Raw genomic sequence first — 139,924 nt, 5'->3', positions numbered from 1 at the left:
AGGGGCCCATGGCAGATTAGGGGCCTGGCAGCAGCAAGAGGAGGCGGTACAGGGGCCCATGGCAGAGTGGCGAAGCATAAGCAGCTTAAATTGAAGGCCATACAGAGGCCTATGTTAAAAATAATAACATGTTTGGGGCATGATTCATGGCGGATTTAGTCAGTTGTGTCAGGAACTGGTGGTTTGAAATCCAGACTAATCCACTCCTGATTCATTTTCACAAACGTGAGTCTCTCCACACTTTGGGTGGACAGTCGTGTCCTCCGCGGAGTTACAATACCTCCTGCCGCACTAAACACGCGCTCCGATGCCACGCTACTGGCCGGGCATGACAGCCTTTCAAGGGCAAATTCAGCTAGTTGGGGCCAAAGGTCAAGTTTCGTTGCCCAGTAGTCAAGGGGATTGTCTACCTCGGTTGGCAGGGTGCTGTCCAAGTAGGCCCAAGCCTGTTGTTTGAGGTCCTGCTACAGGTCCACCTGATGCTGCTGCTGCTGCTGCTGCGGCTGGTTAGTAGTTTCCTCACTGCACTGGTGAAGAAAGCTACTCATCATCGACTGCAGACTGAGGCAGCCGCTGCTGGTGGAGCTGCCACTGCTCCTACCACCCCACCCCTCCCCTGCTGCCATGGCAGCGGAACGCGAGCGCACAGGGCCCACAGTGTCTGAGGATGGACATTGTGTCTTTTCCCCTATGCTAGCATTGTGTCCACAGTAGCACTTGCGTAGGCAGGGCAGAGTAGGACTGGCCATAGAGGGATTACTTTGACGCAGTTGGCCAGCTTAAACATGTATTGCAATATGTGTGAACCAAATATCCCTATTTGTTGCATAGTTTGCTTGAAAGGGTATATACCAGTGTGCAGAGGGTCCTTCAGAATTTCTGAGGATGGACGTTGGCGCAGAAAGGCAGAGACCAGCTGACTACATAGGTGGTTTTTATAGTACGTTATTTTGGCCTCCCTCTCAGCAGGTGTGAAAAAGGCCACCATTTTTGAACGGTAGCGAGGGTCCAACAAGGTGGACAGCCAAAAGTCATCCCTCTGTCTGATGGTTATTATTCGGCTGTCGCTACGCAAGCAACCGAGCATGCTATGGGCCATTTGTGCCAAGGAATGCGAGGGACTCCCTGCCTCCATCTCCACAGCATACTGCCACGGTGCGTCTGGGTCCTCTGTCTCCTCCTCCTCCTCTACCAGATGCTCCTGCTCCTCCACTCCTGTCCGCTGAGTGGAAAAACCACCCATTTCACTCAATAATTCCTGAGCACCAATGTCCTCCTCTACCTCCTCCTCTTCTTCCTGTCCTGCCCCCACAGGGGTCATGTGGCGTTGAGATCTGTGCGCCACGTCTACCGCACCCTGACCAGCCATTGTTAACAGCATTTGTTCCAGGACGTGCAGCAGAGGAATGACGTCGTTCATCCCATAGTCCTGCCGACTCACGAATAGCGTGGCCTCCTCAAAGGGCCTGAGCAAGCGGCAGGTGTCACGCATGAGCTGCCAATGGCTGACATCGAAGTTACACAGGGGAATACCTTTATCCGCTTGTAACATCAGGAAATCGGTGATGGCCTTTCGCTGTTCGTAAAGGCGGTCTAACATGTGTAGGGTTGAATTCCACCTTGTTGCAACGTCGCAGATCAGGCGATGCTGTGGAATTCCGTTCTGCCGCTGCAGCTCAAGGAGGGTGTGCTTTGCGGTGTAGGAATGGCTGAAATGCATGCAAAGTTTACGTGACATTTTAAGGATGTCTTGCAGTGGGATGGTGGATTTTAGGAACCGCTTGACAACCAGATTGAACACGTGAGCCATGCATGGCGCATGGCACAACCTTCCTTGATGCAGAGCAGACACCATGTTCTTTCCGTTGTCGGTCAACATGGTTCCGATTTTCAGTTTGCGCGGAGACAGCCATCTGTCGATTTCTCTGTTCATTACACTCAGAAGTTCCTCCCCTGTGTGACTACGTTTGCCAAGGCATACCAGGTGCAGCACAGCGTGACACCGTTGCGCCCTGCACATGTGATATGCCGGTCGGGTAATGGGACTTGGCAAGGGGGTGGCGGCTGAGGACACGGCGGAAGAAGAGGTGGTAGAGGCGGACATGTTTGCTGGACCAAGGACGTGCAAACGTGGAGGCAAAAGCGTCGTGACCTGTCCAAGTTTCTGGTGCGGCTGTGCCGGCACCACGTTCACCCAGTGGGCCGTAAATGACATGTACTGTCCCTGACCATAGTTACAGCTCCACACGTCGGCGCTGCCGTGCACTTTGGCAGAGACCGACATGCTCAAAGACTGGCCCACCATCTCTTCTACATGTGAATGCAGGGCTGGCACTGCCTTTTTGGCGAAGAAATGCCGGCTTGGCACTCTCCACCGCGGCGCGGCACAAGCCATCATTTCTCGGAAAGGTGCTGAGTCCACCACTTGGAAAGGGAGGGACTGCAGCACCAGCAACTTGGACAGGAGGACGTTCAGCTTTTGCACCGTCGGGTGCGTGCTCGCAAACTGTTGTCTCTTGGAAACGGATTCCAAAAAAGACTGCTGACGGAATCCGTGAAGAGGAGTAGCAGGAGAAGGAGCATCTGAACGAGCGGAACAACTCCCCTCAGCAGAGGTGTTGGAGCCTTGACTGGCTGATAGAGGGCGATTGACGTCGGGTGACGGAGCAAGTAACGGAGCGGGTGATGGAGCGGGGGCTGGGGCAGGCAGAACCGCCGTATCTTTATCACGGTTTTCCCAGGCCACCAAATGGCGACGCTGCATATGCTGACGCAACGCTGTAGTCCCAACATGGGCCCCCTGGCCACGCTTGACTTTCTGGCCACATAGTCGACATACGGCTACGTTTACTTCCTCGGGCGGCTTGACGAAAAATTGCCACACCGCCAAGTAGGAAACTTTGCCCCCGCTACTCCTCACTGGCTGACTGCTGCTTCCTCCGTGCACACCGGCACCACTACTGGCCGTGGTGGTAGGCTGCAGTGGAGCTGGTGCTCTACTCCGTGGCCGTTTGCCTCCACTGACACTGCTGCGACCCTGCTGCCTCCTGGGCAACCCACCGACTGTTTTGCTCGCTGCCAAGCTGGCACCCTCTTCTCCTGATGATGCGGAAGAAATTACCTGATGACGACGAGGCTGCCAAGTGCGATCAACCTCCTCATCATCAATTAGGGTCTCCGCCGCACTACTAGCCCCCTCGGCTGCATCTGGGTCAGGAGACAGACCTGTCTCTAGACCGGCTACCGAGCCACTCTCCTCGCCAGTACTTCTTCGCCTGGCTGCTGAAGAGGCGGATGTCTCCCCCCGTTCCTGACCGCCCTCTGTTAGCTCTTCCTCACTGTACAGTGGGGCTGAGCCCACAGCATGCGATACTTCGCTTGGTGAGGGAACACCAAAGGACAGGGGCAGGTAGAGGACACGTGATTTCAGTGGGCTTGCTCCCGGGCCATGCCAACTAACGGTTGTGTCTGACGTACACACCGCCCGTTGGCTGTAGGTGTCAGAGGTGACCTGGGAAGAGGAAGACGACCGAGCCAACCAATCGATGACGGCAGGGTTGTCGGTGGAGACACGACCGCTGGATGACACTGGGAGCACTGGCCTCTGGCTGCGACTAGTGCTGCCTCGACCCCTTCCTCTGCTGCCACGTCTGCTCGCTCCTAAAACATGGCCTCCTCTGCCACTCCTCTGCATGTTGTCTGACATACTCTTTAATTCAACGATTATGTGTCCCTGAGTAACAATTCTGTGTCTGTCCCTGAGTTACAATTCTGTGTCCCTGAGTAACAATTCTGTGTCTGTCCCTGAGTAACAGTTCTGTGTCCCTGAGTAACAGTCCTGTGTCCCTGAGTAACAGTTCTGTGTCCTTCAGTAACAATTCTGTGTCTGTCCCTGAGTAACAATTCTGTGTCCCTCAGTAACAATTCTGTGTCCCTCAGTAACAATTCTGTGTCTGTCCCTGAGTAACAGTTTGGTGTCCCTGAGTAACAGTTCTGTGTCCCTGAGTAACAGTTCTGTGTCCCTGAGTAACAGTTCTGTGTCCCTCAGTAACAATTCTGTGTCTGTCCCTGAGTAACAATTCTGTGTCCCTCAGTAACAATTCTGTGTCCCTCAGTAACAATTCTGTGTCCCTCAGTAACAATTCTGTGTCTGTCCCTGAGTAACAGTTCTGTGTCCCTGAGTAACAGTTCTGTGTCCCTGAGTAACAATTCTGTGTCCCTCAGTAACAATTCTGTGTCCCTCAGTAACAATTCTGTGTCCCTCAGTAACAATTCTGTGTCTGTCCCTGAGTAACAATTCTGTGTCTGTCCCTGAGTAACAATTCTGTGTCCCTCAGTAACAATTCTGTGTCCCTCAGTAACAATTTTGTGTCTGTCCCTGAGTAACAGTTCTGTGTCCCTGAGTAACAGTTCTGTGTCCCTGAGTAACAGTTCTGTGTCCCTCAGTAACAATTATGTGTCTGTCCCTGAGTAACAATTCTGTGTCCCTCAGTAACAATTCTGTGTTTGTCCCTGAGTAACAATTCTGTGTCTGTCCCTGAGTAACAATTCAGTGTCTGTCCCTGAGTAACAATTCTGTGTCTGTCCCTGAGTAACAATTCTGTGTCCCTCAGTAACAATTCTGTGTCCCTCAGTAACAATTCTGTGTCCCTCAGTAACAATTCTGTGTCTGTCCCTGAGTAACATTTCTGTGTCCCTGAGTAAGAGTTCTGTGTTCCTGAGTAACAGTTCTGTGTCCCTGAGTAACAGTTCTGTGTCCCTCAGTAACAATTCTGTGTCTGTCCCTGAGTAACAATTCTGTGTCCCACAGTAACATTTCTGTGTCCCTCAGTAACAATTCTGTGTCTGTCCCTGAGTAACAGTTCTGTGTCCCTGAGTAACAGTTCTGTGTCCCTGAGTAACAATTCTGTGTCCCTCAGTAACAATTCTGTGTCCCTCAGTAACAATTCTGTGTCTGTCCCTGAGTAACAATTCTGTGTCTGTCCCTGAGTAACAATTCTGTGTCCCTCAGTAACAATTCTGTGTCCCTCAGTAACAATTCTGTGTCTGTCCCTGAGTAACAGTTCTGTGTCCCTGAGTAACAGTTCTGTGTCCCTCAGTAACAATTATGTGTCTGTCCCTGAGTAACAATTATGTGTCCCTCAGTAACAATTCTGTGTCCCTCAGTAACAATTCTGTGTCCCTCAGTAACAATTCTGTGTCTGTCCCTGAGTAACAGTTCTGTGTCCCTGAGTAACAGTTCTGTGTCCCTGAGTAACAGATCTGTGTCCTTGAGTAACAATTCTGTGTCCCTCAGTAACAATTCTGTGTCCCTCAGTAACAATTCTGTGTCCCTCAGTAACAATTATGTGTCCCTCAGTAACAATTCTGTGTCTGTCCCTGAGTAACAATTCTGTGTCTGTCCCTGAGTAACAATTCTGTGTCCCTCAGTAACAATTCTGTGTCCCTCAGTAACAATTCTGTGTCTGTCCCTGAGTAACAATTTAGTGTCGGTCCCTGAGTAACAATTCTGTGTCCCTAAGTAACGTTTCTGTGGCCCTAAGTAACGGTTCTGTGTCCCTAAGTAACGATTCTGTGGCCCTAAGTAACGTTTCTGTGGCCCTAAGTAACGTTTCTGTGGCCCTAAGTAACGTTTCTCTGTCCCTAAGTAACGGTTCTGTGTCCCTAACTCTGTCCCTAATACAGAGCGGTCTGCCTCTGTTGATTGACTGGAGGCAAATGGAGAATTCTAAAATGGCCGCCATTTATAGCTCGACCATTACACAGTGCTGGCTGGCTGGCTGCTGATTAGCTAATGCGATCACATGTCATGAATGAATGCATTATGGGTCAGCGCACCTTGTCTGCGCGCCTTCCCAGACATCCCCGCTCCATCGCCGCACATGTCGCCGCCATTTTAGGAAAAATTTTGATTCGCGCATCCGAAGTATGCTAATTTTCGGATTCGGCGCGAATCGAAATTTTTCTAATATTCGAAACGAATTCCACTTCGCCTACTTCGATTCGCTCATCTCTAGTCACAATGATAAGCCCATAATGTGGTCTTTTACAGTTGGCTCTCAGTCCAGTATGAATAGATATCACAATGATATGGCCATAACGTGGTCTTCTACAGTTGGTCCTCAGTCTGGTGCGAATGAGCTTCACAAAGCTATGGCTGTAATATTCCTCTGTAGTTGGCTGTCAGTCTGGTATGAATAGATATCACAATGATATGGCCATAATGTGGTCTTCTGCACTTGGCTGTCAGTCCAGTATGAATAGATATCACAATGATATGGCCATAATGTGGTCTTCTGCCCTTGGCTGTCAGTCCAGTATGAATAGATATCACAATGATATGGCCATAACGTGGTCTTCTACAGTTGGTCCTCAGTTTGGTGCGAATGAGCTTCACAAAGCTATGGCTGTAATATTCCTCTGTAGTTGGCTCTCAGTCCGGTATGAAGAGGTATCACAATGATATGGCCATAATGTGGTCTTCTGCACTTGGCTGTCAGTCCAGTATGAATAGATATCACAATGATATGGCCATAACGTGGTCTTCTGCCCTTGGCTGTCAGTCCAGTATGAATAGATATCACAATGATATGGCCATAACGTGGTCTTCTGCAGTTGGTCCTCAGTCTGGTGTGAATGAGCATCACAAAGTTATGGCTGTAATAGTCTTCTGCAGTTGGCTGTCAGTCTGGTATTAGTAGTGATCTCAATGATGTGGCCATGATGATCTCAATGTAGTGATCTCAATGATGTGGCCATTGTGTAGTTTTCTATGGAGTTCTGTACATACAGATGTCTAGAACTTAAATATGTTAGTTGCTGTCCATCTTTTATGTTAACCGGTCTTCTCCTTTTCTCTCTCAGCACAAGCTAAGCCAGCCAAACTCCAGCAGGTGGCTCTTCCTCTTCTGACCAACGCTGAGTGCCGGAGACACTATTTACCCGAATCCAGGCCTCCATGATCTGCGCTGGTGCCTCCGGTGCCTCCACCTGCAATGTACGATGACCTACAGACTTTCTATTGACCAGTGTTAGCTTTTTATTAGCCAGCTGTATGAACAGAACAATACCTTATGGAACCAAACAACTCCAAGTTAAATGAAGCAGAACAGTCCATGCAGCCCAACAATCATACATAGAATGTCATATATATTATTATGGGATTATTAAATTAGTCCTAATTAGTGGTGACAAGTGTATATTTAATGATTTGCTCCACCATTGATGGTCCTGTGTTCTGCTTCATATGGGTTCATATTACTGTTGTTGAAACCAACTGGTGAGGAGGGGGGGCTCTTTTAAACCCCTTGAACAGTTCATATACTAGTTTCATACTTTGTTTCAGAGTTCAAGTTCTCTACTGAGACCCCTTGGCCTTTTTTGACAAGAATTTGTAAGACGGCACAGAGCCTGGCCTTGATGACCTTAAGAGGACTATGCAAAGTCCACGACTGGGCAATTATGTCATAACACCATCTTAAAGTGTATGTCCAACAATACTTTTTTTTCAGTTTCTTAGTCTGTATAGAGTTGAGAAGGAATAGAAACCCTGTCAGTTTTTGCCATCCATGACTCCCTCACTTTCTGTCTTGCTGAAAACAGTTTGCTTGACATTAAGTGGGGAGATATTTCCAAGAGTATCCAATTACTGGTCCAATTACTTATACAGTGAAGGAAATAAGTATTTGCTCCCCTGTTGATTTTGAATGTTTGCCAACTCACAAAGAAATGGTCTGTCTAAAAATCGAGTGGCTCAAGAAGAAGCACATTGAGGTCCTGGAGTGGCCTAGCCAGTCTCCAGACCTTAATCCGATTGAAAATCTGTGGAGGAGCTGAAAGTTCGAGTTGCCAAATGTCAGCCACCAAACCTTAATGACTTGGAGAGGATATGCCAAGAGGAGTGGCCCAAAATCCCTCCTGAGATGTGTACAAACCAGGGGCGGACTGACCATTTGGAAACTCGGGCACTGCCTGAGGGCCCGGGGTCAGTAGGGGGCCCCATGATATGCCCCTGGTGCCTTTTTCATAGGCTTTTTTGAGTTTGGGCAAGGATACAGGGGCCCCATGATCCCCTATTGCCCAGGGGCCCCATGAGTTGTCAGTCCGCACCTGGTACGAACCTGGGTGCCAACTCCAGGAAACGTCTGACCTCTGTGATTGCCAACAAGGGATTTGCCACCAAGTACTAAGTCATGTTTTGTGAAGGGGATCAAATCCTTCTTTCCCTCATGAACATGCAGATCAGTCATCATTTGTTAGACGCATTTCTGCTGAATTTGTTGTTGTATTCTGTCTCTCAGTGTTACACCGAACATTCCATTGTTAGACCGATCATTTCTTTGTGAGGGGTGAACATTCCATTGTTAGACCGATCATTTCTGTGTGAGGGGCGAACATTCCATTGTTAGACCGATCATTTCTGTGTGAGGGGCGAACATTCCATTGTTAGACCGATCGTTTCTGTGTGAGGGGCGAACATTCCATTGTTAGACCGATCATTTCTGTGTGAGGGGCGAACATTCCATTGTTAGACCGATCGTTTCTGTGTGAGGGGCGAACATTCCATTGTTAGACCGATCATTTCTGTGTGAGGGGCAAACATTCCATTGTTAGACCGATGGTTTCTGTGTGAGGGGCGAACATTCCATTGTTAGACCGATCGTTTCTGTGTGAGGGGCGAACATTCACCATCAGCAGGGGAGCAAATACACATTTCCTTCACTGTATACTGAATTGAATCCATACTCCAGACAGGGTTTGTCCTGCTGTAAAGTGATATTATTAGATCACTCCGCAGTTCTGCCTACATTCACTCATTCCTGTCCAGTCATGGGATCCCTTTAACTGGGATGGGAGGACTGCCCAATCACATGATCACTGTGAATGGCTATCACATGACCGGGAGCTAGTCTCGCCAGCTCCTGATCATTACTGGAGACCAGGCAACTTGGTCAGTGTTGGGAGCACAGCAGGGGTCACGCTATCAGCAATGAAACCCCCATGGAGGTCCATGGATGCATATGCGGTGTGAGCGTTAAAGCCCACATTCTACCTCCATACATATGTGTTACGTGGGTGCCAATGGGTTCATAAAAGTGATAGATAATTATTTGAGAACGCTTCTTTATTTTCTGTTGTTGCTTCTTTTCAGCTGGACTCTATTGGACCTCTTGTGTGCCAGAGGAACGGAGCCTGGACCCTGGCCGGCGTTGTGTCCTGGAGAAGCTCTGGCTGCTCTCCATCTACCCCCCCTGTCTACGCCCGCGTCACCTCCCTCAGATCCTGGGTGGACCAGACTGTTGCCGCCAACTAAATACCATCCGATGTCTTTCTGCTGCTCAATAAAGTAACTTTTATATTAATATACGGCTTTTCTTAAGATTCATACATTCACAAAATAAACATGAAAACATATTAAACAAATGATATAAATGAGATGTGTAAAGGGTTTCCAATCTCTCAATTTCTTAAGGTGGTGATGGATTGCCACCCCCCAACCCCCACCTTCCATTCCATTGTGTAACCAGTTCACCCCTCCCCCGTGTACACCCACTATGGAGCAGAACAATTTTTACATACTGTATACGCTATGGGCCTGGTCATCCAGCGATAACTTTGTCATTACAACATATCTTTTTTTTTATTAAGGGCATGAAATTTTCTTGCATTTCTTAAACAAAAGACATTTTTTTAAAAAAAAAAGTATTAAAACTAAAAAAAATTCACCGTTTTTATTTTAGCTACTTCTCAACTGCCCACAGCACATTTACGGCAGGCAGGCGGGCAGGCGGCATGTACAGACACAGCGACGTACCTGAACATCAATGTGCCTGTACAGACTCGTGGAAGTGACCCAGGGATCACTTGATTGCTATGCGATGACAATGTCAACAAAGCTTGAATCAATTCAATTTCGTAACAACTTTGCTTCCTTTACTAGTGAGCTGTGATTGGCCCACAGCTATCACATGGTACCTGGGCCAATCACAGGGGGGGTTTTGTACTGTCCAGGAATTGTGAGGGCTTCAAGAAATGAGATTGGTCATCAGTACAAATCCCCCCAAATGTCAGGACAGTACAAATCCCCCCCCAAATGCCAGGACAGTACAACCTCCCAAATTTCAGGACAGTACAAATCCCCCCCAATTACAAGGACAGTACAACCCCCCAAATGTCAGGACAGAACAAATCCCCCCAAATGTCAGGACTGTACAGCCCCCTAAATGTCAGGACAATACAAATACCCCCCACATGTCAGGACAGTACAAATCCCCCCCACATGTCAGGACATTACAAATCCCCCCAAATGTCAGGACATTACAAATCTCCCCAAATGTCAGGACATTACAAATCTCCCCAACTGTCAGGACGGTACAAATACTCCCAAATGTCAGGACAATACAAATACCCCAAATGTCAGGACAGTACAGAGCCCCCCCCCCCCAAATGTCAGGACAGTACAAAGCCCCCCCCCCAAATGTCAGGACAGTACAAATCCCCCCAAATGCCAGGACAGTACAAATCCCCCCAAATGTCAGGATGGTACAAATCCCCCCCAAATGTCAGGACGGTACAAATCCCCCAAATGTCAGGACAGTACAAATCCCCCAAATGTCAGGACAGTACAAATCCCCCCAAATGCCAGGACATTACAAAGCCCCCAAATGTCAGGACATTACAAATCCCCCCAAATGTCAGGATGGTACAAATCCCCCCCAAATGTCAGGACAGTACAAATCCTCCCAAATGTCAGGACAGTACAAATCCCCCCAAATGTTAGGACAGTACAAATCCTCCCAAATGTCAGGACATTACAAATACCCCCCAAATGTCAGGACATTACAAATCCCCCCCAAATGTCAGGACAGTACAAATACCCCCAAATGTCAGGACGGTACAAATACCCCCAAATGTCAGGACAGTACAAATACCCCCAAATGTCAGAACATTACAAATCCCCCAAATGTCAGGACAGTACAAATCCCCCAAATGTCAGGACAGTACAAATCCCCCAAATGTCAGGACAGTACAAATCCCCCCAAATGTCAGGACAGTACAAATCCCCCCCAAATGTCAGGACATTACAAATCCCCCAAATGTCAGGACAGTACAAATCCCCCAAATGTCAGGACATTACAAATCCCCCAAATGTCAGGATGGTACAAATCCCCCCCAAATGTCAGGACAGTACAAATCCTCCCAAATGTCAGGACAGTACAAATCCCCCCCAAATGTCAGGACAGTACAAATCCTCCCAAATGTCAGGACAGTACAAATACCCCCCCAAATGTCAGGACATTACAAATACCCCCCAAATGTCAGGACATTACAAATACCCCCAAATGTCAGGACAGTACAGATATCCCCCAAATGTATTTTCTGTATAAACTCCATTTTTTTGCTTATTTTTGTTATTCTTATCAATGAAGAACATCTTAGCTGGTCACATTTCACCCCTCCCCCACAATACAAATGTACATGAGGTATTACATGAAGAGAAACTCAGTCATTTGTTATAACTCTTCTCAAAGTGTTGGGACTCATTTACACTTCGACTTCAACACACATTGAAGTGCCTACAGCTGCAGCGTGCTTTTTTCATGTGTCTTTGATGCTTCGGTGATGCTTTTTTGAAGCGTTAATGAAGCTTGGGAAATGCCCAGTGTTTTTGTTTATTTTTTATTTGTATTAAAGGGGGAAGTAGAACCCCAATCTCAGCAGTACCCTCACTCAGCAGATCCCCAGCTCATTAGTATCCCTCGTTCAGCAGATCCCTGCTCAGTAGTACCACCAGCTCTGCTGATTCCCCACTTAGTAGTACTCCCAGCTCTGCAAGTTCCCCAGTCAGTAGTAACCCCCAGTTCTGCTGATGCCCCACTCAGTTGTACCCCCAGCTCTGCTTGTGTTCCACTCAGTAGTAACCCCCAGTTATGATGATCGCCGACTCAGTAGTAACCCCCAGCTCTGCTGATCGCCCACTCAGTAGTAACCCCCAGTTATGATGATCGCCCCCTCAGAAGTAACTCCCAGCTCTGCTGATCCCCCACTCAGTACTATATCCCAGTTATGATGATCCCCTACTCAGTAGTAACCCCTAGCTCTGCTGATCGCCCACTCAGTACTATCTCCCAGTTATGATGATCCCCCACTCAGTAGTAACCCCCAGCTCTGCTGATCGCCCACTCAGTACTATCTCCCAGTTATGATGATTGCCCACTCAGTAGTAACTCCCAGCTCTGCTGATCCCCCACTCAGTACTATCTCCCAGTTATGATGATCCCCCTCTCAGTAGTAACCCCCAGCTCTGCTGATCCCCCACTCAGTACTATCTCCCAGTTATGATGATCCCCCACTCAGTAGTAACCCCCAGCTCTGCTGATCGCCCACTCAGTACTATCTCCCAGTTATGATGATTGCCCACTCAGTAGTAACTCCCAGCTCTGCTGATTGCCCACTCAGTACTATCTCCCAGTTATGATGATTGCCCACTCAGTAGTAACCCCCAGCTCTGCTGATCCCCCACTCAGTAGTACTCCCAGCTCTGCTGATCCCCCACTCAGTAGTAACCCCCAGCTCTGCTGATCCCCCACTCAGTAGTAACCCCCAGCTCTGCTGATCCCCCACTCAGTAGTAACCACCAATTATGATGATCGCCCACTCAGTAGTAACTCCCAATTATGATGATCCCCCACTCAGTAGTAACCCCCAGCTCTGCTGATCCCCCGCTCAGTAGTAACTCCCAGTTATGATGATCGCCCACTCAGTAGTAGCCCCCAGCTCTGCTGATCCTCCTCTTTCTCCAGGCCCCGCTCATTCTTTCTATATTGCTCCCACGCTGCGCTCCATAGTTTCTCCTGCTCCATTCTTCCAGCTCTGCAGATCCTCTGCCACTCAGTCCTCTCTCTCCAGTCCCCGCTCACCTTCCTCTATAGCATTCCCATGTGCACACCACGTGTGCCATTTGCTAGTTTCTCCTCTCCAGTCCGGACCCCGCTCACCTTCCTGCTGCTCCTTGCTGTGCACCAGATGTGATGTCTGCACCAGACACTCCCGGAATATATACACATGAACTGGAAGTGCCTGCTGATGGCGTCTGTACGGTTCACTTGTTGGCTTCCCAGTGCATCCTGGGATATCTCATCCCTGCAATACCTCCAAAACAGAGTGAAGCTAAAGCTGAATTAAAGCCCCTCAAAAGCTGCAGGTGCAAACTTTGACCTAGATGTCTATGGAGGCTTGAAGACGCTTTGAAGCATCAAGAAAGGGTCTAATTTTTGAAGCAAAGCAAACTCAATGTGTGAACAGGACTGTAAGGTCACCATTTTATTTAGTGACAGGAGCTTTGATTGGCATTCAGAGTGTGGAAAAAAGGCGTTTCCATCGCCACCTTTTGAAGCAAGTGTGAACAAACCCTTAGCATGCCTGTTGTTATACATTGTGCAAGGAGCTTTCCAGAGAAATGACAATGGGGTCTGTGTACTTGGCAGGTGTAAGGGAGGATCTTCCATCTCTAGATGCTGCCTGCTAAACCAACATGACAGGATTTTTTTTTTTTTTTTTTAATGAAAATTATCTCTGTTGAACCCCTTATTAACTTTTATTTTGCACTTTTCATCCCCCATTAACACCTTCTCTCCCTTCTCCCTTGAACTATTATTATTCTTCAGATTGTTACTTTGCTTTATTTCTATTTTATTAAAAATGAATATCAATCTTTTTTTTTAGCGTCACATTATAAAAAGTGCAAATTAAAAAAAAAAACACTTTATTTTATTGGAAAATAATTTTGCAATGGTTTGTGCCAGAATCATGTTCTGAGTGTTACTTTACACAGGGCAGAATATATAATAACATTTTACCTTTTATCTGTACAGACACGGGCAGGAAGGATTTTTTTTAAATTTTGTTTCTTTTATTGTCTTAGGATTGCATAAAAAAATTCATTTTTTTCAAAAAACTATCAGGAAAAGAAAGTCTTGTTTGTCCTTTTAAAATAATATATGGTTTTTTTTTTGTTATCTTCATCGCCGAATAGCAGAAATGTGAAAATTGCTCTGCTCCATGGGGGGTGTACAGGGGGGAGGGGCGGACTGGGAAAAAACAATAGAACAGAAGGAGACACCTTAAGAAATTGAAAGACCTGAAACCTTCTGAACATCTCAAGTGTTCTTGTTTAATTTCTGAATTTATGAACCTTAATAAAATCCACATCCATGTATTAATATAAAAGTTACTTTATTGAGTAGCAGAAAGACATCGGATGGTATTTAGTTGGCGGCAACAGTCTGGTCCACCCAGGATCTGAGGGAGGTGACGCGGGCGTAGACTCCGGGAAAATATGGAGAGCATGTAGAGCGTCCCCAAGACACAACACCGGCCAGGGTCCAGGCTCCGTTCCTCTGGCACACAAGGGGGCCACCAGAGTCACCCTGAAAAGGAGCAAAAACAGAAATTGTAGAAGAGTTCTCACTGTGATGAATGGATGTGTGACATCACTGGCCTGCATTTCTTACAGAACTATGGAGTCATGAAACAACATCATCTCCTGAGTGTGGACTCAATCCCGTATATATAAATGGGACCAGTATTTGGATAGCCATGAAGTTCTAAAGATTTCCCTTTGAGGTTAACATACATTTTCTAGGAGACGCCATCACTGGTGTTCAGTATTATATTGGGTCTGATGGGTGTAAAGGGAATGTAAAGCCATTGTTTTAGTTTTGCATGGAGTGTGGAAAGGTTAGACCCTTTGTCAAGTTTTTATTGCTGTCTTTGTACCCATTGAAGAGATTTGCTCTCCCTATTTGTCTCCGAAACAGAAATTGATGAGAAACCCATTATTTTAGAGTTTTGAGCAAGGAGTGATGGGAAATCCTCCAATAAGGGACATCCTGTGACAACTCTCTAAGATGGGAAATCCGTTCACTTTGATGAGATTTAGTCTCATTTCCTGTTGCATCTCCAAGACAGGAAATGAAAGAAAGTCTTCCCAGCAGGACACAGGCAGCAAATAATAACCAATTCACCAACAAGTGATCTGATCTCTGTGTGAACTTTGGGGTGAACTGTGGGGTCCTTTGCACCATTTCCCAGTTCACTCCTACGTCACAAGCAGGTCAGCCAGTGAGTAGACCGGTAGGCAAATGCATGATACTTAATGTGCATGTCAAGCCATTTGTATGAATTTCCCATACAGTGGTTAAGGATTAGAACTTCTATCAGGTTTTGACTGCTCTTCAGGGCTCCACTGGAGAGATGTCCCCTCACTTCCTGTTCAGCTGACAGTGTGTCACCAGACAGGAAGTGAGGGGAACTCATCAACAGGGACACAGACAGGAATAAATATTCTAACAGATGTCCTAGTCTCTTCTCATCATAGTCTCCTCCTCATAGTTTTTTTGTTTCTGTCTGTGTTGTCTTCATGCTGAGTAAACGGTTTTCATCAAGACGGAAGGTGAGGGGAGATTTCATAAAGGGAGCCATGGATAGCAGTAAAATCCTGACAGGGCTTCTAATCCTTCCCAACTGTACAAACTTAAGGCACGTGTACGTAAGGCAATGTACACCATGATGGCACTGCTCAACCACAAGGCCAAGCTCTGCACCATCTTCTTTGGTGAAACAAAAAACCTCAACAGGTCCATATAAAACTGTGTAAAACAGAACAGAGGGCCATCAACGGTGGAGCAAATCATTAAGTATTTACTCATCACTACTCATTAGAATTAATTATATATATATTACTCTGAATGATTTCCAGGCTACATAGACTGTTCTGCCTCATATAAAGAGGCCCAACTTAGAGATGTTTGGATCCATAAGCTATTGTTCTGTTCAAAAAGTTGACCAAAAAATGCTAATACTGGTTACTAGAAGATCTGTAGATCATCGTACCATGCAAGAGGAGGCACCAGAAGCACCAGCGCAGATCATGGTGTCCTTGATTTTGGTTCCCCAGTATCTCTGGCACTGAGTGTTGGTCAGAAGAGGAAGAGCCACTTGCTGGAGTTTAGCTGGCTTAGCTAGTGCTGAGAGAGAAGGGAAGAGAATAGATTAACATAAAAAACACTAATATATAGAAGCTTTAGACATCTCTATGTACAGCCCTCTGTAGAAGACCACATTTGTATGCCCAAGGGTTATTCAGGCAATACTTTGTAGTTTTGAAGAACATCTCATTCTCTTACTGGCAGCATTGGTGTATCCCCATCCGGAGGTGACACATCTTTCTCCTCCATTGAAGACATCAGAGGAAGCAGCAAGACACACGGCGGACACGCGGTCATTGAGGGTGGCAGGACTGGAAAGCTTGATCAGGGCAATGTCATTGACGTCGGTCTGGGTGTTGTACTGGGGGTGACTGAAGAACTGAAAAAGTTATAATAAGGATTAATGCTTTCATAGATATTAATAAACGAGAATCTACTACTGAACTTGTAATAAATGTCCCTCTGGATCTTCTAGTTTATAGTTTAATCTGTTTACTTATCGTCTTTTATTCTCCTATTACCATTACACAGAGAGATTTCTCCACCTTAAACCGCCTTCATATGCTATTTTAAGCTGAAGTAATCTGAAAAAGTCTCCAGTATAAAAAGTGATGGAAGTGCCAGAATGTCTTGTAGGATCTTTTGAACTCCATCCCATGTCTGTGGATATTACAAGTCCCAATCTGTGTACCATGACCATGCAGGAAGCTCAGCATTTAAATGTAACAAGAAATAAGTCGGCCCACTCATACATATATCACTACAATCTCTACAAAGGAAGAAAGCTTCAAAGATACATTGATGACGCTCATCACGGTCTCACGTCTAAAACTCCTACAAAATGAGAGTTTTCCTTCAGTAAAATGACCTTACTTTGTCAATGGACTTGACCTGGATGGACTCATCATTGGAGAAAAGGTCGTGTTCACCCAGAACCACACGGTGGGAAGATCTGGATGGAAGAGAAACATGGGAGGTCATTGGTAAATGGTTAACTCGACTTTATTCTCTCCATACATGAGAACATTTTACATGTCTGGCAGTGAAAGGTCACTTCTTCAAAATGGTTTTATAAGGGTTCAAGACTATACTACCCATACTATTTACATCCAACTACTTTCTACAACCCGGCCTTCTACATCTTTGAATAAAGAAAGACAGCAGTCAGTTGTAATTTGGATAAATGGCTCTATATTTAGGATGTATCCGGTCTATAAACCAGAGGCTCTGGGTGTACAGTTGGATAAATGGTTCTATATTTAGGATGTATCCGGTCTATAAACCAGAGGCTCTGGATGGACAGTTGGATAAATGGTTCTATATTTAGGACATATCCAGTCTATAAACCAGAGGCTCTGGGTGTACAGTTGGATAAATGGTTCAATATTTAGGATGTATCCGGTCTATAAACCAGAGGCTCTGGGTGTACAGTTGGATAAATGGCTCTATATTTAGGACAAATCCGGTCTATAAACCAGAGGCTCTAGATGGACAGTTGGATAAATGGTTCTATATTTAGGATGTATTCGGTCTATAAACCAGAGGCTCTGGGTGTACAGTTGGATAAATGGTTCTATATTTAGGATGTATCCGGTCTATAAACCAGAGGCTCTGGATGGACAGTTGGATAAATGGCTCTATATTTAGGATGTATTCGGTCTATAAACCAGAGGCTCTGGGTGTACAGTTGGATAAATGGCTCTATATTTAGGATGTATCCGGTCTATAAACCAGAGGCTCTGGGTGTACAGTTGGATAAATGGCTCTATATTTAGGATGTATCCGGTCTATAAACCAGAGGCTCTGGGTGTACAGTTGGATAAATGGCTCTATATTTAGGATGTATCCGGTCTATAAACCAGAGGCTCTGGATGGACAGTTGGATAAATGGTTCTATATTTAGGGTGTATCCGGTCTATAAACCAGAGGCTCTGGGTGTACAGTTGGATAAATGGCTCTGTATATAGGATGTAACCGGTCTATAAACCAGAGGCTCTGGGTGTACAGTTGGATAAATGGTTCTATATTTAGGAGGTATCCGGTCTATAAACCAGAGGCTCTGGGTGTACAGTTGGATAAATGGTTCTATATATAGGATGTATCCGGTCTATAAACCAGAGGCTCTGGGTGTACAGTTGGATAAATGGCTCTATATTTAGGATGTATCCGGTCTATAAACCAGAGGCTCTGGATGGACAGTTGGATAAATGGTTCTATATTTAGGATGTATCCGGTCTATAAACCAGAGGCTCTGGATGGACAGTTGGATAAATGGTTCTATATTTAGGATGTATCCGGTCTATAAACCAGAGGCTCTGGGTGTACAGTTGGATAAATGGCTCTATATTTAGAATGTATCCAGTCTATAAACCAGAGGCTCTGGATGGACAGTTGAATGAATGGCTCTATATTTAGGATGTATTCGGTCTATAAACCAGAGGCTCTGGATGGACAGTTGGATAAATGGTTCTATATTTAGGACATATCCAGTCTATAAACCAGAAGCTCTGGGTGTACAGTTGGATAAATGGTTCTATATTTAGGATGTATCCGGTCTATAAACCAGAAGCTCTGGGTGTACAGTTGGATAAATGGTTCTATATTTAGGATGTATCCGGTCTATAAACCAGAGGCTCTGGATGTACAGTTGGATAAATGGTTCTATATTTAGGATGTATCCGGTCTATAAACCAGAGGCTCTGGGTGTACAGTTGGATAAATGGTTCTATATTTAGGAGGTATCCGGTCTATAAACCAGAGGCTCTGGATGGACAGTTGGATAAATGGCTCTATATTTAGGAGGTATCCGGTCTATAAACCAGAGGCTCTGGATGTACAGTTGGATAAATGGTTCTATATTTAGGACGTATCCGGTCTATAAACCAGAGGCTCTGGGTGTACAGTTGGATAAATGGCTCTATATTTAGGATGTATCCGGTCTATAAACCAGAGGCTCTGGGTGTACAGTTGGATAAATGGTTCTATATTTAGGACGTATCTGGTCTATAAACCAGAGGCTCTGGGTGGACAGTTGGATAAATGGCGCTATATTTAGGATGTATCCGGTCTATAAACCAGAGGCTCTGGATGGACAGTTGGATAAATGGCTCTATATTTAGGATGTATCCGGTCTATAAACCAGAGGCTCTGGGTGTACAGTTGGATAAATGGCGCTATATTTAGGACGTATCTGGTCTATAAACCAGAGGCTCTGGGTGTACAGTTGGATAAATGGCTCTATATTTAGGGTGTATCCGGTCTATAAACCAAAGGCTCTGGGTGTGCAGTTGGATAAATGGTTCTATATTTAGGACGTATCCGGTCTATAAACCAGAGGCTCTGGATGTACAGTTGGATAAATGGTTCTATATTTAGGGTGTATCCGGTCTATAAACCAGAGGCTCTGGATGGACAGATTCCCAAGCATTGAAGCATTGCAGTGAATTTTGACTTTGTAGTAGAATATTATCATATAAGACTCACCTGACTGTGCAGTGGGCAGCAGTGACAACCCAGAGACTGTTGATGAGGGAGCCCCCACAGTAGTGGAATCCAGTGCTGTTCTGTAGAAGAAGAGTCATACGGTCATTGCCCTCCTATTGCTATTATTTATCCATGCCAGCTACACTGTAGACATTTCTTTTGTTGGACTATAGGTCCATTTTAGAGAGGTTCTGCCCTTGGAGATAGAAGGGGAAAGCCTCACTGCATACCCTCCCCCTCTGATGGTTGGCTATCTTCTGCTCCTTGATGTTCTTGATGTTCCTTGACACATCGTCTACCCCTGCCATCTCCCACTTAGCTTTTTTAAGATTGCTGTTACATTAAATCTTAAAGTTTTGAATTGACAAGTAAACATTCAGCCAATTCAATTCTAAATTGTGGGGGAGAGGCATGCGCTTGTGTTCAATGGCATTCTGAGGTGACAGATCCCTAGAAATTGCAAGGAGAATGTCACCAGCACATCGAGAATCACCAATATGGGTCCAAACGTTTTAATGAATGATCACATAGTTACAGCAGTTTTACATTTTGGAGTCCTGCAGGGGTCCTGAAAGGGTAACATGCCTGATGAAGGGGTCCTGAGAGGGTCACATGCCTGATGAAGGGGTCCTGCGAGACTCCGAAGCGTTGCTTTGCTGTAACTATGTGATCGTTCATTAATACGTTTGGACCCGTATTGGTGATCCTCGGTGTGCTGGTGACATTCTCCCTCGCTGATTCTGTTCGGTACCAGCCGACGGTCACTGCAGCACCCACTTATACACAGCGCCATTTTTACGCAGGAACGTATGCGTTTGGATTGTACACCTAGATACCTAGAAATGACATTACCAGGGGCGGACTGACAACTCATGGGGACCCCGGGCAATAGGGGATCATGGGGCCCCTGTGTCCTTGCCCAAATTCAAAAAAGCCTAAGAAAAAGGTACCAGGGGCATCTCATAGGGCCCTCTACTGACCCCGGGCCCTCAGACAGTGCCTGAGTTTCCAAATGGTCAGTCCGCCCCTGGACATTACATCCAGAAAAGTTATAATTTAGACAAAAAGATAAAAACAAGTTAAGAAACTATCGTACCTGAAGAGACACCTGCCATGGCCAAGAACCAGAGATGGCGTTTTCACCGTTCACAACCCTGGCATAGCCGGAGATAAGAGGACTGATGGTGGGAACCCCGCAACCTGAGAACAACACGTTCTGATTATAGCTGGCAGTAATACATTGATACACACTACAATATACTACAACACAATGTCTGTTTGGGCTTTGATTCTCTTTTTATCGTCTTTGCCCTTTGTCTACATATGATCATTAATATGGTAGATTTTCATTTCACATAGAATTTTTTTTTTTTTTCATTTCTTCAAAATATAATAAAAAAAATCAGAGCCAGGCTATCCTAGACATATATTGTTCCGTGTATATATTACAATGTGCTACTAACGTGTACATGTACTCACCATAGGCTCCGCTGAGACAAGAGAGACAACATGAGACAAGACAGTAACAATACAATACACGAGGGGTTCGAGGGCCCTGCTCTTTCGAGCTTACTGGTGGGAGGAGTGGAGGAGGTTAGTTGTTAGGTGAGGTCAGGTGTTAGCTGAGGTTGGGGTAGGCTTCCCTGAAGAGGAGGGTTTTCAGGGTGTGCCTAAAGGTGAGGAGTGGAGGAGGTTAGTTGTTAGGGAGTTCCAGAGGATGGGGGAAGTCCTAGAGAAGTCCTGCAATTGGGCATGGGAGGAGGAGACCAGGGAGATAGAGAGCAGGAGGTCCTGTGAGGAGCGGAGGGCACGGGTAGGGTAGTATTTGGATATCAGGTCGGTTATGTAGTTTGGGGCGGTGTTGTGAATAGCTTTGTAGGTCAGAGTTAGCAGTTTGAATTTAATGCGTTGGGCATGTACTCACCATAGGCTCCACTGAGGAGGACCAGGCAGGACAGGACCCACAGTGTTGCCATTTTCTGCTGTTGGTGGTTAAGAGGACGATGGTAAGGTCTGTACAGCTTATATACACTCAGTCAGCCAATCAGGAGAGAGCTTGTTATTAGGACAATTTTAGGCCTCCTTATCAGGAAACTTTTAGCAAATTCCGATATTCCACCAACGTGGGCCGGAGGAAAAGATATGAGGAAACAGGTGTTACAGGAGAACGTCACTTATCAAGACTCTCGCTGAGTGTAGAAATCTGTAATTAGTCCATGGATCACAAGACGTCATTTACTCCATATTACCTAAATAGTGGATTTTATTTATGAGGTGGAAGATCTCACAAATCAATGAATATTGTGATTCCAAAATAGAAAATGTTCACCACTAAACACACCCAGGTCTTGGATTCCAAGATCTCAGCAACCCGTCTCACAGGTCTCCTAAGGATCCCCATAGCTAATTCCTTTTCAGTTAGGACAAAATACATCATTGACCGTGGGCTCCCCCCTCTAATTCTCACATCTATAATCATGAAGTTCCAGCATACAACATAACAAAGGGAAATAATGGCACAAACCAGCAATTGTTGAATAAAACATTCATCTTTCTAGATGTAACCGGCTGAATGTCAATGGAGAGTTTCATGAATCTAAAGTCAATTGGTGCCGTTATCTGTCTTTGTTTTGTTGTGGACTTTGCAGTGGGGAGTTGGTGTGACTGGCAACCATGGACTCACCTGGACTCATGACTACTGTATTTGTTCATATTATTAGAAAGTCCACGAATAGGTGTCACTAGTCCCAAGCACCTAGGTCACCTACCCTGGGCCTAGCTTGACCTCAGAAAGAGTGTCTCATTGTGATTGTTAGAGGGACATACTCTGTTTTATGCCAGAAGGACATGCAGGGCGATCTCCAGCCTGACAGTGTCTGCATAGTTCTGCTGTCACAACAGTGCAGGACCTGAGAAGCTCCCAATGAGCACCAACAAATGAAAGTACTGACTACTAACTAGAACTGTTATAGGGTCACCCACCAACAATATTTTACATGACACTGACTACCATGTAGGGGCAAAATACACTGGCCACCAATATGTTGGGGGCAATCTTCACTGACAATCAGTATGTAGGGGGCAATCTTCACTGACAATATGTAGGGGGCAATCTTCACTGACAATCAATATGTAGGGGGCAATTTTCACTGACAATCAATATGTAGGGGGCAATCTTCACTGACAATCAATATGTAGGGGGCAATCTCCACTGACAATATATAGGGGGCAATCTTCACTGACAATCAATATGTAGGGGGCAATCTTCACTGACAATCAATATGTAGGGGGCAATCTCCACTGACAATCAATATGTTGGGGGCAATCTTCACTGACAATCAATATGTAGGGGGCAATCTTCACTGTCAATCAATATGTAGGGGGCAATCTTAACTGACAATCAATATGTAGGGGGCAATCTTCACTTGACCATCAACATGTAGGGGGCAATCTTCATTGACCACCAACATGTAGAGTCACTCCATCACTGACCATCAACAAGTACTGTGCACTCTTCACTGACCACCAATATGTAGGGGGCAAACTCTATTGACCACCAACATGTAGGGGGCAATCATCACTGACCACCAACATGAAGGGGGCAATCTCCACTCTCCACAAACATGTAGGAGGCAATCGCCACTGGCCAGCAACATTTACGGGCAATCTCCACTGGACTCTAACATGTAGAGAGCCTGACTACCATGTATGGGGCAAAATACACTGACCACCAATATGTTGGTGGCAATCTCCAGTGACAATCAATATGTAGGGGTAATCTTCACTGACCACCAACATGTAGGGGGCAATCTTCACTTACCACCAACATGCAGAGTCAATCTATCACTGACCATTGGCATGGAGGGGGAAATCTCCACTCTCCACAAACATGCAGGGGGCAATTTCCACTGGTCACCTACATTTATGGGCAATCTCCTCTAGTCACCAACATGTAAAGAGCAAATACGAACGTTCACCATTGACATTCATATGTTCATGCTATTGTTTGAGTTATTATTTTTTTATGTAGGATCATATATATTGCACAGGCGGTTAGGGTCGAGTCCTGGACGGGAGATATGTGTCCCCACTATTGGGGTTGTGCTTCCATTAAGGAGGATGATGTGAACACATTTTGGTGTACTCAGGAGTTCTCACCCATGTAGGGAGAGGGGTTCTGGGGTAGTCTGTGTTAAAGAAATGAGGACTGACTGTCAGTGCTCTTAGGATTGGTAATTTCTCATATGGGACCCAAAATTCAGAGGCTCAGAAAAACTTTGAGTGGGAAGGAGCATCCAAACTCTGAATACAGAGACTTTGTTCCCACAAACATTAACCCATCAGTTGGGAGACCTGAAAAGGAGCAGAAAGGAGTCAGCACCTGCCTGTGAGGTGGAATGGAGTAGTGTGGAGTGTCTTGTGACTGAGACATTGTTTTCTGAGCTTCTACGGCTTTTCCTGTACACTGAAGCAGATGGGAACCTCAAACCCTGGTGTAGGACTGATATAATGGCGGTGAGCCATAGTGTTGTATTCTCTTATACCAGAATTGGGAACTCTGTGTGTTTACTTTGGCTGAAGAAAGTTCTTTTGGTTGCTTCATTTTGAAAAACAATAAAGACTGTTTTACTTTTCTAAGTGGCTAGCTGCTGATTCTGGGCTCCCCGTGTATGTTGCGGCATACTGTGACTGCCAACTCATTCAGCCCAAGGCATGAAAAAATAGATGCCATCTGCATATTATCGCAGTGCATGTTGCTGCACACAATGATTTTTTAAAGATGATTAGGATGCCATTCACATTCATCACATGCATTGACGCAACAGTCTGTCAGGGCTCTGTCCTCAGCAGAGGTGTTAGGAGACCTGGCACCCCTGCCAGTACCTTGCATGGCTGCAGAAGTTCACATCGGCTCAAATTTGGCTTCAAACAGCCTGTATAAGGAAGCCCTGCACTACTCTCAGGTGCTGGTTGATCTCTGGCTCCCTAGTACCTTCGTTCCCTTGCTATCCTGATTTGTGATTTCCTGTTAACGACTCGGCTTGCTCCTGGACCTGTCTGCTCTGTTTAACCCCCGACCTGACCCCAGCTTGTCTACGGATCTTCTCTCCTGCTCTCTGTGTATGACCTCGGCTATCCCTCTTCACTACGTCTGCTCTGATCTCCACCTGGCACCCGACCTTGGCTCAAACTGGCTATCCTGAGATTCTCTATTCTCTGGAAGACCTGCATACCTTGCACAGCTGCCCCTGCCTGCAGACCCCATCTCAGCGCATCAGCCGTGCTCCTGGGTGGACCACCAAACAAGCACTCCCAGCTGGGCCTGACTCCTGCTCTCCCACCTTCAGGGGAGTCTGGAACTTAGCCGCAAGGGAAACCTTCTCTCCATTAGCCTCCATCACCAGGTACGTGATACAGTCTTGTGTGAACAGACCTTCACATTCATACACTGCTGCAATCCATGTTTTATCACACGTTACACAATGCATGATTGGTGCTGACATTCATTTTGAAAGGCACTCCAATCTGCCTTGCAAATACCACAATGCTCAGATGAGAACCAATAAAGCACAGCATGGTGCTGCACTGCACTGAAAAAAAGACCTCTGTCCAAGTCTGTATGTATTGTGTTGTGTTGGCTGCTGTTCAAAATGATTGGGATGCCTTAATGCACATTGACATGTAAAATAATACATGTTAAGGCCACGACAGTAATGAACGTGGTGAAGGTGAATGGCACCCTAACGCTCATTATAACCTCATGTGTGCAGGGACATGTGCTGTGATAAAATGTCATCTACTATATCCTGCCTTTGGGGTGAATGGACTGACAACACAACATGCCGCAAAACACGTCAATGCACAGTCATAACACAATTTTACAAATAAAAAGAACATAATGAACGATAACGTGATGATATTAATGGTTTGGGGAATTCAACAATTAACATATGAATGGTAAATAAAGTCAATGGTGGTCAGTGGTGAATGCCCCTACATGTTGGTGGTCAGTGCCTTGTAAAATATAGTAGATAGGAGCCCCCCATAACATTGGTGGTTAGTAATCAGTGTCCCCATTTGTTGGTGGTGAAACAATCTTTCTGAGGGTAGGTGGCCTAGGTGCCTGGGACAAGCGATGCCTATGCTGGGAGCATCTAGTCATATGAACAAAAATGAGAGTCATGACTCCAGGTGGATCAATGCTTGTCTGTCATACCAGCTCCTCACTGTGAGGTCCACAACAAAGCAAAGACAGATAATGGCAAACATTGGCCTTAGATTCATGAAACTCTCCATTGACATTTAGTTGGTTACATGCAGAAGTCATGAACCTCTAGGTCTTGAAAGAATCTTAGAATTTTATTCAACAATTTCCAGCTTGTGCTGTTATTTCCTTTTGTTATGTTTTATCTCAGAGCTTTTAAAAAAATGGTAAGATTCCCAACACTAGTGAGCCAAGGTGGAGGAGGGGAGCCCATAGTCTATGTCAGATTTTGGCCTAACTGAAAAAGAAATAATCATGGGGTCCTGGGGAGACATGTGGGAGGTATTGGAATCCAAGACCTGAGTGTGTTTAATGGTGAAAATTCTGAATTGTGGAACCACAATATTCATTGATCTTTGCAATGTTCCTCATCATAAATAAAATCCACTCTTTATTTGATATGAATGCTAAAAGCAATGGTTATTACCAGCATAACATTTGTAGTTAATAGTCAGAACCCCCATTTGTTGGTGGCCAGAGAACTTCACAGGTCCTACGTTGCTGTCTGCTTCATCTCTGCTGAGCATTGTCACAGCAGAACTATGTAGGCACTATTGGGCTGGAAACTCTTCATGAACTTCTGGTAAATGTCCAAGTCCCTCTAACAGAGTGCAATAATCTTTCCAAGGTCTTCATAGACCACCAGCCCCTCTTTGCAACATCTACTACAGAACAAAGAAAGCAAATGGCACAAATGAGCATTACATTCATGAAACTCTCTATTGACATTCAGCCAGTTACATCCAGAAAGAATAAAAGTCTTTGTGAAATCTTGAGAGTTCTATTTATGTCAGTAAATGCTGGTTTGTGCCATTATTTACCCTTCTTATGTTGTATCCTGGAGCTTCTTCTAAATAAAGGTTTGATCCCCACACTGCTAAACCAAAGTGGAGGAGGGGAGCCCACGGTACAAGATGGATTTTGGCCTAACTGAAAAGGAATTGGTTATGGGGTCCTTTGGAGACATGTGGGAAGTGTTGGTGAGATCTTAGAATCCAAGACCTGGGTGTGTTTAGTGGTGAAAATGTTGTAGAACCCCAATATTCATTGATTTGTGAGATGTTCCTCCTCATAAATAAATTCCTCTGTAATGTGGAGTAAATGACGTCTTGTGATCCATGGACTAATTATAGATTTCTACACTCAGCGAGAGTCTTGATAAGTGACGTTCTCCTGTAACACCTGTTTCTTCATACCTTTTCTTCCGGCCCACGTTGGTGGAATATCAGGGTTTGCTAAAGGTTTCCTGATAAGGAGGCCTAAAATTGTCCTAATAACAAGCCTGGAGCTCTCCCCTGATTGGCCGACTGAGTGTATATAAACTGAACAGACCTTACCATCGTCCTCTTAACCAACAACAGCAGAAAATGGCAGCACTGTGGGTCCTGTCCTGCCTGGTCCTCCTCAGTGGAGCCTATGGTGAGTACACACACATGCTTGTAGAACATTGTAATATATATATATATATGTATATATATATATTTTTTTTTTTTTTTGTTTATTTTTTACACATACATATAAAATATTCTAGACACAAGCATTCAAAGATTGTATAATGTAGTACTTAGATTTGATTATATGATCTACTTAGATCTGATAATATGGAAGACTTTTGTCAATCTCCATCTTATTGATCACTTCGCTGAACCTTTCTAAATGAATAAATTCAGCTTCCAGAAGTAACTTCCCATCCACTATGGATAAGACGATGAGGCCAGCAAGATACTGAACAATATATGGCTGGGAAAGCCTTGCGCCGATTATTTTATTACTTTTTACTGGGAAAAAATGAAAATCCGCCTTATTACTGATCATATGTAGACAAAGTGCAAAGACAATAAAACAAGAGACTTAATGACCAAACGGACGTTGTGTTGTATCATATTATAGTGTGTAACAATGTATTACTGGAGGTTATGATAAGAACGTGTTGTTCTCAGGTTGCGGGGTTCCCGCCATCAGTCCTCTTATCTCCGGCTACGCCAGGGTTGTGAACGGTGAAAACGCTGTCTCTGGTTCTTGGCCATGGCAGGTGTCTCTTCAGGTACGATCATTTCTTTATCTTGTGTCTAAATTATAACATTTCTGGGTTTAATGTCATTTCAAGGGATCTTCCACATCAGAATGCCATCCATTGTGTGGAAACACATCCCCCATCCCCCAGATCTAGGACTTTCTAGAGACACAATTTAGAATTTCATTGACTGAATGTATTACTTGTCAATTCTAAATTTAAAGAATGTAACACAGCCCTCTTAGAAAAGTAAAGTGGGGGGAGGCAGAGGTAGGTGACAACCCTCCTCAAAAAGCAAAGGAAGGAGGGGAAGGTGATAAGATGCCTCCCAGCAAACAATTTAAAGGAGCAAAAGATGGCACATAGAAGGGCACAGCAGCTGATCAGCAGGCGATCAGAAAAGGTAGATGCCAGCCATACATTAGAGGGGGAGGGTATGCAGTGAGGCTTCCCCCTTCTATCCCAAAGGACAGAACCTCTCTAAAATGGACCTAAAATGTTCCAAAAAAAAGAAAAGTCTACAGTCTTGCTGGCATGTAAAAATATTAGCAATAGGAGGGCAATGACCATATGACTCTTCTACAGAACAGCACTGGATTCCACTACTGTGGCGGCTCCCTCATCAACAGTCTCTGGGTTGTCACTGCTGCCCACTGCACAGTCAGGTGAGTCTTCTATGATAATATTCTACTGCAAAGTCAGTGTTCCCTGCAATGCTTCATGGAATCTGTCCATCTGGGACCTCTGGTTTATAGACCGGATACATCCTAAATATAGAGCCATTTATCCAACTGTCCATCCAGAGCCTCTGGTTTATAGACCGGATACATCCTAAATATAGAGCCATTTATCCAACTGTACACCCAGAGCCTCTGGTTTATAGACCGGATACATCCTAAATATAGAGCCATTTATCCAACTGTCCATCCAGAGCCTCTGGTTTATAGACCGGATACATCCTAAATATAGAACCATTTATCCAACTGTACACCCAGAGCCTCTGGTTTATAGACCGGATACATCCTAAATATAGAACCATTTATCCAACTGTACACCCAGAGCCTCTGGTTTATAGACCGGATACATCCTAAATATACAGCCATTTATCCAACTGTACACCCAGAGCCTCTGGTTTATAGACCAGATACATCCTAAATATAGAACCATTTATCCAACTGTCCATCCAGAGCCTCTGGTTTATAGACCGGATACATCCTAAATATAGAGCCATTTATCCAACTGTACACCCAGAGCCTCTGGTTTATAGACCAGATACATCCTAAATATAGAACCATTTATCCAACTGTCCATCCAGAGCCTCTGGTTTATAGACCGGATACATCCTAAATATAGAGCCATTTATCCAACTGTACACCCAGAGCCTCTGGTTTATAGACTGGATGCAATATAGAGACAACTATCCAATTTACTTACTATTAGCTCTATAACAAGATGTAGAAGGTCGGGGTTGTAGAAAGTAGAGGGATGTAGACAGTATGGGTAGCATACTCTTGGACCCTGCACTAAATTACTGTGATGAAGTGTCCTTTCCCTGCCAGACATGTAGAATGTTCCCCATGTATAGAAAGAATAAAGTTGAGTGTGAAAACCATAATCACGACAACACCAAACTATTTACCAATGAGCTCCCATGTTTGTCTTCCATCCAGATCTTCCCACCGTGTGGTTTTGGGTGAACACGACCTTTTCTCCAATGATGAGCCCATCCAGGTCAAGTCCATCGGCAGAGTAAGCTCTTATTACTGAAGGAAAACTCTAATTATTTAGGAGTTTTAGACATGAGAACGTGATCAGCGTCATCATTGTATCTTCTAAGCGTTCTTCCTATGTAGAGATTGTAGTGATATATGTATGGGTGGGCAGATTTATTTCTTATATTTAAAGGCTGAGCTTCCTGCATGGTCATGGTACACAGATTGGGACTTGTAATATCCACAGACATGGGATGGAGTTCAACAGATCCTTCAAGACATGTTTTCCTCTAGTCGTTCCTGTCGTAGTCGTTCATGTCTAGGTTTTTTGATGTTTTATTCTTGTGTGTATTCCCACTGTGGAGATTTCGCTTTTCTTCTTGTCTTGGGGACACCTTCTCACATATGAGGGATTTTTTATACTACCATTTTTAGGGAAAATATTACATAAATAAAAGAGCTAATTTATTCAAAAAGACCTGAATACAGATAATAGAATTTTTGCATGTAGTGTAATCCTGGAGGAATCATCTAGGCACAAGGTGTGCGCTATCAGACTAAAAGTGGACTTATAAATGAGAGTTTGTTTGATTTTGAGTCCCGAAGCAAGAAAGCCATTAAAGTTGACCTCCAGCCTTCTCTTCAGTCTTTACTTTAGGCGTTTTGAATTGCGGGTGATGTGTGTCGCCCCAAAGGTAGCAGATCATAGTACAAACTGAGATGCTTCAGAGGGATATTTATTACAAGTTCAGGAGTAGATTCTGATTCATTGAAATCTATAAAAACATTAATCCTTAACATCACTTTTTTCAGTTCTTCAGTCACCCCCGGTACAACACCCAGACTGATGTCAATGACATCGCCCTGATCAAGCTTTCCAGTCCCGCCACCCTCAATGACCGCGTGTCCACCGTGTGTCTTGCTGCTTCCTCTGATGTCTTCAGTGGAGGAGAAAGATGTGTCACCACCGGATGGGGATACACCAATGCTGCCAGTAAGGGGATTAGATGTTCTTCAGAACTACAAAGTATTGCCTGAATAACCCTTGGGCATACAAATGTGGTCTTCTACAGAGGGCTGTACATAGAGATGTCTAGAGCTTACATTTGTAGCTGTCTATCTTATGTTAATCTATTCTCTTCCCTTCTCTCTCAGCACTAGCTAAGCCAGCTAAACTCCAGCAAGTGGCTCTTCCTCTTCTGACCAACACTCAGTGCCAGAGATACTGGGGAAAGAAAATCAAGGACACCATGATCTGCGCTGGTGCCTCCGGTGCCTCCTCTTGCATGGTATGATGACTTACAGATTCTATTGAGGAGTAATAGCTTTTTTTACCCAACATTTTCAACAAACCAATAGCTTATGGATCCAAACTCTAAGTTGGGTCACTTTAGATGAGGCTGAACAGTCTATGAAGCCTAACATTTATTCGTAGAGTAATATATACATACTGTATATTGTTGTTGAAATCAACTGGTGATGTCTCTTTTAGACCTCTTAATTGTTCATGTATGTGTTTCATGCTTTCTCCCGAGGTCAGGTTTTCCCATTGACGTGTTATTGTCAAAGAATATAAAATATGGCACAGGGCTTAGCCTTGTGGCCTTAAAGAGTTGTCACAGGAACATATGTCCCTATTGAATGTCCCATCTCTTCTTGTTCTGGTGACAACTCGAAAATAGTGGATTTCTCATCAATCTGTGTCAGGGACAAACAGAGAGAGTGAATCTCTTCAATGGGTACAAAGACAGCAATACAAACGTGACAAAGGGTCTAACCTTTCCACACTCCATGAAAAACTAAAAAATTGACTTTACATTTCCTTTACACCCATCAGACCCAATATAATACTGAACACCAGTGATGGCTTCTCTTAAAAATGTATGTTAACCTCAAAAGAACATTTTTAGCACTACAATGCAATCCAAATACTGGTCCCATTTATATATACGGGATTGAGTCCACACTCAGTAGATGATGTTGTTTCATGACTCCATAGTTCTGTAAGAAATGCAGGCCAGTGATGTCACACATACATTCATCACAATGAGAACTCTTCTACAATCTCTGTTTTTGCTCCTTTTCAGGGTGACTCTGGTGGATCCCTTGTGTGCCAGAGGAACGGAGCCTGGACCCTGGCCGGTGTTGTGTCTTGGGGCCGCTCTACCTGCTCTCCATATTTTCCCGGAGTCTACGCCCGCGTCACCTCCCTCAGATCCTGGGTGGACCAGACTGTTGCCGCCAACTAAATACCATCCAATGTCTTTCTGCTACTCAATAAAGTAACTTTTATATTAATACATGGATGTGGATTTTATTAAGGTTCATAAATTCACAAAATACACAAGAAAACATATTAAACAAAATATATGAATGAGATGTTTAAAAGTCTTCAAGTCTTTACATTTTTTAAGATGGTGAAAGTTTGTGAGTCTCCCCTCCTGTTCAATTCACAGCTTATCTCTCCCCCACTTCCACATTTTACTTTTTCCCCCCTATCTACAGCTCACCCCAATCCACGGTTCCCACCTCTGCCCCATCTTGCTCCTCCCAGGACCTCCCTCCCCCCTCAGCTCTCTGACCTCTGCATAAATCCCCATCCATAGCTCCCAATTTGCAAAACCTGCCCCCTGCCCTCCACAGCTCTCACATCTGCACAACCCCCCCCCCCTTCCTCCAAGCTCCCACTTTGCACAGTATGCCCCCTGCCCACCACAGCTCTCACATCTGTACAACCCCCCCCCCTCTTCCTCCAAGCTCACACTTTGCACAACCTGCCCCCTGCAGTCCACGTCTCTCACATCTGTACAACCCCCCCCCCCCCCTTTCTGCACAGCTCACACTTTGCACAACCTGCCCCCTGCCCTCCACAGCTCTCACATTTGTACAACCCCCCCCCTTTCAGCACAGCTCACACTTTGCACAACCTGCCCCCTGCCCACCACAGCTCTCACATCTGTACAACCCCCCCCCCTTTCTGCACAGCTCACACTTTGCACAATCTGCCCCCTGCCCTCCACAGCTCTCACATCTGCACCCCCCCCTCCTTTCCTCCAAGCTCCCACTTTGCACAACCTGCCCCCTGCCCTCCACAGCTCTCACATCTGTCCAACCCCTCCTTTCTTCACAGCTCACACTTTGCACAGTCTGCCCCCTGCCCTCCACGGCTCTCACATCCAGACAAATCCCCCAACCTGACCAGCTCCACCTATCAGAAGTGTAGCACAGAGCTGAGGAGGAGTTTCAGAACTCTTCCCTCGGCTCTGTACCATATCTCTACCAGGTTCAGGTGGCAGGGCAGGACAGAAGCCACCTCCTCAATCACCACATCATACATGTTGGGACCTGTCCTGGGGGTCCAGTTCTAGCACACATGAGCCAGTAGAAGGAGTGATCAGTGCAGAAATCTTCCTCTACTGCCTTCTGTGTTAGTGACAAGGTGGAGGGGACAGAGCTGCCGGAGGTGGCTGAATGGAGTTCCACCACATTGTTGCTAAAGGAAAGCTCTGCTCAGCATCATATCTGTCCAGCGGGTTCTTTTCCCTAACCTGCAACTAAGGTGAAGAGCAGAATCCCCAATTAATATTCTCCCAAATTAAGATGGCCACCTCAACTCTTACAGAAATTCAGCCTCAACCCAGATGTCTTCCTTCCAAGAGAGGACTAATAGAGTCTGTAAGAGGGAAAGCAGCCAGAGGAGTATGTGCACCTACCTACATATGTAGGAGAGGAGTGTGGGGGGCTTATGGGGGATGTATGTGTAGGAGAGGAGTGTGGAGGGGATTATGAGGGATGTATGTGTAGGAGAGGAGTGTGGAGGGTATTGTGGGGGATGTATGTGTAGGAGAGGAGTGTGGAAGGGATTATGAGGGATGTATGTGTAGGAGAGGAGTGTGGAGGGGATTATGGGGGATGTATGTGTAGGAGAGGAGTGTGGAGGGGATTATGGGGGATGTATGTGTAGGAGAGGAGTGTGGAGGGGATTATGGGGGATGTACAGTTGCAAGAAAAAGTATGTGAACCCCTTGGGATTACGTGGAGTTTTGCATGAATTGGGCATAAAATGTACTCTGAACATCATCTAAGTCACAACAATAGAAGAACACAGTCTGCTGAACATAATACTACACAAACATTAGATGTTGCCATGGTTTAATTACACATAACATGTAAACATTCACAGTGCAGGGAGGAATAAGTATGTGAGGCCCTAGCTTAATGACTTCTCCCAGAGCTAATTGGAGCCAGGAGTGAGCCAACCTTGACTCCAATCAGTGTGATGATATTGGATGTGTTGCTGACAGCTGTCCTGCCCTTAAAAACACACACCTATTTTGGGTTTACTGGTTTCAAGAAGCACTGTCTGATGTGAACCATGCCTCGCAGAAAAGAGCTCTCAGAAGACCTATGATCAAGAATTGTTGACTTGCATGAAGCTGGAAAGGGTTACAAAAGTATCTCCTTGAGCCTTGATGTTCATGTGTCCACGGTAAGACAGACTGTCTACAAATGGAGAAAGTTTAGCACTGTTGACTCTCCCTAGTCATGGTCGTCCTGTAAAAATGACTGCAAGAGCACAGGGCAGAATGCTGCATGAGGTAAAGAAGAATCCCAGAGTGTCAGCTAAAGACCTACAGAAATCTCTGGCACATGCTAACATTTTTGTTGACACATCTACAATAAGGAAAACATTAAACAAGAATGGAGTACATGGGAGGACACCACGGAGGAAGCCATTGCTGTCCAAAAAGAATATTGCAGCACGTTTGAAGTTTGCAAAAGAGCACCTGGATGTTCCACAGCACTACTGGCAGAATATACTGTGGACAGATGAAACCAAGATTGAGTTGTTTGGGAAGAACACACAACACTATGTGTGGAGAAAAAAAGGCACAGCACACCAACATCAAAACCTCATCCCCACTGTGAAACATGGCGGAGGGAGCATCATGGTTTGGGGCTGCTTTGCTGCCTCAGGGCCTGGACGGATTGTTGTCATTGATGGGAAAATGAATTCCAGAGTTTATCAAGACATTTTGCAGGAAAACGTACGACCGTCTGTCCGCCAACTGAAGCTACGCAGAGGATGGGTGATGCAACAGGACAATGACCCAAAGCATACAAGTAATTCAACAAAACAATGGTTACAACAGCACAGAATACGCCTTCTGGAGTGGCCCAGTCAGAGTCCTGACCTCAACCCGATTGAAATGCTGTGGCATGACCTTAAGAGAGCGATTCACACCAGACATACCAAGAATATTGCTACACTGAAACAGTTTTGTGAAGAGGAGTGGTCCAAAATTACTCCACATCGTTGTGCAGGTCTGATCTGCAACTACAGGAAACGTTTGGTTGAGGTTATTGCTGCCAAAAGAGGGTCAACCAGTTATTAAGTCCAAAGGTTCACATACTTTTTCCTCCCTGCACTGTGAATGTTTACATGTTATGTACAATTAAACCATGGCAACATCTAATGTTTGTGTAGTATTATGTTCAGCAGACTGTGTTCTTCTATTGTTGTGACTTAGATGAGGTTCAGAGCACATTTTATGCCCAATTCATGCAAAACTCCACGTAATCCCAAGGGGTTCACATACTTTTTCTTGCAACTGTATGTGTAGGAGAGGAGTGTGGAGGGGATTATGGGGGATGTATGTGTAGGAGAGGAGCGTGGAGGGGATTATGGGGGATGTATGTGTAGGAGAGGAGCGTGGAGGGGATTATGGGGGATGTATGTGTAGGAGAGGAGTGTGGAGGGGATTATGGGGGATGTATGTGTAGGAGAGGAGCGTGGAGGGGATTATGGGGGATGTATGTGTAGGAGAGGAGTGTGGAGGGGTTTATGGGGGATGTATGTGTATGAGAGGAGTGTGGAGGGGATTATGGGGGATGTATGTGAAGGAGAGGAGTGTGGAGGGATTATGGGGATGTACAGTATGTGTAATGTACATGAGGTATTACATGAAGAGAAACTCAGCAATTTTTTCTGAATACTTCTGAAAGTGTTAGAACTCATTTACACTTCAACACACATTGAAGTGCCTACAGCTGAAGCGTGCTTTTTCATGTGTCTTTGATGCTTCGGTGATGCCCGGTGTTTTTGTTTATTTTTCAATTTGTTTTAAAGGTGGTAGTAGATCCCCATCTAATTAATTTCTCTTGTTCAGCAGATCCCCTGCTCAGTATTAACCCCCAGCTCTGCTGATCCCACACTCAGTAGTAACCCCCAGCTCTGCTGATCCCACACTCAGTAGTAACCCCCAGCTCTGCTGATCCTCCTCTTTCTCCGGGCCCCGCTCATTCTTTCTATATTGCTCCCACATTGCGCACCATAGTTTCTCCTGCTCCATTCTTCCAGCTCTGCAGATCCTCTGCCGCTCAGTCCTCTCCAGTCCAGTCCCCGCTCACCTTCCTCTATAGCGCTCCCATGTTGCACACCACGTGTGCCATCTGCTAGTTTCTCCTCTCCAGTCCGGACCCCGCTCACCTTCCTGCTGCTCCTTGCTGTGCACCAGATGTGATGTCTGCACCAGACACTCCCGGAATATATACACATGAACTGGAAGTGCCTGCTGAAGGCGTCTTTCCGGTTCGCTTGTTGGCTTCCCAGTGCATCCTGGGATATCTCATCCCTGCAATACCTCCAAAACAAAATGAAGCTAAAGCTGAATTAAAGCCCCTCAAAAGCTGCAGGTGCTGTTAGCAAACTTTGACCTAGACGTCTATGGAGACTTTGAAGACGCTTTGAATCACCAAGAAAGGGACACGGGGTATAATTTTTGAAGCAAAGCAAACTCAACGTGTGAACAGGACTGTAAGGTCACCATTTTATTTAGTGACAGGAGCTTTGATTGGCATTCAGAGTGTGGAAAAAAGGCGTTTCCATCGCCATCTTTTGAAGCAAGTGTGAACAAGCCCTTAGCATGCCTGTTGTTATACATTGTGCAAGGAGCTTTCCAGAGAAATGACAATGGGGTCTGTGTACTTGGCAGGTGTAAGGGAGGATCTTCCATCTCTAGATGCTGCCTGCTAAACCAACATGACAGGATTTTTTTTTTTAATGAAAATTATCTCTGTTGAACCCCTTATTAACTTCTATTTTGCACTTTTCATCCCCCATTAACACCTTCTTCCCCTTCTCCCTTCAACTATTATTATCCTGCAGATTGTTACTTTGCTTTATTTCTATTTTATTAAAAATGAATATCAACCTTTTTTTTAATTTTTTTTTAGCGTCACATTATAAAAAGTGCAAATAAAAAAAAAAACACTTTATTTTATTGGAAAATAATTTTGCAATGGTTTGTGCCAGAATCATGTTCTGAGTGTTACTTTACACAGGGCAGAATATATAATAAAATGTTACTTTTTATCTATACGGACACGGGCAGAAAGGATTATTTTTTTTAATGTTGTTTCTTTTATTGTCTTAGGATTGCATAAAAAAATTCATTTTTTAAAAAAAACTATCAGGAAAAGAAAGTCTTGTTTGTCCTTTTAAAATAATATATGATTTTTTTTTTGTTATCTTCATCGCCGAATAGCAGAAATGTGAAAATTGCTCTGCTCCATGGGGGGTGTACAGGGGGGAGGGGCGGACTGGGTAAAAACAATAGAACAGAAGGAGACACCTTAAGAAATTGAAAGACCTGAAACCTTCTGAACATCTCAAGTGTTCTTGTTAAATTTCTGAATTTCTGAACCTTAATAAAATCCACATCCATGTATTAATATAAAAGTTACTTTATTGAGTAGCAGAAAGACATTGGATGGTATTTAGTTGGCGGCAACAGTCTGGTCCACCCAGGATCTGAGGGAGGTGACGCGGGCGTAGACTCCGGGAAAATACGGAGAACATGTAGAGCGGCCCCAAGACACAACACCGGCCAGGGTCCAGGCTCCGTTCCTCTGGCACACAAGGGGGCCACCAGAGTCACCCTGAAAAGGAGCAAAAACAGAAATTGTAGAAGAGTTCTCACTGTGATGAATAGATGTGTGACATCACTGGCCGGCATTTCTTACAGAACTATGGAGTCATGAAACAACATCATCTACTGAGTGTGGACTCAATCCCGTATTTATAAATGGGACCAGTATTTGGATTGCAATGAACTTCTCAAGATTTTCCTTTGAGGTTAACATACATTTTCTAGGAGACGCCATCACTGGTGTTCAGTATTATATTGGGTCTGATGGGTGTAAAGGGAATGTAAAGCCATTTTTTTAGTTTTGCATGGAGTGTGGAAAGGTTAGACCCTTTGTCAAGTTTTTATTGCTGTCTTTGTACCCATTGAAGAGATTTGCTCTCCCTATTTGTCCCCGAAACAGAAATTGATGAGAAACCCATTATTTTAGAGTTTTGAGCAAGGAGTGATGGGAAATCCTCCAATGAGGGACATCCTGTGACAACTCTCTAAGATGGGAAATCCGTTCACTTTGATGAGATTTAGTCTCATTTCCTGTTGCATCTCCAAGACAGGAAATGAAAGAAAGTCTTCCCAGCAGGACACAGGCAGCAAATAATAACCAATTCACCAACAAGTGATCTGATCTCTGTGTGAACTTTGGGGTGAACTGTGGGGTCCTTTGCACCATTTCCCAGTTCACTCCCACGTCACAAGCAGGTCAGCCAGTGAGTAGACCGGTAGGCAAATGCATGATACTTAATGTGCATGTCAAGCCATTTGTATGAATTTCCCATACAGTGGTTAAGGATTAGAACTTCTGTCAGGTTTTGACTGCTATTCAGGGCTCCACTGGAGAGATGTCCCCTCACTTCCTGTTCAGCTGACAGTGTGTCACCAGACAGGAAGTGAGGGGAACTCATCAACAGGGACACAGACAGGAATAAATATTCTAACAGATGTCCTAGTCTCTTCTCATCATAGTCTCCTCCTCATAGTTTATTTGTTTCTGTCTGTGTTGTCTTCATGCTGAGTAAACGGTTTTCATCAAGACGGAAGGTGAGGGGAGATTTCATAAAGTAAGCCATGGATAGCAGTAAAATCCTGACAGGGCTTCTAATCCTTCCCAAATGTACAAACTTAAGGCACGTGTACGTAAGGCAATGTACACCATGATGGCACTGCTCAACCACAAGGCCAAGCTCTGCACCATCTTCTTTGGTGAAACAAAAAACCTCAACAGGTCCATATAAAACTGTATAAAACAGAACAGAGGGCCATCAACGGTGGAGCAAATCATTAAGTATTTACTCATCACTACTCATTAGAATTAATTATATATATATTACTCTGAATGATTTCCAGGCTACATAGAGTGTTCTGCCTCATATAAAGAGGCCCAACTTAGAGATGTTTGGATCCATAAGCTATTGTTCTGTTCAAAAAGTTGACCAAAAAATGCTAATACTGGTTACTAGAAGATCTGTAGATCATCGTACCATGCAAGAGGAGGCACCGGAGGCACCAGCGCAGATCATGGTGTCCTTGATTTTGGTTCCCCAGTATCTCTGGCACTGAGTGTTGGTCAGAAGAGGAAGAGCCACTTGCTGGAGTTTAGCTGGCTTAGCTAGTGCTGAGAGAGAAGGGAAGAGGATGGATTAACATAAAAAACACTAATATATAGAAGCTTTAGACATCTCTATGTACAGCCCTCTGTAGAAGACCACATTTGTATGCCCAAGGGTTATTCAGACAATACTTTGTAGTTTTGAAGAACATCTAATTCTCTTACTGGCAGCATTGGTGTATCCCCATCCGGTGGTGACACATCTTTCTCCTCCATTGAAGACATCAGAGGAAGCAGCAAGACACACGGCGGACACGCGGTCATTGAGGGTGGCGGGACTGGAAAGCTTGATCAGGGCGATGTCATTGACGTCGGTCTGGGTGTTGTACTGGGGGTGACTGAAGAACTGAAAAAGTTATAATAAGGTTTAATTTTTCGTAGATTTTAATAAACGAGAATCTACTACTGAACTTGTAATAAATGTCCCTCTGAATCTTCTAGTTTATAGTTTAATCTACTTGTCATCTTTTATTCTCCTATTAACATTACACAGAGAGATTTCTCCACCTTAAACCACCTTCATATGCTATTTTAAGTTGAGGGAATCTGAAAAAGTCCCCAGTATAAAAAGTGATGGAAGTTCCAGAATGTCTTGTAGGATCTTTTGAACTCCATCCCATGTCTGTGGATATTACAAGTCCCAATCTGTGTACCATGACCATGCAGGAAGCACAGCATTTAACTGTAAAAAGAAATAAGTCGGCCCACCCATACATATATCACTACAATCTCTACATAGGAAGAAAGCGTCAAAGATACATTGATGACGCTCATCACGTTCTCACGTCTAAAACTCCTAAAAAATTAGAGTTTTCCTTCAGTAAAATGAGCTTACTGTGTCAATGGACTTGACCTGGATGGACTCATCATTGGAGAAAAGGTCGTGTTCACCCAGGACCACACGGTGGGAAGATCTGGATGGAAGAGAAACATGGGAAGTCATTGGTAAATGGTTAACTCGACTTTATTCTCTCCATACATGCGAGCATTTTACACGTCTGGCAGTGAAAGGTCACTTCTTCAGAGTGGTTTTATAAGGGTTCAAGACTATACTACCCATACTATTTACATCCAACTACTTTCTACAACCCGGCCTTCTACATCTTTGAATATAGAAAGATAGCAGTCAGTTGTAAATTGGATAAATGGCTCTATATTTAGGATGTATCTGGTCTATAAACCAGAGGATCTGGGTGTACAGTTGGATAAATGGCTCTATATTTAGGACGTATCCGGTCTATAAACCAGAGGCTCTGGATGGACAGTTGGATAAATGGCTCTATATTTAGGATGTATCCGGTCTATAAACCAGAGGATCTGGGTGTACAGTTGGATAAATGGCTCTATATTTAGGATGTATCCGGTCTATAAACCAGAGGCTCTGGGTGTACAGTTGGATAAATGGTTCTATATTTAGGGTGTATCCGGTCTATAAACCAGAGGCTCTGGGTGTACAGTTGGATAAATGGCTCTATATTTAGGATGTATCCGGTCTATAAACCAGAGGCTCTGGGTGTACAGTTGGATAAATGGTTCTATATTTAGGATGTATCCGGTCTATAAACCAGAGGCTCTGGGTGTACAGTTGGATAAATGGTTCTATATTTAGGGTGTATCCGGTCTATAAACCAGAGGCTCTGGGTGTACAGTTGGATAAATGGCTCTATATTTAGGATGTATCCGGTCTATAAACCAGAGGCTCTGGGTGTACAGATTCCAAATGAAGCATTGCAGGGAACACTGACTTTGTAGTAGAATAGTATCATATAAGACTCACCTGACTCCGCAGTGGGCAGCAGTGACAACCCAGAGACTGTTGATGAGGGAGCCACCACAGTAGTGGAATCCAGTGCTGTTCTGTAGAAGAAGAGTCATACGGTCATTGCCCTCCTATTGCTAATATTTATCCATGCCAGCTACACTGTAGACATTTCTTTTGTTGGACTATAGGTCCATTTTAGAGAGGTTCTGCCCTTGGAGATAGAAGGGGAAAGCCTCACTGCATACCCTCCCCCTCTGATGGTTGGCTATCTTCTGCTCCTTGATGTTCTTGATGTTCCTTGACACATCGTCTACCCCTGCCATCTCCCACTTTGCTTTTTTAAAATTGCTGTTACATTAAATCTTAAAATTTTGAATTGACAAGTAAAACATTCAGTCACTTCAATTCTAAATTGTGGGGGAGAGGCATGCGCTTGTGTTCAATGGCATTCTGAGGTGACAGATCCCTAGAAATTGCAAGGAGAATGTCACCAGCACACCGAGAATCACCAATATGGGTCCAAACGTTTTAATGAATGATCACATAGTTACAGCAGTTTTACATTTTGGAGTCCTGCAGGGGTCCTGAAAGGGTAACATGCCTGATGAAGGGGTCCTGAGAGGGTCACATGCCTGATGAAGGGGTGCTGTGAGACTCCGAAGCGTTGCTTTGCTGTAACTATGTGATCGTTCATTAATACGTTTGGACCCGTATTGGTGATCCTCGGTGTGCTGGTGACATTCTCCCTTGCTGATTCTGTTCGGTACCAGCCGACGGTCACTGCAGCACCCACTTATACACACCGCCATTTTTACGCAGGAACGTATGAGTTTGGATTGTACACCTAGATACCTAGAAATGACATTACCAGGGGTGGACTGACAACTCATGGGGACCCCGGGCAATAGGGGATCATGGGGCCCCTGTGTCCTTGCCCAAATTCAAAAAAGCCTAAGAAAAAGGTACCAGGGGCATCTCATAGGGCCCTCTACTGACCCCGGGCCCTCAGACAGTGCCCGAGTTTCCAAATGGTCAGTCCGCCCCTGGACATTACATCCAGAAAAGTTATAATTTAGACAAAAAGATAAAAACAAGTTAAGAAACGATCGTACCTGAAGAGACACCTGCCATGGCCAAGAACCAGAGACGGCGTTTTCACCGTTCACAACCTTGGCATAGCCGGAGATAAGAGGACTGATGGTGGGAACCCCGCAACCTGAGAACAACACGTTCTGATTATAGCTGCCAGTAATACATTGATACACACTACAATATACTACAACACAATGTCTGTTTGGGCTTTGATTCTCTTTTTATCGTCTTTGCCCTTTGTCTACATATGATCATTAATATGGTAGATTTTCATTTCACATAGAATTTTTTTTTTTTTCATTTCTTCAAAATATAATAAAAAAAATCAGAGCCAGGCTATCCTAGACATATATTGTTCCGTGTATATATTACAATGTGCTACTAACGTGTACATGTACTCACCATAGGCTCCGCTGAGACAAGAGAGACAACATGAGACAAGACAGTAACAATACAATACACGAGGGGTTCGAGGGCCCTGCTCTTTCGAGCTTACAATCTAGGAGAGAGGGGAAGGTGGTACAGGAGGAAATCGCTGTGGGGGATGGAGTGGTGGGAGGAGTGGAGGAGGTTAGTTCTTAGGTGAGGTCAGGTGTTAGCTGAGGTCGGGGTAGGCTTCCCTGAAGAGGGTTTTCAGGGTGTGCCTAAAGGTGAGGAGGGTAGGTGACAGTCTGATGGATTGGGATAGGAAGTTCCAGAGGATGCGGGAAGTCCTAGAGAAGTCCTGCAATTGGGCATGGGAGGAGGAGACCAGGGAGATAGAGAGCAGGAGGTCCTGTGAGGAGCGAAGGGCACGGGTAGGGTAGTATTTGGATATCAGGTCGGTTATGTAGTTTGGGGCGGTGTTGTGAATAGCTTTGTAGGTCAGAGTTAGCAGTTTGAATTTAATGCGTTGGGCATGTACTCACCATAGGCTCCACTGAGGAGGACCAGGCAGGACAGGACCCACAGTGTTGCCATTTTCTGCTGTTGGTGGTTAAGAGGACGATGGTAAGGTCTGTACAGCTTATATACACTCAGTCAGCCAATCAGGAGAGAGCTCCGGGCTTGTTATTAGGACAATTTTAGGCCTCCTTATCAGGAAACCTTTAGCAAATTCCGATATTCCACCAACGTGGGCCGGAGGAAAAGATATGAGGAAACAGGTGTTACAGGAGAACGTCACTTATCAAGACTCTCGCTGAGTGTAGAAATCTGTAATTAGTCCATGGATCACAAGACGTCATTTACTCCATATTACCTAAATAGTGGATTTTATTTATGAGGTGGAAGATCTCACAAATCAATGAATATTGTGATTCCAAAACAGAAAATGTTCACCACTAAACACACCCAGGTCTTGGATTCCAAGATCTCACCAACCCGTCTCACAGGTCTCCTAAGGATCCCCATAGCTAATTCCTTTTCAGTTAGGACAAAATACATCATTGACCGTGGGCTTCCCCCTCTAATTCTCACATCTATAATCATGAAGTTCCAGCATACAACATAACAAAGGGAAATAATGGCACAAACCAGCAATTGTTGAATAAAACATTCATCTTTCTAGATGTAACCGGCTGAATGTCAATGGAGAGTTTCATGAATCTAAAGTCAATTGGTGCCGTTATCTGTCTTTGTTTTGTTGTGGACTTTGCAGTGGGGAGTTGGTGTGACTGACAACCATGGACTCACCTGGACTCATGACTACTGTATTTGTTCATATTATTAGAAAGTCCACGAATAGGTGTCACTAGTCCCAAGCACCTAGGTCACCTACCCTGGGTCTAGCTAGACCTCAGAAAGAGTGTCTCATTGTGATTGTTAGAGGGACATACTCTGTCGTATGCCAGAAGGACATGCAGGGCGATCTCCAGCCTGACAGTGTCTGCATAGTTCTGCTGTCACAACAGTGCAGGACCTGAGAAGCTCCCAATGAGCACCAACAAATGAAAGTACTGACTACTAACTAGAACTGTTATAGGGTCACCCACCAACAATATTTTACATGACACTGACTACCATGTAGGGGCAAAATACACTGGCCACCAATATGTTGGGGGCAATCTTCACTGACAATCAATATGTAGGGGGCAATCTCCACTGACAATATGTAGGGGCAATCTTCACTGACAATCAATATGTTGGCGGCAATCTTCACTGACAATCAATATGTAGGGGGCAATCTCCACTGACAATATGTAGGGGCAATCTTCACTGACAATCAATATGTTGGGGGCAATCTTCACTGACAATCAATATGTAGGAGACAATCTCCACTGACAATCAATATGTAGGGGGCAATCTTCACTGACAATCAATATGTAGGAGACAATCTCCACTGACAATCAATATGTAGGGGGCAATCTTCACTGACAATCAATATGTAGGGGGCAATCTTCACTGACAATCAATATGTAGGGGGCAATCTTCACTGACAATCAATATGTAGGGGGCAATCTTCACTGACAATCAATATGTAGGGGGCAATCTTCACTGACAATCAATATGTAGGGGGAAATCTTCACTGACAATCAATATGTAGGGGGCAATCTTCACTTGACCATCAACATGTAGGGGGCAATCTTCATTGACCACCAACATGTAGAGTCACTCCATCACTGACCATCAACAAGTACTGTGCAATCTTCACTGACCACCAACATGAAGGGGGCAATCTCCACTCTCCACAAACATGTAGGAGGCAATCTCCAGTGGCCAGCAACATTTACGGGCAATCTCCACTGGACTCTAACATGTAGAGAGCCTGACTACCATGTATGGGGCAAAATACACTGGCCACCAATATGTTGGTTGCAATCTCCAGTGACAATCAATATGTAGGGGCAATCTTCACTGACCACCAACATGCAGAGTCAATCTATCACTGACCATTGGCATGGAGGGGGAAATCTCCACTCTCCACAAACATGCAGGGGGCAATTTCCACTGGTCACCTACATTTATGGGCAATTTCCTCTAGTCACCAACATGTAAAGAGCAAATACGAACGTTCACCATTGACATTCATATGTTCATGCTATTGTTTGAGTTATTATTTTTTTATGTAGGATCATATATATTGCACAGGCGGTTAGGGTCGAGTCCTGGACGGGAGATATGTGTCCCCACTATTGGGGTTGTGCTTCCATTAAGGAGGATGATGTGAACACATTTTGGTGTACTCAGGAGTTCTCACCCATGTAGGGAGAGGGGTTCTGGGGTAGTCTGTGTTATTGAAATGAGGACTGACTGTCAGTGCTCTTAGGATTGGTAATTTCTCATATGGGACCCAAAAATCAGAGGCTCAGAAAAAATTTGAGTGGGAAGGAGCATCCAAACTCTGATTACAGAGACTTTGTTCCCACAAGCGTTAACCCATCAGTTGGGAGACCTGAAAAGGAGCAGAAAGGAGTCAGCACCTGTCTGTGAGATGGAATGGAGTAGTGTGGAGTGTCTTGTGACTGAGACATTGTTTGATGAGCTCCTACGGTTTTCCTGTACACTGAAGCAGATGGGAACCTCAAACCCTGGTGTAGGACTGATATAATGGCGGTGAGCCATAGTGTTGTATTCTCTTATACCAGAATTGGGAACTCTGTGTGTTTACTTTGGCTGAAGAAAGTTCTTTTGGTTGCTTCATTTTAAAAAACAATAAAGACTGTTTTACTTTTCTAAGTGGCTAGCTGGTGATTCTGGGCTCCCCGTGTATGTTGCGGCATACTGTGACTGCCAACTCATTCAGCCCAAGGCATGAAAAAATAGATGCCATCTGCATATTATCGCAGTGCATGTTGCTGCACACAATGATTTTTTAAAGATGATTAGGATGCCATTCACATTCATCACATGCATTGACGCAACAGTCTGTCAGGGCTCTGTCCTCAGCAGAGGTGTTAGGAGACCTGGCACCCCTGCCAGTACCTTGCATGGCTGCAGAAGTTCACATCGGCTCAAATTTGGCGCCAACGGCCTTTATAAGGAAGCCCTGCCCTACTCTCAGGTGCTGGTTGATCTCTGGCTCCCTAGTACCTTCGTTCCCTTGCCATCCTGATTTGTGATTTCCTGTTAACGACTCGGCTTGCTCCTGGACCTGTCTGCTCTGTTTAACCCTGACCTGACCCCAGCTTGTCTACGGATCTTCTCTCCTGCTCTCTGTGTATGACCTCAGCTATCTCTCTTCACTACGTCTGCTCCGATCTCCACCTGGCACCCGACCTTGGCTCTAACTGGTTATCCTGAGATTCTCTATTCTCTCGAAGACCGGCATACCTCGCACAGCTGCCCCTGCCTGCAGACCCCATCTCAGCGCATCAGCCGTGCTCCTGGGTGGACCACCAAACAAGCACTCCCACAGGAGAACTGTTCCACTTTGGGCCTGACCCCAGCTTGTCTACGGATCTTCTCTCCTGCTCTCTGTGTATGACCTCGGCTGTCCCTCTTCACTACGTCTGCTCCGATCTCCACCTGGCACCCGACCTTGGCTCTAACTGGTTATCCTGTGATCCTTTGTTCTCTGGAAGACCCGCATACCACGCACAGGTTCCTCTGCCTGCAGACCCCATCTCAGCGCATCAGCCATGCTCCTGGGTGGACCACCAAACAAGCACTCCCATAGGCAACCTGTGCAACTCTGGGCCTGACTCCTGCTGTTCCACCTTCAGGGGAGTCTGGGACTTAGCCGCAATGGAAGCCCTCTCTCCACTGGCTTCTGTCACCAGGTAGATGATACAGTCTTGTGTGAACAGACCTTCACATTCATACACTGCTGCAATCCATTTTTTATCACACGTTACACAATGCATGACTGGTGCTGACATTCATTTTGAAAGGCACTCCAATCTGCCTTACAAATACCACAATGCTCAGATGAGAACCAATAAAGCACAGCATGGTGCTGCGCAGCATTGAAAAAAAGACTCCTGTCCAAGTCTGCATGCATTGTGCTGTGTTGGCTGCTTGTACAAAATGATTGGGATGCCTTAATGCACATTGACATGTAAAATAATGCATGTTAAGGCCATGACAGTAATGAACGTGGTGAAGGTGAATGGCACCCTAAGGCTCATTATAACCTCATGTGTGCAGGGACATGTGCTGTGATAAAATGTCATCTACTATATCCTGCCTTTGGGGTGAATGGACTGACAACACAACATGCCGCCACACACGTCAATGCACAGTCATAACACAATTTTACAAATAAAAAGAACATAATGAACGATAACATGATGATATTAATGGTTTGGGGAATTCAACAATTAACATATGAATGGTTAATAAAGTCAATGGTGGTCAGTGGTGAATGCCCCTACATGTTGGTGGTCAGTGCCTTGTAAAATATTGTAGATAGGAGCCCCCCATAACATTGGTGGTTAGTAATCAGTGTCCCCATTTGTTGGTGGTGAAACAATCTTTCTGAGGGTAAGTGGCCTAGGTGCCCGGGACAAGCGATGCCTATGCTGGGAACATCTAGTCATATGAACAAAAATGAGAGTCATGACTCCAGGTGGATCAATGCTTGTCTGTCATACCAGCTCCTCACTGTGAGGTCCACAACAAAGCAAAGACAGATAATGGCACACATTGGCCTTAGATTCATGAAACTCTCCATTGACATTTAGTTGGTTACATGCAGAAGTCATGAACCTCTAGGTCTTGAAAGAATCTTAGAGTTTTATTCAACAATTTCCAGCTTGTGCTGTTATTTCCTTTTGTTATGTTTTATCTCAGAGCTTCTAAAAAAATGGTGAGATTCCCAACACTAGTGAGCCAAGGTGGAGGAGGGGAGCCCATAGTCTATGTCAGATTTTGGCCTAACTGAAAAAGAAATAATCATGGGGTCCTGGGGAGACATGTGGGAGGTATTGGAATCCAAGACCTGAGTGTGTTTAATGGTGAAAATTCTGAATTGTGGAACCACAATATTCATTGATCTTTGCAATGTTCCTCATCATAAATAAAATCCACTCTTTATTTGATATAAATGCTAAAAGCAATGGTTATTACCAGCATAACATTTGTAGTTAATAGTCAGAACCCCCATTTGTTGGTGGCCAGAGAACTTCACAGGTCCTACGTTGCTGTCTGCTTCATCTCTGCTGAGCATTGTCACAGCAGAACTATGTAGGCACTATTGGGCTGGAAACTCTTCATGAACTTCTGGTAAACGTCCGAGTCCCTCTAACAGAGTGAAATAATCTTTCCAAGGTCTTCATAGACCACCAGCCCCTCTGTGCAACATCTACTACAGAACAAAGAAAGCAAATGGCACAAATGAGCATTACATTCATGAAACTCTCTATTGACATTCAGCCAGTTACATCCAGAAAGAATAAAAGTCTTTGTGAAATCTTGAGAGTTCTACTTATGTCAGTAAATGCTGGTTTGTGCCATTATTTACCCTTCTTATGTTGTATCCTGGAGCTTCTTCTAAATAAAGGTTTGATCCCCACACTGCTAAACCAAAGTGGAGGAGGGGAGCCCACGGTACAAGATGGATTTTGGCCTAACTGAAAAGGAATTGGTTATGGGGTCCTTTGGAGACATGTGGGAAGTGTTGGTGAGATCTTAGAATCCAAGACCTGGGTGTGTTTAGTGGTGAAAATGTTGTAGAACCCCAATATTCATTGATTTGTGAGATGTTCCTCCTCATAAATAAATTCCTCTGTAATGTGGAGTAAATGACGTCTTGTGGTTCATGGACTAATTATAGATTTCTACACTCAGCGAGAGTCTCGATAAGTGACGTTCTCCTGTAACACCTGTTTCTTCATACCTTTTCTTCCGGCCCACGTTGGTGGAATATCAGGGTTTGCTAAAGGTTTCCTGATAAGGAGGCCTAAAATTGTCCTAATAACAAGCCTGGAGCATTCCCCTGATTGGCTGACTGAGTGTATATAAACTGAACAGACCTTACCATCGTCCTCTTAACCAACAACAGCAGAAAATGGCAGCACTGTGGGTCCTGTCCTGCCTGGTCCTCCTCAGTGGAGCCTATGGTGAGTACACACACATGCTTGTAGAACATTGTAATATATATATATATATGTATATATATATATATATTTTTTTTTTTGTTTATTTTTTACACATACATATAAAATATTCTAGACACAAGCATTCAAAGATTGTATAATGTAGTACTTAGATTTGATTATATGATCTACTTAGATCTGATAATATGGAAGACTTTTGCCAATCTCCATCTTATTGATCACTCCGCTGAACCTTTCTAAATGAATAAATTCAGCTTCTAGAAGTAACTTCCCATCCACTATGGATAAGACGATGAGGCCAGCAAGATACTGAACAATATATGGCTGGGAAAGCCTGGCTCTGATTATTTTATTACTTTTTAATAGGAAAAAATGAAAATCCGCCTTATTACTGATCATATGTAGACAAAGTGAAAAGACAATAAAACAAGAGACTTAATGACCAAACAGACATTGTGTTGTATAATATTATAGTGTGTAACAATGTATTACTGGAGGTTATGATAAGAACGTGTTGTTCTCAGGTTGCGGTGTTCCCGCCATCAGTCCTCTTATCTCCGGCTACGCCAGGGTTGTGAACGGTGAAAACGCCGTCTCTGGTTCTTGGCCATGGCAGGTGTCTCTTCAGGTACGATCATTTCTTTATCTTGTGTCTAAATTATAACATTTCTGGGTTTAATGTCATTTCTAGGGATCTTCCATATCAGAATGCCACCTATTGTGTGGAAACACATACCCCATCCCCCAGATCTAGGACTTTCTAGGGACACAATTTAGAATTTCATTGACTGAATGTATTACTTGTCAATTCTAAATTTAAAGAATGTAACACAGCCCTCTTAGAAAAGTAAAGTGGGGGGAGGCAGAGGTAGGTGACAACCCTCCTCAAAAAGCAAAGGAAGGAGGGGAAGGTGATAAGATGCCTCCCAGCAAACAATTTAAAGGCGCAAAAGATGGCACATAGAAGGGCACAGCAGCTGATCAGCAGGCGATCAGAAAAGGTAGATGCCAGCCATACATTAGAGGGGGAGGGTATGCAGTGAGGCTTCCCCCTTCTATCCCCAAGGGCAGAACCTCTCTAAAATGGACCTAAAATGTTCCAAAAAAAAGAAAAGTCTACAGTCTTGCTGGCATGTAAAAATAATAGCAATAGGAGGGCAATGACCGTATGACTCTTCTTCTACAGAACAGCACTGGATTCCACTACTGTGGCGGCTCCCTCATCAACAGTCTCTGGGTTGTTACTGCTGCCCACTGCACAGTCAGGTGAGTCTATTATAAAATTCATCTACAAAGTCAGTGTTCCCTGCAATGCTTCATTAGGAATCTGTCCATCCAGAGCCTCTGGTTTATAGACCGGATACGTCCTAAATATAGAGCCATTTATCCAACTGTACATCCAGAGCTTCTGGTTTATAGACCGGATACATCCTAAATATAGAACCATTTATCCAACTGTCCATCCAGAGCCTCTGGTTTATAGACCGGATACATCCTAAATATAGAACCATTTATCCAACTGTCCATCCAGAGCCTCTGGTTTATAGACCGGATACATCCTAAATATAGAACCATTTATCCAACTGTCCATCCAGAGCCTCTGGTTTATAGACCGGATACATCCTAAATATAGAACCATTTATCCAACTGTACATCCAGAGCCTCTGGTTTATAGACCGGATACATCCTAAATATAGAACCATTTATCCAACTGTACATCCAGAGCCTCTGGTTTATAGACCGGATACATCCTAAATATAGAACCATTTATCCAACTGTCCATCCAGAGCCTCTGGTTTATAGACCGGATACATCCTAAATATAGAACCATTTATCCAACTGTACATCCAGAGCCTCTGGTTTATAGACCGGATACATCCTAAATATAGAACCATTTATCCAACTGTACACCCAGAGCCTCTGGTTTATAGACTGGATACATCCTAAATATAGAACCATTTATCCAACTGTACACCCAGAGCCTCTGGTTTATAGACCGGATACATCCTAAATATAGAGCCATTTATCCAACTGTCCATCCAGATCCTCTGGTTTATAGACCGGATACATCCTAAATATAGAGCCATTTATCCAACTGTACACCCAGAGCCTCTGGTTTATAGACCGGATACATCCTAAATATAGAACCATTTATCCAACTGTACATCCAGAGCCTCTGGTTTATAGACCGGATACATCCTAAATATAGAACCATTTATCCAACTGTACATCCAGAGCCTCTGGTTTATAGACCGGATACATCCTAAATATAGAGCCATTTATCCAACTGTACACCCAGAGCCTCTGGTTTATAGACCGGATACATCCTAAATATAGAACCATTTATACAACTGTACATCCAGAGCCTCTGGTTTATAGACCGGATACATCCTAAATATAGAACCATTTATCCAACTGTACACCCAGAGCCTCTGGTTTATAGACCGGATACATCCTAAATATAGAGCCATTTATCCAACTGTCCATCCAGATCCTCTGGTTTATAGACCGGATACATCCTAAATATAGAGCCATTTATCCAACTGTACACCCAGAGCCTCTGGTTTATAGACCGGATACATCCTAAATATAGAACCATTTATCCAACTGTCCATCCAGAGCCTCTGGTTTATAGACCGGATACATCCTAAATATAGAGCCATTTATCCAACTGTCCACCCAGAGCCTCTGGTTTATAGACCGGATACATCCTAAATATAGAACCATTTATCCAACTGTACACCCAGAGCCTCTGGTTTATAGACCGGATACATCCTAAATATAGAACCATTTATCCAACTGTACACCCAGAGCCTCTGGTTTATAGACTGGATGCAATATAGAGACAACTATCCAATTTACTTACTATTAGCTCTATAACAAGATGTAGAAGGTCGGGGCTGTAGAAAGTAGAGGGATGTAGACAGTATGGGTAGCATACTCTTGGACCCTGCACTAAATTACTGTGATGAAGTGTCCTTTCCCTGCCAGACATGTACAATGTTCCCCATGTATAGAAAGAATAAAGTTGAGTGTGAAAACCATAATCACGACAACACCAAACTATTTACCAATGAGTTCCCATGTTTCTCTTCCATCCAGATCTTCCCACCGTGTGGTCCTGGGTGAACACGACCTTTTCTCCAATGATGAGCCCATCCAGGTCAAGTCCATCGGCAGAGTAAGCTCTTATTACTGAAGGAAAACTCTCATTTTTTAGGAGTTTTAGACATGAGAACGTGATCAGCGTCATCATTGTATCTTCTAAGCGTTCTTCCTATGTAGAGATTGTAGTGATATATGTATGGGTGGGCAGATTTATTTCTTATATTTAAAGGCTGAGCTTCCTGCATGGTCATGGTACACAGATTGGGACTTGTAATATCCACAGACATGGGATGGAGGTCAACAGATCCTTCAAGACATGTTTTCCTCTAGTCGTTCAAGTCATAGTCGTTCATGTCTAGGTTTTTTGATGTTTTATTCTTGTGTGTATTCCCACTGTGGAGATTTCCCTTTTCTTCTTGTCTTGGGGACACCTTCTCACATATGAGGGATTTTTTATACTACCATTTTTAGGGAAAATATTACATAAATAAAAGAGCTAATTTATTCAAAAAGACCTGAATATGGATAATAGAATATTTGCATGTAGTGTAATTCCCGAGGAATCATCTAGGCACAAGGTGTGCGCTATCAGACTAAAAGTGGACTTATAAATGAGAGTTTGTTTGATTTTGAGTCCCGAAGCAAGAAAGCCATTAAAGTTGACCTCCAGCCTTCTCTTCAGTCTTTACTTTAGGCGTTTTGAATTGCGGGTGATGTGTGTCGCCCCAAAGGTAGCAGATCATAGCACAAACTGAGATGCTTCTGAGGGATATTTATTACAAGTTCAGGAGTAGATTCTGATTCATTGAAATCTATAAAAACATTAATCCTTAACATCACTTTTTTCAGTTCTTCAGTCACCCCCAGTACAACACCCAGACCGACGTCAATGACATCGCCCTGATCAAGCTTTCCAGTCCTGCCACCCTCAATGACCGCGTGTCCGCCGTGTGTCTTGCTGCTTTCTCTGATGTCTTCAGTGGAGGAGAAAGATGTGTCACCTCCGGATGGGGATACACCAATGCTGCCAGTAAGGGGATTAGATGTTCTTCAAAACTACAAAGTATTGCCTGAATAACCCTTGGGCATACAAATGTGGTCTTCTACAGAGGGCTGTACATAGAGATGTCTAGAGCTTACATACATTTGTAGCTGTCTATCTTATGTTAATCCATCCTCTTCCTTTCTCTCTCAGCACTAGCTAAGCCAGCTAAACTCCAGCAGGTGGCTCTTCCTCTTCTGACCAACCCTGAGTGCCAGAGATATTGGGGAACCAAAATCAAGGACACCATGATCTGCGCTGGTGCCTCCGGTGCCTCCTCTTGCATGGTATGATGATCTACAGATTCTATTGAGGAGTAATAGCTTTTTTTACCCAACATTTTCAACAAACCAATAGCTTATGGATCCAAACTCTAAGTTGGGTCACTTTAGATGAGGCTGAACAGTCTATGAAGCCTAACATTTATCCGCAGAGTAATATATACATACTGTATATTGTTGTTGAAATCAACTGGTGATGTCTCTTTTAGACCTCTTAATTGTTCATGTATGTGTTTCATGCTTTGTCCCGAGGTCAGGTTTTCCCATCGATGTTTTAATGTCAAAGAATATAAAAGATGGCACAGGGCTTAGCCTTGTGGCCTTAAAGAGTTGTCACAGGAACATATGTCCCTATTGAATGTCCCATCTCTTCTTGTTCTGGTGACAACTCGAAAATATTGGATTTCTCATCAATTTCTGTTTCAGGGACAAACAGAGAGAGTGAATCTCTTCAATGGGTACAAAGACAGCAATACAAACGTGACAAAGGGTCTAACCTTTCCACACTCCATGCAAAACTAAAAAACTGACTTTACATTCCCTTTACACCCATCAGACCCAATATAATACTGAACACCAGTGATGGCTTCTCTTAAAAATGTATGTTAACCTCAAAAGAACATTTTTAGCACTACAATGCAATCTAAATACTGGTCCCATTTATATATACGGGATCGAGTCCACACTCAGTAGATGATGTTGTTTCATGACTCCATAGTTCTGTAAGAAATGCAGGCCAGTGATGTCACACATCCATTCATCACAATGAGAACTCTTCTACAATTTCTGTTTTTGCTTCTTTTCAGGGTGACTCTGGTGGCCCCCTTGTGTGCCAGAGGAACGGAGCCTGGACCCTGGCCGGTGTTGTGTCTTGGGGCCGCTCTACCTGTTCTCCATATTTTCCCGGAGTCTACGCCCGCGTCACCTCCCTCAGATCCTGGGTGGACCAGACTGTTGCCGCCAACTAAATACCATCCGATGTCTTTCTGGTACTCAATAAAGTAACTTTTATATTAATACATGGATGTGGATTTTATTAAGGTTCATAAATTCACAAAATACACAAGAAAACATATTAAACAAAATATATGAATGAGATGTTTAAAAGTCTTCAAGTCTTTCCATTTTTTAAGATGGTGACTGTTTGTGAGTCTCCCCTCCTGTTCAATTCACAGCTTATCTCTTCCCCACTTCCACATTTTACTTTTTCACCCCCATCTACAGCTCACCCCAATCCACGGTTCCCACCTCTGCCCCATCTTGCTCCTCCCAGGACCTCCCTCCCCTTACAGCTCTCTGACCTCTGCATAAATCCCCATCCATAGCTCCCAATTTGCAAAACCTGCCCCCTGCCCTCCACAGCTCTCACATCTGTACAACCCCCCCTCTTCCTCACAGCTCCCACTTTGCACAGTATGTCCCCTGCCCACCACAGCTCTCACATCTGTACAACCCCCCCCCCCTTCCTCACAGCTCCCACTTTGCACAGTATGTCCCCTGCCCACCACAGCTCTCACATCTGTACAACCCCCCCCCCTTCCTCACAGCTTGCACTTTGCACAATCTGCCCCCTGCCCTCCACAGCTCTCACATCTGTACAACCCCCCCCCCCTTCCTCCAAGCTCCCACTTTGCACAACCTGCCCCCTGCCCTCCACAGCTCTCATCTATGAACACCCCCCCTCCTTCCTCCAGGCTCCCACTTTGCACAGCCTGCCCCCTGCCCTCCACAGCTCTCACATCTGCACCCCCCCCCCTTCCTCACAGCTCCCACTTTGCACAACCTGCCCCCTGCCCTCCACAGCTCTCACATCTGCACCCCCCCCCCTTCCTCACAGCTCCCACTTTGCACAACCTGCCCCCTGCCCTCCACAGCTCTCACATCTGCACCCCCCCCCCCCTTCCTCACAGCTCCCACTTTGCACAACCTGCCCCCTGCCCTCCACAGCTCTCACATCTGCACAACCCCCCCCCCCTTTCCTCACTGCTCCCACTTTGCCCAGTCTGCCCCCTGCCCTCCACAGCTCTCACATCTACACAAGTTCCCCAACCTGGCCAGCTCCACCTATCAGAAGTGTAGCACAGAGCTGAGGAGGAGTTTCAGAACTCTTCCCTCGGCTCTGTACCATATCTCTACCAGGTTCAGGTGGCAGGGCAGGACAGAAGCCACCTCCTCAATCACCACATCATACATGCTGGGACCTGTCCTGGGGGTCCAGTTCTAGCACACATGAGCCAGTAGAAGGAGTGATCAGTGCAGAAATCTTCCTCTACTGCCTTCTGTGTTAGTGACAAGGTGGAGGGGACAGAGCTGCCGGAGGTGGCTGAATGGAGTTCCACCACATTGTTGCTGAAGGAAAGCTCTGCTCAGCATCATATCTATCCAGCGGGTTCTTTTCCCTAACCTGCAACTAAGGTGAAGAGCAGAATCCCCAATTATTATTCTTCCAAATTAAGATGGCCACCTCAACTCTTACAGGAATTCAGCCTCAACCCCGATGTCCTCATCCAAGAGAGGACTAATAGAGTCTGTAAGAGGGAAAGCGGCCAGAGGAGTATGTGCACCTACCTACGTGTGTAGGAGAGGAGTGTGGGGGGGATTATGGGGGATGTATGTGTAGGAGAGGAGCATGGAGAGGATTATGGGAAATGTATGTGTAGGAGAGGAGTGTGGAGGGGATTATGGGAATGTATGTGTAGAAGACGAGTGTGGAGGGGATTATGGGGGATGTATGTGTAGGAGAGGAGTGTGGAGGGGATTATGGGGATGTATGTGTAGGAGAGGAGTGTGGAGGGGATTATGGGGGATGTATGTGTAGGAGAGGAGTGTGGAGGGGATTATGGGGGATGTATGTGTAGGAGAGGAGTGTGGAGGGGATTATGGGGATGTATGTGTAGGAGAGGAGTGTGGAGGGGATTATGGGGGATGTATGTGTAGGAGAGGAGTGTGGAGGGTATTATGGGGATGTATGTGTAGGATAGGAGTGTGGAGGGTACTATGGGGATATATGTGTAGGATAGGAGTGTGGAGGGTATTATGGGGAAGTATGTGTAGGAGAGGAGTGTGGAGGGGATTATGCAGGAAGCATGTGTAGGAGAGGAGTGTTGAGGATATCTTGTGGGAAATATGTGTAGGAGAAGACAGTAGAGGGTATTACGGAGATTTTTATGTAGAAGATGAGTATGGAGGGTATTATGGGGGAAGTATGTGTTTAAGAGAATTATGGAAGGTATTATGGGGGACGTATGAATAGGAGAGGAGTGTGAAGGTTATTATTATACAGAATTTATATGGCGCCAACAGTTTGCGCAGCACTTTAAAATATAAAGGGAGACAGTAAAATTACAATACAGTTCAACACAGAAGGAAAAGGAGGGTCATGCTCATGGAGCTTAAAGGGAGTGGGAGTTGGTACAAAAGGTAATAGCTGCAGGAGACGATCTGATGGAAGTGACTCAAGGACAGTTTTTAGGTGAAGATAGGGCAGGCTTCCCTAAATAAATGAGCTTTCAAGGATTACCTAAAGATGGACAGGGTAGAAGCTGACCAGACGTACCGGGGTAGGGAGTTCCAGAGGATGGGAGAGGTTCTTGAAAAGTGCTGGAGGCAAGCATGGGAGAAGGTAATAAGGAAGCTAAAGAGCAGCATGTCTTGGGAGGAGTAGAGCAGACGCTTTGGGCAATATCTGCAAATGGTGTTGGTGATGTAGCTGGGGGCAGTGTTGTTGGTGGCTTTATACTTTATACTGTATATTGTGGTTAGTATTTTGAATTGTATGGACTAGTGGAAGCCAGTGAAAGGATTGGCAGAGAGAGGCAGTAGTCACAGGTCAGTTAATAAGGTGTATAAGTCTTGTAGCAGCATTCATAATAGACTGAAGGGGAATTAACTGACCTGGGCTGCCTGACTACGCCTGACGCTACCCAGACTATCCACCCTGCACGGATCCAGTCGCTACTGTCCAAACCTGCCAGCCCCTTCACATCAGGCTTTCCCCCGGTACATACCCTCGGCGGACCCCTCTACCACAGTTGGGTGCACTCAGGGGCAGCGACCTGGTCTCAGTCCTGCGCCAAGTCCATCCCCACCATCAGGGGCTCTGGTGAAAAGGCAGACTGGGGCTTAGACTCGGCACCCTGGGGAATCCTGTTCTGTGGGTCACTAGAGATCCCGCCGGGCGGTGCCTGACGGTACCTTATGGCCTGCCTGACCATTCCACCTCTCCAACCCTGACTACACCTGTGTTCCTGAAGCCTGCTACTTCCCTGTGTCAGTCCACACATTTCTGGTCACACCCGGATCCCTGACAAGGGTGGTTTCAGTGGAATGTTGTGAGTGGAAGCCTGGCGGTAGCGGATCAAGAAGATTGTTATCAGTGAGGCAGCAACTCATATGGTTGTGGGAAAGGTGTTCAAGAAGCTTGGAGGCAAACAGGAGCAGAGAGATGGGCCTTAATTTATAGAACACAGGTGAGGTCCAGAGACTTTTTTTTAAGTATGGGGGTAACCAGTGCATGTTTTAGCAGGGAGGGAAAGGTGTTTAAGATGGAGACAGAAATGTGAGGGGACAGGATCCAGGGCACAGGTGGTGAGGTGGGCCCTAGAAAGCAGTTTGGTAACCTCCTCAGTGGTAACAGGGCCAAAGGAGGAGAGTATTGAGGGTGGCAATGGACCTGGTATGTTGGTAGAGGAGAAAGATGGACAATGGAGATCTCATCTTGAATTGTTTCGATCTTGTTTTAGAAACAACTGGCAATCTCCTGGGCAGTAAGTAAATTGGTGGGTGGAGGCAGTGGGGGATGGAGTGAGGAAAGCAGGGTAGAAATTGGTAGATTATTGGATGAGAGGATTTTGATGAGAGTGTTGTAGTAGGTTTGATTAGCAGCTTGGAGGCCAAAGTTGTATTTTAGAAGGGAAGATTTGTAGAAGGTGAAGTGTTGCAGAGATGGCTGCGTTTCTTCTGGTGTCATCTGTTTGCCAGGGTTGTAGCAGGTGAGGCCTGGTTCTGAATGCGGAGAGAGGAGCAAATGTGTTCAGGGAGGATGACAGTATGTTGTAGACAGAAGTGGTCAGGTCTAGGCAGGACAGGGGTGCGATTTGGTCATAAAGACAGTCAGTAGCAGAATGAAGAATGGAAGGGTTGAGGTGGTGAAGGTTTGCATGGGTAACTGCTGGTTGAAGACAAAGAGAGTGTGAAATTGGTAAGGTTGTGATTGGAGAGAGAAAAAGTGCTGTTAGAGAGGTTGCTGAGAGTGCAGTGGTGGGAGAATGCAAAGTCAAGGGTGTTGCCATTGGAGTGAGTGGTGGTTTGTGTCCATTGTGTTAAGTTACAAGAGGAAGTTAGGTTGAGTAGGTGAGCAGTGGCTGAGTTGTTAACATTAAAATGTTAAAGTCACTGAGGATGATGGTGGGTACTTCAGAGGAGAGAAAGTAGGGTAGCCATTCAGAGAAGTCATCAAGAAAGCGAAACACTGGGCCAGAAGGCCTGTAGATGACTGCAATGCTCAGACAAACTAGAGAAAAACTTCAAAAGAGCAGAGGGACAGAGAGGGGGGTGTAGGGGGAACCTGAATCGTGCTTTGTGGGGAAAGGAGAAGTCCAACTCTGCCTCTTTTTCATCCACTGGGTCTGGGTGAATCCAGAGGAGGCCAACATGGGAGAGGAAAACTGTAGAGGCAGATCCAGATCTAGAGACTGAGCATGCATTCCAGAGGGCACTTATGAGGAAGGGGCATGCTCAAGAAGAAGGGGAATTCAAATAAGAGAGTGAGGGTTGCGGCTGCTGCCAGAGAAGCAGACCAGTTCTGCGGGTGAGAGTTTGATGGTGGAGGGTCAGGGTTTGGGTCAATATCCCTGGAAGTTAGGAGTAGTAGGAGTCCTAGATTGTAAGCTCCAAGGAGCAGGACCCTCGATCCCCTCATGTTTTGTATTGTATTGGTATTGTTCTGTCACATGTTCTGTCCCCCTTTGTAATGTACAGCGCTGAGCGAACTATTGGTGCTTTATAAATACTGTATAATAATAATAATAATGAGGGAGGTGAGGTGGGAGCCAGGTTTATATGACAGCAAATGCTGCAGTGATTTGGAAGCAACATTAACTGTGCTCAGAAAGAGCAGATGATAAGTGCAGTAATATAGAGAGGGCAGACGTGGGGGTGATACACACATGTTGTGGGGTGGGGAGGAGGGAGGTACAGTGACTAGATGGTTAGCATTTCTGCCTGGCAGTGCCAGAGTCATTGGTTTGAATCCCAACCACGGCACCACCTACCTGGAGTTTGCATGTTCTCCCTGTGCCTGCGTGAGTTTCCTCCAGGTACTCCAGTTTGCTCCCACACTCCAAAGACATGCTGGTAGGTAGGTTAATTGGATCCTGTCTAAACTGTCCCTAGTATGTGTATGTACCGTATGACTATAAGTTAGGGACCTTAGATTGCACACCCCTTGAGGGTTAGGGACTGATGTGAATGAACAATATATATGTAAAGAGCTGCGTAAATTGACAGAGCTATATAAGTGCGTGAAATAAATACAAATTAAATAAAGAAATGAGAGTTTGAAAATAGAGGGCATTACTGCAAAAAGGAAGGTTAATGAGAGGGGAAAAGAAGACTGATGGGAAGAGAGAAAAGCTGAAGGGCACTTGCAGACAACTTGGAGTGGAGCACCAATGTTTGGACTTGCCTTTGTTGAAATGTCTTAGTTTAGGTGCTGGGTTAAAGGTGCCATGCACTTAGCGCAGAAATGGCAGTTTGGGCAAGAAATGGCCAGTCAGCCCTCTTGCCTGCCATCCCCAAGAGTTGTACTGAATGTATACTTGGATGGAGTGGGGGATGTTAGACAATTAATAATAAATAATAAAAAAACCACACGGTAAAAGCAGAGGTTGTCCTCCCTAAGCAGACTTCAAAGCAGGATGGAGACAACAAGCTAAGGCTAGGTATTCGATCTTGGCCGAGGCGCCATTAAAGTAACTCAGTATAGACAAGTATAAACAGCAGTTTCAATAAGTCTCAGCAAGGCAGATGTCGATTGCAGCATGCAAAGTAGCTTAGTGTTTCAGAGGTGAGTAGAGCCCAGCCATATATTAATATCAAAGTTATTTATTGAATATCAGAAGGACATTAGATGGTATTTAATTAGCAGCAACAGTCTGGTCCAGCCAGGATCTGAGGGTGGTGATGCGGGCGTAGACTCCAGGAGATGATGGAGAGCAGTCAGAGCTGCCCCAGGACACAACACCAGCCAGGGTCCATGCTCCGTTCCTTTGGCACACAAGGGGTCCACCAGAGTCCATCTGAAAAGGAGAAAAAACCAAAAATAAAGAAGAGTCCTCAAGTAATCATTTGTCACTTTGATAAATCTCTTGCCACCCACGTAACGCATATGTGTGGATGCAAAGAGTATGGACTCCAACGCTTTGCATCCACATAATGCATGGACCTCCATGGAAGTTTAATTGCTGAGAATGCACTCACTGCTGTGCTCTCAACACAGTGACCAAGCTGCCCGGTCCCTAGTAATGATAGGGAGATGACAAGACTGGTTCCCAACCATGTGACCATTGTGACAGCCATTCACAGCAGTTGTTTTCCCCCGTCCCAGTTAAAGGTAGGCAGGAATGGGTAAATGTAGACAGAACTATGGAGTCATCTAATAATATTATCTACTTACAACAGGACAAACTCTGAACTGAGTGTGGATTCAGTATATAAACAAATGGAACCAGTACTTGGATCATGTTGTTTTTTTCCAGAGTTCTTCTCCCTTAATGTTCAGTAAACCATTTTCAGCAAGACAGAAAGTGAGAGGCAATTTCATAAAGGGAGCCATGGATTGCAAAAAAATCCTGACAGGGCTTCTAATCCTTCCTGACTCTATACAAACTAACAAATGAAAATAAAAGTATTGTTGTACATAATTGCCCAGACGTGGAGTTTGTATAGTCCACATGAGGTCAGCAAGGCCAGACTCAATGTCATCTTACATATTCTTGTCAAAAACAAGCTAGTAGGTCTCAGAGGAGAGCTTGAACCCTGGAACAAAGCATGAAACTCATATATGAACTGTTAAGGGGTTCAAAAGAGTACCCCACCAGTTGGTTTCAACAACAGTGGTATGCAGAAGATAATCAACCATATGAAAGAGAACATAAGACCATCAATGGTGGGGCAAATCATCAAGAGTTCACAAACAAACAAAGGATTTCCCAGCAACACTTACCAGCCTAAAAAACAACCAATTTGGCCTGTCTAACAGTTTGCATTAAAAACAGAGGGTTTTGTTTGCACACATTTACAAATACATTGTCAGGGTCCTGTCCGCGGCTGAAGTTCTGGAAGATCTGGTATTTCTGCCAGTACCCTGCATGGCTGCAGAAGCACGCATCAGCCTCAGTTTGGTGCCAGACGGCCTTTATAAGGAGTCTCATCACTTCCTCAAGTTGCTGGATGATCTCTAGCTCCCCGTGCCCTGCTTCCAGTTTCCTGTGATTGTGACCTGTGATTTCCTGATACCGACTTGGCTTGTTCCTGGACCTGTCTACTCTGCTTTACCCCTGATCTGACCTATCCCATCTGACTACGTCTGCTCTGATTCCCACCTGGTACCTGACCTTGGCTTGAACCGACTACCCAGTAAACATCTAAATCCCAGAAGGGCTTGCATACCACGCACAGGCGCCTCCTGTCTGCAGACCTATCTCCGTGCACCAGCTGTGCTTCTGAGGGGACCACCAACCAGCACTCCTACAGGCGACCTGTGCAACTTTTGGCCTGACTCTCACTGTCCCACTCTCAGGGGAGTATGGAACTTAGCCACAAGGGAAGCCCTCTCTCCATTGGCCTCCATCACCAGGTACGTGATATACATGCGTAAGCCGCAGTCCTGTGGACCTAACTAAAATTTCTAAAGCCTTCATAGTAGGAGCACATTTATCAATGGAAAGGTTAAGGACAGGTGTGCCTGGAGGAGACCACTGTCACCAATGATGGGGCACAATTGCTCCCACTGACACCAATGAGGCTTACATTGCTGACCCCTCCTCCAGGCCGGGCTCCCTCCCTCTCCCATCCACAGCCAAAATACCTGCAGCAGCACCCTCTGCTCTGCTCTCCCCAGATCCCGGCTGCATGGCACAGACACTTACCGATCAGCTGTCTTCCTTGTCCAGCTGCTCTTCTGTTCACTGGCTCTGGTCGCTCCCTCACACCGATCAGCTTCCTCGTGCTGCCGCTTGGCTCCTCCTCTCTGGCTGTGTGCTTTCCCTGGCCTACAGATCTAGTGGCCAATCACCGGTGAGGAGGCAGGGCTTGTAGAGGGAGGGACAGGCTGCAATAGGCTGCCCAATGATCCCGGGGGTGTGGCCAGGTAAGACGGGCGGGTTGGCATGTCACCCAAGTGAAGAAAAATTTTTTCCTTCTCTTGGGTGTTTTGCAGGCCGGCAGGTAAGTGTTGCTGGGAAGTCCTTTGTTTGTTTGCGATGTGCATTGCCTTTCCATGTGCTCCTTTCTGCTAAGGCTGGTTATAGGTTAGGACAGTTGCCATTTTTTTTTGTGTCATTAAGAATTTACCTTCGCTACTCATTAGGATTAATTTAATACGTAATCCTATAATAACATATATATAATATCTATGTATAATTGTCAGGCTACATAGACTTTTCTGCCTCGTATAAAGTGGCCCAACTTAGAGATGTTTGGATCCATAAGCTATTGTTCTGTTCAATAGGTTGGTTAAAAAAAGTCTATAGAAAGTCTGTAGGTCATCATACCTTGCAGGAGGAGGCACCGGAGGCACCAGCGCAGATCATGGAGGCCGGGATTCTGATTAAATAGTGTCTCTGGCACTCAGCGTTGGTCAGAAGAGGAAGGGATACCTGCTGGAGTTTAGCTGGGGAGGTTTGTGCTGAGAGAGAAAAGGAGAAAATGGATTAACATAAAAGGACAGCACCTAACATATTGAAGCTCTAGACATCTTTATGTACAGACCTCCATAGAAGACCACATTATGGCCATATCATTGTGATTACTATTCATACCAGACTGACAGGCAACTATAGAAGACTTCATTATGGCCATGTCATTGTGAAACTCATTCACAACAGACTGACAGCCAACTGCAGAAGACCACATTATGGCCATATCATTGTGATACCTATTCATACCAGACTGAGAGCCAACTGTAGAAGACCACATTATGGCCATCTCATTGTGATACCTATTCATACCAGACTGAGAACCAACTGTAGAAGACCACATTATGGCCATATCATTGTGATACCTATTCATACCAGACTGAGAGCCAACTGCAGAAGACCACATTATGGCCATATCATTGTGAAACTCATTCACAACAGACTAACAGCCAACTGCAGAAGACCACATCATGGCCATGTCATTGTGATATCTATTCATACTGGACTGACAACCAAGTGCAGAAGACCACATCATGGCCATGTCATTGTGATACCTATTCATACTGGACTGAGAGCCAACTGCAGAGGACCACATCATGGCCATGTCATTGTGATACCTATTCATACTGGACTGAGAGCCAACTGCAGAAGACCACATCATGGCCATGTCATTGTGATATCTATTCATACCAGACTAAGAGCCAACTGCAGAGGACCACATCATGGCCATGTCATTGTGATACCTGTCCATACCATATTAAAGCTGATATTTTTCCCCATTTGTACTGGAAATGTCTGAAAGTTTTTAAAATGTATGAAGCTGCTCTGGTAATGTCTTTGTTCATGTTCAACAATATGTCACATAATAATTTATTCCAACAAAAAACCTAGGATAATCCAAGGACTTCAGTGGCAGTGCTACACCAGATATTTTGTGTTTTTTTCTCCACCAATCACTATGTTTCATATCTTTTACATTGGAGCTTTCTTTAATGAGCTGGAGAGAAAGAAAGTGAAGTGCAGGCCAAGAGAAAGGTGGTTATGACCCCAGTCCTCATAACTGGGCCTCTGTGATTTGATGAAGTGTACAGTAGAGTGACCATCCAATGTCCATAAAGATCCACTTTATTAAATGGAAAATGGACATTTACCACAAGCCCATCAGTACAGGAGGACATCAAGGCAATTGTAGTCTGTGTCCCTGCTGGGGAGATTCTTCATTTTTGTTTGGATTGAGGCCATTGGGACAGATAGCAATAGGAAATCCAAAATGCTAAGGTTGTCTCTGGAACAGGAAGTGAGTAGAATTCACCAAAGGGGGCTCATGTCACAACGTGGATTTCCCTTACTTTGTAAAGGATTCCTCAGTAAGAGGTCTCTGTAAAAGGAACTAAAGGGGAACCTTTCCAATGGGATACAGCAAAAAAGAAAGCTGACAGCAGTTTTACCATTCAGGGGCGGACTGACCATTTGGAAACTCGGGCACTGCCCGAGGGCCCGGGGTCAGTAGGGGGCCCCGTGAGATGTCCCTGGTACCTTTTTCATAGGCTTTTTTGAGTTTGGGCAAGGACACAGGGGCCCATTGATCCCCTATTGCCCAGGGGCCCCATGAGTTGTCAATCCCTGGTACCATTCCCCACTACATCAGGAACAGAAAAAAAATCTTTTGGCTAAGAATACGCTCTAATGGAAAAGAAAACAGTCAGTAAGGGTTCGTTCACTAAGGGTTAAAAGGGATTCATTAGAAACAATTTTAACATTTTTAAATAATATGAGTTAAACAATGTAACTATAATAGTTCATTAAGGATGCCTGCAGCCAGTTTGCAGGCATCCCTTACACAGGAGTCATTGTCTAAGCTCCTGGTGCACAAGGCATGACCCTGCTCCCAAAATAACTGCCGCGTTGTACCAACTAGAGCTACAGGATGTCCACAGTAGAGAGGATCAAAGCATATCAGGTATGTCCTACAAACTTCCATGAAGATTTTTAGGGCATGCCTCGTATGCCCAAGGGATTTGTATTTTTGAAGAACATCTAATCCCCTTACTGGCAGCATTGGTGTATCCCCATCCGGTGGTGACACATCTTTCTCCTTCATTGAAGACATCAGAAGAACCAGCAAGACACACGAGGGACACGCGGTCGTTGAAGGTAGCAGCACTGGAAAGCTTGATCAGGGCGATGTCATTGGCAATAGTCTGCTCGCTGAACTGGGGGTGTCCGAAGATCTGAGAAATGTGATAATAAGGATTAATGTTTTTGTAGATTTTAATAAATTAGAATGTACCACTGAACTTGTAATAAATGTCCCTCTGAATCTTCTCAGTTTGTAGCGTAGTCTGCTTACTTGTCGTCTTTTATTCTCCTATTACCATTACGCAGAGAGTTGTCTCCACCTTAACCATCTGCCGACCGCAGATGGTCAAATGACGGCTTCACTGAGGCCGGCCAGTTCTGGGTGGACGTCATATGACGTCCTCCCAGAACGCGCTCTCCTGCGCGCCCCAGGGGGCACGCACCCGGCGATCTCCGTGATCGATGTATCCTACGGACACAGCTGATCACGTGATGTGGTAAAAGGCTAATCACAGCGGCCTTTTACCACCTGATCAGCGGTGTCCAATGACACGCTGATCACAGGGAAATGCAAGTGCCGGTTCTCGGCTGCACTTTCCTCACGCTGTCAGATCATGAGGAAAATACTGCCGAGAACTGGCAGTTGTCAGAGCGGGGATCGGCACCGATCATCAGGGCACTGATGATCAGTGCCCTGATGACAGGTGCCCAGCTGTGACACCCGCAAGTTCCGCCCAGCAGTGCGCCCACTAGCTCCGCCCACCCGTGCCCAGCAGTGCACCCACCTGTGCCCAGCAGTGCACCCACCTGTGCCACTCTGCAGTGCCACCTACCTGTGCCCAGAAGTGCCACCTACATGTGCCCAGCAGTGCCACGCACCTGTGCTCACCCACCTGTGCCCACCAGTGCCACCCACCTGTGCCCACCCACCAGTGCTGCCAGTCAGTGCCACCAGTCAGTGCCCAGGGGTTGTGCCAGTCAGTGCCACCAGTCAGTGCCCAGCAGTGATGCCAGTCAGTGCCGTCTATCAGTACCCATAATCAGTGTCACCTATCAGTGCCGCCTATCAGTGCTGCATATTAGTGCCGCCTATCCGTGACCCCTAATTAGTGTTGTCTATCAGTGCCGCCTATCCGTGCCACCTCATTAGTACTGCCTATCAGTGCCCTTTAGTGCCGCCTATCAGTGCCCATCAGTGCCGCCTATCAGTGCCCATCAGTGCCGCCTATCCGTTCCACCTCATTAGTACTGCCTATCAGTGCCCTTTAGTGCTGCCTATCAGTGCCCATCAGTGCCGCCTATCAGTGCCCATCAGTGCCGCCTATCAGTGCCCATCAGTGCCGCCTATCAGTGCCCATCAGTGCTGCCTCATCAACGCACATCAGTGAAGGAGAAAAAATACCTGTTTGAAAAATTTTATAAAAGAAACAAATAATTTTTTTTTTTTTTCAAATTTTTTGCACTTTTTTAATTTATAGCGCAAAAAGTAAAGCGCCCAGTGGCGATTAAATACCACCAAAAGAAAGCTCTATTTGTGAGAAAAAAATGATCAAAATTTCATATGGGTACAATGTTGCATGACCGCGCAATTGTCAAAGTGCGGCAGCGCTGAAAGCTGAAAATTGGCCTGGTAAAGAAGGGGGTATAAGTGCCTGGTAGGCAAGTGGTTAAACCGCCATCATATGTTATATTAGATTGAAGGATGTTGAAAAAGTCTAAAAAGTGATGGAAGTGCCAGAACTCCATGCCACTTGTAAATCCAATGAATATTAACAAATTAAAAAGCCCATTTTTAGACCTAGTGATGTCATGTAGGGTGGGAGGGGTCAACAGGCTACTGTCCATAGATTCTTGAAAACATCACAGCACCCTACCTCAGTATTCCTCTCAAGAGCCCTCAGTCCTGAAACAAGCAGTGGGTTTGCTTTCTCAGAGGGGATATGTAAATAACAAAATGCCTTGATAGGAGGATGTCAGTCTGGAGGAGTGGGAGTTTCTAAGCAGGCTTTATTTGCATGCAGACCACCCTAGGCAATGATGATGAGTCTCCATGATTAAGAGAACTAAAGTCTAGTGAATGAAATATCTGGACCAAGGACAGTCAGGCGGGGAAAGAAAGTGCTAATCCAGGTGTAGACAACCACTCCATCTGTGGTGAAACTACAAATCCCATGAGGCATTTCAAGACTCTGACAGCACCAGGCATGATAGGATTTGTAGTTTCACCACAGCTGAAGTGCCAAGGTTGCCCACCCCTGGGCTAGATGGGCTAGATGGTGTTGGACTTCCTGGGGACAGCAGAGAGATTGGAGCATGCAGCTACATTTGTCCTGTTCTTACACCTCTTTTTTTTTTTTAATTATTACCAATGGTGTGAGTGAGCCTGTGAAAAGTAAACCAGGTTAACTTTAGGTCAGGGCTGAGGGCCCTGCAGGTCAGTTCCCTGATATCTCCCCCTGCTCTTGAAGCTTGAGAATTTTCTAAAAGGCAGTGGATAGGAGTGAGGAGGGGCTGATCTGCATACTCTGGGGATTCCGACCAATCCCAATGCAGGAGGCTTGACATGGAGTCAGGCCAGCCCTTAAGTATGAGAAAGCCTGATTAGGTCAGTGTCAGGTGGAAGATGGAGTGAGAAGGCTGGAGTGTGGAGCCTGGGAGGAGGCCCAGGGAGGGGCCTACCTACAGGCAGGTGGTGGATGGGAGGATCTCTCAACCTCACTGTCTCTTGAGAGAGGACTACCTGGGAAGCAGGGAAGGAGCCAGCCCAGTGTATAGACTGAAGGTAGCCAACCCATGAGCTTTCAGGAGAGGACTGAGTGAGTAATCCAGCACGCCCTGGACCAGATAAAAGGAGAATTCATCTGGGGTCTGAGATGGTGCTACAGGGGGGCTGAAGAGCTTTCCAACAAAGAGACTTTTCTGTCTAATGGACTTGTACATAGCTGCTAAGGAGTTTGTCCTCATGTTAACAGTTCCTTGGGCATCCCACACACCCCTCAACCCCATCCAAGTTCAATATCCCTTATTAAAATAAAAAAGAACAAGCTCAAGGACTGTTTACTGTTTCTGGAATGCAAGAGTGGGAACAATGTGTGTTGCCTGGCTGTGCAGGACTATAGGGGGACCCAAATCTTCAGCAACTCCAAAGGGGGTAGTGCTACACCAGCATCTGACCATTTTTCCTGTCTAGAAGAGCATTGTGCCTGCATCACTTCCCTTTGAGGCTTGTGCCTAGAAGATTCCTCCTTTGGCATATCAGAAGATCATAATACATGCAGAAAGTCTATCATCTGAACTTGGGTCTTGGAATTAAAATAAGCTATTATTTTTTAAACTATTAAATAGTCCTCTCTAAAAAGGGCAGTATAATGGCAGTGCCACCAAGACAGGAAGCTAAAAAAAAATCTCCTTAAAACCAAGCCATTGCCGACTGTTGAATACTAAAAAGAAAGATTCACAACAGAGATAGAAATGTCTCCTAGGATCTTCTGAATTCCATCCCATGCCTGAGGATACTACAAGTCCCAATCTGTGTACCATGACCATGCACAGCCATTAAATGTAATAAATGTCTCCCCACCCATAAGTACTGCATATCGCAACAATCTCTACATGGAAGGAAAGCTTAGACGACACATTGATGACACTGATCATGTTCTCAAGTCTAAAAAATGAGAGTTCTCCTTTAGTAATAGGAGCTTACTTTGCTGACGGTCTTGATCTGGATGGGCTCATCATTGGAGGAATGGTCGAATGCACCCAGGACCACACGGTCTGAAGTTCTGGATGGAAGACAAACATGGAACTGGTAAATGGTTGGGTGTCATGATGGCTATGGACAGATCACCAGTGAAGCATTGCAGTGAGCACTGACTTTGTAGTAGAACGTTATCCTATAAGACTCACCTGACTCCGCAGTGGGCAGCAGTGACAACCCAGAGACTGTTGATGAGGGAGCCACCACAGTAGTGGAATCCAGTGCTGTTCTGTAGAAGAAGAGTCATACGGTCATTGCTTTATATACAGATCATTTCACCTACAGAGATATATTTGGGGCTGAAAGGATAGGTCAGAGTCAAAGGTTACACCTAGTACCCCGCTATGAAGGGAGGGACTGATAGTTGCATTATGGATCTTGAAGGAAAAGTGGACAAGGAGGGCATGGGTGTAGTAGTGGTGGTGGGGAATATTATGAGCTACGTTTTAGAAAGATGTAGTTAGAAGTGGTGTGACATCCATCCAGTTAATATGTTAGTAATGTGAATGGAAACTGAAGGAGTGATCTGAGGAGCAGAGAGCATCATCGTAGAGAAGGTCTTGGAAGCTGAGGGAGGTTATCAAGTGACCAAAAGAAAAAGGTGCACATAGAGTTCAGAAGGGGTCAAAGACAGAGCCTTTGGGGAGCCCTACAGAAAGAGGAAAATAAACAAGATAAAAGTGTGTTAAAAAGTGATTGTACCTGAAGAGACACCTGCCATGGCCAAGAACCAGAGACGGCGTTTTCACCGTTCACAACCCTGGCGTAGCCGGTGATAATGGGCCTGATCGTGGGGACACCGCAACCTGAGAAATACACATTTTTATAATAACTGCCAGTTATACATTGTTGCACACTACGATGTAATACAAAACAGCATTTCTTTGGGCTTTAAGTCTATTTTTATCGTCTTTGCACTTTGTCTACATATGATCGGCAATAAGGTGGAATTTCACTTTTTTATACTTATGTTCATTTATTTAAAAAAATAAATATAATCAGAGCCAGGCTATCCCAGCCACATATTGTTCAGTAGTTTGCTGGCCTCACCGTCTTATCCATAGTGAATAGGAAGTTCATATTGGAAGCTGAATTTATTCATTTAGAAAGGTTCAGCGGTGTGATCAATAAGATAGAGATTGGCAAAAGTCTTCCATATTATTAGATCTACCAAGTAGATCACATAATTAGATCTAAGTATTACATTATACAATCTTTGAATGCTTGTGTCTAGAATATTTTATCAATCAATCAGATCAATTTACTACGCTTTACATATGTTATATCTATAGTATGTGTGAAAAATATATAAATTATATATTGTATAGTAGACTGTGCTACAAACACATATGTGTACTCACCAGGGGCGGACTGACCATTTGGAAACTCAGGCACTGCCCGAGGGCCCAGGGTCAGTAGGGGGCCCCATGAGATGCCCCTGGTACCTTTTTCATAGGCTTTTTTGAGTTTGGGCAAGGACATAGGAGCCCCATGATCCCCTATTGCCCGAGGGCCCCATGAGTTGTCAGTCCACCCCTGGTACTCACCATAGGCTCCACCGAGCAAGACCAGGCAGGACAGGACCCACAGTGTTGCCATTTTCTGCATTCCTTGGCTAAGAGGATGATTGTAAGGTCTGTTCACCTTATATACACTCAGTCAGCCAATCAGGGGAGAGCTCCAGACTTGTTATAAGGACAATTTTAGGCCTCCTTATCAGGAAACCTTTAGTAAACCTAAATATTCCACCATGTTGGACTGGAGGCTGCCTTATCAGTATACCTTACGTAAATGTCACCAATCTGGGCTGGAGGAAAAGATATGAGGAAACAGGTGTTGTAGGAGAACGTCACTTGTCTAGACTCTCGCCGAGTGCTGAAATCCATAATTAGTCCATGGATCACAGGACGTCATTTACATCGTATTATTATTATTTCTATACAGGATTTATATAGCATCAAATGATTGCATAGCTCCTTACAAAATAGAGGGAGACAGTCCATATACAGTACAATTCAATAAAAGAGGAACCAGAGGACCCTGCTCATTAGAGCTTACAATCTAAAAGGGAGGGTCAAGTGATGCAAAAGGTAACAACTGCGAGGGATGAGCCGATGGAGAACGTCAAAGTACAGTAATTATTTAGAGGCAGGATAGGCCTCTCTGAAGTGATGAGTCTGTCCAGGATTGCCCGAAAGCGGATATAGTAGCGGATAGTTTGAAAGCTTGGGGTAGGAAGTTCCAGAGTATGGGAGAGGTTCAGGAGAAGTTCCTAAGCAAGCATGGGAGGAGTTGACAAGGGAGCTAGAAAGCAAGAGGTATCAGGAGGAGAGAAAAGGACGATTTGGGTGATATTTTGAGATTGTGGTAGAGTTGTGGACGACTTTGTAAGTTTTTTGAATTTTGAACATTGGGTGATGGGAAGTTAATGTAGAAAGGGGAGGTGGACACTGAACAGTTAGTAAGGTGAATGAATCTGGCAGTAGCAACCATGATAGACTAAAAAGAGGGGAAAGCCTATGTCATGGTAAGCCATTGACGTAGTAATAGTCAAGGTGAGGGTTAACCAGGGAGTGATGGAGCAGCTTTGTGGTGATAATGGTTAAGAAGGGGTGTATTTTGGAGATATCACAACGATTAGTGATTGGATTTGAGGCTGAAAGGAGAAATCTAGGATTACACCTAGTACCCTGGCAAGCAGGGAGGGACTGATAGTTGTTCCATTGATTTTGATGGAGAAGTCAGGCGAGGGGGTACATGGGGGAAGAAATGTTAAGAGCTCAGTTTTTGAAAGGCAGATAGTAAATTAGTAATTTGCAAAGAGTCTGATTGGGTGAGCTGAAGGGTAGAAAGATAGATTTAAGTATTGCCAGCATAGAAATGGAGAGGCTGACTTGGGGAGGAGGTGTAGATAGAGAATAGATGTGGTCAGACCATGAAACCTCGGGTGACCCCTATGGAAAGAGGAAGAGGAGGAGGTAGAGTTGTAAGTGACACTGAAGGTGTGGTGGGATAGGTAAAAAGAGAACCAGCAAAGAGCAGAATCACAGAGGTCAAGGGAGAGGGTTTTTTTTAAGGAGAAGGGCGTGGTCAGCTGTATCAAAGCAGTAGAGAGTTGTAATCATTGGTTTTAGCTCTTAAGTAGCGTAAAAAGTGGATTTTCTTTTAAAATGAGGAACATCTTTTCAATGAATGAGTATTGTGGCTACACAATATAGAGTTTTCACCATTAAACACACACAGAGGTCTTGGATTCCATGTTCTGACCAACACTTTCCGCATGTCTCCTAAGGACTCCATTACCAGTTCCCTTCACTGGTGCAAATTTCAGTTAGAGCAAAATCCATCATGGACCATGGGCTCCCCTCCTCTACTGCAACTGAGCAGTGTGGGGATCCCAAGAGTCAACCAAGACCTAGAGGTTTAAGTCTTCTGGTTATAACTGGCTCAATGTCTATAACATAGGTGTCAAACTGTGGCCCTCTGGTTTTTGAGGAACTACAAGTCCCATCATGCCTCTGCCTTTGGGAGTCATGCTTGTAACTGTCAGTCTTGCAATGCCTCATGGGATTTGTAGCTCTGCAACAGCTGGAGGGCCACAGTTTGACACCCTTAGTTTATAAAGAGTTTAGTTAATCCAATGTCAGTTTGTGTCATTATCTTTCCTCATTTTGTTGTGGTCCTCGCAGTAAGGAGCTGGTGTGCTAGACAAGCATGGACCCATCTGGAGTCATGACTTGAGTATTTGTACATATTACTAGATGTTCCAGGCATAGGTATCACTAGTCCCAGGCATCTAGGTAGGGTAGGTGATGCCTATGCCTGGAACATCTAGTAATACATACAAAATGCAGTAGTCAGGACTCCAGGTGGGTCCATGCTTGCCGGTCACATCAGCTCCTCACTGTGAGGTCCACAACAAAGCAAAAATAATGGCAAAACTCTCCATTGACAATCAGCCAGTTACATTCAAAAGACTTAAACCCCTGGATCTTGGTTAAATCTTGGAATGTTATTCAATAAATGCTGGTTTGTGCCAGCATTGTGTTATATTTCCCTTGTTATGCTGTATCTTAGGCTTCTTCTAAAAACAGTCGAGATCCCCACACTACTGAATGGAAGTGGAGGAGGGGAGCCTACGACCTATGGTGGATTTTGGCCTAACTGAAAGGGAATTAGTTATGGGGTCCTCAGGAGAAGTGTTGGGAGATCTTGGAGTGTTTAGTGGTGACATTTTTGAATATTGGAACCACAATTTCATTGATTTTGGAGATGTTACTGAAAAGGAATTAGTTATGGGGTTCTTTGGAGACATGTGGGAAGTGTTGGTGAGATCTTAGAATCCAACATCTGTGTGTGTTTAGTGGTGAAAATGTTGTAGAACCCCAATATTCATTGATTTGTGAGATGTTCCACCTCATAAATAAAATCCACTATTTAGATAATATGGAGTAAATGACGTCTTGTGATCCATGGACTAATTATAGATTTCAGCACTCAGTGAGAGTCTTGATAAGTGACGTTCTCCTGTAACACCTGTTTCCTCATATCTTTTCCTCCGGCCCACGTTGGTGGAATATCGGGATTTCCTAAAGGTTTCCTGATAAGGAGGCCTAAAATTGTCCTAATAACAAGCCTGGAGCTCTCCCCTGATTGGCTGACTGAGCGTATGTAAGCTGTACAGACCTTACCATCATTCTCATCACCACCAACAGCAGAAAATGGCAACACTGTGGGTCCTGTCCTGCCTGGTCCTCCTCAGCGGAGCCTATGGTGAGTACACGTACTGGATGTTATACTATATACACAGTAATTTATGTATATTTTACCCATACTTTACTGTATACTGTATATGATTCTAGACACATACTTTTTAAAGTGTATGTAAAATGTGGTGGATGGATCTAATCATGTTGAAGAGTTCTGGCAATCTCCATCTTATTGATCACATCGCAAAATCCTTCTAAAGGATTCAGTTCAGCTTCAAAAATTAACTTCTGATTCCCTATGGATAAGACAGTAACGCAAGCAAACTATTGAACAATATATTGTTGGGATCGCCTGGCTCTGATTATCTTATTATTTTTATTAAAAATAAAATTCTATTAAAAAAATGAAAATCTGCCTTATTACGGATCATATGTAGACAAAGTACAAAGGCGATAAAAAGAGAATAAAAACCCAAACAGACGCTGTGTTGTATCATATTATAGTGTGTAACAATGTATTACTGGAGGTTATAATCAGAACGTGTTGTTCTCAGGTTGCGGGGTTCCCGCCATCAGTCCTCTTATCTCCGGCTATGCCAGGGTTGTGAACGGTGAAAACGCCGTCTCTGGTTCTTGGCCATGGCAGGTGTCTCTTCAGGTACGATCGTTTCTTAACTCATTTTTATCTTGTTGTAAATTGTAACATTTCTGGGTTTAATATCATTTCTAGGGACCTGTCAGCTCAGAATGCCATCCATTGTGTACAAATGTATGCCCCTCCCCCATCCATCAGGTCTAGGACAAAATTTAGAATTTCACTGACTGAATGTTTTACTTTTGATTGGACACAAGACAGCCCTCTTAGAAAAGCAAAGTGGGAGGAGGCAGGGGTAGGTGAAAACCCTCTTGAAAAAACAAAGGGGGAAGGGGTAGGTGATGTAGCCAGGTGCTGACACAATGGTCCCTTTAAGGAAAACAAGACAAAGATGGATCTCACAGAACTACTATTGTGGGAAAACAAGTCCTGGCAGGGCTTTCTTAATGCACAGGGGCCACAGGTCCATGGGGGCCCCATGGGAAGCTTGCATTACATCATACTTGTCAACTGTCCTGGATTTGCCAGGACAGTCACACGTTTTACTAAGTTGACCTGGGATGGCCCAAGCAGTGTCCCAGAACCTGCAGCGTGCCCTACTGATCCCAGTATTGTGCCCTTCTTGACTCCCCCTGTACTGTGCCCTTCTGCCTTAAACCTCTCCCCCCCCCCAAAGCTGTGGTCTTTGTGTTGCTTAGTTTTTGATTTATGGAATGTTTTAAAATCAATTTTATTACTGTAACTGCTTCGGTCCTAACCTTCCACTATTTTCCTCAACAGGCACCATTAGGGAATTCCCCAAGTAAACTCAAAACTCTTCCCACAAAGTTGAGAGCATGAAATTTTCCAAAATGTCTTAGTATGATGATAACCTAAGAGTTCCCTTCACTGGAACTAAAGGGCCAAGCCCAACCCCTGAAAAACACCCCGACATCATAATCCCCCCCTCCACCAAACTTTACACTTGGCACAATGCAGTCAAGCAAGTAACATTCTCCTGGCAACTGCCAAACCCAGACACATCCATCGGATTGCCAGACAGAGAAGCCTGACTAGTCACTCCAGATAACACTTCATTGTTCTAGAGTCCAGTGGCGGCGTGCTTTACCCCAGGGCATTTGACGCTTTGCATTGCACTTGGTGATGGAAGGCTTGGATGCAGCTACTCGGCCATGGAAACCCATTCCATGAAGCTCTCTACGCACTGTTATTGAGCTCATCTGAAGGCCACACCAAGATTGGAGGTCTTTAGCTATTGACTCTGCAGACAGTTGGCGACTTCTGCGCACTGTGCGCTTCAGCATGCGCTGACCCCGCTTTGTCATGTGATGTGGCCTACCACTTGGTGGCTGAGTGGCTGTTGTTCCCAGTGGCTTCCACTTTGTTATAATCCCACTAACAGTTGAGCGTGGAATATTCAGTAGCCAGGAAATGTCACGGATGGACTTATTGCCCAGGTGGCAACCTATCACGGGACCACGCTTGGAGTCACTGAGCTCCTGAGAGCGACCCATTCTTTCACCAATGTTTGAAGAAGCAGTCTGCATGCCTAGGGGCTTGATTGTATACACCTGTGTCCATGGAGGGGATTGGAACACCTGAATCCCATGATATGGAGGGGATTGGAACACCTGAATCCCATGATATGGAGGGGATTGGAACACCTGAATCCCATGATTTGGAAGGCTGGCCAATACTTTGGGCAATATAGTGTACGTGGTAATGTCATCTATGTACTTATAATCTTCCATATGGCTTTGTCTTCTAGAAAACCTCCTAACACTTATCTTAGGTGACCCTCCTCTGTGAGCATAGCATTGTTTTCCATGGAGGTGGCAGAATCTTTATGGGATAGGTGAAATGATCTGTATATAAAGCAATGACCTTATGACTCTTCTACAGGATTCCACTGGATTCCACTACTGTGGTGGCTCCCTCATCAACAGTCTCTGGGTTGTCACTGCTGCCCACTGCGGAGTCAGGTGAGTCTTATATGATAATATTCTTCTACAAAGACAGAATTAACTGCAATGCTTCATTGGGAATCTGTCCTTCTAGAGCCTCTGGTTTATAGACCGGATACATCCTAAATATAGAGCCATTTATCCAACTGTCCATCCAGAGCCTCTGGTTTATAGACCGGATACATCCTAAATATAGAACCATTTATCCAACTGTACACCCAGAGCCTCTGGTTTATAGACCGGATACATCCTAAATATAGAGCCATTTATCCAACTGTCCATCCAGAGCCTCTGGTTTATAGACCGGATACATCCTAAATATAGAGCCATTTATCCAACTGTACACCCAGAGCTTCTGGTTTATAGACCGGATACATCCTAAATATAGAGCCATTTATCCAACTGTCCATCCAGAGCCTCTGGTTTATAGACCGGATACATCCTAAATATAGAGCCATTTATCCAAATGTACACCCAGAGCCTCTGGTTTATAGACCGGATACATCCTAAATATAGAGCCATTTATCCAACTGTTCATTCAGTGCCTCTGGTTTATAGACCGGATACATCCTAAATATAGAGCCATTTATCCAACTGTCCATCCAGAGCCTCTGGTTTATAGACCAGATACATCCTAAATATAGAACCATTTATCCAACCGTCCATCCAGAGCCTCTGGTTTATAGACTGGAAACATCCTAAATATAGAGCCATTTATCCAACCGTCCATCCAGAGCCTCTGGTTTATAGACCGGATACATCCTAAATATAGAACCATTTATCCAACTGTCCACCCAGAGCATCTGGTTTATAGACCGGATACATCCTAAATATAGAGCCATTTATCCAACCGTACACCCAGAGCCTCTGGTTTATAGACCGGATACATCCTAAATATAGAACCATTTATCCAACTGTACACCCAGAGCCTCTGGTTTATAGACCGGATACATCCTAAATATAGAATCATTTATCCAACTGTACACCCAGAGCCTCTGGTTTATAGACCGGATACATCCTAAATATAGAACCATTTATCCAACTGTACATTCAGTGCCTCTGGTTTATAGACCGGATACATCCTAAATATAGAGCCATTTATCCAACTGTTCATTCAGTGCCTCTGGTTTATAGACCGGATACATCCTAAATATAGAGCCATTTATCCAATGGTCCATCCAGAGCCTCTGGTTTATAGACCGGATACATCCTAAATATAGAACCATTTATCCAACTGTCCACCCAGAGCATCTGGTTTATAGACCGGATACATCCTAAATATAGAACCATTTATCCAACCGTACACCCAGAGCCTCTGGTTTATAGACCGGATACATCCTAAATATAGAACCATTTATCCAACTCGCCAAACAGAGCCTCTGGTTTACAGATACAATATAGAGCCATATATCCAATTCACAACTGACTGTTAACTCTCTTTATTACACGATGTAGAAGGTCGGGGTTGTAGAAAGTAGAGGGATGTAGACAGTATGGGTAGCATAGTCTTGTAGCCTTTACTAAATCACTTTGAAGAAATGCCCTTACAGTGCCAGACATGTACAGTATGAAGAGAATAAGCGTGACTCTGAAAACCACAGTCACCACGACACCCAACCATTTACCAATGACCTGCCATGTTTGTCTTTCATTCAGAACTTCCCACCGTGTGGTCCTGGGTGTATTCGACCATTCCTCCAAAGCTGAGCCCATCCAGGTTAAGTCCATTGGCAGAGTAAGTTCTTATTACTGAAGGAGAACTCTAATTTGTTATGAGTTTTAGATGTGAGAACGTGATGAGCGTCATCAATGTGTCTTTGAAGCTTTCTTCCTATGTAGAGATTGTAGTGATATATGTATGGGTGGGCCGACTTATTTCTTGTTACATTTAAATGCTGAGCTTCCTGCATGGTCACGGTACACAGATTGGGACTTGTAATCTCCTCAGACATGGGATGGAGTTCAGAAGATCCTACGAGACATTTCTTCCTCTCTTACAATTCTTTTTTTTTTAGTTTCTTTTAAGGCAAACAAACGAATAAGTAAATAAATCTATTTGTTCAGTAGTAGATTCTGATTTATCAAAATCTATAAAAAAACATTAATTCTTATAACTTTTTTCAGTTCTTCAGTCACCCCCAGTACAGCGTCCTGACCAAGGTCAATGACATTGCCCTGATCAAGCTTTCCAGTCCCGCCACCCTCAATGACCGCGTGTCCCCCGTGTGTCTTGCTGCTTCCTCTGATGTCTTCAATGAAGGAGAAAGATGTGTCACCTCTGGATGGGGATACACCAATGCTGCCAGTAAGGGAATTAGATGTTCTTCAAAAATACAAAGCATGAACCGGTTAAAGCCCTTGGGCATACGAGGAAGGCCCTACAAATTGTCATCTAAGATTGTAGGACATACCTCATGTGCTTTAGTCCTCTTTTCCTGCTGTGACCATCCTGAAGCTCTAGTTGGTGAGACCCAGCAGTAATTTTAGGATCAGGGTTGGGATTTGTGCACCAGGAGCTTAGACATGGACTCTTGTGTAACTTATGTCTGCAAACTATTTACAGGCATCATTGATGATATATTATAGTTACAAAGTATATGATTTTAAAATAACATTCTTTCTATTGAATCCATTTTAATCCTGGGGAACCAACCCTAATTAACTCTTAGCCAAAATATTTTTTCTGGTTTTAGTGAAAAATGGTACAAGTGCTATCAGTTTTTTTTGCCATGTGTGTCCCATTGGAAAGGTTTCCCCTTTACTTCCTGTTATAGAGACCTCTTAGTGAAGAATCCTTTGCCAAATAAGTGAAATTCCCCTCCAAGAGAGCTGAGACAAATATCCCCTTGAAAAGGTTCTGCTCATTTCCTGTTCCAGTGATATCCTTAAAATGTTGGATTTCCCATCACTATCTGTCCCAATGGCCACCAAGACCAAAAGAGATGATGAATCTCTCCAGAGAGGAAACAGACAGCAATTGCCTTAGTGCCCCCCTGTACTGGTGGGCTAGTGGCAAATGCTCATTTTCCTTTTATTAACGTGGTTCTACATGGGCGTTAGATGGCCACTCTGTGGGACAACTCATTATTGTACCTATACATATTTTTTTTTACCAATTTCCTTTTCACCCATTGGGGCCTAGTTATGAAAACATAACAATTACATTTCCCTTGGCCTGCATTTTATTTTTTATCTTCCAGCCCATAAAAGTTTCACTCAGAAAGCTCCTATGAACTGTTGATTTGTAGGTACTCCACTAAATGCATTGACTTATGCAGGCCATACATGAGTCGAATTATGAACTAATTTTATTTAGAAAATCAGAACTTTCGTGCATTTTATAACCCAATGGTGCCACCATTGATTTCGTAATTCAGCCAACCAAGCCTTCAATTTCACCTCATGTTGCTACAGAAAAGAATTTTCGTGGCCAAGAATTTTCTTTTCTTTCCAGGTCGCAGCTCATGCTCATTTCTTTTACGTTTATATTTCTTGCACGATTCTCTCATCATCGATTCAAAATTAATTTGTTTTTCAAAAAATTTCCAACAAGCCCGATCACTCAAATTTGATGGTCACACAAAAATAGGCCTTTTCTGTGACCCACTAATGAACGTGAAATTTGAACAAAAAGATTTCCGAAAGAAAATTCTTTCTTTCTTTTCTTTGTACCTTGACCCATGTATGGCTGGCTTTATACTAGGTTCTTTGGTAGAAAAAGAAATATTAGAATAAAAAAAAAAAAAAATAGCAGATAAATTACTCAGAGAAGATTCATAAGTTGGAAAAACTGTCAGACATTTTCTTTAAAAAAAGGGGAAAATATAGGTTTCAGTCTGGTATGGATAACCATCAGAATGATATGGTCATAATATAGTCTTCTATGCTGGACTATTGGTATACAATAGTATGAATTGGCATCACAATGATATAGCATAATGTGGTCTTCTACTGCTGGCTGTCCATCCAGTGTGAACAGCCATCACAATGATATGGTCATCATATGGTCCTCTATGCTGGGCTGTAATTATGGTATAAATAGGCATCACATTGCTATGGCCATAACATAGTCTTCTATACTGGGCTATACAGTAGTATGAATAGGCATCACAACGATATGGCGTAATGTGGTCTTCTACTGTTGGCTGTCTATCTGGTATCAACAACCATCACAATGATATGGTCATAATATGGTCTTCTATGCTGGGCTGTAATTATGGTATAAATTGGCATCACAATGATATGTCCATAATAAAGTCTTCTATGCTGGGCTATTGGTATACAATAGTATGAATAGGCATCACAATGATATAGCATAATGTGGTCTTCAACTGTTGGCTGTCCATCCAGTGTGAACAGCCATCACAATGATATGGTCATCATATGGTCCTCTATGCTGGGCTATCGATATACAGTAATATAATCGATATGGTATAAACAGGCATCACATTGCTATGGCCATAAGATAATCTTCTATACTGGGCTATCGATATACAGTAATATGAATAGGCATCACAACGATATGGCGTAATGTGGTCTTCTACTGTTGGCTGTCCATCTGGTATCAACAACCATCACAATGATATGGTCATAATATGGTCTTCTATGCTGGGCTGTAATTATGGTATAAATTGGCATCACAATTATGTGACCATAATATGGTATTCTATGCTGGGCTGTAATTATGGTATAAATAGGAATCACAATGATGTGGTCATAATATGGTCTTCTATGGTGGGCTGTAATTATGGTATAAATTGGCATCACAATGATGTGGTCATAATAAGGTCTTCTATGCTGGGCAGTCAGTTAGGAATAAATAGACATTACAATGATATGACCATAATGTGGTCTTTTATGGAAAGTTGTACATAGAGATGTCTAGAGCGTTTGTACCTTGCTACCGGTCCATCTTTTACATTAATCCATCTTCTCCCTTTCTCTCTCAGCACAAGCCTCCCCAGCTAAACTCCAGCAGGTGTCTCTTCCTCTTCTGACCAACACTGAATGCCAGAGATACTTTTTACCCAGAATCCAGTCCTCCATGATCTGCGCTGGTGCCTCCGGTGCCTCCTCCTGCAAGGTACATTAATCTACAGACTTTCTATTGACCAGTTTTGGCTCTCTTTAGTCATCTTGTGGAACAGAACAATATTTTTTGGATCCAATCTGTAATTTGGGTCACTTTACATAAGACAGAACAGTCTATGCAGCCTAACAACCATTCACAGAGTACTAGATATATTGTATCACTGAAGGATTAAATATGAAATGAATCCTAATGAGTAGTGACGAGTGAATACTTAGTGATTTGCTCCACCATAGATGGTCCTGTGTTCCGTTTCATACGGTGGATTTATCATGAATTTCACTGTTTTTGGTGGGTCTCTTTTAGACTTTTTAATGGTTCGTATTTGTGTTTCATGGTTTGTTCTGAGACCTGTTTTTTTTGTCAAAGAGTATATAAGATGGCATCTAGCTTGGCTTTGTGGTTGAACAGTGCCATCATGATGTATATGACCTTATGTGGACCATACAAAGTCCAAAAATTGGCAGTTATGTCACAAGGCCACCTTAAAGCGTATGTCCAACAATTGTATTATTCTGTATAGAGATGGGAAGGATTAGTAGCCATTTTGGGATTTTATGGCTATTCAATGGCTTCCTTTATAAAATCTCCCCTCGCTTTCTATCTCGATCCCATCACACCCAACATAATACTTGACACAAATTACAGATTATTCTTTAAATATATGTTAAACTCAAAAAAAAAATTATTGGGCAAGAAGAGGTTAATAAAAAGGACAGATGACTGCTTGAGAACTATTCTATAATTCCACTATTTGCTTTTTTTTAGGGTGACTCTGGTGGACCCCTTGTATGCCAGAGGAACGGAGCCTGGACCCTGGCCGGTGTTGTGTCCGCAGGCAGCCCTGACTGCACTCCATCTGCTCCTGGAATCTACGCCCGCGTCACTGTCCTCAGATCCTGGGTGGACCAGACTGTTGCCACCAACTAAATACCATCCAATGTCCTTCTGCTACTCAATAAAGTAACTTTGATAATAATATACGGCTGTGTGTTTTCTTAAAATTCACAAATTTGCAAAATAAACAAGAAAACATATTAAACAAATGATATAAATGAGATGTTTAAAAGGTTTCCAATCTTTCATATCCTTAAGGTGGTGACAGTTTGTGATTCCCCTCCTTCTGTCCCATTGTGTGTAACCAGTTCACCCCTCCCCCCTGTACACCCCCTATGGGGCAGAGACATTTTTACATTTCCACTACAGGCCTGTTTATTCAGCGATAACAATGTAACACATACATATATTTTAAAGGACAAACAAGGATTTCTTTTTATGATATCTTCTTTCTTCTTTAGTAGAAGATGTAGTGAGAGTTTCAGTGGTACGCAGTTTAGACAATCGGTTTATATACAGTTGTGTTCGAAAGTCTGCTCCTCCCCCCAGAGAATTGGTAATATACAGGATGGACCATTTGTAAAGAAAACATAAGTGAGCCGACAAAACCCATTTCTTGTATTTCTTATGGGATTCATACTTTGTAACTGTAGGGGTTAACAAAATGGTCCAATCATAAAGCAAAACATGGCAACAAGTAAGCCAATGAAATGCCCTTTGTTCAAAAGTCTGCCTCCCATTAGTTCCTAATCCTGTATATCGCCCCCTTCAGCATCAATGACAGCATGCAGTCTTCTGTAATAGTTGTCTATGAGCCCCGAATTCTTGCAGGAGGTAGAGCTGCCCATTCATCCCAGCAAAATGCCTCCAGGTCATGCAATGTCTTTGGTCATCTTGCATGAACTGCACAACTGAGATCTTCCCAGAGCGGCTCGATGATATTATGATCAGCAGACTGTGTTGGCCACTCCTGAACCATCACCTTTTTCTGCTGTAACCGCTGGAGGGTCATCTTGGCCTTCTGCTGAGGGTCATTGTCGTGCTGGAAAGTCAAGGGGCATCCCAGGCACAGCTTTCAATCATAAAACATAACACTGTGACAAGTAAACCAATGAAATGTTTGTTCAAAAGTCTGCCTCCCCTTAGTTGATAATCCTGTGTAGCGCCCCCTTCAGCATCAATGACAGCATGCAGTCTTCTGTAATAGTTCTCTATGAGACCCCCGCATTCTTGCTGGTGGTAGAGCTGCCCATTTGTCTCGGTAAAATGCCTCCAGGTCATGCAATGTATTTGATCATCTTGGATGGACTGCACAACTGAGATCTCCCCAGAGCGGCTCGATGATATTTTGATCAGGAGACTGTGTTGGCCACTCCAGAACCTTCACCTTTTCTGCTGTAATCACTGGAGGGTCATCTTGGCTTTGTGCTCAGGGACATTGTTGTGCTGGAAAGTCAAGGGGCGTCCCATGCGCAGCTTTCCTGCAGAAGAATGCATATTGTCTGCCAGTATTTCCTGACAACATGCTGTATTCTACTTGCCATCAATTTTCACAAGATTCCCCGTGGGTGTAGATACCCAAGTTGCAAACCGGTCATTGTTGTGGTGCTAGAGGGAGTGTCTGGTCATAGATAGTGTATGTGAACTAGAAAGTGACTGAGAAAGAAACTGGGATCAGAGGAAAGCTATAATAAAAGGCCAAAGAGAGGAAAAGAGGGTTTGGGAAGTAAAGGAGAGAAGAGGAGAAGGGGGGGGGGGGGTCCCAGCAATGTTCCATCAACAATTTAGCAATGAATTGTCAAATGGGAATGGATTAGCATACAATATCCAGGGCTGCCACACTTCATCATGAGTGTCAGTCAATATAGCTGTTAGCTTAACTTCACCACAATATTGTTCAGTTGGTCCTTTACCTCCTCGAATCTTGAGGTTGGAGTGTTCCAGGATCTTGCTATAGTACGCTTGGTGGCACTAAAGATTTTGGTGGGTAACTCCCATTCGGTACAGAAGAGTACAGCGATAGGTTTATGAAGTATAGCCTTGTATGGGTTTTTTTGAAGGTTAGTGTGAAGTAAAATACGAATGAGGTTTTAGACTTGGATCCTTAATTTGCTCACTACTGGACATGTCCATCAAATATGTACCATAGAGCCTTCATGGGGGTAACCTTGAAAACAAGTGGAGGGGTAATTCAGTATAACTAGCACTAGGGGAGCCGGTGTACATTGCCAGCGGTATAACATTTTGTATGCATCTTGGAGAATCAACATTTATAGAACATTTACAGTAGCAATGGCTTGAAGCGTGATTTGCAATGCTCCGGATCTAACGACACCACAAGTTCAGTTTCCCAAAGTAATTTTAAAAACAATAGAAGAATACAATTGTGAAATAAAATAGGTGGAGTATGGGGGTTGGGGGAGACCTACAAATACTTTCATACCGTGTAAGGGTAAATAGAGAGGGATGGGGATGGAGGGGTGATGCTGCAGATAATGAAAATGTTCATTGGTATTAGTAGGAGGAATAGTGCTCCATCATTGGTGTCAGTGGGGGGAATAGTGCTCCATCATTGGTGTCAGTGGGAGGAATAGTGCCCCATCATTGGTGTCAGTGGGAGGAATAGTGCTCCATCATTGGTGTTAGTGGGAGGAATAGTGTCCCATCATTGGTGTCAGTGGGAGGAATAGTGCTCCATCATTGGTGTCAGTGGGAGGAATAGTGTCCCATCATTGGTGTCAGTGGGAGGAATAGTGCTCCATCATTGGTGTTAGTGGGAGGAATAGTGTCCCATCATTGGTGTCAGTGGGAGGAATAGTGCTCCATCATTGGTGTCAGTGGGAGGAATAGTGTCCCATCATTGGTATCAGTGGGAGGAATAGTGCTCCATCATTGGTGTCAGTGGGAGGAATAGTGTCCCATCATTGGTGTCAGTGGGAGGAATAGTGCCCCGTCATTGGTGTCAGTGGGAGGAATAGTGCTCCGTCATTGGTGTCAGTGGGAGGAATAGTGTCCCATCATTGGTATCAGTGGGAGGAATAGTGCCCTGTCATTGGTGTCAGTGGGAGGAATAGTGCTCCGTCATTGGTGTCAGTGGGAGGAATAGTGCCCCATCATTGGTGTCAGTGGGAGGAATAGTGCTCCATCATTGGTGTTAGTGGGAGGAATAGTGTCCCATCATTGGTGTCAGTGGGAGGAATAGTGCTCCATCATTGGTGTCAGTGGGAGGAACAGTGTCCCATCATTGGTGTCAGTGGGAGGAATAGTGCTCCATCATTGGTGTCAGTGGGAGGAATAGTGTCCCATCATTGGTATCAGTGGGAGGAATAGTGTCCCATCATTGGTATCAGTGGGAGGAATAGTGCTCCATCATTGGTGTCAGTGGGAGGAATAGTGTCCCATCATTGGTGTCAGTGGGAGGAATAGTGCTCCATCATTGGTGTCAGTGGGAGGAATAGTGTCCCATCATTGGTATCAGTGGGAGGAATAGTGCCCTGTCATTGGTGTCAGTGGGAGGAATAGTGCTCCGTCATTGGTGTCAGTGGGAGGAATAGTGCTCCGTCATTGGTATCAGTGGGAGGAATAGTGCTCCATCATTGGTGTCAGTGGGAGGAATAGTGCTCCATCATTGGTGTCAGTGGGAGGAATAGTGCTCCATCATTGGTGTCAGTGGGAGGAATAGTGTCTCATCATTGGTGTCAGTGCGAGGAATAGTGCCCCATCATAGGTGTCAGTGGGAGGAATAGTGCCCCATCATTGGTGTCAGTGGGAGGAATAGTGCCCCATCATTGGTGTCAGTGGGAGGAATAGTGTCTCATCATTGGTGTCAGTGCGAGGAATAGTGCCCCATCATAGGTGTCAGTGGGAGGAATAGTGCCCCATCATTGGTGTCAGTGGGAGGAATAGTGTCCCATCATTGGTGTCAGTGGGAGGAATAGTGTCTCATCATTGGTGTCAGTGGGAGGAATAGTGCCCCATCATTGGTGTCAGTGGGAGGAATAGTGCCCCATCATTGGTGTCAGTGGGAGGAATAGTGCCCCATCATTGGTGTCAGTGGGAGGAATAGTGCCCCATCATTGGTATCAGTGGGAGGAATAGTGCCCCATCATTGGTGTCAGTGGGAGGAATAGTGCTCCATCATTGGTGTCAGTGGGAGGAATAGTGCTCCATCATTGGTGTCAGTGGGAGGAATAGTGCTCCATCATTGGTGTCAGTGGAAAGAATAGTCCCCAATCATTGATATTAGTGTGAGGAATAGTGCCCCATCATTGGTATCAGTGGGAGGAATAGTGCCCCATCATTGGTGTCAGTGCGAGGAATAGTGCCCCATCATTGGTGTCAGTGGGAGGAATAGTGCCCCATCATTGGTGTCAGTGGGAGGAATAGTGTCTCATCATTGGTGTCAGTGCGAGGAATAGTGCCCCATCATTGGTGTCAGTGGGAGGAATAGTGCCACATCATTGGTATCAGTGGGAGGAATAGTGCCCCATCCTTGGTGTCAGTGGGAGGAATAGTGCTCTATCATTGGTGTCAGTGGGAGGAATAGTGCTCCATCATTGGTGTCAGTGGAAGGAATATTGCCCCATCATTGGTATCAGTGGGAGGAATAGTGCCCCATCATTGGTGTCAGTGGGAGGAATAGTGCCCCATCATTGGTGTCAGTGGAAGGAATATTGCCCCATCATTGGTATCAGTGGGAGGAATAGTGCCCCATCATTGGTGTCAGTGGGAGGAATAGTGCCCCATCATTGGTATCAGTGGGAGGAATAGTGCCCCATCATTGGTGTCAGTGGGAGGAATAGTGCCCCATCATTGGTGTCAGTGGGAGGAATAGTGCCTCATCATTGGTGTCAGTGGGAGGAATAGTGCCCCATCATTGGTGTCAGTGGGAGGAATAGTGCACTCTTTATGGGGGAGGGGGGTGTTGGTTGGTGTCCGGGTCTCTCCATGGGGGGGGTGATTTTTGTGTTGCCTAGGGCAGCCCGAAACCTAAATACACCACTGTATGTACTTATGCTTGTATGATACGGGACGATGTTGTATTTCAGTTACAGCTGATTATTTTGTAGACCCAAGATCATTCATACATTCCTGAAGGAGAGGAAAAAGGATCGACCTCAAAATGCATTGGGTGTCAAATGTTGCTTCATTGGTGAACTGTTTATGTACGACGTACAATATGTTATGGTTTCGTGATGATTCTCCATGAAGGAACCTCTTTTGGGTACACATCTAACACGCTGTACTAGTTACATATTATTACCAGGCGGCTATTTCTAACACTGTGTTTGCTGATTGTGTGAAATAAAGCTTTTTATACATTTTATACTGTCATGGCTACTGCCGGGTAAAGTCCCAAGAGACACAAACTGTAGATTGTTAGCTGGGTCAAATTAGGAATGTAGGCAGTTTTTCCATTTGCGACCTTAACACCATCCCTCATCTCTCGGAAGGAAGGCGTCTGATCTGACGCTGAATTCTCGGGAGAGTTGAGGTGGCCATCTTAACTTGGGAACCTTTTAATTGGGGGAATTCTGCATCATTTAACTACAATTAAAGTGAGTTGCAGGTTAGGGAGAAGAACCCGACAGACAGAGATGATGCAAGCAGGGTTTTTTTGCAGCAGGAATGTGGTGGAACTCCATTTTGCTACCTCCGGAAGCCCTGTCCTCTCCAAACTGTCACTAAACACAGAGGGTGCTAGAGGACATTTTCTGCACTACTCACTTCCTTTGTGGGTTACCACTGGACACCCAGGACAGGTACTCAACATCTGTTGATGGATTAACCCAAGACCTAATACCACAACCGCCAGCACATGTTGTGATTCGGGGGGTGACTTCTTTCTCCACCTGCCACCTGTCTGACATGTAGTACATAGCCGAGGGAAGTCCCCTGAAACTCCTCCATGGCTCTGTGCTACAGTTCTGATAAGTGGAGCTGGCCACATTGGAGGTGAGAAGGGAGGATTGTGCAGATGTGGGAGCTGGTGAGGGATTTGTACATATCTGAGAGCTATGGAGGGCAAGGGGAAGGTTGTGCAAAGGAGGGGGTGGTGGATTGTGAGAACCATAGAGGGGGTGATTTTTTGCAGAGGTGAGAGCTGTGGAGGGCAGGGGGAAGGTTGTGCAGATGTGAGAACTGTGGAGGGCAGGGGGAAGGTTACACAGAGGAGAGAGCTGTGGAGGGCAGGGGGAAGGTTATGCAGAGGAGAGAGCTGTGGAGGGCAGGGGGAAGGTTGTGCAGAGGTGAGAACTGTGGAGGGCAGGGGGAAGGTTATGCAGAGGAGAGAGCTGTGGAGGGCAGGGGGAAGGTTATGCAGAGGTGAGAACTGTGGAGGGCAGGGGGAAGGTTATGCAGAGGTGAGAACTGTGGAGGGCAGGGGGAAGGTTATGCAGAAGAGAGAGCTGTGGAGGGCAGGGGGAAGGTTGTGCAGAGGTGAGAGCTGTGGAGGGGAGGGGGAAGGTTATGCAGAGGAGAGAGCTGTGGAGGGCAGAGGGAAGGTTATGCAGAGGAGAGAGCTGTGGAGGGCAGGGGGAAGGTTGTGCAGAGGTGAGAGCTGTGGAGGGCAGGTGGAAAGTTATGCAGAGGAGAGAGCTGTGGAGGGCAGGGGGAAGGTTATGCAGAGGAGAGAGCTGTGGAGGGCAGGGGGAAGGTTGTGCAGAGGTGAGAGCTGTGGAGGGCAGGGGGAAGGTTGTGCAGAGGAGAGAGCTGTGGAGGGCAGGGGGAAGGTTGTGCAGAGGAGAGAGCTGTGGAGGGGAGGGGGAACATTATGCAGAGGAGAGAGCTGTGGAGGGCAGGGGAAGGTTGTGCAGAGGTGAGAGCTGTGAAGGACAGGGGGAAGGTTATGCAGAGGAGAGAGCTGTGGAGGGCAGGGGGAAGGTTATGCAGAGGAGAGAGCTGTGGAGGGGAGGGGGAAGGTTGTGCAGATGTGAGAACTGTGAAGGACAGGGGGAAGGTTGTGCAGAGGTGAGAGCTGTGGAGGGGAGGGGGAAGGTTGTGCAGATGTGAGAACTGTGAAGGACAGGGGGAAGGTTGTGCAGAGGAGAGAGCTGTGGAGGGCAGGGGGAAGGTTGTGCAGAGGTGAGAACTGTGGAGGGCAGGGGGAAGGTTATGCAGAGGAGAGAGCTGTGGAGGGGAGGGGGAAGGTTATGCAGAGGAGAGAGCTGTGGAGGGCAGGGGGAAGGTTGTGCAGATGTGAGAACTGTGGAGGGCAGGGGGAAGGTTATGCAGAGGAGAGAGCTGTGGAGGGGAGGGGGAAGGTTATGCAGAGGAGAGAGCTGTGGAGGGCAGGGGGAAGGTTGTGCAGAGGTGAGAGCTGTGGAGGGCAGGGGGAACATTATGCAGAGGTGAGAGCTGTGAAGGACAGGGGGAAGCTTGTGCAGATGTGAGAACTGTGGAGGGCAGGGGAAAGGTTGTGCAGAGGTGAGAGCTGTGGAGGGCAGGGGGAACGTTATGCAGAGGAGAGAGCTGTGGAGGGCAGGGGGAATGTTATGCAGAGGTGAGAGCTGTGAAGGACAGGGGGAAGGTTGTGCAGATGTGAGAACTGTGGAGGGCAGGGGGAAGGTTGTGCAGAGGTGAGAACTGTGAAGGGCAGGGGGAAGGTTATGCAGAGGAGAGAGCTGTGGAGGTTAGGGGGAAGGTTGTGCAGAGGAGAGAGCTGTGGAGGGCAGGGGGAAGGTTGTGCAGAGGAGAGAGCTGTGGAGGGCAGGGGGAAGGTTGTGCAGAGGAGAGAGCTGTGGAGGGCAGGGGGAAGGTTGTGCAGAGGAGAGAGCTGTGGAGGGCAGGGGGAACGTTATGCAGAGGATAGAGCTGTAGAGGGCAGGGGGAAGGTTGCGCAGAGGTGAGAGCTGTGGAGGGGGTGCAAATTGTGCACAGGTGAGAGCTGGGAGGGGGGTGATTTGTGCAGAGATGAGAGCTGTGGAGGGGGCATTTGTACAAAGGTACGAGAGTTGTAGGGGGTGCTGGGGTGCAGAAGTAAAAGATGGGGCAGAGGTGGGAACTGTGGATTGGGGTGAGCTGTAGATGGGGGTGAAGAAGTAAAATGTGGAAGTGGGGGAGAGATAAGGTGTAAATGGAACAGAAGGGAAACTGACACACTATCACCACCTTAGGAAAGTGAAAGATCTGAAACCTTCTAAATATCTCATTCATATATTTTGGTTAATATGTTTTCTTGTGTATTTTGTGAATTTCTGATCCTTAATAAAATCCACATCCATGTATTAATATAAAAGTTACTTTATTGAGTAGCAGAAAGACATTGGATGGTATTTAGTTGGCAGCAACAGTCTGGTCCACCCAGGATCTGAGGGAGGTGACGCGGGCGTAGACTCCGGGAAAATACACAGAACATGTAGTGCGGCCCCAGGACACAACACCAACCAGGGTCCAGGCTCTGCTCCTCTGGCACACAAGGGGTCCACCAAAGTCACCCTGAAAAGGAGCAAAAACAGAGATTGTAGAAGAGTTCTCACTGTGATGAATGGATGTGTGACATCACTGGCCTGCATTTCTCACAGAACTATGGAGTCATGAAACAACATCATCTACTGAGTGTGGACTCGATCCTGTATATATAAATGGGACCAGTATTTGGATTGCATTGTAGTGCTAAAGATTTTCTTTTGAGGTTAACATACATTTTTAAGAGAAACCATCATTGGTGTTCAGTATTCTGTTGGGTCTGATGGGTTTAAAGGAAATGTAAAGTCAGGGGAGGGCCAGCATGACTGGGGCGTGCAGACGAGGCGGAGATTGGATTTGGGTGGGAGTATATTCAGGAGGTAGAGGTGGTTACTCACCTGACTGGAGTATTCGAGCTTGAGGGTGGTCTTGCCAGGATGAGGAGAGGGGTTGGGACTTGTTGGATGTCAGTCGGAGCTTGTGCCAGCACGGGTGTGGTTTCTCCATCACTGAACCTGTTTTGTTGTTTTGTTTTTGTTATTTGTTTTGTCCTTTGTGTTTGTCCTGTTGTTTGCTTTGTGTGGGTTCCTTTATTTTCTTTTCTTTTCTTGATGGGCATTTTGTGGCCTGAGGTGTTTGTCTGGTGGTTTTTTTTGTCATGGCAGCCGGCAGGGGTCTCTGGGTCTTTGAAGGTGGTGCTGGAGTGACAAGTTGGTGGATTATGGGTTGAGCCCATCGTAGGTATGGGTGTTCCTTCCTAATTATAAGGTTACATTGGTAATGTGGGAGTTCATTGGCTGTATCTGGGACTACATAACTGTAGTATTGTCCCCGAGGCGGTGTAGTAGTGGCTGGGGGCCTTTTCGTTGGGTGTCAGATACAGCTGAGTTATTGATGTGAGTAACAGTGCCTTCGAAGACCTTGGACCCGGTTGGGATCATTACTGTCAGTTATTATTTGATTGTACTGTATGAAGTGTTATGTAAGAGTTATGTTAAATAAATGGCTGCTATGGCCGGTTTTACACCAAAAGGAGAGTCCTGTGGTTATTCAGGGGGGGGAAGGTTGAGGGGGTGGTTGTTTTATTGGTTAGAGGGTAAATATTAGCCTCGATATTCTGCATGTCCCTCAGTCAAGGCATTTCTTTAGTTTTGGGTGGAGTATGGAAAGGTTAGACCCTTTGTCAAGTTGTTATTGCTGTCTTTGTGTAACACAAATAATTCCGCACTAAATGTCTAATATTCAGAGCAGCTGACATAAAATTGCTGGTAACAATAAAAATAAAAAACGATACAAAATGTAGCGCTTAATCTCTCATAATTAGCATGGATTAGAGATGAGCGAATTATTCAAAAATTCGATTCGGCTGATTCGCCGAATTTGCGGGAGAAATTCGATTTGATGCAAAATTATTCGCTGCGAATTTAACTTATAAAAGGGTTTCTAGGCTTCAGAGAGCCTTTATATTAGTGCAGAACACTGTACCTTTAATTTAAATGCCCTTGGAGTCTGCTGGGGAAGAGAAATAATACTGTCAGTCAGTATGACATGCAGATGAGTGCCGTCCATCTTAGAATCACTGCACACTTCACTCATTTGGGCAGTCATGGGGCACGACGAAGAATAATAAGAAGAAGAATGAAAAGAAGAATGAAAAGAAGAAGAATGAAAAGAAGAAGAAGAATGAAAAGAAGAAGAAGAAGAATGAAAAGAAGAAGAAGAAGAACGAAAAGAAGAAGAAGAAGAATGAAAAGAAGAAGAAGAAGAATGAAAAGAAGAATGAAAAGAAGAATGAGAAGAAGAATGAAAAGAAGAATGAAAAGAAGAATGAGAAGAATGAAAAAAAGAATGAAAAGAAGAAGAAGAAGAAGAATGAAAAGAAGAATGAAAAGAAGAAGAAGAATGAAAAGAAGAAGAATGAAAAGAAGAAGAAGAAGAATGAAAAGAAGAAGAAGAATGAAAAGAAGAAGAAGAAGAATGAAAAGAAGAAGAAGAAGAATGAAAAGAAGAATGAAAAGAAGAAGAAGAAGAATGAAAAGAAGAAGAAGAAGAATGAAAAGAAGAAGAAGAAGAATGAAAAGAAGAATGAAAAGAAGAAGAAGAAGAATGAAAAAAAGAAGAAGAAGAATGAAAAGAAGAATGAAAAGAAGAAGAAGAATGAAAAGAAGAAGAAGAAGAAGAAGAATGAAAAGAAGAAGAAGAAGAAGAATGAAAAGAAGAAGAATGAAAAGAAGAATGAAAAGAAGAATGAAAAGAAGAGGAAGAATGAGAAGAAGAAGAATGAAAAGAAGAATGAAAAGAAGAAGAATGAAAAGAAGAAGAAGAAGAATGAAAAGAAGAATGAAAAGAAGAATGAGAAGAATGAAAAGAAGAAGAAGAAGAATGAAAAGAAGAAGAAGAAGAAGAAGAAGAAGAATGAAAAGAAGAATGAAAAGAAGAAGAATGAAAAGAAGAAGAAGAAGATTGAAAAGAAGAATGAAAAGAAGAAGAAGAAGAATGAAAAGAAGAAGAAGAAGAATGAAAAGAAGAATGAAAAGAAGAATGAAAAGAAGAAGAAGAAGAATGAAAAGAAGAAGAATAAGAATGAAAAGAAGAAGAAGAATGAAAAGAAGAATGAAAAGAAGAAGAAGAAGAATGAACAGAAGAAGAAGAAGAATGAAAAGAAGAAGAAGAAGAATGAAAAGAAGAAGAAGAATGAAAAGAAGAATGAAAAGAAGAAGAATGAAAAGAAGAAGAAGAAGAATGAAAAGAAGAATGAAAAGAAGAAGAAGAAGAATGAAAAGAAGAAGAAGAAGAATGAAAAGAAGAATGAAAAGAAGAAGAATGAAAAAAAGAAGAAGAAGAATGAAAAGAAGAATGAAAAGAAGAAGAAGAAGAATGAAAAGAAGAAGAAGAAGAAGAATGAAAAGAAGAAGAAGAAGAAGAATGAAAAGAAGAAGAATGAAAAGAAGAATGAAAAGAAGAATGAAAAGAAGAGGAAGAATGAGAAGAAGAAGAATGAAAAGAAGAATGAAAAGAAGAAGAAGAAGAATGAAAAGAAGAAGAAGAAGAATGAAAAGAAGAATGAAAAGAAGAATGAGAAGAATGAAAAGAAGAAGAACGAAAAGAAGAAGAAGAATGAAAAGAAGAAGAAGAAGAATGAAAAGAAGAATGAAAAGAAGAAGAAGAAGAATGAAAAGAAGAAGAAGAAGAATGAAAAGAAGAATGAGAAGAAGAATGAAAAGAAGAATGAAAAGAAGAATGAGAAGAATGAAAAGAAGAATGAAAAGAAGAAGAAGAAGAATGAAAAGAAGAATGAAAAGAAGAAGAAGAATGAAAAGAAGAAGAATGAAAAGAAGAAGAAGAAGAATGAAAAGAAGAAGAAGAAGAAGAATGAAAAGAAGAAGAAGAAGAATGAAAAGAAGAATGAAAAGAAGAAGAAGAAGAATGAAAAGAAGAAGAAGAATGAAAAGAAGAATGAAAAGAAGAAGAATGAAAAGAAGAAGAAGAAGAATGAAAAGAAGAAGAAGAAGAATGAAAAGAAGAATGAAAAGAAGAAGAATGAAAAGAAGAAGAAGAATGAAAAAAAGAAGAAGAAGAATGAAAAGAAGAATGAAAAGAAGAAGAAGAAGAATGAAAAGAAGAAGAAGAAGAAGAATGAAAAGAAGAAGAAGAAGAATGAAAAGAAGAAGAATGAAAAGAAGAATGAAAAGAAGAATGAAAAGAAGAGGAAGAATGAGAAGAAGAAGAATGAAAAGAAGAATGAAAAGAAGAAGAAGAAGAATGAAAAGAAGAAGAAGAACAATGAAAAGAAGAATGAAAAGAAGAATGAGAAGAATGAAAAGAAGAAGAATGAAAAGAAGAAGAAGAAGAATGAAAAGAAGAATGAAAAGAAGAAGAATGAAAAGAAGAAGAAGAAGATTGAAAAGAAGAATGAAAAGAAGAAGAAGAATGAAAAGAAGAAGAAGAAGAATGAAAAGAAGAATGAAAAGAAGAATGAAAAGAAGAAGAAGAAGAATGAAAAGAAGAAGAATAAGAATGAAAAGAAGAAGAAGAATGAAAAGAAGAATGAAAAGAAGAAGAAGAAGAATGAAAAGAAGAATGAAAAGAAGAATGAGAAGAATGAAAAGAAGAAGAAGAAGAATGAAAAGAAGAAGAAGAAGAATGAAAAGAAGAATGAAAAGAAGAAGAATGAAAAGAAGAAGAAGAAGATTGAAAAGAAGAATGAAAAGAAGAAGAAGAAGAATGAAAAGAAGAAGAAGAAGAATGAAAAGAAGAATGAAAAGAAGAATGAAAAGAAGAAGAAGAAGAATGAAAAGAAGAAGAATAAGAATGAAAAGAAGAAGAAGAATGAAAAGAAGAATGAAAAGAAGAAGACGAAGAATGAACAGATGAAGAAGAAGAATGAAAAGAAGAAGAAGAATGAAAAGAAGAAGAAGAATGAAAAGAAGAATGAAAAGAAGAAGAAGAAGAATGAAAAGAAGAAGAAGAATGAAAAGAAGAATGAAAAGAAGAAGAATGAAAAGAAGAAGAAGAAGAATGAAAAGAAGAATGAAAAGAAGAAGAAGAAGAATGAAAAGAAGAAGAAGAAGAATGAAAAGAAGAATGAAAAGAAGAAGAATGAAAAGAAGAAGAAGAATGAAAAAAAGAAGAAGAAGAATGAAAAGAAGAATGAAAAGAAGAAGAAGAAGAATGAAAAGAAGAAGAAGAAGAAGAAGAATGAAAAGAAGAAGAAGAAGAAGAATGAAAAGAAGAAGAAGAAGAAGAATGAAAAGAAGAAGAATGAAAAGAAGAATGAAAAGAAGAATGAAAAGAAGAGGAAGAATGAGAAGAAGAAGAATGAAAAGAAGAATGAAAAGAAGAAGAAGAAGAATGAAAAGAAGAATGAGAAGAATGAAAAGAAGAAGAAGAAGAATGAAAAGAAGAAGAAGAAGAATGAAAAGAAGAATGAAAAGAAGAAGAATGAAAAGAAAAAGAAGAATAATGAAAAGAAGAATGAAAAGAAGAATGAGAAGAATGAAAAGAAGAAGAATGAAAAGAAGAAGAAGAAGAATGAAAAGAAGAATGAAAAGAAGAAGAATGAAAAGAAGAAGAAGAAGATTGAAAAGAAGAATGAAAAGAAGAAGAAGAATGAAAAGAAGAAGAAGAAGAATGAAAAGAAGAATGAAAAGAAGAATGAAAAGAAGAAGAAGAAGAATGAAAAGAAGAAGAATAAGAATGAAAAGAAGAAGAAGAATGAAAAGAAGAATGAAAAGAAGAAGAAGAAGAATGAAAAGAAGAAGAAGAAGAATGAAAAGAAGAATAAGAAGAATGAAAAGAAGAAGAAGAAGAATGAAAAGAAGAAGAAGAAGAATGAAAAGAAGAATGAAAAGAAGAAGAATGAAAAGAAGAAGAAGAAGATTGAAAAGAAGAATGAAAAGAAGAAGAAGAAGAATGAAAAGAAGAAGAAGAAGAATGAAAAGAAGAATGAAAAGAAGAATGAAAAGAAGAAGAAGAAGAATGAAAAGAAGAAGAATAAGAATGAAAAGAAGAAGAAGAATGAAAAGAAGAATGAAAAGAAGAAGAAGAAGAATGAACAGAAGAAGAAGAAGAATGAAAAGAAGAAGAAGAAGAATGAAAAGAAGAAGAAGAATGAAAAGAAGAATGAAAAGAAGAAGAAGAAGAATGAAAAGAAGAAGAAGAATGAAAAGAAGATTGAAAAGAAGAAGAATGAGAAGAAGAAGAAGAATGAATGAAAAGAAGAATGAAAAGAAGAAGAAGAAGAATGAAAAGAAGAAGAAGAGGAATTAAAGAAGAATGAAAAGAAGAAGAATGAAAAGAAGAAGAAGAATGAAAAAAAGAAGAAGAAGAATGAAAAGAAGAATGAAAAGAAGAAGAAGAAGAATGAAAAGAAGAAGAAGAAGAAGAAGAATGAAAAGAAGAAGAAGAAGAAGAATGAAAAGAAGAAGAATGAAAAGAAGAATGAAAAGAAGAATGAAAAGAAGAGGAAGAATGAGAAGAAGAAGAATGAAAAGAAGAATGAAAAGAAGAAGAAGAAAAATGAAAAGAAGAATGAGAAGAATGAAAAGAAGAAGAAGAAGAATGAAAAGAAGAAGAAGAAGAATGAAAAGAAGAATGAAAAGAAGAAGAATGAAAAGAAGAAGAAGAAGAAGATTGAAAAGAAGAATGAAAAGAAGAAGAAGAAGAATGAAAAGAAGAAGAAGAAGAATGAAAAGAAGAATGAAAAGAAGAAGAAGAATGAAAAGAAGAAGAATAAGAATGAAAAGAAGAAGAAGAATGAAAAGAAGAATGAAAAGAAGAAGAAGAAGAATGAACAGAAGAAGAAGAAGAATGAAAAGAAGAAGAAGAAGAATGAAAAGAAGAAGAAGAATGAATAGAAGAATGAAAAGAAGAAGAATGAAAAGAAGAAGAATGAAAAGAAGAAGAAGAAGATTGAAAAGAAGAATGAAAAGAAGAAGAAGAAGAATGAAAAGAAGAAGAAGAAGAACGAAAAGAAGAAGAAGAAGAATGAAAAGAAGAAGAAGAAGAATGAAAAGAAGAATGAAAAGAAGAAGAAGAAGAAGAATGAAAAGAAGAAGAAGAAGAATGAAAAGAAGAAGAAGAAGAATGAAAAGAAGAATGAGAAGATGAATGAAAAGAAGAATGAAAAGAAGAATGAGAAGAATGAAAAGAAGAAGAAGAAGAATGAAAAGAAGAATGAAAAGAAGAAGAAGAATGAAAAGAAGAATGAAAAGAAGAATGAAAAGAAGAGGAAGAATGAGAAGAAGAAGAATGAAAAGAAGAATGAAAAGAAGAAGAAGAAGAATGAAAAGAAGAAGAAGAAGAATGAAAAGAAGAATGAAAAGAAGAATGAGAAGAATGAAAAGAAGAAGAAGAAGAATGAAAAGAAGAAGAATGAAAAGAAGAATGAAAAGAAGAAGAATGAAAAGAAGAAGAAGAAGAAGAAGAAGATTGAAAAGAAGAATGAAAAGAAGAAGAAGAAGAATGAAAAGAAGAAGAAGAAGAATGAAAAGAAGATTGAAAAGAAGAATGAAAAGAAGAAGAAGAATGAAAAGAAGAAGAATAAGAATGAAAAGAAGAAGAAGAATGAAAAGAAGAATGAAAAGAAGAAGAAGAAGAATGAACAGAAGAAGAAGAAGAATGAAAAGAAGAAGAAGAAGAATGAAAAGAAGAAGAAGAATGAAAAGAAGAATGAAAAGAAGAAGAATGAAAAGAAGAAGAATGAAAAGAAGAAGAAGAAGATTGAAAAGAAGAATGAAAAGAAGAAGAAGAAGAATGAAAAGAAGAAGAAGAAGAACGAAAAGAAGAAGAAGAAGAATGAAAAGAAGAAGAAGAAGAATGAAAAGAAGAATGAAAAGAAGAAGAAGAAGAAGAATGAAAAGAAGAAGAAGAAGAATGAAAAGAAGAAGAAGAATGAAAAGAAGAATGAGAAGATGAATGAAAAGAAGAATGAGAAGAATGAAAAGAAGAAGAAGAAGAATGAAAAGAAGAATGAAAAGAAGAAGAAGAATGAAAAGAAGAAGAATGAAAAGAAGAATGAAAAGAAGAAGAAGAAGAATGAAAAGAAGAAGAAGAAGAAGAATGAAAAGAAGAAGAAGAATGAAAAGAAGAAGAAGAAGAATGAAAAGAAGAAGAAGAATGAAAAAAAGAATGAAAAGAAGAAGAAGAAGAATGAAAAGAAGAAGAAGAATGAAAAGAAGAAAGAAAAGAAGAAGAAGAAGAATGAAAAGAAGAAGAAGAAGAATGAAAAGAAAAATGAAAAGAAGAAGAAGAAGAATGAAAAGAAGAAGAAGAAGAATGAAAAGAAGAATGAGAAGAAGAAGAAGAAGAAGAATGAAAAGAAGAATGAAAAGAAGAAGAATGAAAAGAAGAAGAATGAAAAGAAGAAGAAGAAGATTGAAAAGAAGAATGAAAAGAAGAAGAAGAAGAATGAAAAGAAGAAGAAGAAGAACGAAAAGAAGAAGAAGAAGAATGAAAAGAAGAAGAAGAAGAAGAAGAAGAATGAAAAGAAGAAGAAGAAGAATGAAAAGAAGAAGAAGAAGAATGAAAAGAAGAATGAGAAGATGAATGAAAAGAAGAATGAAAAGAAGAATGAGAAGAATGAAAAGAAGAATGAAAAGAAGAAGAAGAAGAATGAAAAGAAGAATGAAAAGAAGAAGAAGAATGAAAAGAAGAAGAAGAATGAAAAGAAGAATGAAAAGAAGAAGAAGAAGAATGAAAAGAAGAAGAAGAAGAATGAAAAGAAGAAGAAGAAGAATGAAAAGAAGAATGAAAAGAAGAAGAAGAAGCATGAAAAGAAGTAGAAGAAGAATGAAAAGAAGAATGAAAAGAAGAAGAAGAAGAATGAAAAGAAGAATGAAAAGAAGAAGAAGAAGAATGAAAAGAAGAATGAGAAGAAGAATAAGAATGAAAAGAAGAAGAAGAAGAATGAAAAAAAGAAGAAGAAGAATGAAAAGAAGAATGAAAAGAAGAAGTAGAAGAATGAAAAGAAGAAGAAGAATGAAAAGAAGAAGAAGAAGAATGAAAAGAAGAAGAAGAAGAATGAAAAGAAGAATGAAAAGAAGAAGAAGAATGAGAAGAAGAAGAATGAAAAGAAGAATGAGAAGAAGAATGAAAAGAAGAATGAAAAGAAGAAGAAGAATGAAAAGAAGAAGAAGAAGAAGAATGAAAAGAAGAATGAAAAGAAGAATGAGAAGAATGAAAAGAAGAATGAAAAGAAGAAGAAGAATGAAAAGAAGAAGAAGAAGAAGAATGAAAAGAAGAATGAAAAGAAGAAGAATGAAAAGAAGAAGAATGAAAAGAAGAATGAAAAGAAGAAGAAGAAGAATGAAAAGAAGAAGAAGAAGAATGAAAAGAAGAAGAAGAAGAATGAAAAGAAGAATGAAAAGAAGAAGAAGAATGAATGAAAAGAAGAAGAATGAAAAGAAGAATGAAAAGAAGAAGAAGAATGAAAAGAAGAAGAAGAAGAATGAAAAGAAGAGGAAGAATGAAAAGAAGAAGAATGAAAAGAAGAAGAAGAAGAAGAATGAAAAGAAGAATGAAAAGAAGAAGAAGAAGAAGAATGAAAAGAAGAAGAAGAATGAAAAGAAGAAGAAGAAGAATGAGAAGAAGAAGAAGAATGAAAAGAAGAAGAATGAAAAAAAGAAGAAGAAGAATGAAAAGAAGAAGAAGAATGAAAAGAAGAAGAAGAAGAATGAAAAGAAGAAGAAGAATGAGAAGAAGAAGAATGAAAAGAAGAATGAGAAGAAGAATGAAAAGAAGAATGAAAAGAAGAAGAAGAAGAATGAAAAGAAGAAGAAGAAGAAGAAGAAGAAGAATGAAAAGAAGAATGAAAAGAAGAATGAGAAGAATGAAAAGAAGAATGAAAAGAAGAAGAAGAAGAAGAATGAAAAGAAGAAGAAGATGAATGAAAAGAAGAATGAAAAGAAGAAGAATGAAAAGAAGAAGAAGAAGAATGAAAAGAAGAATGAAAAGAAGAAAAAGAAGAATGAAAAGAAGAAGAAGAAGAATGAAAAGAAGAATGAAAAGAAGAAGAAGAAGAATGAAAAGAAGAAGAAGAAGAATGAAAAGAAGAATGAAAAGAAGAAGAAGAAGAATGAAAAGAAGAAGAAGAAGAATGAAAAGAAGAAGAAGAAGAATGAACAGAAGAAGAAGAAGAATGAAAAGAAGAAGAAGAATGAAAAGAAGAATGAAAAGAAGAAGAAGAATGAAAAGAAGAAGAAGAAGAATGAAAAGAAGAAGAAGAATGAAAAGAAGAATGAAAAGAAGAAGAATTCCAGTACAGCAAAAAGTGTATCTGCAGAGAGCTCCGCTATTTCTGACAGTTCTCTGACAGTTCCTTCACATTTACAGCGGTTGAAACATTGTATCTATTTATTTCCGAATAAAAACATCTGTATCCTAAATGGAAACAAATAGATACAATGTTTCAACCGCTGTAAATGTGAAGGAACTGTCAGAGAACTGTCAGAAATAGCGGAGCTCTCTGCAGTGACACTTTTTGCCGACTGATCGGGAAAAATTCGATTTGTGCATCCGAAGTTTGCTAAAATTCGGATTCGGTGCGAATCGAATTTTTCCTAATATTCGAAACGAATTCCACTTCGCCAAGTTCGATTCGCTCATCTCTAGAATGGATACAAGAAAGTCCTAAAAAGTCCTTAAAGTGATGGTAAAGTCCTTCATATATCACATTTTGGGAAAAGGTGATAGATGTCACAAAAAGAAAAAGTCCTCCACCAACACCATACAGAACCTCTTAGGAGAAGGCAAGACCACAGAGCATGAGGTCTTATACAGCGTTTGTGATCAATCACATGGAAGAGACCAGAAAGCTTCTCCACCAACACCATACAGAGCCTCTCACCAGAAGGCAAGACCACAGAGCATGAGGTCTTATACAGCGTTTTTGATCAATCACATGGAAGAGACCAGAAAGCTTCTCCACCAACACCATACAGAGCCTCTTAGGAGAAGGCAAGACCACAGAGCATGAGGTCTTATACAGCGTTTGTGATCAATCACATGGAAGAGACCAGAAAGCTTCTCCACCAACACCATACACAGCCTCTTACCAGAAGGCAAGACCACAGAGCATGAGGTCTTATACAGCGTTTGTGATCAATCGCATGGAAGAGACCAGAAAGCTTCTCCACCAACACCATACACAGCCTCTTACCAGAAGGCAAGACCACAGAGCATGAGGTCTTATACAGCGTTTGTGATCAATCGCATGGAAGAGACCAGAAAGCTTCTCCACCAACACCATACAGAGCCTCTTACCAGAAGGCAAGACCACAGAGCATGAGGTCTTATACAGCGTTTGTGATCAATCGCATGGAAGAGCAGGACCAGAAAGCTTCTCCACCTGGAGGCACCTCCACAGCTCGCACCACAAAGGCTGTACTTTAAAATAGTGGTTTTGCAAACATGAGAAAGAAAATATGGAACCGTGGACTTCTTCACCAAAAGATAATTCCTCAGGCAGTAACGTAAGGTTAAACTTCGTTAAACCAACTCAAGATGTATAAAGTGCATGTAAAAAGAGAAACAAAGGCTCCTTGTGGCATAATATTACGGCAAAGAAGTGTTTAATAGAAGAAATACACTTACAAACCAACAGTAGTAAAAACGTATGGGTTTGCTTATTGTTTCCAACCGACAAAATGGCCGTGATACGTGGCGTGATGACGTTAGAGGACATAGCTCCACCCTGAACGACGGACAGGTAAGTGTCTGTTTTTTAAAAGTCAGCAGCTACAGTTTTTACTGGAGCTCTACTTTAAGTCCTTCAGCATTTATAGATGTTATCTTGGGTGTTGTCTATGATGCTTAGAAGGGTGTGACGGGAGTGACTTTTGGGGGTGGGGGGACCTCTGTATCATCTTCCCAAATTCCCATTATGTTTAAGGCACCCTGTGCCTGTTAAGGGGTACAGGGTGTGTATGTGAATGTCTGAGTCTTGTGTATAGTGTGTGTTCCTTTGTTCTCGGCCACATGGCTGTCCATTGTCTGTTTGCCATGTGCTACCCCCCATTGTGCTGTGTCTTCCTGTCCAGCCAACTATTATGGGATGTACTGTTTGTGTATTGGTGTGGGGGTTGGTCAATGTCCTTTGCCATGTGTTTCATCCCATTGTTCTGTATCTTGGTGGGATGGGGAGGGGTGATGATGTATTTCCTGTTCTTGGTTGGTTTCCCCGCCCTCTGTATATATCCTGTGTTTTGTGTACAATAAAAGAGTTGGCTTCCTGTATTAAGAAGAGCTGGGTGCTGTCTGTTTCCTGAGGGATTTCAAGGGTGTGGTCCGTGGATGGTGTTTGGACAGGGGAAGCTGTGCTATAACGGAAAAACTCAGTGTGGTCTGGGTTCCGGTTCCGTTACAAGGGGTCTTCAGGAAGCCAGCATATACATGAGAATATATCAAGCTGATATGCATAGAAAGGGCATGACTAGTGTATAAGAGGTGTGCTAGTTAAGACCTCCTACACCACCACCTCCCTCCCCCCCACATACCCCTTTAACATACCAATAAAGTGAAACCAAACCACCGTTGGAGTAAAATGGCCAACATGGCCTTTAATAACAACTCAACTGAAATACACAAAAAACATTTCTTAAAACAGAAACATACAGGAGAAGTTGTTGGTCTTCGAAGGCACCAAACAAAACTGATATCCCCCTGCGGAACCTCTACTATAACTAGTCCTCCAGCCGCAACGCACGGGCTCGGAGACAAAACATACCACCCACATTGCAGAACCCACCTTCCAGTTGAACCTTGGTTAACCGGAATACACCCGAGCACACCATACCACCGATGTGTCCCAACCATTAGTTTTAGCTTCAAACTAAGTGCCACCTCCAAAGACCAACTACCGCCCCATAATAAACCTAGAATCGAAAACACCCAAACAAACCCCAAGAGAGGGTGGAAGGGAAGCTCGCTCCACTGCTGCTGCCTCCTGGACTGAATTGGACGAGTCCCCACAACCACACCTAAGGGTGTTGAAGACCCCGCCCTGCACACCACTCACCAATCAGGTAGCCTGCCCATTTTCTAACTCCCACCTTTTTTTTCTCTTAACCCTTTCCTGTCTTTCCTACCCCCTCTTAACCTAGTCATGTCTGCCTTGCGCTATTTTCTCTTTTCTTGCTTTTCGCTACAGGCATCTCTTAAAGAACAAAGAGAGTCAATATAAGTACGTTAATGATGAGAGAACTAATTGGGAAAAGGTTTGAACAAACAATGCTGTACATCATAAAACAGTCATGAACAAATTCACAATGAACTAATAAAAAAACATGAGTGTGTGGTTGGAATACTCATTCCAACAGGGTGAATAAATACCACCTGAACAAGAGCTATCCCAATCACCCAAGCCAATATACAGAAGGCCACTGAATGGTGGGTGGGAAAAGTAAGGCAGGAGGATAAGTTGCATTAAGTTTTGGGGACTTCGGACCAGCTGCTAGAAATGTAGAAGGCTGGAGCTTTGCCTGTTGGTGGGGAGGAGTATCTTGCAATAGGCCCCATGTATGGAGGTTGGAGATCCCATCAATTGGAGTCATGATATCACGTACCTGGCGTTAAAGGCCAATGGAGAGAGGGCTTCCCTTGCAACTAAATTTCAGACTCCCCTGGATATGGAACAGGAGTCAGGCCCAAAGTAGCACGGGTCTCCTGTAGGAGTGCTTGTCAGAGGTACACCCAGGAGCACAGCTGATGCACTGGAATGGAGTTTGCAGACAGGTGACGCCCGTGAGAGGTATCCAGGCCTTCAGAGTAGCAGAGGACTACAGAGTAGTCAGTTCAAAGCCAAGGTCAGATGCTAGATGGAGATTGGAGCAGACATAGTCAATAGGATAGCTGGGGTCATACACAGGAGAGTGAGTGAGAACATCTATTAGTCAAGCTGGTTCAGATCAGGAGAGCAGGTGAGAATATCCGTTAGCAAAGCCGAGGTCAGATCAGGAGAGCAGGTGAGAATATCTATTAGCCAAGCCGAGGTCAGATCAGGAGAGCAGGTGAGAACATCTATTAGCCAAGCTGGGTCAGATCAGTAGAGCAGGTGAGAATATCCGTTAGCAAAGCCGAGGTCAGATCAGGAGAGCAGGTGAGAACATCCGTTAGACAAGCCGGGGTCAGATCAGGAGAGCAGGTGAGAATATCCGTTAGCCAAGCTGAGGTCAGATGAGGAAAGCAGGTGAGAACATCCGTTAGACAAGCCGGGGTCAGATCAGGAGAGCAGGTGAGAACATCCGTTAGACAAGCCGGGGTCAGATCAGGAGAGCAGGTGAGAATATCCGTTAGCCAAGCTGAGGTCAGATGAGGAGAGCAGGTGAGAACATCCGTTAGACAAGCCGGGGTCAGATCAGGAGAGCAGGTGAGAATATCCGTTAGCCAAGCTGAGGTCAGATGAGGAGAGCAGGTGAGAACATCCGTTAGACAAGCCGGGGTCAGATCAGGAGAGCAGGTGAGAATATCCGTTAGCAAAGCCGAGGTCAGATCAGGAGAGCAGGTGAGAACATCCGTTAGACAAGCCGGGGTCAGATCAGGAGAGCAGGTGAGAATATCCGTTAGCCAAGCTGAGGTCAGATCAGGAGAGCTGGTGAGAATATCCGTTAGCCAAGCTGGGTCAGATCAGGAGAGCAAGTGAGAATATCCGTTAGCCAAGCTGAGGTCAGATCAGGAGAGCAGGTGAGAACATCCGTTAGACAAGCCGGGGTCAGATCAGGAGAGCAGGTGAGAACATCCGTTAGACAAGCCGGGGTCAGATCAGGAGAGCAGGTGAGAATATCTATTAGCCAAGCCGGGTCAGATCAGGAGAGCAGGTGAGAATATCCGTTAGCCAAGCTGAGGTCAGATCAGGAGAGCAGGTGAGAACATCCGTTAGACAAGCCGGGGTCAGATCAGGAGAGCAGGTGAGAATATCTATTAGCCAAGCCGGGTCAGACCAGGAGAGCAGGTGAGAATATCGGTTAGCCAAGCCGAGGTCAGATCAGGAGAGCAGGTGAGAACATCTATTAGCCAAGCCGGGTCAGATCAGGAGAGCCAATGAGAATATCTATTAGCCAGGCTGGGTCAGATCAGGAGTCAGGCAGAGAAGACAGGTCCAGGAACAAGTCAAATCAGTAACAGCAGATCATAGCAGAAAGGGAACACAGACAAAGGTACTGGGGAGGCAGAGATCAACCAGCAATTTGAGGGAGTGATGGCCTCTTTATAAAGGCCATCTGGCTCCAAACTGGGCTAATGCGGGCGTAACTATGCGCCAGTGTGCAAACATGTTCTGGCTCGCGTCCGTGCATTAAAATCAATCGATTTTCACCAGCGTGCATTTCTGCAGCCATGCAAGGTACTGGCAGGAATGCCAGGTCTCCAGGTACCTCTGCTGTGGACAGAGCCCGGACACATAATGGATATGATTTTATTTTGATAAGAGATAGGCAACGTTTGGATGGCCCCATTTGTAGGAAGTCCTCTGCGCACCGAAATCACCTGTTACATTTTTTAATGATTTCTGTCTCTAGATGCAGAAATATCTGAACATAGAGAATTATTTCTATGGCTCTGGGAGTGTACTAGTCTTCCTGGAGGTGGACATGAGTTGATCTTTTATGTTCTCTATCTAGTCCATCTCTGGGGACCGCAGGAAGGATGTGTTCAGGATTAACAATTCTGTGCGCTCAATCAATGATAGGTTTCTGAGGAGCGCTCAGAGATGGAATGGTTTATAGAGCTGCTGAAGATATGGAATCAGCTTGTCCTAGGGTATCTCCTCTGGTATGGCCCCGAATTTAAGGTTTCTCCCCAATCTGTCTTCAAGATCAGCAATTTTATTTTTGAGCCCTCTTATCTCCTGAGCTTGGGCCTGGTAAGTATCGACTAGCTTGTGTGCTGTAATATAATCCCCCATTTTTCTCTCCATGTGGTCAGTTCGTTCTTCCACCTGGTCTACTGTAAGTGAAAGTGGCAGGGATACTGGTGACATATTTGTGCAATGTTTTGCCCAAATTTTGCCAAGTGGCCCTATTTAGGCAATGATGTAACCCTTCTGACGCCAGCAAATTAACTTACGTGGCCAGGGATTTCTGACCCATTTCTAAGTGAACGGGTTGGGTGACATCAGTGGTCGGTAAGGACATGATGGTTGCAAGCATCAGCTGTTTACTTACAACCACTGACAACCTTTAGTGTCACATTCATCCGAATGCCCGAAACATTTGGTGTTCAGACAAACATCCAAAATGCCGGTGTTAAGTCCAAACGTGACTGGCCTCATCCATAGACAGGGCCGTGGATAAGGGGGTACCACAAGTCCTCCTGTACGGGGTCCAGGCCAGCAGGGGGCGTCAGGCAGCTGGGTGAATCAAATGTGGACAGGGAAGTTGATCAGCATGGTGGGGGGGGGCAATTACTGGAACTGATCCCCTGTATGGCTCTCTCTGCAGCAGCTGAAAGTTGGCTTTCTCTCCTCTCGCTGCATTTCAGCTGCTGCAGGGAGAACCACACAGGGGATCAGTTCCAGTAATTGCTACCCCGCCACATCAATCACCCTTCCTGTGCACCATATGTTTGCCTCTGCTGTCCAGCCCCCCCCCCCCGATGCCCCCACCCCCACAGTGGTGCCAGCTTCCCTTCTCTTCTTCCCACCCAATAGGATCCTTCAGGATGGAGAGTGAGGGAAGAGTCTGGTAAATACTGTATGTCACATTTACCATCCCCTTTCTTTCCTGAATGAACATGAGTGATTGGTACCTGTTACTCACTGTGTTCATTCATAATTGAAGCATAGAAAACAGTTTTCTTTTTAGCGGGGGGGGGGGGGCTGTCAGGTTGGCTATATGGGGCCCCGTGGTTTCTAACAGCAGCCCATAGAACAGAGGGACCAATGGGACTGCAGGCGGTTGGTGAGAGTAGGTTTTCCTGTCCCATGTGGTGTCTCGGTCTGTGTTTCTGTGGGACTACAAGGCTCAGTGTGCAGCAGGAAAGGTGTCTGTATCCAGGATATGTACTGTTACATCTGGTGTCTCTGCTACTCTGTTCATCCATAGACACTGCAAGAAATCGCCTGGCCTTGTATGGCACTGATCCAGGCACACCATGAGTCGGATGAATTTGTAGGATGGACTACAGAGGGGTGAGAGGCCTTTGGCCACCATCTTAGTTATAGTCCTTCTTAAAGGTTCAGCACTACCCCCTTTCTGGGGCTCCCAGGGATCCAGTGTTTCCCCTTTCTTGAAGGATTACAAGAAATTCTCTTTGGATCCCATTTCCAGCCACTGATAGATACTTACCACTGGTCAGCAGGCAGGGCTGGATTTACATCTCAACAGCCTGTAGGCAGAATTCTGAAGTGCCCCTTTACATGTGTAAAGGGGAAAGCTGGGGACTTTGCTGTAAAGGGGGACACTGCGGCCTGTAATGTAAAGGGGAACTCTTGTGTAGGGGTGACCAGAGACCCCTTACATCAGAGTCCCCAGAGCTCCCCTTACATTAGAGTCCTCAAAGTTCCCCTTTACATCAGAATCAGCAGGGTTCCCCCTTATAGTGTAAGGGGAGCCTCAGCGGATCCTGATGTACAGTGAACCCTGATGTAAAGGGGCTACTGTGGACTGTGATGTAAAGGAGAACTCTGATGTAAGGTGGTCTCTGGTCACCCTTCTCAAGAGTCCCCAGAGTTCCCTTTACATTAGAGTCCTCAGTGTTCCCCTTTACATCAGAATCAGCAGGGTTCCCCCTTATAGTGTAAGGGGAGCCTCAGCAGATCCTGATGTACAGTGAAACCCTGATGTAAAGGGGCTACTGTGGACTGTGATGTAAAAGAGAACTCTGATGTAAGGTGGTCGCTGGTCACCCTTACACAAGAGTCCCCAGAGTTCCCCTTACATTAGAGTCCTCAAAGTTCCCCTTTACATCAGAATCAGCAGGGTTCTCCCTTATAGTGCAAGGGGAGCCTCAGTGGATCTTGATGTACAGTGAAACCCTGATGTAAAGGGGCTACTGTGGACTGTGATGTAAAGGAGAACTCTGATGTAAGGGGGTCTCTGGTCACCAAGGCCCCCCTCCCCTTTACATCAGGGTCCGCAGTGTTTCCTCTTACATCAGAGTTCTCCTTTACATAAGGGATGGCAGAGATTCCCCTTCACTGTGGGGGAGGACCACAGCCCCCTCACATCTCTGTGGAGGGGGTGATGTTGCATTGTGTACACAGTGACCTGTTCAGTGTGCTCCCCCCTCCCCCCCCCCCTCTTCTGAGACTCCCCCACCCTGATCACTGACAGGGACTCACTGCTTGTGCACCCTCTGCTCCCCTTAGAGAGATTCTGGCGGTCCCCGGCCTGGACTCCTCTGCTCGCTTCTCTCCCCCAGTACCTACTGGAGAGGGATTGGCTTCGGACACAGTGTCTCCAGACAGCCGGGTGGTGCAATCACCCCCTCCCGAGTCCCGCCCAATCATTGCAAGCCTCAATTTGCCAATAGAGCCGCTTGGTCAGCTGCTGGGGACCAGGAGCCAGAGGAAGAAGGGGAAGGATCTGTGTGCCACAAGTTATATCTGTTTCTCGCCCCTCCCTGCCCAGCATGCAACTGTTTTGGCACCATCTGCACTAAGTTCACTGCAAGCAGCTCCGCTGTCCGTGACAGACCTTTATTTCCAGGACTCCTCGGGACAACTGTCAAGAGAAAAAAAACTCATTTAGAAAGGTTGCCCTCTAGAAAGGGTGCCTGTAGGCAGATGCCTACAGTGCCTCTTGGGAAATCTGTCCCGGTCAGTAGGATGCTGACAAGGAGGGGCTGTGTCTTTATAGCCCATGTGTGTAATTCCAATAGTTAGGGTACCCCTTTTGTCAGGGCCTAGGAGGTTTAAACTTTGTCCTTGAATCAGGTTGTTGGGCATCCATTATACATGGTTCTGATACAGGGGAGGACTTACACCTCATGGGGCCCCCGGGCAATAGGAGATCATGGGACCCCTGTGTCCTCGCCCACACTTAAACCACACCCAAAAAAGTCTATGAAATGTACCAGGGGAATCGCATGGGGCCCCCTACTGACCCCAGGCCCTCAGGCAGTGCCCAAGTTCCCAAGTGGTCAGTCCGCCCCTGTTCTGATATTATGTCATTTATAGGTTGTGTTACTGTATGCACTGTTTATTGCCTCTGTCATGAAACATTTTATTGGCATTCTTTCAACCTGAGTGTGTCAGAAAGCATGGTAGTATCTAGTGGGTCATTAACACCAGAAGAACCCAAACATCAGCGGGGGGGCTCCCTGGGGTGAGCGCTAAAAGTAAAAGAAAATCCACAGCAAAATATTAGTTTAAAAGTTGCTTTATTGGGTATCAGAAAGACATCGGATGGTATTTAGTTGGCAGCAACAGTCTGGTCCACCCAGGCTCTGAGAACGGTGACGCGGGCGTAGACTCCGGGAGAGGATGTAGCACAGGTAGAGCTGCCCCAGGAGACAATACCGGCCAGGGTCCAGGCTCCGCTCCTCTCACACACAAGGGGGCCACCAGAGTCACCCTGAAAAGAGCAAAAATGGAAATTTTATAAGGGATCTTAAGGAATCATCTGTAGTTTTGATTAATCTCTTTCCACCCATGAATAGCATCTGTGCAGAGGAAAGAAGTTGGGCCTTAACGCTCACATTTCCATCCATGGACGTCTGAGGTATCAATGAAAGCTCCCAACCTGGGCTCTAGTAATAATCAGGAACTGGCAAGACAGTGGTTGTGGGATCAGGCAGTCCTTCCTCAAAAGGAAAATGGTATGTGAGCGCACTACAAGTAGCAGCTATGCACAACAGGTAACCAAATAAAACCTGTAAATCAGAATAAAACAACGTAGTGCAGCGCTAAAAAGAATACATCTAATATGGTGCCTTTGTGATAAATAGAGTAGAGTTCATGGATAATTGATCACAAAAAACGAAATGTTCCAAAAGGGACAATAGTGCTCTGAAGGTGCCTGCTTCAAAGATATTCCGGTGCTTGTGCAGATGGTAATAGTAAAACTGCGCACTCACAAGATGCGCAACTTAAATGCGCATATAAATATGGGTTAAGATGTCCTCTCAATGGGATCAGGGTAGAACAGATGATAGGTGATCCTCCCTCTGAAGGGTAAGTGGCACAATGGGTGATTCCAGGGCTTAACGGTGATCCAAGATAGCCAGAGGTCCAATACAGGGTTTGGTGGGTGCAGTTTCCTGGGTAGACAGGAGATCCCCTCTCTGGGTACTGGACTGGACCTTGAATGGGCTTCGCTCATGGATCACACTCAGTCCGGTCCCAGCAGGAAGCAGAGGTCTGGCTGTCTTGGATCACCGTTAAGCCCTGGAATCACCCTTTGTGCCACTTACCCTTCAGAGGGAGGATCACCTATCATCTGCTCTACCCTGATCCCATTGAGAGGACATCTTAACCCATATTTATATGCGTATTTAAGTTGCGCATCTGGTGAGTGCGCAATTTTACTATTACCATCTGCACGAGCACCGGAATATCTTTGAAGCAGGCACCTTCAGAACACTATTGTCACTTTTGGAACATTTCGTTTTTATGATCATTTATCCATGAACTCTACTCTATTTATCACAAAGGCAATCCTTCCTGCTCCCGGGGCATAAAGGCCCAGGTCAAGGAATTTCCTCTCACTTTTTATTTCATCTACAGAATGGAAAAATTAGGGAAACCCAAGTTATCCAGCTCATCAACAAGTGACCTGATATATGAAATTGTAAGGGGTCCTTTGAACCGTTTAGCAGTTCCCTCCCACATCACAAGCAGCAGAAGCCAATAAGTAGACCAGTAGGCAATATTTAAAGCATATGTCAAGCCATTTTTTTAGTTTTGGGTAGAGAGTGGAAGAAGTAGAACCTTTGTCAGGACTATTCTGTGCTCCACGAGAGCAATGTCCCCTCACTTCCTGTTCAGCTGACAATGTGTCACCAGACAGGAAGTGAGGGAAACTCTTCAATAGGGACAGAGAAAGAAATAAAAATCTAACAGAAGTCATAGTCTTTCTCTACTCCACTGAAAGAAGGTGATTTTATTTATGCGTTGTTGTTGGAGAGTTTCCTATCCAATAAAGTGTTATCATCGAGGGATTTCATAAAGGGAGCCATGGATATCCTCAAAATACTAATAGGGATTGGAAGCCTTCACAACTCTATACAGACTAATGCAGGCCATAGATGGGTCGAAAATCGGCCGATTTTTGGATCGTTAGTAGGCTATTTGTTCGGCCGTTTTTCGGTATTTTGGCAGATTTCTTTTATCGGTAAAGTTGGAAAAAAAATCGTCCGATTTTGCAGATCGGCCGATTTTCGGGGCAATGATGGGCAAATCAGTCGATTTTTTACAGATAAAAAATCTGCGCATGAGCAGTGACCTGCAAGAGAAAGACAAAAAGAAGAAAAAGAAGAAGAGGAAGAGGAAGAAGAAGAGGATGAAGAAGAAGAAGAAGAAGAAGAGGATGATGAAGAAGAAGAAGAGGATGATGATGATGCGGAAGAAGAAGAAGAGGATGATGATGATGATGATGATGATGAAGAAGAATAAGAAGAGGATGATGATGATGATGATGATGAAGAAGAAGAGGAAGAAGAAGAAGAAGAAGAAGAAGAAGAGGATGATGATAATGATGATGATGATGATGATGATGAAGAAGAAGAGGATGAAGAAGAAGAGGATGATGATGATGAAGAAGAAGAAGAAGAAGAAGAGGATGATGATGATGAAGAAGAAGAAGAAGAAGAAGAAGAAGAAGAAGAGGGATGAAAAATAAGAGGAATTCCAGTCCAGCAAAAAGTGTCCCTGCAGAGAGCTCCGCTATTTCTTTGACAGTTCCTTGACATTTATAGCGGCTGCAACAATGTATCTATTTGTTTCTGAATAAAAACATCTGTATCCTAAATGGATACAAATAGATACATTGTTGCAACCGCTATAAATGTCAAAGAACTGTCAAAGAAAGAGCGGAGCTCTCTGCAGGGACACTTTTTGCCGGCTGTAGACGGGATGAAAATCGGCCGATTTTTTGTACCATTGCTGGTAACGTCGGCCGCTTGAACGACCGATTTTTCGTTTTTTAAAAGAAAAATCGGCCGTTTTTCTCCCCGTCTATGGCCTGCATAAGAAACTTATTAAAAAAAAGTTGGACACACACTTTCGATGGCCAATATTTGAACTTTTTTAAACACCACAAACTCCATGAGGAGAGAAGCATTGGCAGGATGATGAGTGATAGGGGCCACCTGGGACAGAACGGCTGAGGAGTGCTGGGGAAGGGCTGAGCGGGAGAGCCGGGACTGGAGGATTATCATTGCTCCGGCCATCTCTTAGATATCTGTGCTCATGAAGCTGTTTTCTGCAGCCTAGATCTGTACCTAAAACTTCCCTCTCTGAACCACCTTGGCCAAAGATCAGACTGCGGATCCCACTGAAGAGATAGAACAACACACAGTATACTGAGTATTTCTGGAGAGTGCAGCCTGGTCCTGGAGCAGGGGTGGACTGACAACTCATGGGGCCCCAGGGCAATAGGGCATCATGGGGCCCCTGTGTCCTTGCCCAAACTCAAAAAAGCCTATGAAAAAGGTACAAGGGCATCTCATGGGGCCCCCTACTGACCCTGGGCCCTCAGGCAGTGCCCAAGTTTTCAAATGGTCAGTCCGCCCCTGTCCTGGAGATTGGAGGTTGGCTTTCCTTTGGTGGAATGGAGATCTGGAGGCATAGAAACTGGGTCTAGGATCCCAAAAATACCTAAAAGGCGTTTTTTTTTCACCATAATCTGGTGAGTGCGGTATATATTTTTTGAGCACTCTTTTTGGTGGAAGCGCACTTCTTTGGAAAGAGGACTTTCTGAGTTTTTCTAAGGATTCTTTCACATATTTTTTCACTTGTATTGGAGTGGGACTTTTGCTCTATTAATAATAATTTTATTAATATTGTTTATATTTTATTTATATATGTTATGATTGAATTTGTTTGGGGTGTAACACATTCATTAATAATTTTTTTACGCTGTTTGTGTTGTTTAAGATAGTTTTTGGTGTAGGTTTGCGCTGAGGAGCAGCAGCATTTATTGGTTTTGTTTTGTTTAAATTTGGCGCTGGTGATTTACGCTTATATAATATTTGAACTTTGTACGGCCCATGTAAGGGCAGCCAAGCCAAGATGGCGCTGCTCAACCTCAAAGTCAAGCTCAGTGCCTTATATATCCTCTACAATACAACATCGAGACTCAGAGGAGAACTTGAACTTGGGAACAAATCAGAAAACACATATATTGATATGCAGGAGATAATCCACCATATGAAAAAAAACAGAGGACCATCAATGGTGGGGACACTCATTAGGTATTTGCTCCTCGCTGCTAATTAGGAATAATTTATTGCTATAATAATATATATAATATGGATGTTAGGACACGTAGACTGTTCTGCCTCGTATCAGCTGGCCCAATTGTGAGCTGATGGAATCCATAATCTATTGTTCTGTTCAACAAGATGACTAATGAGAGCTAATACTTGTCAATAGTAAGTCTGTAGATCATCGTACCATGCAAGAGGAGGCCCCGGAGGCACCAGCGCAGATCATGGAGTCCCTGATATTGCTTCCCCAGTATGTCTGGCACTGAGGGTTGGTCAGAAGAGGAAGAGCCACCTGCTGGAGTTTAGCTGGCTTAGCTTGTGCTGAGAGAGAAAGGGAGAAGATAAATTCACATAAAAAAAATGGACAGCAACTTATGTATTTAAGCTCTAGACATCTTTATGTACAGCCATTGGGCCCATATTGGTACATAGTTACATAGTTAGTCTGGCTGAAAAAAGACAAAAGTCAATCCAGTTCAACCATTAAAAAAAAAAAGTTATAATCCTACACCCACAGTGTATCCAGAGGAAGGCAAAAAAAACCCCAGCAAAGCACGGTCCAATCGGCTTCTGCAGGGAAAAAATTCCTTCCTGATCCCCCGAGAGGCAATCGGATATTCCCTGGATCAACTTTCCCTATAAATGTTATATCCAGTTATATTCTGTGTATCCAAGAAAGAATCCAGGACTTTCCTACAGCAATCCACTGAGCTGGCCACAACCAACTCTGGAGGGAGTCTATTCCACATTCTCACAGCTCTCACTGTGAAGAAACCTTTCCGTGTTTGGAGATGACATTTCTTTTCCTCCAGATATAAAGAGCGCCCCCTTGTCCTCTGTGATGACCTCAGGGGGGAATAACTATTTATACATGGAGATCATATCCCCCCCTTATGTATTATACATGGAGATCATATCCCCCCCTTATGTATTATACATGGAGATCATATCCCCCCCTTATGTATTATACATGGAGATCATATCCCCCTTATGTATTATACATGGAGATCATATCCCCCCCTTATGTATTATACATGGAGATCATATCCCCCCTTATGTATTATACATGGAGATCATATCCCCCTTACGTATTATACATGGAGATCATATCCCCCTTATGTATTATATATGGGGCTCATATCCCCCCCCCCCCTTATGTATTATACATGGAGATCATATCCCCCCTTATGTATTATACATGGAGATCATATCCCCCCCTTATGTATTATACATGGAGATCATATCCCCCCTTATGTATTATACATGGAGATCATATCCCCCTTATGTATTATATATGGGGCTCATATCCCCCCTTATGTATTATACATGGAGATCATATCCCCCTTATGTATTATACATGGAGATCATATCCCCCCTTATGTATTATACATGGAGATCATATCCCCCCTTATGTATTATACATGGAGATCATATCCCCCCCTTATGTATTATACATGGAGATCATATCCCCCTTATGTATTATACATGGAGATCATATCCCCCCTTATGTATTATACATGGAGATCATATCCCCCTTATGTATTATACATGGAGATCATATCCCCCTTATGTATTATACATGGAGATCATATCCCCCCCTTATATATTATACATGGAGATCATATCCCCCCCTTATGTATTATACATGGAGATCATATCCCCCTTATGTATTATACATGGAGATCATATCCCCCTTATGTATTATACATGGAGATCATATCCCCCCTTATGTATTATACATCGAGATCATATCCCCCCTTATGTATTATACATGGTGATCATATCCCCCCTTATGTATTATACATGGTGATCATATCCCCCTTATGTATTATACATGGAGATCATATCCCCCCTTATGTATTATACATGGAGATCATATCCCCCTTATGTATTATACATGGTGATCATATCCCCCTTATGTATTATACATGAAGATCATATCCCCCCTTATGTATTATACATGGAGATCATATCCCCCCCTTATGTATTATACATGGAGATCATATCCCCCCTTATGTATTATACATGGTGATCATATCCCCCTTATGTATTATACATGGAGATCATATCCCCCCTTATGTATTATACATGGTGATCATATCCCCCTTATGTATTATATATGGGGCTCATATCCCCCCCTCCCCTTATGTATTATACATGGAGATCATATCCCCCCTTATGTATTATACATGGAGATCATATCCCCCTTATGTATTATACATGGAGATCATATCCCCCCTTATGTATTATATATGGAGATCATATCCCCCCTTATGTATTATACATGGAGATCATATCCCCCCTTATGTATTATACATGGAGATCATATCCCCCCCTTATGTATTATACATGGAGATCATATCCCCCTTATGTATTATACATGGAGATCATATCCCCCCTTATGTATTATACATGGAGATCATATCCCCCCTTATGTATTATACATGGAGATCATATCCCCCTTATGTATTATACATGGAGATCATATCCCCCTTATGTATTATACATGGAGATCATATCCCCCCCTTATATATTATACATGGAGATCATATCCCCCCCTTATGTATTATACATGGAGATCATATCCCCCTTATGTATTATACATGGAGATCATATCCCCCTTATGTATTATACATGGAGATCATATCCCCCCTTATGTATTATACATGGAGATCATATCCCCCCCTTATGTATTATACATGGAGATCATATCCCCCCTTATGTATTATACATGGTGATCATATCCCCCTTATGTATTATACATGAAGATCATATCCCCCCTTATGTATTATACATGGAGATCATATCCCCCCCTTATGTATTATACATGGAGATCATATCCCCCCTTATGTATTATACATGGAGATCATATCCCCCCCCCCTTATGTATTATACATGGAGATCATATCCCCCTTATGTATTATACATGGAGATCATATCCCCCCTTATGTATTATACATGGAGATCATATCCCCCTCTTATGTATTATACATGGAGATCATATCCCCCCTTATGTATTATACATGGAGGTCATATCCCCCCCTTATGTATTATACATGGAGATCATATCCCCCTTATGTATTATACATGGAGATCATATCCCCCTTACGTATTATACATGGAGATCATATCCCCCTTATGTATTATATATGGGGCTCATATCCCCCCCCCCTTATGTATTATACATGGAGATCATATCCCCCCTTATGTATTATACATGGAGATCATATCCCCCCTTATGTATTATACATGGAGATCATATCCCCCCCTTATGTATTATACATGGAGATCATATCCCCCTTATGTATTATACATGGAGATCATATCCCCCCTTATGTATTATACATGGAGATCATATCCCCCCTTATGTATTATACATGGAGATCATATCCCCCTTATGTATTATACATGGAGATCATATCCCCCTTATGTATTATACATGGAGATCATATCCCCCCTTATGTATTATACATGGAGATCATATCCCCCCTTATGTATTATACATGGAGATCATATCCCCCTTATGTATTATACATGGAGATCATATCCCCCTTATGTATTATACATGGAGATCATATCCCCCCTTATGTATTATACATGGAGATCATATCCCCCCTTATGTATTATACATGGTGATCATATCCCCCCTTATGTATTATACATGGTGATCATATCCCCCTTATGTATTATACATGGAGATCATATCCCCCCTTATGTATTATACATGGAGATCATATCCCCCCTTATGTATTATACATGGAGATCATATCCCCCCCTTATGTATTATACATGGAGATCATATCCTCCCTTATGTATTATACATGGTGATCATATCCCCCCCTTATGTATTATACATGGAGATCATATCCCCCCTTATGTATTATACATGGTGATCATATCCCCCCCTTATGTATTATACATGGAGATCATATCCCCCCTTATGTATTATACATGGAGATCATATCCCCCCTTATGTATTATACATGGAGATCATATCCCCCCTTATGTATTATACATGGAGATCATATCCCCCCTTATGTATTATACATGGAGATCATATCCCCCTTATGTATTATACATGGTGATCATATCCCCCTTATGTATTATACATGAAGATCATATCCCCCCTTATGTATTATACATGGAGATCATATCCCCCCCTTATGTATTATACATGGAGATCATATCCCCCCTTATGTATTATACATGGTGATCATATCCCCCTTATGTATTATACATGAAGATCATATCCCCCCTTATGTATTATACATGGTGATCATATCCCCCTTATGTATTATACATGAAGATCATATCCCCCCTTATGTATTATACATGGAGATCATATCCCCCCCTTATGTATTATACATGGAGATCATATCCCCCCTTATGTATTATACATGGAGATCATATCCCCCCCCCCTTATGTATTATACATGGAGATCATATCCCCCTTATGTATTATACATGGAGATCATATCCCCCCTTATGTATTATACATGGAGATCATATCCCCCTCTTATGTATTATACATGGATATCATATCCCCCTTATGTATTATACATGGAGATCATATCCCCCCTTATGTATTATACATGGAGATCATATCCCCCTCTTATGTATTATACATGGATATCATATCCCCCCTTATGTATTATACATGGAGATCATATCCCCCCTTATGTATTATACATGGAGATCATATCCCCCCTTATGTATTATACATGAAGATCATATCCCCCCTTATATATTATACATGGTGATCATATCCCCCTTATGTATTATACATGAAGATCATATCCCCCCTTATGTATTATACATGGAGATCATATCCCCCCTTATGTATTATACATGGAGATCATATCCCCCTTATGTATTATACATGGAGATCATATCCCCCTTATGTATTATACATGGAGATCATATCCCCCCTTATGTATTATACATGGAGGTCATATCCCCCTTATGTATTATACATGGAGATCATATCCCCCCTTATATATTATACATGGAGATCATATCCCCCCTTATGTTTTATACATGGAGATCATATCCCCCCCTTATGTATTATACATGGAGGTCATATCCCCCTTATGTATTATACATGGAGATCATATCCCCCCTTATGTATTATACATGGAGATCATATCCCCCCTTATGTATTATACATGGAGATCATATCCCTCCTTATGTATTATACATGGAGATCATATCCCCCCTTATGTATTATACATGGAGATCATATCCCCCCTTATGTATTATACATGGAGATCATATCCCCCCTTATGTATTATACATGGTGATCATATCTCTCCATTTACATTCAGATTTTCCAGCCCATAGACTTTACCTTACACATTAGCCGTGTGTGGGGAACTGTGCAAAACGCTTTTGCAAAATCCAAGTATACCACGTCCACCGCCACCCCTCTGTCCAAGTATACCACGTCCACCGCCACCTCTCTGTCCAAGTATACCACGTCCACCGCCACCCCTCTGTCCAAGTATACCACGTCCTCAGCCACCCCTCTGTCCAAGTATACCACGTCCACTGCCACCCCTCTGTCCAAGTATACCACGTCCTCAGCCACCCCTCTGTCCAAGTATACCACGTCCACTGCCACCCCTCTGTCCAAGTATACCACGTCCACTGCCACCCCTCTGTCCAAGTATACCACATCCACTGCCACCCCTCTGTCCAAGTATACCACGTCCTCAGCCACCCCTCTGTCCAAGTATACCACGTGCTCAGCCACCCCTCTGTCCAAGTATACCACATCCACAGCCACCCCTCTGTCCAAGTATACCATGTCCACTGCCACCACTCTGTCCAAGGTTTTTCTCACTTCCTCATAAAAAGAAATCAGATTTGTTGGACAACTTCTGTCTGTCATGAATCCATGCTGTCTGTGGCTTAAAAAAAATTTTCACAGCAAGAACTCCTCTCTGTGGTCTTTTATTAAACTCTCCAGTATCTTCCCAACTATAGAAGTTACACTAACAGGTCTGTAATTACTTGGGAAAGATTTTGACCCCTTTATAAATATTGGCCCCACATTGGCCTTACGCCAATCCAGTGGTACTATGCCAGTCATTAAAGAGTCCCTAAAAATGAGAAACAATGGCTGTGAGATGACAGAGCTGAATTCTGTAAGGCCCCCGTGGGTGTATGCCATCCGGTCCAGGGGCTTTATTCACCTTTATTCTGTCTAAATATTTCTGGATCATATCAATTGTGAGCCAATGTGGATCATCTGGGGGTGTCAGTACCATCCCCCATTATAGACAGGAGCCCCCCCATGCTCCTTTGTATACACAGAGCTGAAGAAGGGATTTCATACATTGGCCTTCTCTTTGTCCCCAGTCACCCCCTCTAGATGGTTCTGTAAAGGGCCTACAGTTGTGTCCAAAATTATTCAACCCCCACTGAAATTGAGTGTTTTGGCCAGTTTGACATTGCTTTTGATCATTCAGTCATCTTGCTTACATTTACATTAAAGAGGCACTTGTAGGTCAGACAAATATAACATAACAGTTATAATGAAATAACCACAAATGTCTTTTCTGTGCTCACAGCATTATCAGTTTTATTCAACCCCCAAGTGACATTCAATCTTAGTACTTAGTACAGCATCCTTTTACAGTTATAACAGCTTTTAAACGTGAAGCATAGCTTGACACAAGTGTCTTGCAGCGATCTACGGGTATCTTCGCCCATTCTTCATGGGCAAAGGCCTCCAGTTCAGTCACATTCTTAGGCTTGCGCACTGCAACTGCTTTCTTTAAGTCCCACCAGAGGTTCTCAATCGGATTTAAGTCTGGTGACTGCGATGGCCACTCCAAAATGTTCCAGCCTTTCCTCTGCAACCATGCTCTAGTGGACTTGGAGGTATGCTTGGGATCATTGTCCTGTTGAAAGGTCCAACGTCTCCCAAGCCTCAGGTGTGTGATGGACTGCATCACGTTTCCATCCAATATCTCCTGGTACTGAAGAGAATTCATGGTACCTTGCACACGCTGAAGCTTCCCTGTACCTGCAGAAGCAAAACAGCCCCAAAGCATGATTGACCCTCCACCATGCTTCACAGTAGGCAAGGTGTTCTTTTCATCATAGGCCTTGTTCTTCCTCCTCCAAACATAGCGTTGATCCATGGGCCCAAACAGTTCTAATTTTGTTTCATCAGTCCACAGAACACTATCCCACAACTTTTGTGGTTTGTCCACATGGCTTTTGGCATACTGCAGTCGACTCTTCTTATTCTTTGGAGACAGCAAGGGGGTACGCCTGGGAGTTCTGGCACGGAGGCCTTCATTACGCAGTGTGCGTCTTATTGTCTGGGCTGAAACTTCTGTACCCACATCTGACAAATCTTTTCTCAGTTCCTCAGCAGTCACACGGGGACTTCTCTCCACTCTACGCTTCAGGTAGCGCACAGCAGTCGAAGTCAGCATCTTCTTTCTGCCACGACCAGGTAGCGTTTCAACAGTGCCCTTTGCCTTGAATTTGCGAATGATGCTTCCTAAGGTGTCTCTTGGTATGTTTAACATCTTTGCAATCTTCTTATAGCCATTGCCCTTCCTGTGAAGAGAAATCACCTCTTCTCTTGTCTTCCTGGACCATTCTCTTGCCTTCACCATGTTTGTAACCACACCAGTAAATGTCTAGAAGGAGCTGAGTATCACAGTCATTTTAAAGCTGCCTAATTGGTGCTTATTATGCTTGATTGCTGCTCGGTGACATCCACAGGTGTTTTCAATACCTGATGGAAAGCACCTGTATGAACCTCTGTTCTTCAGAGTGGTAGTCTTTAAGGGGTTGAATAATTGTGGCAATGAAGAAACCACATAAGAACCATTTACTACTGTATTACATAAACAATTGATGTCATTTTAGTTGCATTTGGGTAGTTACAACGTCCTTGTAGGATTTGATTCTGAATACAATTCCAAATGTACACTATAGTCCCTAAACCCCTTTACAGCATTGGGGGTTGAATAATTTTGGACACAACTGTACATGCTGGGACCGGACCTTTCTACTATTAATAGATTTAAAGAGTTTTTTGGGGTCATATCATTGTGATTTATTCATACCAGACTGACAGCCCACCTTAGAAGACCCCAATATAGTCATATCATTGAGATGCTTATTCATATCAGGCTGCAACTGTTATTTTGTCCCTTTTTGGTGGAAATGTTTGACAGTTTTTCCAACTTATGAAGCTTCTCTGGGTAATTCTGCTCATGTTCAAAAATATTTTAAGTTAGAATTTATCCAACCGAAAAAAAAAAAAAACAGCGTAATCCAAGTTATGCAGTGAAAGTGCTACATGAGTGTTTTTATCTCCATCACCCTCTATATTTCACCATTTAAAAAAAGCATGACCCTTCCCCCATAATAACTGCTGGGTACCACCAACTAGGGCTGCAGGATGACCACAGTAGAAAAAGAGGACCAAGGCATACAAGGTATGCCGTACAAATGTAGATGCTGGGTTTTAGGGTGCGCCTCGTATGTGCAATGACTTTAACCAGTTAACACTTTGTATTTATAAAAGAATATCTAATCCCCTTACTGGCAGCATTGGTGTATCCCCATCCGGTGGTGACACATCTTTCTCCTCCATTGAAGACATCAGCGGAAGCAGCAAGACACACGGGGGACACGCGGTTGGTGAAGGTGGCGGGACTGGCAAGCTTGATCAGGGTGATGTCATTGACGATGGTCACGGAGCTGTACTGGGGGTGTCTGAAGACCTGAGAAAAGTTATAATAAGAATTCATGTTTTTAAAGATTTTAATAAATCCGAATCTACTGATGAGCTTGTCATAATGTCCCTCTGAATCTTCCCAGTTTGTAGTGTAATCTGCGCACATGTCATCTTTTATTCTCCTGTTAACATTAGTCTCCACCTTAAACCACCATCATATGTTAGGGACCCAAGCGGTTACATTGGACATACTAGTACTTTTAGACCTGTAAATGCGCCCGCACTCTGATCACCCTGTTCAACAAATTTTTATTTTTTGCCAGTTTTGGAAACAAAAGGATCCATTTCTTAATGAATTTCACATTCTGAGTTCAAATATAACAATGAAATTTGTCAATCGGCTCTAGTTTTTCTGTAAACGGAAAGTTTTCTACTATAGGCGTAATGACTACATAATGCACAATAATTATATAGATAGATGTCTTTCCACAAATATAAAGCAAGTGATATTGACTACATAACAAAGCCTAAATGGCAGAATATATTGCATAGGATTACCAAGAAAAATTATAGCCATAAGCTAAGTTGAATCATTTTAATACTTAGGATTCTCACTAGTTTTGTCTTCAGTTTGTGTCGGTTTTGCTTCTCTTGGCTTTTCTCTTGTATTCGAGGAAAGGGCTATCTCTTACAACTGCACGTGACTACACGCTTCAGGTTCTTCCTCACTTGACTCAACCATGAAGGATTCTGGTGCTTTAGGAATTGATAGCCCCTCTCCATGAGGAACTGGACGTATTGCCGATGGAATATTTGGATAGTGCACAGATAACTTTTTCTTCTTATTTAGCCCTTTTACAATTGGAGGCACCATACAAAAGTAACAATTACTAACATGATCTGTTGGCTCTCTCCAAATCATTGGCACAGCGAAAGGCATAGATGCCTTTTTTCCATTCAACCATTGCTCCAGTGCCGTCCCACAAGAATTGCAGCATATATGTGGTGCCCAGCTCTTGTCCTGGTCTCCTATCTTGCAGCCAAAATACAAGTTGTAGGCTTTCTTAATCATTCCTGTTATCCTCCTTTTTTGTGAGATAAAAGTTATTTCACCGCAGATATAGCAGAAATTATCTGCTTTATTCACACAAGTTCGAGGCATTACTGAGTAGCCTATATAAGCAGAAAACGAAATGTAAAGACGAACTCCAATCAGCTACAGATACTGCAGCTTTTATGCAGTGAAGTGATGCAATTAAAGGCTAATATTGCATCATCTCAGTATACATGACATTTTCTATTGGTCACCAGTATCAATTGCACAATATGCAGCTGAAGTTGCATCATAATTTTGAATGGCTTACGTCATTAGATGGGTGAATATATCATGGAAACTAGAGCCAATCAACATTTTTTAGGGTCATTTTCATTTTCAGCACCCCAAAATTATGTAAGATTAGCTAATTTTATGCCCAAAACTTTTTACCTGTTGAACAGTGTTACATGTGAGAACCCCAGTTAGGCTTTCCGCATTTGGCTGCAGGAGGCAGTCCCATTGAAAGCAATGGGAGGCAGCTTGCTCCGGCAACGAATCAGGGCAACTCGCATGTAATATTTAATGCAGCTTTCACCACTGCTGGGGTTCTTGTACCTACTAGGAGTACAGTTGCAATCCTAGGTGTGACTGTACCCTAAAACATACTTTTCTTAAAAAATCACACAGAGGTAGACAACCCTTGGTACTCCAGGTGTGATGAAACTACAAACCCCATGAGACATTGCAAGATGCTGGCATCCACAGGCATGACTCCCAGAGGTTGAAGCATGACGGGATCTGTAGTTGCACCACACCTAGAGACCCAAGGTTGCCTAACCCTGGGCTAAATGGGGCTGGACATCCTCCTGAACAAATTAAGTCCAGGAGAGGAGCCTGTAAAAGTAGTGTTCCCATGTCTAAAACTCTCTAAAAAAAATCAGAGGAATAAGAACTTACTCTGCCGACATCTATGACTTGGATGGGCTCGGTACTGGAGGACTGGTCGTATTCACCCAGGATCACACGATGGGCAGTTCTGGATGGAAGGGAAACATGGCAGGTCATTGGTAAATCGTTTAGTGTCATGATGACAATGGTTTTTAGACTCATCCTTATCATCTCCATACTTTGGGGACAATTAACATGCCTGGCAGTGAAAGGTCACTTCTTCACAGTAATTCAGTAAAGGGTCCAAAACCATAACACCCATTCTATCTACATTTCTCTACTTTCTACAACCTTCTACATCTTGTGGTAAAATTGTATTTAAATTGGGTAAATGGTAAATGGAAGTATCTTGTGTGGCAGCCCGGGCCAGCATTTCTAAAAAGCAGGTACACTGAATGTACAGGTGTGCGGGCTCTTTATATACTCAGGTTGGAACATAGTTCAGGGCTCGGGTTTTGGAGATACCTCCCTGAGTGGGAGACAGAAGGTGCACGCTGCACCAGTGTCCAGGACAGACAGAGACCTGAGCCTGCAAAAGAGAAGGATACAACAGCAGAGAAGCTGCAGGATAAAGGACACTGAATGGAGGTACAGTGGGCACTGGGATGGTGGGCTTAATGGTCAGGAGGACCAAGGCAGGAGACCTGAGTCACAGGGCCACAAAGAGAGTTAGGAGGCTTGAATGCAGTTTATATGTCTTTTGATGGTGGCTGCGTGGGCAACTGATGTGTATTAACTTTCTTTTCATTTATTTTTTAAAAATGGGCTGCTATGCACAACTCATTGGGAAACATACTATTTGAGCTTACTAGTCCCTTCCTCACACTGGTCTGTAAACCAGAGGCTCTGGGTGTACAGTTGGATAAATGTTAGAGACATTTAGGACGTATCCGGTCTATAAACCAGAGGCTCTGGATGGACAGTTGGATAAATGGCTCTATATTTAGGATGTATCCGGTCTATAAACCAGAGGCTCTGGGTGTACAGTTGGATAAATGGCTCTATATTTAGGATGTATCCGGTCTATAAACCAGAGGCTCTGGATGGACAGTTGGATAAATGGCTCTATATTTAGGACGTATCCGGTCTATAAACCAGAGGCTCTGGGTGTACAGTTGGATAAATGGTTCTATATTTAGGATGTATCCGGTCTATAAACCAGAGGCTCTGGATGGACAGTTGGATAAATGGCTCTATATTTAGGATGTATCCGGTCTATAAACCAGAGGCTCTGGATGGACAGTTGGATAAATGGTTCTATATTTAGGATGTATCCGGTCTATAAACCAGAGGCTCTGGGTGTACAGTTGGATAAATGGCTCTATATTTAGGACGTATCCGGTCTATAAACCAGAGGCTCTGGGTGTACGGTTGGATAAATGGCTCTATATTTAGGATGTATCCGGTCTATAAACCAGAGGCTCTGGGTGTACGGTTGGATAAATGGCTCTATATTTAGGATGTATCCGGTCTATAAACCAGAGGCTCTGGGTGTACAGTTGGATAAATGGCTCTATATTTAGGATGTATCCGGTCTATAAACCAGAGGCTCTGGATGGACAGTTGGATAAATGGTTCTATATTTAGGACGTATCCGGTCTATAAACCAGAGGCTCTGGATGGACAGTTGGATAAATGGTTCTATATTTAGGATGTATCCGGTCTATAAACCAGAGGCTCTGGATGGACAGTTGAATAAATGGCTCTATATTTAGAATGTATCTGGTCTATAAACCAGAGGCTCTGGATGGACAGTTGGATAAATGGCTCTATATTTAGAATGTATCCGGTCTATAAACCAGAGGCTCTGGGTGTACAGTTGGATAAATGGCTCTATATTTAGGACGTATCCGGTCTATAAACCAGAGGCTCTGGATGGACAGAGAACTGGTGAAGCATTGCAGTGAACTCTGATTTTGTAGAATATTATATTGGACTTACGTGACTCCGCAGTGGGCAGCAGTGACAACCCAGAGACTGTTCATAACTGAACCACCGCAGAAGTGGAATCCAGTTCTGTCCTGTGGAAGAAGAATAATAAAGTCATTGTTTTATATACAAATTACTTCCCCTACCTATGAAGAGGAGGGCCATCCATTCTGGACTCCGACATTACCTTTCAGATTTGGATCACATGACTAATTGCCTAGGAAGTCAGACATACTGCTAACACTGGCAGAATCCCAAAGTAGCACCTTCAGCCCTCCCATTGTTATTACTTATCCATGCCAGCAAGTCTGTAAACTTTTCTTTTATTGGGATATTCGTCCATTCTAGAGAGGGTTTTGCCATTGAGGATAGAAGGGGGAAGCTTCTGCACATACCCTCACTCAGATTTTTGTCATGTATCTACCTTCGCAGATTGTGTGCCTCTCATCTGCCAGGGACTCCTAGTGCCATCTTCTGCTTCTTTGGCAAGACACATTTTTTTCACCTACCCCTCCACCCCTTTGCTGGAGGTGAGCAAGGGAGATTCTAGAGAGCACTAGGTCCTGGAAGAATTGGAGAGGACAGTTGGGTGATATTTTGAGACAAGAGTGGTGATGTTGTTTGGACAGAGCTGTGGATGACATTGTATGTAATTGTTAGTATTTTGATTTTATGTTTTGGAAGCAGTTGGAAGCCAGTGGAGGGATTGGCAGAGAGGGGTGGAGGACACTGAATGGAAGCCAATTAAAGGATTGGCAGAGAGGGAGTGGAAGACACTGAATGCAGGCTAGTGGAGGGATTGGTAGAGAGGGGTGGAGGACACTGAATGGAAGCCAGTGCTGGGATTGCCATAGATGAGTGGAGGACACTGAATGGAAGCCAGTGGAGGTATTGGCATAGAGGAATGGAGGACACTGAGTGGAAGCCAATTAAAGGATTGGCGGGGGGGGGGGTGGAAGACACTGAATACAGGCTAGTGGAGGGATTGGCAGACAGGGATGGAGGACACTGAATGGAAGCCATTGGAGGGATTGGCAGAGAAGGGTGGGAGAAACTGAATTGAGCCGGTAGAGGCATTGTCAGAGAGGGGTGGAGGACACTGAGTGGATGTCAATGGAGGATTTGGCAGAGAGGGGTGGAGAACACTGAGTGGAGGTCAGTGGATAGTTTGGCAGAGAGAGGTGGAGGAAACTGGAATCCAGTGCAGGGACTGGATGGAGGACATTGAATGGAATCCAGAGGAAGGATTGCCAGAAAATGGTGAAGGACACTGAATGGAAGCCAGTGGAGGGGTTGGCAGAGAAGAGTAGCAGACATGGAATGGAAGGCAGTGGAAAGATTGTCAGAGAGGGGTGGATGACACTTAATGGAAGCTAGGATTGGCAGAGAGGCATGATGACATTGAGCAGCCGGTAAGGTAAATGAGTTTGTGAATAGCATTCATGGTTGATTGAAGAAGTTGGGAGTAGCCTATGTTGAAGCAGGCTCATGAGAAGGGAGTTGCAATAGTCAAGGTGAATGATAACAAGGGAGTGATTGAGTAGCTTAGTGGTTTCTTTGGTTGAGAAGGGGCAGATTTTGGAGATATTGCAGAGGTGAGGTCTACAAGATTTGAACAGTGATTAGATTTGGGGCTGAAAAGACAGGTCAGAGTTTAGGATTACACTGAATACCCTGGTGAGAGGAGTGTGACTGATAATGGTAGAAATGATTTTGATGGAAAGTCGGGGAAGGTGGGCATGGTTAGGGGGAAAGTTTTGAGCTCAATTTTAGAAAGACTGAGTTTGAAAAAGTGATATCCATGCTGATACGTCAGTTAAAAAGTTAGTAATGTGAGAGGTTACTGAAGGGGTGGGGTGAGGAGTAGACAGAGAGAGGTGGTATTGGAAGCCATGGAAGGTTACCGAGTGACCAAGGGAGGAGATGTGGATGAAGAGAAGGGGTCCAAGAACAGAGCCTTGGGGAACCCCTAGAGAAAGAGGAAAATATGCATGATAAAAATGTGTTCAGACATGATCTTACCTGAAGAGACACCTGCCATGGCCAAGAACCAGAGACAGCGTTTTCACCGTTCACAACCCTGGCATAGCCGGTGATAACAGGTGAGATGGCGGGAACACCGCAACCTGAGAAAAAAACATATTCTTATTATAACTGCCAGTAATACATTGTTACACACTACAATATAATACAATGTAACGTCTAGTTGGCCTTTTAGTCTTTTTGTATCTTCCTTGCACTTAGTCTACATATCATCAGTAATAAGGTGGATTTTCTCCCTTTTTTTTTTAACAGTTAAAGAAGCAGAGCCAGGCTATCCCAGCCAAAATTTGTTTAATAGTCTGCTTGCTTTATTTACGTATGCATAGTGGATCAGAAGTTCATTTTGGAAGTTGAATTTCAAGTAGAATGGTTCGATTGTGATCAATAAGTGGTAAATTGCCAAAAATCTCCAATTCAATCAGTTCAATGTACTGTTATGTAATGTTTTACATACAATTTATCAATTTATGTGTCTAAAATATTTGATATATAAAGTTTTTGTAAAATAATATATAATTGTTAGAAAGTTCCACAACACACAATGCGTTGTCTACTCACCATAGGCTCCGCTGAGCAGGGCCAGGCAGGACAGGACCCACAGGATTGCCATTTTCTGCTTCTCTTGGGTATGACAATGAAGGTAAGGTCTGTTCAGGTTTTATATGCTCAGTCAGCCAATCAGGGGAGAGCTGCAGGCTTGTGATAAGGCCAATTTTAGTACAATTATCAGGAAACCTTGAGAAAATTTCACAAACTGGACTAGGAGGAAAAGATAGGAGAAAACAGGTGTTATAGGAGGACTCTCACTGTGTTGAAATCAATAGTTGTTCCAAATATCACAACATATAAATTAATTATTATTATTATTACTACAGATTTATATATTGCCAACAGCATGCTACAAAATCAATACAGGATTGGCCACTTTGACGAGTCGAGTTTTAGAAGATCACCTAGAGGAGGACAGAGTAGGAGATAAACCGATTGGGGTAGGACAGTGGTGGGCAACCTTTTTTTTCAACTGAGCCAAATCTCACCAAAACCACGATTGAAATTTATTTTGAGAGCCACATTTTTAAAACTGAAAATACATCTCCCATATAGTAATTCATCCCCCATAGTAATTCATCCCCCATATAGTAATTCATCCCCCATATAGTAATTCATCCCCCGTATAGTAATTCATCCCCCGTATAGTAATTCATCCCCCATATAGTAATTCATCCCCCATAGTAATTCATCCCCCGTATAGTAATTCATCCCCCATATAGTAATTCACCCCCCCTATAGTAATTCACCCCCGTATAGTAATTCACCCCCCGTATAGTAATTCACCCCCCGTATAGTAATTCACCCCCCGTATAGTAATTCATCCCCCATATAGTAATTCATCCCCCATATAGTAATTCATCCCCCCTATAGTAATTCATCCCCCCTATAGTAATTCATCCCCCATAGTAATTCATCCCCCATAGTAATTCATCCCCCATATAGTAATTCATCCCCCATAGTAATTCATCCCCCATATAGTAATTCATCCCCCCTATAGTAATTCATCCCCCCTATAGTAATTCATCCCCCATAGTAATTCATCCCCCATAGTAATTCATCCCCCATATAGTAATTCATCCTCCATATAGTAATTCATCCCCCATAGTAATTCATCCCCCATATAGTAATTCATCCCCCATATAGTAATTCATCCCCCATAGTAATTCATCCCCCCTATAGTAATTCATCCCCCCTATAGTAATTCATCCCCCATATAGTAATTCATCCCCCATATAGTAATTCATTCCCCATATTGTGTCAATTCACTTACCTTTGCTACGCGCGTTCCTCTCGCCGTGTTCCCGCGCCGTTCTGGTCTTCAGGGAGGACTGTGAGAGGAGAGGAGTTCGTCACGCTGCCCCGCCTACATCCTGGCTGCCCCACCTACATCCTGACAGCTGCAGAGTCCTGACTTTTGGGGCGGCCGCCCGAGAGGAGGGAGGGGGGCGGCCGCCCGAGAGGAGGGAGGGGAGCGGGAGCCCGGCACACAGAAGAGCCGCATTTAAGTTTGTAAAGAGCCGCATGTGGCTCGCGAGCCGCGGCTTGCCGACCACTGGGGTAGGATATAAGAAATAACCCCCTTTGGGACTTTAATGCAGCTAACATGACATCACACATGTATTCATGATGTCACATTAGCTGCATTAAAGTCCTAAAGGGGGTCATTTTGTCTTGTATCTATATTGGGGACGGAAGCCAGATACTTGATCTTTTTCTTGGGGTAGGATATAGAGATTGGGTTAGGGGGTTGCGAAGATGGGAGAGGCTCTGGAGAAGCATGGATACTCATAGCATATGGCTCCTGGATACAAGCATGGGAGGAGATAAAACAGGAATTATAGAGCAGTAGGTCTTGAGAGGAGAAAAGAGAGAGGTTTGGTTGGGATCTTGAGATGTGGTTGATGATGTAGCTCAGCCTTTCTCAACCAGGATGCCCTGGCACCCTGGGGTGCCTTGAGGTTTCTTCAGGGGTGCCTTGACAAAATGTCTAAACGTTGCCCAAAACTTGTATACGTGCCAGCGGGGGGAAGAAGCCTGACTTTTAGTTACACAAAGCCACAGGTTTTCATTGTGCACCATTACGGCCTTCTAGCCACCAGCGTCCTGACAACCAATGACATCATTAGTTGATAAGGAGGGTGTCAGTTGCCTGCCCAGCATCCTAGTTTTACTCTCCCCCCCCTCTCCATCAGTGCTGGGATCACATTAGCTCAGTGATGGAGAAAAACTTAGAGAAACACTGGAATACTAGTCAGGACCAGGGTGCAAAAGTGTATTTGATTTGGAAGAATAAATCTCCTCTAATGTTGGGGGTCCTCCATGTGTGGATGTTGCCGCGTTATATAGAACTATTAGAATAGTTTTTTCCATTTTAGAATGGGGTGCCTCAAGACTGTCAATAATTTTAAAGGGTGCCTCAAGACTGTCCATAATTTTAAAGGGTGCCTCAAGACTGTCCATAATTTTAAAGGGTGCCTCAGGACTGTCCATAATTTTAAAGGGTGCCTCAAGACTGTCCATAATTTTAAAGGGTGCCTCAAGACTGTCCATAATTTTAAAGGGTGCCTCAGGACTGTCTACAATTTTAAAGGGTGTCTCGGGACTGTCCATAATTTTAAAGCGTGTCTCGAGACTGTTCATAATTTTAAAGGGTGCCTCAAGTCTGTCTATAATTTTAAAGGGTGCCTCGGGACTGTCTACAATTTTATAGGGTGCCTCGGGACTGTCTACAATTTTATAGGGTGCCTCGGGACTGTCTACAATTTTATAGGGTGCCTCGGGACTGTCTACAATTTTATAGGGTGTCTCGGGACTGTCCATAATTTTAAAGGGTGCCTCGGGACTGTCCATAATTTTAAAGGGTGCCTCAGGACTGTCTATAATTTTAAAGGGTGCCTCGGGACTGTCCATAATTTTAAAGGGTGCCTCAAGTCTGTCTATAATTTTAAAGGGTGCCTCGGGACTGTCCATAATTTTAAAGGGTGCCTCAAGACTGTCCATAATTTTAAAGGGTGCCTCAAGTCTGTCTATAATTTTAAAGGGTGCCTCGGGACTGTCCATAATTTTATAGGGTGCCTCGGGACTGTCTACAATTTTATAGGGTGTCTCGGGACTGTCCATAATTTTAAAGGGTGCCTCGGGACTGTCCATAATTTTAAAGGGTGTCTCAGGACTGTCCATAATTTTATAGGGTGTCTCGGGACTGTCCATAATTTTAAAGGGTGACTCGGGACTGTCCATAATTTTAAAGGGTGCCTCAAGACTGTCCATAATTTTAGAGGGTGCCTTGACTGAAAAAAGTTTGAGAGACACTGATGTAGCTGGGGGCAGAGTTGTGGACAACTTTGAAGGTTGTTGTTCATATTTTGAATGTTATTAGTTGGGGATTGGCAGAGAGGAGCGGTGGACATTGAACAGTTGGTAAGATGGATGAGTCTGGCAGCAGAATTCATGATGAACTTGTAGGCAGGTTGAACTGTGTTTGGTTCTAGTGAGTTAGCAGCTGGCCCAGACCAAGGGAAGAGGTTAACCTGTGAAAGTCCTGTTCCTAGGCTTTTTGGTCCTAGCCAGCACATATGTGATATAAAAAGAGAGAAGGATGAGGTCCTGCGCTCTTGTTGGAGATTCCCTTCTTGGTCAGATCTTCCTAGTTTTCTGTATGTAGAATCGGGATTGAAGACACTGGGACTTTTGGAACCAGCCAAGCTAAGGACAATGCCATGATGGACTCTCCCTCCTCACAGTTGTATGCCTGGGCAGTCACAGTACTAAAGTTAGAGTTAAGGACAAAGACATTCATCTGTTTAACCCCTTCCTTGCTGCCCTATAGCAGAAATACTGTTACAGGTCGTCACGGGCAGGGGCAGACTGACCATTTGGAAACTTGGGCACTGCCCGAGGGCCCGGGGTCAGTAGGGGGCCCCATGAGATGCCTCTGGTACCTTTTTCATAGGCTTTTTTTAGTTTGAGCAAGGACACAGGGGCCCCATGATCCCCTATTGCCCGGGGCCCCATGAGTTGTCAGTCCACCCCTAGTCACGGGTGCGCAAAATCACGTAAACCTCGCCTGCACCCGGCAATCTCCGAGGATTTCCGATGGGAGAGACCTGTATGTAAACAACTCAGATCTCTCCCCTGTCGGCTCCTGCACACTGCTTTGTATGGTTCTGCATAGCAGCATGCTTACAGTGAAACACACACAGCACACAGGTAACCCTTTGATCCCCCTCATGTTAACCCCTTCCTGCCCGGTGCCATTAATATAGTGTTAGTGTTTTTTATTAGCACTGATCACTGTATTGGTGTCACTGGGAAAGTCAGTGACACCAAGTCAGTTTCCCCCCGTGCCAGAATGCCCACCGCAGTCCCATTATAAGTTGCTGTTCGCCCCCATTACTAGTAAGAAAAAAAGCTAGAAATAAAAATCCCAGTATCTATCCCGCCATTTGTAAACGCTATAACTTTCACATAAATCAATTAATGTATTGGAAGCAAAGACACGGAGCAGAATACAGTTTTGTCTAAATTTATGATGAAATTAAATTTTTTTTAACTTTTTTTTTTTTACTGGACATATTTAATAGCAAAAAGTCAAAAATATTTTTTCCCAAAATTATCAGTCTTTTTTTGTTTATAGCATAAAACATAAAAACTGCACAGGTGATCAAATACCACAGAAAAAAAGCTCTATTTGTGGGAAAAAAAGGACGTAAATTTCATTTGGATCCAGGGTTGCATGACTGCGCAATTGTCAGTTAAAGTGACACAGCGAAGTGTCAAAAAAAATGGCCTGGTTAGGAAGGGGGGAGAATCCTCTGGAGGGCAAGGGGTAAATCCTCTGGAGGAAGGGGGGGAGGGGAAATCCTCTGGAGGGCGAGAGGTTAAATCCTCTGGAGGGGAGGGGTAAATCCTCTTGAGGGGGAGGGGGGATCCTCTGGAGGGCAAGTGGTTAAACATGTCACTTTGGGTGGGGGGCCCATGGAACACAGCTCACTTTGGAGGGGTGGGGAGACCCTTTTCTCAGCTCCCCGTATCCCTCTTATGTGTAAGTCCCCCTGTGCCTGTTAGGGGTGCAGGGTGATCTGTCCTAATATTGTGTAGACATGTCTAGGAGATAGGTGGGGGATTGTTCATTGTTTAATGCCATGTGGTTGTATCCCATTGTTCTACTGTGTGTCTTGCTTGGGAGCAAACTATTATGGGATGTATGTGTTTGCGTATTGGCTTGGGGGGGGTGTCTGCTGTGTGTCTCTTGTTACTAAATGTATTGCCCCGTCTTGTATATATATCTTGTATCTGTGTTAAAATAAAGCAGTCTATTTCCTGATTTAATTCAAGAGTGGTGCCTGGTCTGTGTTCGGATGGGGAAGCAGTATTATAACGGAAATACCCTAGTGCAGTCGGGGTCCGGATCCATTACATTGGTGCAGTCGGGGTCCGGATCCATTACATTGGTGCAGTCGGGGTCCGGTTCCGTTACATTGGTGGCAGCGGTGGGATTGTGCTTCCAAGCTGTGAACACGTCCAAACCACCATCGGGATTCAAGATGAGGAAAGTAGACGTCGGTCACCCCAGTGGAGATATGGATCTGGCATCAGAGTTCCCGGGGCTGCTGCGGATCATTCTTGCAACATACCCCAGGACTGTGTCTGCAGATCAGTACCTGGAGCTCAGGCAGTGGATTTGCATGCTGCTGTGGAGTGGAGCCCTCCAGGTTGCTGGTATGGACAAGGGTAAGTGCTATCCAACCCCAGGGGAACGGGCCAGGGACCATCGGAAGTTGCAGATGCCATTCCTGGGAGAACGACCCCAGGAGCAATGGGTGACTGAGTTGGACAGGCTGGCCCAGCAGGAGATAGAGCAACTGATATTGAGCTCTGCAATGGTATGCAGAGCAGGAATATTTAGGGGTGACAACAGAATGCTCTCCTGAGGGACATGACTTTGGTGGCCCTGGATTGCTGTGGGAGAGCCTTACAGATAATTTTGTGTTTGGCGATGAAGGAGAACCTACCCTGGAGGACCTGCGAGAAGACAGAGAGGCTATGTTCGGTCTCACAGGGGTCTTACAGCTTGAACCAGATCTGGAATACCTGCTGAAGAAAGAACAGCATCTGGAAAGGGCATACAGGCAACTGCTAAAACATGTTCAGCAGCATGCCCAAGAATTGGCAGTGGAAATTCCAGAGACTGGGGATTTGATAGACTTCTCTGCTGAGGAGGAACCAGCCGATGAGCCTCCAGCAAAAGAGCTGGCAACAGGGCCAAACATTACTGAACTCTGCCCAGCACTGGTAACATCTTCTGAGTTCTACAGACAGGAGATGGTGAACCCATATCCCCAGACACAAGTTCCAGAGACTGGGGGTTTGATTGACTTTTCTGCTGAGGAGGAACCAGCTGGCACGCCTCCAGCAGAAGAGCTGGCCTCAGGGCATGGCGTGGTTGACCTCTGCCCACAACAATCAGCACCACAGGAGCTACAGGTTCTCGGCAGTACTTTCCTCATGATCTGACAGCGTGAGGAAAGTGCAGCCGAGAACCGGCAATTGCATTTCCCTCTGATCAGCGTGTCATTGGACACGGCTGATCACATGGTAAAAGGCCACTGTGATTGGCCTTTTACCACATCACGTGATCAGCTGTGTCCTTAGGACACAGAGATCATGGAGATCGCCGGGGGCGCGCAGGAGAGCGCGTTCTGGGAGGACGTCATATGACGCCCACCCAGAACTGGCCGGCCGCAGTGCAGCCGTCATTCGGCTATCTGTGGTCTGCAAGTAGTTAAAGGACTTAACTATTATTCAATGTATTTTTAGTAGAATTGAATGATAAACATCAATGGGGTTTCATATCTAACTTTCACGCACAATATAGAGATGTAGAAAGCATTTTTTAGCAAGCATTGGCATATACTAAAAATGAATAGAATATTGGGATCTATTATTCCAGATAAAGCCATGTTCATCTATAGGAAGGCCCCAATTGTTGGGGATAAAGTGGTCAAAAAGATTTTGGACCCCCCTAAACAGCTGGGTATGTTTTTGGATAAAAAAGGCTTCTACGCATGCAGAAAATGCTCAGCTTGTCGGTTAGTTAAGAACAGAAATAATGGACTTACCTTTCCTTTCTAAATCTAATGGAAGGGAGTTTGATATAACCGCTTTTATTACATGTGAGTCAACTCCTGTAGTATACAGTTGCAAGAAAAAGTATGTGAACCCCTTGGGATTACGTGGAGTTTTGCATGAATTGGGCATAAAATGTGCTCTGAACGTCATGTAAGTCACAACAATAGAAGAACACAGTCTGCTGAACATAATACTACACAAACATTAGATGTTGCCATGGTTTAATTGCACATAACATGTAAACATTCACAGTGCAGGGAGGAAAAAGTATGTGAACCTTTGGACTTAATAACTGATTGACCCTCCTTTGGCAGCAATAACCTCAACCAAACGTTTTCTGTAGTTGCAGATCAGACCTGCACAACGATCTGGAGTCATTTTGGACCACTCCTCTTCACAAAACTGTTTCAGTGTAGCAATCTTCTTGGGATGTCTGGTGTGAATCGCTCTCTTAAGGTCATGCCACAGCATTTCAATGGGGTTGAGGTCAGGACTCTGACTGGGCCACTCCAGAAGGTGTATTCTGTGCTGTTGCAGCCATTGTTTTGTTGAATGACTTGTATGCTTTGGGTCATTGTCCTGTTGCATCACCCATCCTCTGCGGAGCTTCAGCTGGCGGACAGATGGTCGTACGTTTTCCTGCAAAATGTCTTGATAAACTCTGGAATTCATTTTCCCATCAATGACAACAATCCGTCCAGCCCTGAGGCAGCAAAGCAGCCTCAAACCATGATGCTCCCTCCACCACGTTTCACAGTGGGGATGAGGTTTGATGTTGTTGTGCTGTGCCTTTTTTTCTCCACACATAGTGTTGTGTGTTTTTCCCAAACAACTCAATCTTGGTGTCATCTGTCCACAGTATATTCTGCCAGTAGTGCTGTGGAACATCCAGGTGCTCTTTTGCAAACTTCAAACGTGCTGCAATCTTCTTTTTGGACAGCAATGGCTTCCTCCGTGGTGTCCTCCCATGTACTCCATTCTTGTTTCATGTTTTCCTTATTGTAGATGTGTCAACAAAAATGTTAGCATGTGCCAGAGATTTCTGTAGGTCTTTAGCTGACACTCTGGGATTCTTCTTTACCTCGTGCAGCATTCTGCGCTGTGCTCTTGCAGTCATTTTTACAGGACGACCACGCCTAGGGAGAGTAGCAACAGTGCTAAACTTTCTCCATTTGTAAACAGTCTGTATTACCGTGGACACATGAACATCAAGGCTCAAGGAGATACTTTTGTAACCCTTTCCAGCTTCATGCAAGTCAACACATCTTGATCGTAGGTCTTCTGAGAGCTCTTTTCTGCGAGGCATGGTTCACATCAGACAGTGCTTCTTGAAACCAGTAAACCCAACACAGGTGTGTGTTTTTTAAGGGCAGGACAGCTGTCAGCAACACATCCAATATCATCACACTGATTGGAGTCAAGGTTGGCTCACTCCTGGCTCCAATTAGCTCTGGGAGAAGTCATTAAGCTAGGGCCTCAAATACTTTTTCCTCCCTGCACTGTGAATGTTTACATGTTATGTGCAATTAAACCATGGCAACATCTAATGTTTGTGTAGTATTATGTTCAGCAGACTGTGTTCTTCCATTGTTGTGACTTACATGACGTTCAGAGCACATTTTATGCCCAATTCATGCAAAACTCCACGTAATCCCAAGGGGTTCACATACTTTTTCTTGCAACTGTATGCCCTTGAATGCCCCTGCGGTTTCATTTACATAGGCCATACAAAAAGAAATTTGAGGATAAGAATTTTGGAACATTTGAAAACTATAACGAGAGGTTATAAATATCATAGTGTGTCTATGCTCTTCAGAAAATGTCGTAATCGAGATCCTTTCTCTATCAACTTTTGGGGAATAGATAGCATTCCTCGTATGTGGGGCGGGGCAAATAGAATAAGAGAATTATCAAAATGTGAAACAAGATGAATTTATATAACTGATGCTCTGTCTCCTAATGGTCTAAATCTTGATTGATGGACTTGCAGAATATCGAGGCTAATACTTACCCCTAATCCATAAACCACCACCACCCTTCTACCTCCCCCACCTAAATAACCACGCGACTCTCTTTTGGTGTAAAACCGGCCATATCAGCCATTTATTTAACATATCACTTCTTACAGTACAATCAAATAATAACTGACAGTAATGATCCCAACCGGGTCCAAGGTCTTCGAAGGCACTGTTACTCACATCACAAACTTGGTTGTATCTGACACCCAATGAAGAGGCCCCCAGCCGCTACCACACCGCCTTGGGGACAATACTACAGTTACGTAGTCCCAGATGCAGCCAATGACCTCCCACATTGCCAACGTGTCCTTATAATTGGGAAGGGACACCCATACCTACGATGGGCCCAACCCATAATCCACCAACTTGTCACTCCAGCACTGGCTTCAAAGACCCAGCGACCCCTACCGGCTGCCATGACAAAACAAACAGACAAACAGCTTGGGACACAAACGGCCCTTCTGAACAAGAAACAAACTCAAGGGACCCACACAAAACAAACAACAGGACAAACACAAAGAACAAACCAGAACCAAAACAGGAAAACAAAAATACGAAACAGCTCCAGGGAGGGAGGGTGGGAGAAACCACCCCCGTGCTGGCATGCTCCGACTGACCTTCGACAAGACCCAACCCCCTTCCTAATCCTGGCAAGACCACCCCTCAATATTGCGTACTCCAATCAGGTGAGTAACCCCCCCTTACCTCCTGCATATACTCCCACCCAAAATACAGGCTCCGCCTCGTCTCACCCCCCAGTCATGCTGGCCCTCCCTTTTTAGCTTTGCTCAGTCCCGGTCCTGACTGGAATTAGATTTGAATTGCTCTATCAGTGCTGTACGTGAGATCTGATTGCCGTAACCACAAGGAACCAGTGGAGTGTATTTGGTGCTCAAGCTGCCAGTCGGTGTATTTATGTGACTAGTAAGGTAGATGGAGTGAGGGGGGGTGACTGAATGCAACCTTCTCCCTAGAGATCGGTGCCCCTGTGTATCCAGGACTGGACCCGTGTCACCGAGCCCCTGTGTATCCGGGAATGACCAGTGTCACCGAGCCCCTGTGTATCCGGGACTGACCCGTGTCACCGAGCCCCTGTGTATCCAGGACTGGACCTGTGTCATCGAGCCCCTGTGTATCCGGGAATGACCAGTGTCACCGAGCCCCTGTGTATCCGGGACTGACCCGTGTCACCGAGCCCCTGTGTATCCAGGACTGACCCGTGTCACCGAGCCCCTGTGTATCCGGGAATGACCAGTGTCACAGATCCCCTGTGTATCCAGGACTGGACCTGTGTCATCGAGCCCCTGTGTATCCAGGACTGATCCGTGTCATCGAGCCCCTGTGTATCCAGGACTGATCCGTGTCACCGAGCCCCTGTGTATCCGGGACTGACCCGTGTCACCGAGCCCCTGTGTATCCGGGAATGACCAGTGTCACAGATCCCCTGTGTATCCAGGACTGGACCTGTATCATTGAGCCCCTGTGTATCCAGGACTGATCCGTGTCACAGAGCCCTTGTGTATCCAGGACTGGACCCGTGTCACCGAGCCCCTGTGTATCCAGGACTGGACCCGTGTCACCGAGCCCCTGTGTATCCAGGACTGGACCCGTGTCACCGAGCCCCTGTGTATCCAGGACTGATCCGTGTCACCGAGCCCCTGTGTATCCAGGACTGATCCGTGTCACAGAGCCCCTGTGTATCCAGGACTGGACCCGTGTCACCGAGCCCCTGTGTATCCGGGAATGACCAGTGTCACAGATCCCCTGTGTATCCAGGACTGGACCTGTGTCACCGAGCCCCTGTGTATCCAGGACTGATCCGTGTCACAGAGCCCCTGTGTATCCAGGACTGGACCCGTGTCACCGAGCCCCTGTGTATCCAGGACTGGACCCGTGTCACCGAGCCCCTGTGTATCCAGGACTGGACCCGTGTCACCGAGCCCCTGTGTATCCAGGACTGGACCCGTGTCACCGAGCCCCTGTGTATCCAGGACTGGACCCGTGTCACCGAGCCCCTGTGTATCCAGGACTGGACCCGTGTCACCGAGCCCCTGTGTATCCAGGACTGGACCCGTGTCACCGAGCCCC

General features: G+C 43.9%; 7 protein-coding genes across 7 annotated transcripts; 3 read left to right on the top strand and 4 right to left on the bottom strand.

The window, feature by feature from the left end:
* Nucleotides 1-14,218: 14,218 nt before the first annotated feature.
* Nucleotides 14,219-21,454, bottom strand: LOC149440546 (chymotrypsin A-like). Its single transcript, XM_089658499.1, has 7 exons — nucleotides 21,397-21,454; nucleotides 20,569-20,672; nucleotides 19,473-19,552; nucleotides 16,863-16,941; nucleotides 16,188-16,368; nucleotides 15,895-16,028; nucleotides 14,219-14,429 (listed from the first exon to the last, which is right to left on the bottom strand). Exons 1-7 carry the CDS (start codon nucleotides 21,446-21,448, stop codon nucleotides 14,268-14,270), a joined length of 792 nt encoding a protein of 263 aa, XP_089514625.1. The 5' UTR covers nucleotides 21,449-21,454; the 3' UTR covers nucleotides 14,219-14,267.
* A 5,644-nt stretch (nucleotides 21,455-27,098) lies between these two features.
* Nucleotides 27,099-31,761, top strand: LOC149440545 (chymotrypsin A-like). Its single transcript, XM_089658486.1, has 7 exons — nucleotides 27,099-27,156; nucleotides 27,678-27,781; nucleotides 28,337-28,416; nucleotides 29,422-29,500; nucleotides 30,277-30,457; nucleotides 30,619-30,752; nucleotides 31,551-31,761. The coding sequence occupies exons 1-7, from the start codon at nucleotides 27,105-27,107 to the stop codon at nucleotides 31,710-31,712; spliced, it is 792 nt and encodes a 263-aa protein (XP_089514612.1). The 5' UTR covers nucleotides 27,099-27,104; the 3' UTR covers nucleotides 31,713-31,761.
* A 5,432-nt stretch (nucleotides 31,762-37,193) lies between these two features.
* LOC149440544 (chymotrypsin A-like) lies at nucleotides 37,194-42,818 on the bottom strand. Its single transcript, XM_089658498.1, has 7 exons — nucleotides 42,760-42,818; nucleotides 41,872-41,975; nucleotides 40,775-40,854; nucleotides 39,833-39,911; nucleotides 39,163-39,343; nucleotides 38,870-39,003; nucleotides 37,194-37,404 (listed from the first exon to the last, which is right to left on the bottom strand). The coding sequence occupies exons 1-7, from the start codon at nucleotides 42,809-42,811 to the stop codon at nucleotides 37,243-37,245; spliced, it is 792 nt and encodes a 263-aa protein (XP_089514624.1). The 5' UTR covers nucleotides 42,812-42,818; the 3' UTR covers nucleotides 37,194-37,242.
* Nucleotides 42,819-48,772: 5,954 nt separating this feature from the next.
* Nucleotides 48,773-54,276, top strand: LOC149440543 (chymotrypsin A-like). The gene is made up of 7 exons (XM_089658497.1): nucleotides 48,773-48,831; nucleotides 49,353-49,456; nucleotides 50,015-50,094; nucleotides 51,931-52,009; nucleotides 52,786-52,966; nucleotides 53,132-53,265; nucleotides 54,066-54,276. The coding sequence occupies exons 1-7, from the start codon at nucleotides 48,780-48,782 to the stop codon at nucleotides 54,225-54,227; spliced, it is 792 nt and encodes a 263-aa protein (XP_089514623.1). The 5' UTR covers nucleotides 48,773-48,779; the 3' UTR covers nucleotides 54,228-54,276.
* A 6,071-nt stretch (nucleotides 54,277-60,347) lies between these two features.
* On the bottom strand, nucleotides 60,348-70,611 carry LOC149440542 (chymotrypsinogen A-like). The gene is made up of 7 exons (XM_089658496.1): nucleotides 70,560-70,611; nucleotides 69,715-69,818; nucleotides 69,162-69,241; nucleotides 68,959-69,037; nucleotides 65,227-65,407; nucleotides 63,033-63,166; nucleotides 60,348-60,557 (listed from the first exon to the last, which is right to left on the bottom strand). Exons 1-7 carry the CDS (start codon nucleotides 70,609-70,611, stop codon nucleotides 60,396-60,398), a joined length of 792 nt encoding a protein of 263 aa, XP_089514622.1. The 3' UTR covers nucleotides 60,348-60,395.
* Nucleotides 70,612-73,689: 3,078 nt separating this feature from the next.
* Nucleotides 73,690-82,348, top strand: LOC149440541 (chymotrypsin A-like). Its single transcript, XM_089658495.1, has 7 exons — nucleotides 73,690-73,785; nucleotides 74,276-74,379; nucleotides 76,219-76,298; nucleotides 77,937-78,015; nucleotides 78,405-78,585; nucleotides 81,230-81,363; nucleotides 82,138-82,348. Exons 1-7 carry the CDS (start codon nucleotides 73,734-73,736, stop codon nucleotides 82,297-82,299), a joined length of 792 nt encoding a protein of 263 aa, XP_089514621.1. The 5' UTR covers nucleotides 73,690-73,733; the 3' UTR covers nucleotides 82,300-82,348.
* Nucleotides 82,349-109,408: 27,060 nt separating this feature from the next.
* Nucleotides 109,409-128,769, bottom strand: LOC149440540 (chymotrypsinogen A-like). The gene is made up of 7 exons (XM_089658485.1): nucleotides 128,694-128,769; nucleotides 128,115-128,218; nucleotides 126,105-126,184; nucleotides 124,173-124,251; nucleotides 122,045-122,225; nucleotides 113,660-113,793; nucleotides 109,409-109,619 (listed from the first exon to the last, which is right to left on the bottom strand). The coding sequence occupies exons 1-7, from the start codon at nucleotides 128,743-128,745 to the stop codon at nucleotides 109,458-109,460; spliced, it is 792 nt and encodes a 263-aa protein (XP_089514611.1). The 5' UTR covers nucleotides 128,746-128,769; the 3' UTR covers nucleotides 109,409-109,457.
* Between the last annotated feature and the right edge of the window lie 11,155 nt (nucleotides 128,770-139,924).

The sequence above is a fragment of the Staurois parvus genome, unplaced genomic scaffold, assembly GCF_062004578.1.
Source record: "Staurois parvus isolate SC_StPar_1 unplaced genomic scaffold, SC_StPar_1.0 ptg001076l, whole genome shotgun sequence".
Lineage (NCBI taxonomy): Eukaryota > Metazoa > Chordata > Amphibia > Anura > Ranidae > Staurois > Staurois parvus.
The sequence above is the reverse complement of the archived record's forward strand: the minus strand, read 5'-3'. Positions and strand labels throughout refer to the sequence as shown.

What these genes read in the sequence shown, in the direction of transcription:
- LOC149440544 (XM_089658498.1), bottom strand. Translation starts at nt 42,811, where the DNA reads ATGGCAACACTGTGGGTCCTGTCCTGCCTGGTCCTCCTCAGTGGAGCC. An exon ending in GCTGCCCACTGCGGAGTCAG is followed by an intron (nt 39,912 to 40,774) that starts GTGAGTCTTATA and finishes TCTTCCATCCAG; the next exon opens with ATCTTCCCACCGTGTGGTCC. An exon ending in GGGATACACCAATGCTGCCA is followed by an intron (nt 39,004 to 39,162) that starts GTAAGAGAATTA and finishes CTTCTCTCTCAG; the next exon opens with CACTAGCTAAGCCAGCTAAA.
- LOC149440541 (XM_089658495.1), top strand. Translation starts at nt 73,734, where the DNA reads ATGGCAACACTGTGGGTCCTGTCCTGCCTGGTCCTCCTCAGCGGAGCC. An exon ending in CCTCCTCAGCGGAGCCTATG is followed by an intron (nt 73,786 to 74,275) that starts GTGAGTACACGT and finishes TGTTGTTCTCAG; the next exon opens with GTTGCGGGGTTCCCGCCATC. An exon ending in AGGTTAAGTCCATTGGCAGA is followed by an intron (nt 78,016 to 78,404) that starts GTAAGTTCTTAT and finishes AACTTTTTTCAG; the next exon opens with TTCTTCAGTCACCCCCAGTA.
- LOC149440546 (XM_089658499.1), bottom strand. Translation starts at nt 21,448, where the DNA reads ATGGCAACACTGTGGGTCCTGTCCTGCCTGGTCCTCCTCAGTGGAGCC. An exon ending in GGGATACACCAATGCTGCCA is followed by an intron (nt 16,029 to 16,187) that starts GTAAGAGAATGA and finishes CTTCTCTCTCAG; the next exon opens with CACTAGCTAAGCCAGCTAAA. An exon ending in CTGGTGCCTCCTCTTGCATG is followed by an intron (nt 14,430 to 15,894) that starts GTACGATGATCT and finishes GCTCCTTTTCAG; the next exon opens with GGTGACTCTGGTGGCCCCCT.
- LOC149440540 (XM_089658485.1), bottom strand. Translation starts at nt 128,745, where the DNA reads ATGGCAATCCTGTGGGTCCTGTCCTGCCTGGCCCTGCTCAGCGGAGCC. An exon ending in CCTGCTCAGCGGAGCCTATG is followed by an intron (nt 128,219 to 128,693) that starts GTGAGTAGACAA and finishes TTTTTTTCTCAG; the next exon opens with GTTGCGGTGTTCCCGCCATC. An exon ending in AAGTCATAGATGTCGGCAGA is followed by an intron (nt 122,226 to 124,172) that starts GTAAGTTCTTAT and finishes AACTTTTCTCAG; the next exon opens with GTCTTCAGACACCCCCAGTA.
- LOC149440542 (XM_089658496.1), bottom strand. Translation starts at nt 70,611, where the DNA reads ATGGCAACACTGTGGGTCCTGTCCTGCCTGGTCTTGCTCGGTGGAGCC. An exon ending in CTTGCTCGGTGGAGCCTATG is followed by an intron (nt 69,819 to 70,559) that starts GTGAGTACCAGG and finishes TGTATTTCTCAG; the next exon opens with GTTGCGGTGTCCCCACGATC. An exon ending in AGATCAAGACCGTCAGCAAA is followed by an intron (nt 65,408 to 68,958) that starts GTAAGCTCCTAT and finishes CACATTTCTCAG; the next exon opens with ATCTTCGGACACCCCCAGTT.
- LOC149440543 (XM_089658497.1), top strand. Translation starts at nt 48,780, where the DNA reads ATGGCAGCACTGTGGGTCCTGTCCTGCCTGGTCCTCCTCAGTGGAGCC. An exon ending in CATGGCAGGTGTCTCTTCAG is followed by an intron (nt 49,457 to 50,014) that starts GTACGATCATTT and finishes CTTCTTCTACAG; the next exon opens with AACAGCACTGGATTCCACTA. An exon ending in AGGTCAAGTCCATCGGCAGA is followed by an intron (nt 52,010 to 52,785) that starts GTAAGCTCTTAT and finishes CACTTTTTTCAG; the next exon opens with TTCTTCAGTCACCCCCAGTA.
- LOC149440545 (XM_089658486.1), top strand. Translation starts at nt 27,105, where the DNA reads ATGGCAGCACTGTGGGTCCTGTCCTGCCTGGTCCTCCTCAGTGGAGCC. An exon ending in CATGGCAGGTGTCTCTTCAG is followed by an intron (nt 27,782 to 28,336) that starts GTACGATCATTT and finishes ACTCTTCTACAG; the next exon opens with AACAGCACTGGATTCCACTA. An exon ending in CCGGTGCCTCCTCTTGCATG is followed by an intron (nt 30,753 to 31,550) that starts GTATGATGACTT and finishes GCTCCTTTTCAG; the next exon opens with GGTGACTCTGGTGGATCCCT.